Below are 144,179 nucleotides of genomic sequence, written 5' to 3'. Positions count from 1 at the left end.
GTCCGCGGCGGTGCGTACCGTCACCGCCGGTGTACATCATCATTGGCTCCTGGGACCCATAGGGTCCAATGTTAACCAATGCAGCATTGCGCCGCGGTCTTCGACCGGCTACTGAGACGGTGTACAGTGACAGCGCAGTTACCTCACATCCCATTGTCCCACTTGAGAGGTCAGGCAGGCGCCATTTCAGGGGCCCACATGGCTTCATTTTCAACAGCGTCACACATACCTAGGCCTAGACTCAACACACTTACAGGCCACTTTTTGAGTATGAATGGTGTTCTGTGTAAGCTGTGGGTACATACCTCTGAGTTGTTTGACTCTGTGCTCGCTGTTGTCCTTCATAGGCACCATCTGCTGGGACATGTGAGGAGATGGCGGCATCCTCCGGTGTACCGACCGTTGGTGGACCCATTGACAATGGAGGAAAGACATGTGATTATCACATACAGGCTTGACCGTGCCACAATCCAAGAACTGTGTGCCTAGCTGGAGCCAGACCTGATGTCAGCTATCCGCCATCCCACAGGAATCCCCCTCAAGTGCAGGTGCTGTCAGTGCTCCATTTCCTTACAAGTGGGTCATTTCAAACAACAGTGGCCATAGCATCAGGGATATCCCAGCCTATGTTTTCAAATGTGTTGTCCAGAGTGTTGTCTGCCCTTCTGAAACACATGCGGAGCTACATCGTTTTCCCTTAGGTGGAGGATTTGCCTCCAGTGAAAGGTGATTTATATGCCCTGGGACATATCCCCAACATCATAGGTGCCATTGATGGGACCCATGTGGCTTTGGTCCCCCCTCCACAGGAGTGAACAGGTGTACAGAAGCAGGAAGAATTATCATTCCATGAATGTACAGATGGTATGTTTGGCAGACACGTACATCTCCCATGTGAATGCCATGTTCCCTGGCTCAGTGCATGACGCCTACATCCTGCGGAATAGCAGTATCCCTTCTGTGATGGTCAACTCCAGAGGCACCGTGTGTGGCTATTAGGTGAGCACCTCTAAGCTAGTCAGTGGGAATGGTTATCTGGGTCTGGGGATATCCCTGCAGGTTAGTGTGTGTCTAACGGTTGTCCCTCGCCATTTTCAGGTGACTCTGGTTACCCCAACCTGTCATGGCTACTGACCCCAGTGAGTAATCCCAGGACAAGGGCAGAGGAACGCTACAGTGAGGCCCATGGGCGAACTAGGAGGGTGATGGAGCGGACCTTCGGCCTCCTGAAGGCCAGGTTCCGGTACCTCCACTGACAGGTGGATCCCTATTCTACTCACCAAAGAAGGTGTGCCAGATCATCGCGGCCTGCTGTATGCTTCACAACTTGGCTTTGCGACGACAGGTGCCTTTTCTGCAGGAGGATGGTCCAGATGGAGGTATTGTGGCAGCTGTGGAGCCTGTGGACAGTGAAGACGAGGAAGCAGAGGAAGAAGACATGAACAACAGGGACTCAGTGATCCAGCAATATTTCCAGTGAGACACAGGTAAGAGTACAGACCTGCCTACTACATGTACTTAAACACTACTGCCTCTCTGCTGTCTGTCGTTTTCATCCAGTGTATGGTCACTGAGTTGTCACTTTCCATTACGATTTCACAGATGTGGGTCCCACTGTGTGACATCTGCTTTGATTCCTCATTGACTAGAGCTCTGTGAGATAGGTATGTTGACATTACATTTGAATGAACATTTCGCCACTGTAATTGCTAATACACTATTTCGAAATCACAGACAGACTCCAAATTGTTTTGTGCTTTAAGGGTGTTTATTTAAGTGCTCAATATTGGAGGGGGTAGTAAAATGGTGAGGGGTGATGGTGGAGGAATGTCCATGGTAGAGTCCAGTGTATTAGTCGCACAGGTACATTGCCCATATGGGCATAGGAAGTGGAGCTGGGGCAGTTTAAGTATGGACAGGGTGACAAAGTGGGACAGTAGGATGACAATCAGGGTGGTCTCATTTCTTGGCGGGGGTCTTGGCATCGTTCTCAGTCTTTTTCCTGGACCTCAGGGAGCGTTTGCGGGGTGGTTCGCCCTCTGCAGGGGGTGAGGTGCTGGTGTGGTGGTCCTGTGGCGGGGCGTCCTGTCCACTAGCGCCGGCGGAGGTGGTGGGCAGTTCATCGTCCAGGCCAGTGTCAGGGGCCCCTTGTAGTGCCACAGAGTCCCTCCTGGTGTTCATGAGTTCCTTCAGCACCCCTACGATGGTGCCCAGGGTGGAGCTGATGGTTCTGAGTTCCTCCCTGAAACCCATATACTGTTCCTCCTGCAGGCGCTGGGTCTCCTGAAACTTGGCCAGTACTGTTGCCATCATCTCCTGGGAGTGATGGTAGGCTCCCATGATGGAGGAGAGGGCCTCGTGAAGAGTGGGTTCCCTGGGCCTGTCTGCCCCCTGTTACACAGCAGCCCTTCCAGTTCCCCTGTGTTTCTGGGCCTCCATCCTCTGGACCGTGTGCCCACTACCACTGCCCCCAGGTCCCTCTTCTTGTTGGGGTGGTGGGTTAGCCTGGGTTCCCTGTAGTGGTGGACACACAGCTGATTGATGTGTTCTGGGGACGGAGGTACGGGCCTGCTGGGTGGGAGCTGTGCTGGTGTTTCCAGAGGGGGGAAGCTCTGTAGTGGCCTGTGACTGTGTGAGGGGAACCGACTGTCCCGAGGTCCCCGATGGGCCGGGCTGGTCATCTAGATCCAGTTGGACAGAGGTGCTGTCATCACTGTGGGCCTCTTCTGTTGGTGGTGTGGACATGTGTGGACCCTCCTGTCCGGTGACGTTGGGTAGGGGTCCTGCAGGGGTATAAAAGGATGGTTATTACATCTGTGTGTGTCATGGTGTGCAATGGGTGGGTGACCGTGTACCCCAGTGCTTGCATTCCTATGTGGGGGCTTTTCTGATGATGGTTTAGGGGGGTGTTTGGGTATGTGCAGTGGGCATGCTTTAGTGATGGGTGTCCATGCTTTGTTGTTGCATGCAGGGCTTGGTGTTGGGATAGGTGGTTTGTGATGCTGGGACATTTGTGAGGAGTAGGAGTGCTGGGGGTGAGGGTATGTGATGGCATGCAGGTAGGGTGGTTGATGTAATAGTTAAGATTTGTCTTACCAGAGTCCATTCCTCCACCTACTCCTGCGAGGCCCTCAGGATGCAGAATCGCCAAGACCTGCTCCTCCCATGTTGTTAGTTGTGGGGGAGGAGGTGGAGGTCCGCCGCCAGTCCGCTGAACCGCCACGTGGTGTCTTGAGACCACGGAATGCACCTTCCCCCGTAGGTCATTCCACCTCTTCCAGATGTCCTCCCGATTTATTGGGTGCTGTCCCACTGCGTTGACCTTGTCCACTATTCTTCGCCATGGCTCCATCTTCCTTGCATTGGAGTTGTGCTGCACCTGTGATCCCGGACGATTTCCTCCGCCATGACCCTGAGCTCCTCCTCCGAGAACCTGGGGTGTCTTTGCCGTGCCATGGGGTGGTGTAGGTGATGTGTGGGGTGGAGTGTGGGGTGATAAGTGTGCTGATATGTAGTGGTGTGTTGTGTGAGGTGCGTGGAAGTTCTGTGGGTGATGGTGTTGTGTGCCTGTGGATGCTAGTGTTCTTGCTGGTAATGTGTCTCTGTGGCCTTCAGTCGCAATTGTTGTCGTAAGGGTTTGTGGGTGATGTGGGTGTGTGTTTTATATTGTATTGGGTGTGTAGGAGTGGTGTGTGTATGTGTATCAGGTGTGTGTATTTGGAATTGTCCAATGTGGCTGTGTTTTGTAAATGTGTGTGTATTTTGAGCGCAGCGGTGTGTACCGCCAATGGAATACCGCGGTTGAAAGACCGCTGCGTGGATTCGTGGGTCGTGATAGTGTGGGCGTATTTCTGTTGGCGTGATGGTGGAGGTTTTGTTTTCGCCAGTTTATCACTGACCTTTGGTGTGGCGGACTTGTGTGGGTTTCCAGATTTTGGTGGATTCCGAACTGTGGGTCATAATAGCTGTGGCGGAATTCCGCGGCCGCAGCAGTGTGTTGGAGGTCTTCTGCACAGCGGTAAGCGGGATTTACCGCCAATGTTGTAATGAGGGCCTATGTGTTTTCCCCTAGGAAACATCCACACTGACTTGAGATGTACAAATCAGCTAAACAAACAGCTTGCACATCGACTGAATTGAAGTTCTTCTGATTGTGGTAGACCTGTTCCCTGGCATGTGGGCACCAAGGCAATAGGCGCACCACCTACTCCTCCAACCACATGTGGTATGCCATCCAAAGCATACAACTCTCCCTTCACATTGACAAAATTCTGTTGACGTGGGAATTGGATGAACCTGTTGATGTGTCTCATCACTGAAGAAAGGACATCTTGTAGCACACCACTGAAAGTTGGCTATGACATGCCTCCAGATATTGCCACTGTGTATTGAACAGACTCTGTGCCAACAAAATGAAGTACTGCCACAAATTTCACTTTTGCTCTTGTATTCCTATTGTGAGGCTTAAGATCAGGCTCCAGCTGATGACATCAATCCAGAACAGTTTACCTATTCAATCTGAGTTTTTTTTTAAGTATCTTTTCTCCATGTTGGCAAGGTCTGGACAAGATCTGAAGACTTGGAGCTGCCTTCTTCTTCTAACCCTCCCTGGTTCAAATAACCACATGAAAAAAAAATACAAGGTAAAAAATACATGTCCTTTGGTGTCATATGTGTGCACAGCATGCCTATGTCATGTTACCACTCAGAATAACATATTTCCACATGTCTGCTATTTTGTATAAAGAATGTTTAAATAATATCCTTAAAATGTATTATATACACCTCTTTTTTTTTAAAACATCCAATGGAGGTATAAAATACACCATGTCACTATTGATGCGAAACCCAGTACCTCTTTACATTTCAATGTGTTAAAATCCCAAATAAACTGTGTTGTACTTATCTTCTCAGTAAATAAACAAGCCGCCACTTTGAGTGGTGGTGATGCACTTCAAATAACAAAACATAATTGTTTCACTTCCTAAAATCACGGGTGCCTGACCTTGGCATCAGGACATTGGTTATCCGACGGCCAACACCGTAAGTTGACAGCTTAGTAGGTGTAACAATCCATAAAGGCTATGCATGCCAATGCATGGGTCCATCTCCATTGTGGAATGTGTACCCCGTGTACTTGTAAGAGGTGACTCAAAAAACCTCACTTGCCTCCTAACACTGCAGCCAACAACACTTTCTCACTTTTGCTTCTGTTACGAACCTCCGGGCATCAGGATGTCGGGCACAGCAGGTGACAGGACCCCTAACCTCTTCCCTGAAGACTTAGAAGTCTTCACCATGGTTGTCCAGTCCCTTTACAGTCAACTCTATGGGAATCCAGAGGAACAGCTACATGGTTGAATGGGGAATATAACTTTTTTCTTCTTCATATACAGGATAGTTTGTCCTGTCCTAGACTGAAATATTGAAACTGGAGTGTATTGAACAGAATAATTTGGCTGGGGATATACTGATATTTGTCAATGTTTTAAATGTCTGTAAATTGAAATGGTAAGTCATCTGAAGAAATGAGCTGACTTTTCAGTTAATTTTAGTCACAAATCCATATTTAATTTGACAAACAGCATGCCCGTTTCTGCCAGTGGCCAATAGATACTGTAACAGTAGTATGAGTGGAAAATACAGACAAATGTCAAAATTAGATTGATGTATAATACAAGAAGAAAAGTTCAAGTAATCGAGTATTCAGATTTTTAAATTTAAATTTAAACTCCCTGCCATTTTCAGAATTCTGAGTATCTGTTTGTTTTAGACATGTAATGGTGCCACGTGGGGGAAAGGAATAGCCTGTGCTGCAAGTATGAAGGACACAAATTTTCAATCACCCAGACAAGTTTGTCCCATGATTACACACACTTGTTCAAATATCCCTCACACAGATGGTGGCCATTGTATGCTGCATTTAGTCATTGTAATGTTCTAAAACTATTGTATTTTCCCCTAGAAATGGTTTGCATTAGGCCACATTCGCTGTGAATGAGTGCATGTGCTAATAGTGTACACGCCTTTAGTAGCTCATAATGTTTTTTACTGGTCAGGAGTGGCTCTCACTACAGAAAGGCTTTCAGACCCCTTACTTAGATGATGTTTGTTGGCTGGATTGGTAACAAAGGACATTGCAGATATTTAGGGTACTCAACAGGTCAATACAAGTTTGTTTTTCCTAGTAAGACTTAAATATTTCTAAATAATCTGTACTGACTTGTTAAAAATGCTTGTGAGTGATGTGACCAAATTGTATCACAGCAATACAGACAAACAAAATCTCGCAAAACATTTTCTCTTTGTTTTTTCTCAGCCCTACAGGTTGACACCCATCAGAAAAAGGTGATATGGAAGATCATCACCATGAAGGTTTGGTCCCTGGGGGTCTACCGGCGGTGCAGTGTCCATTGTCGCAAGAGGTGGGAGGACCCACAAAGCTGGACCTAAAAGTCATCTGAAGTCCAGCTTGGCCAGTCCTCCCAACATGGGAAGTACGTGTGCCAACTATGACCACCCCTAGTGTCACGCATAATTGTGGTGGCTTATCCGACCTTGATGGGCAGTTGAGAGCCCAACAGCAGCACCAAGGTTGTAAGTTCTAGTATGAGATCATCATGTTTAATAACTCATGTTGTGTTACAATAACTCATTTTGCAAACAGAATTAACATTGACGTCTGACCAACTTGAGGGTAACATTTTTCTAAATTATACCATCTGATTTGTGTTCCCTGCCAAAGGACTAGTGTAAGCAGACACATGCCTGCCTAAACAACAAATATACATCTGTTACTTTGATGTACCAGAGACAATGGTATCAGACAGGACATTAGTCTTGATTGTGTGAGGTGTGATGCTCCTTCACTATTGTGAACGATGTTACCTTAGCCCTATAACAGGTGACATGACATAGCATTACCTGCTTTCATGATTCAGTGGATGTTCTAAACATCACATTGGTAACATGGTTCAATAGACAAACAAGAGTGAGTATGTGAGTCAAAATCACTAGTGACATAAGGATAAAAGGCTACATTTATGAATCTCAGCAAAACCCAGATGTGTTTTTGAACAGAAGTACTATATCATTCACTTAAAAAGTAACAGATTTCCATTATGTCTTACTCCTTCACAAATGTGCATGCAAGCTGGTCTGCTTAGTGAGATATGAGTATGATAGGCATAGAATTATTACTACAATGCAGACATGAATGTGCAAACATTGCTGACAGAGTACCTCAGACCCTAGAACAATTTTCAATGTCCTTGTTAGTGTACAGATGATGTATCAAAGATGGTGACAAATTTGATTCTTAAGGGTAATTGTGTGGATGGTAGGTTCCATCTCATATATTTTGGAGTACCCTAACTGGAAAACTCAATATTAAGACTAAACGTGTCTCATTTTCTAAATGTGGAATTGCATCAAGGTGTCATCTCTAGCCTGGTAAACACTCTGTTCAAATGATGCTTTGTTCTTTATCCTTTTTGGTTATTTAAGTTCACTATTATAAGGAACAAATTCCACCCATTGAGAGGTGTCATTCAGTTCCTGCAGAGAACTCCAAATGGATATGAGAATCAAGGTCATACATGAGATGGGAGAAAACGTGGGGAATGACCAAACTGTGACCAAATGGTTTCTGAAAATGTTCCCACCATGCATGAGATAATGATAATAAGGAACCAAAGTTTGATAGCCTTTGAAGCATTTGAAAGCTGGAAACATGGGAAATGTATTTTGAGCAACATTCATGATCAGTTCTATTTACACAGAGATATTAAACTGTTGTATCTCTCATTTCAGCTTCATCTGGATAAGGCGAAGGTGATGTTGGCCATGTTGGTGGGAAAGAAGCTGGCCACAGTGGTTCCAGTCAGGCACTACTGACACAAAGGGACCCAGTGGCATGGAGGGTAAGGGGACTGGCATGGAGACCACCAGAGATACATCATATTTTCTGGGGCCTTCACAGAAGTCCAGTCCATAGTGGTGACGGACCCTACTACAACGTTACCACCTGCATCATTGTTTGCCACTAACAGAACCAACTGCACCCTGTCTCTTATACCCCCCCCCAGTTAGCCATATCTGCTCCCCTAAGAGGGGTGATGTCACCTTCTCTGTAGACACATCCCCCTGTCCCTGTCTACCCGGTTGCTCTCAATGAGGAAGCTGTTGACCTCCTGAGGAACATCTCTGTAGGCCAGACTGCACTACTGAATGCCATCCAGGGGCTTAGTGGCCAGATTGCACAAATGCTAGCTTGCCTAAATGGCATCCACAGTTCAATGTCTGGCCTACAGTGGTCATTCCAAGGTCTGGCCTCCTTACTGACAGCAGTCTCTCATCCATCCCAAACGTGTGCCCCAACTCCCACCCCTTCCCCATTCCAGAGCCCGATTCCCAGCCCTATCCAAAACACACTCACTTTTTTGCATGCGCCTACTCAAACATACACAAGCAGTGCATCCACACATAAACACAGACACATGAAAAGACACAGACATGTACACAAACATACAGTGACTACACTCAGCCCTAACCCCAAAAGCATATCCACAGACACCACACCCACCACCACATGCACAGTTACCACCACCAAGCAGCAGAGAACACACCCACCACCATACCCACATGCATAGCCAACACCACCACAGCTGCAGACACCACACCCACTACCACACAATCCTGCACAACTACCACCACACACAGACATGCAACAGCACATCTGCAGGCACCACAACCACACACAGCACCTCCAGAGCACATCCATCCGTACACACATGCATTAGACATAACGCACACTGTACACAAACAGCCCACTCACCCAAACACACAGAAAGAAACATACACCAAAACACATACCACATACACCAGACCCACAGGCACCTGCACCATCAAAATAAAAATGCACATCACCCACTGGCACTCCCTCAAGCTCTCAAATTCAACTCTCTCCCTAACAAACGCACCTATTTTTATCAAGAAGAGTTTGTATTTGCCTTGGCCTTGTCTCCTTCCACATCCCAAACAACCCCTCGCAAAACCCAACCCACTCCTCCCAAACCCTTACCCTCCCTTCCCAAATACAAACCCACCACTCCCAAATCCAAAACCCATCCCTCCCAAAACCAAGCCCACCACCTACCAAACCTAAGGAACCCCCGCAAAAGATTATTGAGGTGCCTGCTCTCTGCCCAATAGATGCTCCTTCCTGAGGAAGTTGTATTTGCTAGTGAAAATAGGAGGAAAGGTCTGGCCATGCAAACTAAGATTAGGAAATGTGGCATTTATGTTTGTTTTTTGCAAATTTATTTGCTTATATATTTATCTTCCGATAATTCATTTCAATTTCCTGTCACATTTTTTGCTATGCAGTTTTTATTAATACTAACTGTTTGCTGATAATGTTATTTGAACTAATGTATGTGCCATGCACTTACTCTCATTTCTGACTGTGACAAGCACAGGTTTTATTTTTGAGATATTTTCATTAGACATACATTTGTGTCGTACAATTGCGATGGACACTTTTTTGGGGGCAAGCATGCATCATTTTGCTGGGCACTTAAATCAGTATTATAAATGTTTCTATATTGCCTGGAGAATGCATGTGTGTTTATTTTACCACGATGTGCTAGAAATATACACATATGCATTACAAAGGGAAAATGACATTCTAGAATATAAACACATCAGATGTTTGGCAGAATTTACACATTCCAAGGGGACATGTGTCCTTCATACATCTCTGACACGTTTGAAGTTTAAAGGTAACATTGGTTGTATTTTCTGTGTTCACTCACTTGCAGCATTGTGTAGTGCAATTGATACTTTATATTGGGTTAATGGCATTCAAATTAGATACCCTGTTTATGTGGAGGTTAGGGTAGGATTGGGAACATTATTGCACACACATGTATGGAAATTTCTATTTGTATTTATGTGACTTTTTGTGTGGGTGTCAACTGCCATGTAGCAATTAGTATCAGATTAGTGGGTGTTACTAATATATTGAAGTGTATTTTTCATTTGTTTCAAACTACAACATTACACACATATTCTTTGCACATCATTGTACTATTCCTTGCAAGTATTTTGGAAACATGCACGAGTCCAGTGCTAATGTACACCAGCAATTCCCAAAATGACAGGTAAAACAGTGACTTACATTCTGTTCTGGCGATGAAAGGGATGATTTCCATCTTGTTCCAGGAGCAGCAGCAAGGGTAGGACTTGTACAATCGGGTTCATGGTGACAAGAAATGAGAAAACTCAAAAAGGGTACGTTTTGTGCTTTTATCTTTCAAAGTCTGCCATTTCAGATGTGGCGGTTTGGCGGCCACAGTTAAGTAGGCAGGAAGTCACATCAAGATAGGCCCATGTTAATAATGGCTGAAGTCCTGCTGCCAGTCGCATTTGCCTATTGCACCATTGACACAGGTGTACATTCCTGACGGTGACAGAGGTTCAACGATGGGCTTTCATTGATGGACCCATCACCATCTATATAGAGTGAGCGGACCGCCAAGTTAGCGGGCTGGGAATCCGATGGAAAATCAACAGCAGGACTGTTTCCACAAAGATCTAAATCAGGCCCTATGTCTTTTTTTCGAGGAAGTCCTGTGCAGTCAGGTTGATGCAATGCACCAGAAACAGGACCTTGAAATATCCACCATCTACCATTGCCTTGACTATAATACTGCCATGTCCATGGCACCATATGTAATTCAAACTTCCAAGATGTTTGCAGCTGTATGGGATTTCATCATGGCGAAGATCACTACTGTTGCATGTCACCAAATGAGCTTAAATGTTTCTTCAGTGCTGAGACCTGAAGATAGCTTTTGCTTAACCCCTACAAAAGAGATCCTGTGTGCAATGATAATCATGTAGTCAGTTGTGGACAACTGGTCCTTAGGTCTGTCGTAAGGTGGATAGTGTGAACAGCACTCTGCTGCAAAGCTTGTCCAAACAATTTCATCATATATTAATAGAGTACTGGAATAGCAACTCTGGCAAAATAAGTACATCTGGGAACCTTCTCTTCAGGCAGATGGCCGCCACAAATTCTAAAAATCCCACTCCTTACACAAAAGAAAAAGGGAGGAGGTCCAGCACTAACATTTTAGCCAGCTTCCTGTTAAACAAACATGCTGTTGGGTGGTTGAGTTCGTAGGACGCCTCCTGTTTAAATATTCCCATAATAGTTGTTGGAAAATGGGTTATTGGTAAGGGCAGGTAGGTACCTACACCTAGCAACAAGCCACTAACCTCCACTTAGGTCCAGTTAGGTCTCAGTAAATTAACCCCAGCTCAGCCCTTGGTAGCTTGGCAACGAGCGTCAAGGCTTAACTTAGGAGACAGTGTGTAAAGCATTCAAATATCACAAAATAGTAATTAAATAAAACACAGGAAACAGTTTAAAAATCCAAAACCAATTTATGAAAATAGTTTATATTTTTATCTTTAAAATGACACAAAAACGAATAAAATCGGATAAGGGGAACCGGAGATATTAATTTTTAAAGAATTATTATTTTTCTAGCGCTTAGAAACAAAAAGCGCCAATCGGGTCATCTGGTTGCACCTCGACCGGGGCAAAGCCAAAGTTTCAGGCCAACCGCGATGGAGCCCTGCTCGGCTACAAGTCGCGGGAGGCCTCGGTTAAAAAGTTACCTTCTGACTTAGGGGGTCATTCTGACCCCGGCGGTCTTAGACCGCAGGGGCCAGGGTCGGCGGGAGCACCGCCGACAGGCCGGCGGTGCCCCGCAGGGCATTCTGACCGCGGCGGTAAAGCCCCGGTCAGACCGGCAACACTGGCGGTCTCCCGCCAGTGTACCGCTGCCCTATTGAATCCTCCAAGGCGGCGCAGCTAGCTGCGCCGCCGAGGGGATTCCGACCCCCCCTACCGCCATCCAGTTCCCGGCGGTCGGCCCGCCGGGAACCGGATGACGGTAGGGGGGGTCGCGGGGCCCCTGGTGGCCCCTGCAGTGCCCATACCACTGGCATGGGCACTGCAGGGGCCCCCGTAAGAGGGCCCCTACAAGTATTTCACTGTCTGCTTGGCAGACAGTGAAATACGGTACGTGCAAATGCACCCGTCGCACCTTCCCACTCCGCCGGCTCGATTACGAGCCGGCATCCTCGTGGGAAGGTCGTTTTCCCCTGGGCTGGCGGGCGGCCTTTTGGCGGCCGCCCGCCAGCCCAGGGGAAAACTTGAAATACCCGCCGCGGTCTTTTGACCGCGGCGCGGTATTTTGGAGGGCGGAATTCTGGCGGGCGGCCTCCGCCGCCCGCCAGAATCAGAATCAGGCCCTTAGTCTTTATTTTGAAGATTTTCTTCAGCGGGACGAACCTGCCAGTCGAATCCGACCTCCTGGAGCCCTTGTCCGGATACGCAATGCTGGATTCCTCGGTGGAGATTTTTACCTTCGGACTTAGTCGTTTTTTCGAGGTGAAAATCCTTCGACCGGGGTAAACCTGGATCTTGATCCAACGTCCATGGAGCCCTTCTCGGATACGATGGCTGGGAGGTCCCGGTCAACTTTTTACCTTCGGACTTAGTCTCTTTTTCGGAGATTTTTCTTTACCGGGACGAACCACCAAGTCAGGCCGGGTCGCGGTTGAGGCAAGCCGGCTAGAATTTCCGCGGCGGGTCGGTCCCTCTATGGAGCTTTTTTACAAAAATTCTCAAATTTTCTCCAAACTTCTGGAGCTTCACCCAGATGTTCTTTTAAGGTTCTTTTGGGGTCCACAGCTCACCCCAAGGGTCCAGAAGTTCTGAGATGGTCCTTGGGGGGTGCGGACTACAACTCTCAGAATGCACCTGGCGCAAACTCCTTTTTGGCCACTGGGCAGTGGTCAGCTGGTCGCTTTCTTCAGGAGTTGGTGCAGGGGACTCTGGTTAGCAATTTTTCACCTGTAGCAAACAGGGAGTCCCTCCTTGAACCAGTTGAAGCCAGGCAAAGTCCTTCTTGTGGTGAAGCCCAAGTGTGCAGCTGGTGCAGTCCTTCTGAGTGCAGGTTCCAGGTGCAGGCCAGGGGTCCAGCAGGGCAGTCCTTCTTCTCCTTTAGTTCTTTTCTTCTTGAAATCTGGTGGGGATCTGAGGTGTGGGTGCAGGTCTGCCAGTTTTATCCTTGCTCCTGGGTGAAAAGCAGGGGGGTTCTGGTTCTCCAATCAGGTACAGGCTCGTCCCCCTGTGATGACCACTTCCTGGGAAGTGTGGCAAAAATCCATCCCAGAAGGCAACATTCTCTAAAAATCCAACATGGCTGAATCTGATTTTTGGAGGTTACATCTGGCTGAGCCCACCCACTGGTGTGGCTAAAAATCATAAACACACCCCTCTCCTGCCCTCTACTAATCTAATCAAGGGGGCACCTAGTTGTCTGGGGTTGCAGGATGTGGGGGTGTTGTTGGGTGCTCCAAATGTCCTTCTCTGCCTTTGAAGACCAGTTTGGCAGCCCTCCCCCTTCCTGCCTCACCATCTGCTGAGGGGAGATTCTCTCCCACAGGCACATTCCTTTGTGTGAAGCCAGGCCACTTCACACCTCATCAAGGCAGCTTGGCTAAGCTGCTGCAGGCTGGCCAATCAGAGCACAGCAGTAAAAACAATGCAGGGCTGAAATTGGCAACTTTTTAGGTAAAGTCTATAACTTTTTACCTGAAGAAGTTATGTTAAATCCAACAACTGGAAGTTGTGGGATTTATTACAACAATTAATTTGATACCAAATTCTTGGTATGCAACATTTAAGGAGACTTTAAAATTTAAAATAAAGTCTCCCCATTCTAGCCTATGAAGGCCATTTACTTCTATGAGGGAAAAACGAATTTGGCTGTTTTGACCTCACCAGGGCTTATAAAACTATTTTTATAAAGTCCCTGCTTATAGTTACATGGCACCCAGCCCTAGGGGCACATAGGGCACATAGGGCACACCTTAGGGGTGACCTATATGTAAAAATAAGGTCGTTTAAGACTTTGGAACTACTTTTAATTCGAAATTCGAATTTGCATATAACTTTAATTTAAAAGCAGCCAGCAAGGCAGGCCTGCCTTTAAAATGACAATGGGCACCTCAGCAGTGCACCTATGGGTGCACCACCTATGCTGTGGTCCCTAAACCTACATGCCCTACCATATACTAGGGACATATAGGTAGGTTAACTTAGCCAATTATAATTAGCCTAATTTGCATATCCATTTTACACAGAGCACAGGCCCTGGGACTGGTTAGCAGTACCCAGGGCACCATGAGAGTCAGGAAAACACCAGCATAAAGTGGAAAATGGGGGCAAAAAGTTAGGGGGCCTCTGCAATCAGCCCTGTTTTCTCACAATAGTAGCTTGGATGGTTTTCTTCTGTGGTGTGACTAGCCAGGCGACTTCCAGAGAGAACCTAACAATCACTCTCCCTCAATGTCGATCAACTCAGTGACATTCCCAGACACCTGCTCAAAAATACATCCACTGATCGAGCCACATTTTCCAACTACAAGCTTATATCCCTACTACCATATACAGCAAAGGTATTAGAAAAACAAATCCACTGTTGCTTCACCAACCACCTCAGAAAACACCATCTCCTTGATTCCACGCAGTCTGAATTCATGTCCAACCAGAGCAAAGAAACAGCATTCAGCGCAGCCATAGACAACATCAACATGATCATTGACAGAGGGTACATGGGAGCTCTACTTCTCCTGGACCTCTTTGCAACATTTGACACAGTCTTCCACCCCATCCTCTTCAGACTTGTGCACGAGATTGACATCCAAGGACGGGCATTTCACTAGATCTGCTCCTTCTTAACAGACAGAACACTAGCTGTCAGCCTTGCACCTTACTCCTCAGAAACCCAAACACTCATATTTCGAGTGCCGGAAAGTTCATTGCTCAGTCCCATCATCGTCAGCATATACATAATCAGTCTAGCTAACACCATCTGTGCACACAACATAAACATACTCTCCTACACAAATGCACACAACTTATACTATCCATTTCAGATAAGCCCCAACACCGGAAATAAGTATACTACCTGCATAACTAGAATCGCTAACTGAATGAAAGCCAACTGTCTAAAGCTCAATACTAGCAAAACAGAAGTACTGATCTTTGGGTACAACAACTCACCATGGGACTCCAACTAGTGGCCAGGTAATCTATAACCCAGCACCCACGCCAGGAACCTTTGAATAATCATCAACAGCAAACTGGACTTGACCGCACAAGTCAACACCACCACGGCATCATGCTTCCACACCCTGAAGATAATGAGGAAGATCAATTGACTCCCAAGTAACTTTAGAAAATTGTACTCATACCCTCATTACCAGCAAATTGGTCTACAGGAACTCCTGCTATGCTGGGATCACCAGACAACTCACTAGACGACAACCACTCAGAACTCACATCACACCATACCTCGGGGAGCTTCATTGGTTCCAAATAGACAACCAGTTCTTTTCAAAGTAGTCACTTACATGTTAATGGCACTCCACAACTTTGACCCCACCTACCTGAACAACAGTCACATCTCCTTCCACCAACCACTGAGACACCTACGGGCCGGCAGACTCCTACTCGCACACATCCAATGCATACAAGCAATGAGATCAGAAGGACAGACATTCTTTTACATTGCTCCTAACGGGTGGAACAGCCTTCCATTCCACTTCGGACCCCCATCTTCTCTTCTTGAATTTTTAAAAGATCTGAAGATCTGGCTTTTCAATTAACCAACATACCAGAGGCAGGGCTAGGCACACACACCTGTTCAGTGCCAGAATAAGATCATGGGTGATTTTGCACTTTACAAATACACATAACATAACAGAGCCCATTCACAATAGTTTGCCAGACCAACAGGACCAAGTGTCAGATCAAAGGAAGTACTTAGGCCCTCATTACAACTTTGACAGTAACTGCCGCCTACTGCCACGGCGACGGCTGCCAACATACCGTTGCTGTGGCTACCAGCCGCCCACCTGCATTATGACCGTTGATGGAATTCCACCAAAAGGCTGGCGGAATACCATAGACGGTCATATCGGCGGACGGCAATAAGGTTGCGCTGCTGTCAGCAGCAGTGCCACGGCAGCAAAATACAGCCAACCGTATCATGAGGAATGATAAGGCCTGGCAGTGCTTTGCTGTCGGATGCTGCTGCTGACAGCAGCGCTGCGTCAGTCTCCTGCCAGAGGACCCCCTGCAAGCAGGTAAGTCGGGTTCTCTGACAAGAGAGGGGGGTGGTGTGTCCGTGTGTGATGGTGTTGTGTATGTGTAGGGGGTGTCTGTTTTTGTATGCGTGCATGTGGGTTGTGTGCCGCGTTGATTGCGTGCATGAATGACTGAATGTGAGTGTACGTGTATGTTATGTGTTGTGAATGCGTGTGTGCGATAATGTATGTTAGTATGTATGCTTGCGTGGGTAGAGGCGGGTATGCATGTGTGTATGAGTGTATATGTGTGCACGTGTGGGTGTGTAAGTGTGTAGGGGTGCAGGAGAGGGAGGGGGAGGGCTCTAGGGAGAGGGAAGTGGGCGGGGGAGACCCTAATCAGTGTCGGGGAAGGAATTCCCTGGCACTGATAGTGCCTACCGCCATGGTTTCCGTGGCGGTATGCTTGCCACAGAAACCATGGTGGTAGGCGGGGTCATAATCGCGACCGAAGTCTCCAGCCCAGTGGCGTTACCACCCTGGTGGATGGAGTGGTAAATTGGCGGTTTAGCTTGAGCCAAAATGCCAATGTCATAATTTGGGAAAAGGTACCGCCAGCCTGTTGGCAGTACCTTTCCCCAAATTACTGCCGACCGCCAGGGTCGTAATGAGGGCCTTGATCTGTACCCAGTGCCATATCCACTGGAAACTGAACCAGAAAATGTTGGGCTGTCTTCAAACACACTGATGACAGACTCAAGTTGACATATACTGAAAAACTATAAACACAGCACAAAACTCAAACACTAGAGCATTCCAGCAAAACAACAAAACACTATCATTGAAGCACAACACTAGCCAAATCCATTACACATAATTGAGTAGCACGCACCAGAAGGCAATCACAAATGTGATGCCTCTGCCTCCAGTAAAATGCACCTGGAAAACCGTCCTGTTTGTTTAGGATGACAAGAGGTCCAAGAGTACTCTCAGCAAAATGTGTTGCTATTACCTACTATTTCCCCACATTTCACTCAATGGATACTTACCCATACAGTCTCTTTCGACATGGGACTTCTCCCACATAACATCCATGGGGTACACCCCCATGCAAGCTCTCATACAGGGTACTGCTCTTCCTCATCTTAGTATACCATGGTGTGCTCCCCCACATTATCTCTGCAACAGAGTAGTGGTCTTTCTCTAGTTTGCACCAAAACACATACACACAAGTGTACTACACTTGTATGTCTTGGGACAAGATACCACTTTCTTGTCACTTGGACATGCAAAACCAGCTTGTGTTTATACCACAACACATAGGTAGGTACTACAAGGACTTCCTGAAACTACTAACTACATCAATATGAAGTTAAAAGTAAATCCTCACACAGTACTTCCAAAATAGCCCACATGTGGGTAATTTAAACTCTTCAAACAAGAATCTGTAGCAATTTAGATAGGAGATAAGTTTTTTATTCCATGTTTAAACCTTAGGTTGCAACACCCAACAACAGGAAGGTCCAGCTAGAGCTCCAGCCTCCTTCCAATTGATACTATGTTCTATTGCCTACTGTCCACTCCACACCACACTCCAACATTCTATTACCTAATTCACTCTCAGTATTCCACAGTACAGCTCAGAATTACTGGGAATGGGGACACATAGCATACTACACACATCTCTTTCTTACAAACCCAAGAATAGCAATTATTTTGTATATAAAGTACAGAAACAATAATTCACAGTCATTCATCTCCACCATGTCTATTTTACACATTCAGCCAACAACCTGTTGTTTCCTACAACACACAGACACAGAAACACTACAAATAGCAGTAACACAAACATTGCAATGGGTCATGACATGTGACTTGCAACACCTCATTACAAACAAAGAAATAAAATAACTAGGTTGTGACAAGCATTGCACAACGGTAAAACCTCTTCAGACCTAGTGCCCGACCAACACGTCTGAACACTCACAATGACACCATATACCATTTATGTACACAGATGACGTAGTCATAGACACTGAGTCATATGACAACTAGGGCACGGACCACACCAGCTTCTTTCAAACAAGGGTTTCCATGTCATCTCTACATCTACACATTCAAGGCACAAACAATCAAACTTCCCTTGACTAGACCTCAACACAAACCTTTACTTCACAGCAACACTCATATACAAAACAATGCCACCAGATGTCACCATCACACTTCTAAATTAGGAAGATGACAAAGATACAACAAACTGTCACACTTTTTCCATCTTTGACCAGCAACACACACATTCGCACAAGCACATCACACTGCACCACTCACTGACACAGAAGTGCAGCATACCTCTCCAATATGCGTAGGAGGCTGGCCTGGCTTGTAGTGAGTACCACAGGTACTTACACCTTAGACCAGGTCCAGCTATTCATTATTAGTAAAATGTAATCAGTGTCCAGAAGCCAGGCTGTCTAGAGGTAGCTGTAGGCAGAGCAGCCAAGGCTGAACTAGGATACAAGCAAAGCTCTTGCAATACCACTGTAGTCACACAGTACTCACACACATGAAAGACAATACTCGGCGTGACCAAAAATAAAGGTACTTTATTTTAGTGACACAAGGCCAAAAATGCTTTGGAGACTATACTGCCTTAGGAGGTAAGTAAATTACACAATATATACACTAGAGACCAAAAACAGGTAAGTCAACAGTCAGACAATAGTGCAAATAGTGAAAATCACCATAGGTTGCAATAGGCTTAGGGGGAACACAAACCATATACTAAAATAGTGGCATGCGAAATTCGTTTTCCCACCTAGGCAAGTGTAGTGTGTAGAAGGGTGCTGGGAGTGTAAGAAAACACCAAAGTTAAGTGAAATACCCCACCCCAGAGCCCAGGAAAGCATGAGTAAATCACAGCAAGTTTTCTAAAACACACTAGAAGTTGTGGTACAAGACAGTGCAAGACCAGAAGAGACTGCAAGACACCAATGATGGATTCCTGGACCTGAAGACCTATGGAAGAAGGTGACCAAGTCCAGTAAGCACTGATGAGTCCAGGGAGAACAGGATCCCCTGATAACCCAGATGAAGCTGAAAAAGGAGAACCACTGGTGAGAAGACAAAGGCAGTATTGCACCAAAGAAGATAGATGTGGGTTCCTGGTTGGTGCAGAAGATGTCTCACGCCATATGATGCAGTCTGGTTTGCATCCCTGGATTCCATCAACAAGCCTTGGTAAATGCAAAACTTGCATTTCACAAAAAATGGCGCTACCCGGGACCAGCAAAGACCAGGTCGACTCTACCCAGGAGGGGACTCAGAGGGGGCTCTAAGCACCTCAGGGACAAAGAAGTTGCAAATGGCAGTCATCACAGCACTTCACAAAGGGATCCCACTCTGCCAGAGAACAACTCAGGGAGCTCAGCATTGCAGGATAGAGTGCTGGGGACCTGGGCTAGGCTCTGCACAAAGGAATTCTTGGAAAAGCACACAGAAGCCCTAGAAGCTGCAAAACATGCTGTGCACAGGGGTACTATCCGGCATGGGGAGGCAAGCACTTACCTCCACCAAAATTGGACAGCTGGACCTTTGGATAGCCAGGGTCACTTTAGTCTACCACCTGTGTTCCAGGATCCACGCTCGTCATCAGGAGAGGGGACCCAGAATACTGGTTGCCGCTGCAGAGAGGTGCCTGCTGAAGCAGGAAAGTGACTTTGTCACTTCATGGGAGATTCCTTCAGTTCTTCTGGTGCAGGAGGAAGACAGGCAGTCCTCAGAGCATGCACAACCTGGAAACTGTTGCAGTTGCTGGCAGGAGCTGAAGTTACAGAGTTGCAGTAGTCACCTTGTATACTTTGTTGCAAAGTGAAGAATTCTTGGAACAGTTCTGCAGTAGATCTGACAGTGTAAGGTGAAGCAAAGGATGCAGATGAGTCCTGCTGGAGTCTTGCAATCCGAATCTGAGGACACACCCGGAGGAGAGACCATAAATAGCCCTGAGAGGGGGATTGGTCACCTAACCAGGTAAGCACCAATCAGGAGGGGTCTCTGATGTCATCTGCTGGCACTGGCCCCTCAGATGCTCCCAGAGTTCCCTGACCATCCTGAAAACAAGATGGCAGAACACAGGGACAATCTGGAGGAGCTCTGGAGGTGGTGGTGGACTACTCCCCTGGTGTGGTGATGGACAGGGGAGTAGTCACTACCCTTTCCTTTGTCGAGTTTCGCACCGGACTGGGGGTCCCTTAACTGGTGTAGACTGGATTATGCAAGGAGGGCACCAGCTGTGACCTTCAAAGCATCTCCAGAGGGTCTGGGAGGATACCCCACCCATGCCTGTAACACCTATTTCCAAAGAGAGAGGGTGTAACACCCCTCTCCTAAAGGAAATACATTGCTCTGCCTTCCTGTGATTGAGCAGCTCAAGCCCCAGGAGGGCAGAACCCTATCTGTGAGGTGGCAGCAGCTTTGGCTGCAGTGAAAACCTCAGAAGACTGGTATGGCAGTACTGGGGGACCATGGTGGAGCCCCCAGGGTGCATGGAATTGGACCACATATACCAGAATCACTATTGGGGTACAATTCCCAGTTCTTAGACACCTTACATGGCCATATTCGGAGGTACCATTGTGAAGCTAAATATATGTAATGACCTATATGTAGTGCACACTTATAATGGTGTCCCGCACTCACGAAGTCTGGGAAAATGGGTCTGGACAACATCAGGCCCCTCTGCTAGTGCAGGGGTGCCCTAACACACAGGTACTATGCACCTAACCTTCAGGGTATGAAGGTTAGACATATAGGTGACTTATAAGTGACCTGGTGCAGTGAAAATGGCTGTGAAATAGTGCTTACACTATTTCACTCAGGCTGCAATGGCAGTCCTGAAGAAGTGTTTGTATGAGCTCCTTATGGGTGACAAAAGAAATGCTGCAGCCCATAAGGATCTCTAGGAACCCCAATGCCCTGTGTAGGTAGGTGCCATATACTAGGGACTTATAAGGGGGTCCAGTATGCCAATTTGGAGTGTAATACTGGGTTACCAGTATGTAAGTACAAATGTGGAACCAGGGAGAGCATAAGCACTGGAGTTCTGATTAGCAGGACTCCAGTGACACAGTCAAGCATACTGACAAAACAGTAAAACATACTGACATGTAGGCCACAAACTATGAGCACTGGGGCCCTAAGAAGCAGGATCCCAGTGCCACAGTAAAAACACACTGAAAAAACACTGACAAACAGGCCAAAAATGAGGGTAACCGTGCTAGAAAGAGGCAACTTTCTCCCACATGCCTAAAATCCACTCTCAATAACTGGCCAGACCAACATGATTAAGTGGCAGGCCGAAAGAAGCACTTAATCCTCACTGGAAACTGCGCCGAAAAAAGTTGGGACGTCTTTTAAATATCCTGATGACAGCCTCTAGTAGACACATATACACTGTTGGACCTGGTCCTTTTTGCAGGTTCATCCCCAGCCTTTTTGCCTCTTTCCTTTTAATTGGCATATTTAATTTACCTGTAAGTCCCTTGTACAGTGGTATCCCTATACCCAGGGCCTGTGAAGCACTGCTTGCGGCACCCACGGAAGTAGCCTTTCAAACCTGTCCCAGGCCTGCTACTGCAGAACCTGCATGCACGATTTTCTGCCACAGGGACCTGGCATCTATATTTACTTGCCAAGGCCAGAACTCCCCTTTTACTACATGTAAGTCACCCGTAAGGTAGGACCGAGCTAACCCTATGGGCAGGGTGCTATCTGTATAGAAGAAAGGACACATGCCTGGTTGCGTGGCATTGTCCTGGTAGTGACAATCAGCCTATTTGGTTTCTCACTGCTGGGAGTTGCCTTCTCATAGGATTGCCTTGGAAATTCCCTGCCTTATGTCCAGGAGGTATTGTCTGAAATATGAGGGATAGCGTAGGCATGTTTGGTATGGATGTAATGGTAGTGAGAAATGCTGCTTACTGGTGTAGGTGGGATTTTTCTTATCATTACAGAAATGCCACTTCTAGAAGGTGGGCATTTCTCTGTGCTTATGGCTCTGGTGTTTTGCAGCTTGACTCCAATCCACGTCTGGGCAGAGTGACAGATGGGCTTTGTGCATACTTTTCAGACAGCCTGTACACAGGGAGGGTGGAGGGGTCACAGAGGTGCATCTGTATTTTGAATGCTCATCCTAGACTAAGAGAAGGGGAGGCAGGGCTTACTTTCATCTGTAAGGGCTGTGCCCTGGCCTCACACAAAGGGCTTGTTTACCCCCTTGTTTGAAGCCTGTGCTGGAGGAGCGAGGGGACCCTCCCAGAACCAGTTATAACTGCTTGGAACCTCCTCTCTCTCCCTCTTTCGTTAAACATTTGTAAAACTGAGCATAAGTCCAAGGGATTTTTCCCCACAATTTGGAGACACTGGATAAGAAGCATACTTTTAACTGGACACAGAATGCTAGTGGGACTCACCAGGAACCGCCTTGGACTGCTGCAGCTGTGCTGACCTGCGACCTGCTGGTTCACTTGGAGAAACTCGCACTGTGCTCATCCCCTTTGTGCTAGCCTGTTGCTTGGCCCTGCCACCCTGTGCTTCATCTTTCTTGTCCCCCTAGGGTGTGGGTGCTGTGGCCCCCGACCCCTGCCATCACCTGCTGCAGCCTGGAGAAGCTCTTTCTTTCTTGCAAAAATAGTGCCTGGGGAGCACTTTGGATCCCTTGCCTGTAGCGCCTTGGGAGAGCTTTGAGGCATTTCTGATAGTGAGAGCAATTTATTGTGTTGCCGGGTGGAGGAAATCACAGCAGCGGTCCGGGAGGGCTGCAATATCGAGTGTGTCGTACCGAGCTGTCCTTATTGACAAAGGGGCACAAAAAAAATCAACTTGGAGCGAGCGCACTCATAGTAGTGCCCTCAGGGTGACACACGCTCCGAGGAGAGCCCCTGGGGCACCAGCAGGCCCCAACTCCAGCCTGGTTACCGCTGAGGCCCAGGAGGGCTGACAGAGGCTTGTGCACCACGTCAGGTGCAGGAGCCCGTGTAAGAGTGGGTGGAGGCCTCATGCTCCACCCTGCACCATTTTTGGTGGGTGCACTGCAGGCAGGGAGGAAGTCTCATCGAAGTATCCCTGTCACCCCAGGCCCCCAGTGAACGTCGTAGGACGGACGAGGGGAGGAAGCCTCATCGGAGGCTCCCAATGCCCCACCGGGCCCTTACCTGCATCTTGTTAGGCAGTCGTGGGTGGGGAGGAGACCTCACCTTACTTTGTTAATAGGATCTCCCCCCTCTCCTTGGGAGGTCTGGTCGTGGCCCGGGGGGGTTACAGAGATTGTGGGTGCCCTATTTCGGGCGTGGGCCCCCAGGAGGGGCCACTGTATAAAAATGGAGGGGGTGTGTGCTGCCCCCTTCCCCAATCACCAAGTGGCCCCCGTTCTGGTGCAGAGAAGCACAGAGGGCCCCATTTTCTTCATGGCACTGGAGGTGCCCTCATCATGACAACAAGTACTTTGGAATGGACATATACTTTTCCTGATGTTCCTTTTATGGGCATGCTGGGAATGTTATGCTAACCTGTTCTTGTATGATGTGTCATATTTGTGATAGTGTTCCTTTTATGGGCATTCTATGCTAATATGTTTTCATGACTTGCCATATGTTTTTTTTATTGTTTCTGGTATGGGCATTTATTAGACTTTTTTAAACAAGTGATTTCTATAGTAATGTTTTTCCTGACTACTGCTTACGTTGCAGAATAATGAGTAACCTGTGTGTTATATGTGATTACTGCTAATTTCTGCAGAGTAATGGTACTGTGTAACGTTCTCACAACTGTTTGGGTAGCAGGCTATTACTGACATGTGTTTGGTCTAGTGATGTTGTGTACAATACCAGCTATTTTATATAACTTGGTGTTGTGTTTCCTTTGTGGTGTATTTATTGTGTCATGTGTGTAGTGTTTGTTGTGCAATCGCTTTACACATTGCATATGGGATAGGCCTGACTACTAGTGCCAAGTTACCAAGGGGGTGAGAGTAGGGGTTAACTTGGGTGTGTAATTTCCTCGCCCTGACTACAGTGGATGGGTTCTGCCTGGCTTAGGTGCATACCCTAGCCAACCAGAAACACCATTTCTAACAGACACATGCTGAGAAATGAATAACACAACACAAAACAAAACACAAGAACATGATAGTAACACAACCAAACACTTGTGATTCAAGCACAACACTGAGCAAGTCCATCACACGTAAAAATGATTTACAAGCACCATAAGACAATCACAAATATACTCTGCCTCCAGTAAAATGCACCTGTCAGTTTGTTCCAATTTGCATAGGATGACAACTGGTAGCAGCACTTTCAAAAGAAACATGTGGCTATCGCCCACAGCATCACAGGATACTATACTTCACCCCATTTTTTGACAAAGAGATACTTCCCTCTGGAGCCTCTCTCCTGATATGTGACAGGGTCTCACGTTCATCAAGAGCAGTACCCTCAAAATGTCCACCTTCTGGTAGCACAGACTTTCCAGTCTCAATTCCAGAATTTTGGTGTGGACAATGATGGAAAGGTATTTTGGGGAGAGTACTGCATGGAGAGATATCTGGAACAAGAGATTACTTAATGTCGGATCACTGGTGTTGCTTATTCTAGTCAATTAAGTAATAACATTAGAGTGGTACTGACATACAACTAACAATTACCTTCAAGATAAAAGCTAGCTTCACTGTCCTCTTGATCAAATTTCGGGAAGTTTGTTCATCATAAAACTTAACCGGTTCTGTGCCTTGGACGAGATGATCTCGTCCAAGGCTACAGTTCCCCTGTGCCTTGGACGAGATCATCTCGTCCATGGCACAGGGGAACTTGGGGGCGCGCTAGCGCGCCCCCCGTGCACCCCCCTTCCCCCCCCCAAGTCGGGATGGAAGGGGAAGACCTTCCCCTTCCACCCCCGACCCCCCCCACCCCCCCTGTGACGTCAGCGCGCGAGCGCGCGCTGATTTGTCACAGGGACTCCCTAGTCGCGCTGGAAGCTCTGCTTCCAGCGCGATTGAAAAAGAAATGCAAAAGCATTTCTTTTTCAATCACTTGGGAGGCCCGGAGGGGCTTCAAAGGGAAGGAAAAGTATTTCCTTCCCTTTGAAGTCCCTCCGAGGGTTTCAAAAGCCGGATTGTTTGCAATCCGGCTTTTGAAACCCCACTAGACACCAGGGATTATTTTATTTTTTTATTGAAACTGATAAAAGGGAGCGACCCCTTGGGCAAGGGTCGCTCCCAGGGGGGGCATTTTTTTGAGAAGGCCTTATTAGGCCGATCTGCCCCCAGGGGGGGCAGAAACCACTAGGCACCAGGGACCATTTTTTTTTTTTTGTTTCATTTCTTTTTTTTTTGGTGGGGAGCGACCCCTCAGGCAAGGGTCGCTCCCCTTGGGGGAAAATTATATTTTGGCCATTTCTGCCCCCCTTGGGGGCAGATTGGCCTATTTTGATGAGGCCAATCTGCCCCCAAGGGGGGTAGAAACCACTAGACACCAGGGATTTTTTTTTTTTTTTATTGTTATTGACAAAAGGGAGCGACCCCTTGGGCAAGGGTTGCTCCCAGGGGGGGCATATTTTCGGGAAGGCCTTTTCTGCCCCCCCTGGGGGCAGATCGGCCTACTATTAGGCCGATCTGCCACCAGGGGGGGCAGAAACCTCTAGGCACCAGGGACCATTTTTTATTTTTTATGTTTCATTTTTTTTTTTTTTGGTGGGGAGCGACCCCTTAGGCAAGGGTCGCCTCCCTTGGGGGAAAATTATATTTTGGCCATTTCTGCCCCCCTTGGGGGCAGATTGGCCTATTTTGATGAGGCCAATCTGCCCCCAAGGGGGGTAGAAACCACTAGACACCAGGGAGTTTTTTCTTTGCGTGAATTTCACGCAAAGGGAGTTACCCCTTAGGCAAGGGTCGCTCCCTGGGGGGGAGGGCAATTTATTTTAGGCCATTTCTGCCCCCCCGGGGGCAGTTCGGCCTATTATTAGGACGAACTGCCCCCAGGGGGGGGGCAGAACCCTCTAGGCGCCAGGGCAATTTTTTTTGTTGTGTTTTTTTTTTTTTGTTGTTTCTTTTTTTAGAGATGGGGAGCGACCCATCAGGCAAGGGTCGCTCCCCTGGGAGACAAATTGTATTTAGACCATTTCTGCCCCCCTGGGGGCAGATTGGCCGATTTTAGGTCAATCTGCCCCCAAGGGGGCAGAAACCACTAGGCACCGGGGATTTGTTTTTTGGCACCAATGTCACGCAGGGGGAGCGACCCCGTAGGCAAGGGTCGCTCCCGGGGGCGGGGGTGGGGGCTGGGGGGGGCAAATTTATTTTAGGCCATTTCTGCCCCCCCTGGGGGCAGTTCGGCCTATTATTAGGCCGAACTGCCCCCAGGGGGGGGGGGCAGAACCTTCAGGGCACCAGGGAAAATTATTTTGTTGTGTTTTTTTTTTTGTTTGTTTGTTTTTTTCGAGATGGGGAGCGACCCATCAGGCAAGGGTCGCTCCCCTGGGGGGCAAATTGTATTTAGACCATTTCTGCCCCCCTGGGGGCAGATTGGCCGATTTTAGGTCAATCTGCCCCCAAGGGGGCAGAAACCACTAGGCACCGGGGATTTGTTTTTTGGCGCCAATGTCACGCAGGGGGAGCGACCCCGTAGGCAAGGGTCGCTCCCGGGGGCGGGGTGGGGGCAGGGGGGGCAAATTTATTTTAGGCCATTTCTGCCCCCCCTAGGGGCAGATCGGCCTATTATTAGGCCGATCTGCCCCCAGGGGGGGCAGAAACCTCTAGGCGCCAGGGCAATTTTTTTTTTTGTGTTTTATTTTTTTTTGTTCTTTCTTTTTTTAGAGATGGGGAGCGACCCATCAGGCAAGGGTCGCTCCCCTGGGGGGCAAATTGTATTTAGGCCATTTCTGCCCCCCTGGGGGCAGATTGGCCGATTTTAGGTCAATCTGCCCCCAAGGGGGCAGAAACCACTAGGCACCGGGGATTTGTTTTTTGGTGCCAATGTCACGCAGGGGGAGCGACCCCGTAGGCAAGGGTCGCTCCCGGGGGGCAAATTTATTTTAGGCCATTTCTGCCCCCCCGGGGGCAGATCGGCCTAATATTAGGCCGATCTGCCCCTGGGGGGGAGGGGGCAGAAACCTCTAGGCGCCAGGGCCAATTTTTTTTTTTTGTTTGTTTGTTTTTTTAGAGATGGGGAGCGACCCATCAGGCAAGGGTCGCTCCCCTTGGGGGGCAAATTGTATTTAGGCCATTTCTGCCCCCCCCGGGGGCAGATTGGCCGATTTTAGGTCAATCTGCCCCCAAGGGGGCAGAAACCACTAGGCACCGGGGATTTGTTTTTTGGCGCCAATGTCACGCAGGGGGAGCGACCCCGTAGGCAAGGGTCGCTCCCGGGGGTGGGGGTGGGGGCTGGGGGGGGAAATTTATTTTAGGCCATTTCTGCCCCCCCTGGGGGCAGTTCGGCCTATTATTAGGCCGAACTGCCCCCAGGGGGGGGGCAGAACCCTCAGGGCACCAGGGCAAATTTTTTTGTTGTGTTTTTTTTTTTGTTTGTTTGTTTTTTTCGAGATGGGGAGCGACCCATCAGGCAAGGGTCGCTCCCCTGGGGGGCAAATTGTATTTAGGCCATTTCTGCCCCCCTTGGGGCAGATTGGCCGATTTTAGGTCAATCTGCCCCCAAGGGGGCAGAAACCACTAGGCACCTGGGATTTGTTTTTTGGCGCCAATGTCACGCAGGGGGAGCGACCCCATAGGCAAGGGTCGCTCCCGGGGGCGGGGGTGGGGGCTGGGGGGGCAAATTTATTTTAGGCCATTTCTGCCCCCCCTGGGGGCAGTTCGGCCTATTATTAGGCCGAACTGCCCCAAGGGGGGGGGGGGGGCAGAACCCTCAGGGCACCAGGGCAAATTTTTTTGTTGTGTTTTTTTTTTGTTTGTTTGTTTTTTTCGAGATGGGGAGCGACCCATCAGGCAAGGGTCGCTCCCCTGGGGGGCAAATTGTATTTAGGCCATTTCTGCCCCCCTTGGGGCAGATTGGCCGATTTGAGGTCAATCTGCCCCCAAGGGGGCAGAAACCACTAGGCACCTGGGATTTGTTTTTTGACGCCAATGTCACGCAGGGGGAGCGACCCCGTAGGCAAGGGTCGCTCCCGGGGGCGGGGGTGGGGGCTGGGGGGGCAAATTTATTTTAGGCCATTTCTGCCCCACCTGGGGGCAGTTCGGCCTATTATTAGGCCGAACTGCCCCCAGGGGGGGGCAGAACCCTCAGGGCACCAGGGCAAATTTTTTTGTTGTGTTTTTTTTTTGTTTGTTTGTTTTTTTCGAGATGGGGAGCGACCCTTCAGGCAAGGGTCGCTCCCCTGGGGGGCAAATTGTATTTAGGCCATTTCTGCCCCCCTTGGGGGCAGATTGGCCGATTTTAGGTCAATCTGCCCCCAAGGGGGCAGAAACCACTAGGCACCTGGGATTTGTCATGCAGGGGGAGCGACCCCGTAGGCAGGGGTTGTTCCCGGGCAGGAGGATAGGGGGGGCTTGGGGGGTCAAATTTATTTTAGGGCATTTCTGCCCCCCCCCCCTCCCGGGGCCGGCTGAGCTAGAGGCCAAACTCCACAGGTAGGCACTTTGCAAAAAACACCTCTGTTTTCTGTGAAAAAATATGTTCTGTCCACGTTGTGTTTTGGGCCATTTCCTTTTGTGGGCGCTAGTCCTACCCACAGAAGTGAGGTACCATTTTTATCGAGAGACTTAGGATTCTGGGTAACAGAACCTGGTCCGAGCCTTGCAAGTCACCCCTCCTTGGATTTCCCTAGGTCTCTAGTTTTCAGAAATGCACAGGTTTGGTAGGTTTCCCTAGGTGCCGGCTGAGCTAGAGGCCAAAATCTACAGGTAGCCACTTCGCAAAAAACACCTCTGTTTTGTTCCAAAATTTTTGATGTGTCCACGTTGCGCTTTGGGGTGTTTCCTGTCGCGGACGCTAGGCCTACCCACGCAAGTGAGGTATCATTTTTATCGGGAGACTTGGGGGAACGCTGGGTGGAAGGAAATTTGTGGCTCCTCTCAGATTCCAGAACTTTCTGCCACAGAAATGTGAGGAACATGTGTTTTTTTAGCCAAATTTTGAGGTTTGCAAAGGATTCTGGGTAACAGAACCTGGTCCGAGCCCCGCAAGTCACCCCATCTTGGATTCCCCTAGGTCTCTAGTTTTCAGAAATGCACAGGTTTGGTAGGTTTCCCTAGGTGCCGGCTGAGCTAGAGGCCAAAATCTACAGGTAGGCACTTCGCAAAAAACACCTCTGTTTTCTTCCAAAATTTTGGATGTGTCCACGTTGCGCTTTGGGGTGTTTCCTGTCGCGGGCGCTAGGCCTACCCACGTAAGTGAGGTATCATTTTTATCGGGAGACTTGGGGGAACGCTGAGTGGAAGGAAATTTGTGGCTCCTCTCAGATTCCAGAACTTTCTGCCACAGAAATGTGAGGAACATGTGTTTTTTTAGCCAAATTTTGAGGTTTGCAAAGGATTCTGGGTAACAGAACCTGGTCCGAGCCCCGCAAGTCACCCCATCTTGGATTCCCCTAGGTCTCTAGTTTTCAGAAATGCACAGGTTTGGTAGGTTTCCCTAGGTGCCGGCTGAGCTAGAGGCCAAAATCTACAGGTAGGCACTTCGCAAAAAACACCTCTGTTTTCTTCCAAAATTTTGGATGTGTCCACGTTGCGCTTTGGGGTGTTTCCTGTCGCGGGCGCTAGGCCTACCCACGTAAGTGAGGTATCATTTTTATCGGGAGACTTGGGGGAACGCTGAGTGGAAGGAAATTTGTGGCTCCTCTCAGATTCCAGAACTTTCTGCCACAGAAATGTGAGGAACATGTGTTTTTTTAGCCAAATTTTGAGGTTTGCAAAGGATTCTGGGTAACAGAACCTGGTCCGAGCCCCGCAAGTTACCCCTCCTTGGATTCCCCTAGGTCTCTAGTTTTCAGAAATGCACAGGTTTGGTAGGTTTCCCTAGGTGCCGGCTGAGCTAGAGGCCAAAATCTACAGGTAGGCACTTCGCAAAAAACACCTCTGTTTTCTTCCAAAATTTTGGATGTGTCCACGTTGCGCTTTGGGGTGTTTCCTGTCGCCGGCGCTAGGCCTACCCACACAAGTGAGGTATCATTTTTATCGGGAGACTTGGGGGAACGCTGGGTGGAAGGAAATTTGTGGCTCCTCTCAGATTCCAGAACTTTCTGCCACAGAAATGTGAGGAACATGTGTTTTTTTAGCCAAATTTTGAGGTTTGCAAAGGATTCTGGGTAACAGAACCTGGTCCGAGCCCCGCAAGTCACCCCTCCTTGGATTCCCCTAGGTCTCTAGTTTTCAGAAATGCACAGGTTTGGTAGGTTTCCCTAGGTGCCGGCTGAGCTAGAGGCCAAAATCTACAGGTAGGCACTTCGCAAAAAACACCTCTGTTTTCTTCCAAAATTTTTGATGTGTCCACGTTGCGCTTTGGGGTGTTTCCTGTCGCGGGCGCTAGGCCTACCCACACAAGTGAGGTATCATTTCTATCGGGAGACTTGGGGGAACGCTGGGTGGCAGGAAATTCGTAGCTCCTCTCAGATTCCAGAACTTTCTGCCACAGAAATGTGAGGAACATGTGTTTTTTTTAGCCAAATTTTGAGGTTTGCAAAGGATTCTGGGTAACAGAACCTGGTCCGAGCCCCGCAAGTCACCCCTCCTTGGATTCCCCTAGGTATCTAGTTTTCAGAAATGCACAGGTTTGGTAGGTTTCCCTAGGTGCCGGCTGAGCTAGAGGCCAAAATCTACAGGTAGGCACTTCGCAAAAAACACCTCTGTTTTCTTCCAAACTTTTTGATGTGTCCACGTTGCGCTTTGGGGTGTTTCCTGTCGCGGGCGCTAGGCCTACCCACGCAAGTGAGGTATCATTTTTATCGGGAGACTTGGGGGAACGCTGGGTGGAAGGAAATTTTTGGCTCCTCTCATATTCCAGAACTTTCTGCCACAGAAATGTGAGGAACATGTGTTTTTTTAGCCAAATTTTGAGGTTTGCAAAGGATTCTGGGTAACAGAACCTGGTCCGAGCCCCGCAAGTCACCCCATCTTGGATTCCCCTAGGTCTCTAGTTTTCAGAAATGCACAGGTTTGGTAGGTTTCCCTAGGTGCCGGCTGAGCTAGAGGCCAAAATCTACAGGTAGGCACTTCGCAAAAAACACCTCTGTTTTCTTCCAAAATTTTTGATGTGTCCACATTGCGCTTTGGGGTGTTTCCTGTCGCGGGCGCTAGGCCTACCCACACAAGTGAGGTATCATTTTTATCGGGAGACTTGGGGGAACGCTGGGTGGAAGGAAATTTGTGGCTCCTCTCAGATTCCAGAACTTTCTGCCACAGAAATGTGAGGAACATGTGTTTTTTTAGCCAAATTTTGAGGTTTGCAAAGGATTCTGGGTAACAGAACCTGGTCCGAGCCTTGCAAGTCACCCCTCCTTGGATTTCCCTAGGTCTCTAGTTTTCAGAAATGCACAGGTTTGGTAGGTTTCCCTAGGTGCCGGCTGAGCTAGAGGCCAAAATCTACAGGTAGCCACTTCGCAAAAAACACCTCTGTTTTGTTCCAAAATTTTTGATGTGTCCACGTTGCGCTTTGGGGTGTTTCCTGTCGCGGACGCTAGGCCTACCCACGCAAGTGAGGTATCATTTTTATCGGGAGACTTGGGGGAACGCTGGGTGGAAGGAAATTTGTGGCTCCTCTCAGATTCCAGAACTTTCTGCCACAGAAATGTGAGGAACATGTGTTTTTTTAGCCAAATTTTGAGGTTTGCAAAGGATTCTGGGTAACAGAACCTGGTCCGAGCCCCGCAAGTCACCCCATCTTGGATTCCCCTAGGTCTCTAGTTTTCAGAAATGCACAGGTTTGGTAGGTTTCCCTAGGTGCCGGCTGAGCTAGAGGCCAAAATCTACAGGTAGGCACTTCGCAAAAAACACCTCTGTTTTCTTCCAAAATTTTGGATGTGTCCACGTTGCGCTTTGGGGTGTTTCCTGTCGCGGGCGCTAGGCCTACCCACGTAAGTGAGGTATCATTTTTATCGGGAGACTTGGGGGAACGCTGAGTGGAAGGAAATTTGTGGCTCCTCTCAGATTCCAGAACTTTCTGCCACAGAAATGTGAGGAACATGTGTTTTTTTAGCCAAATTTTGAGGTTTGCAAAGGATTCTGGGTAACAGAACCTGGTCCGAGCCCCGCAAGTCACCCCATCTTGGATTCCCCTAGGTCTCTAGTTTTCAGAAATGCACAGGTTTGGTAGGTTTCCCTAGGTGCCGGCTGAGCTAGAGGCCAAAATCTACAGGTAGGCACTTCGCAAAAAACACCTCTGTTTTCTTCCAAAATTTTGGATGTGTCCACGTTGCGCTTTGGGGTGTTTCCTGTCGCGGGCGCTAGGCCTACCCACGTAAGTGAGGTATCATTTTTATCGGGAGACTTGGGGGAACGCTGAGTGGAAGGAAATTTGTGGCTCCTCTCAGATTCCAGAACTTTCTGCCACAGAAATGTGAGGAACATGTGTTTTTTTAGCCAAATTTTGAGGTTTGCAAAGGATTCTGGGTAACAGAACCTGGTCCGAGCCCCGCAAGTTACCCCTCCTTGGATTCCCCTAGGTCTCTAGTTTTCAGAAATGCACAGGTTTGGTAGGTTTCCCTAGGTGCCGGCTGAGCTAGAGGCCAAAATCTACAGGTAGGCACTTCGCAAAAAACACCTCTGTTTTCTTCCAAAATTTTGGATGTGTCCACGTTGCGCTTTGGGGTGTTTCCTGTCGCCGGCGCTAGGCCTACCCACACAAGTGAGGTATCATTTTTATCGGGAGACTTGGGGGAACGCTGGGTGGAAGGAAATTTGTGGCTCCTCTCAGATTCCAGAACTTTCTGCCACAGAAATGTGAGGAACATGTGTTTTTTTAGCCAAATTTTGAGGTTTGCAAAGGATTCTGGGTAACAGAACCTGGTCCGAGCCCCGCAAGTCACCCCTCCTTGGATTCCCCTAGGTCTCTAGTTTTCAGAAATGCACAGGTTTGGTAGGTTTCCCTAGGTGCCGGCTGAGCTAGAGGCCAAAATCTACAGGTAGGCACTTCGCAAAAAACACCTCTGCTTTCTTTCAAAAAAATGGGATGTGTCCACGTTGCGTTTTGGGGCGTTTCCTGTCGCGGGCGCTAGGCCAACCCACACAAGTGAGGTATCATTTTTATCGGGAGACTTGGGGGAACATAGATTAGCAAAACAAGTGCTATTGCCCCTTGTCTTTCTCTACATTTTTTCCTTCCAAATATAGGAGAGTGTGTATAAAAGACATCTATTTGAGAAATTCCCTATAATTCACATGCTAGTATGGTCACCCCGGAATTCAGAGATGTGCAAATAACCACTGCTCCTCAGCACCTTATCTTGTGCCCTTTTTGGAAATGCAAAGGTTTTCTTGATAGCAATTTTTTACTCTTTATATTTCAGCAAATGAATTGCTGTATACCCGGTATGGAATGAAAACGCACTGCAGGGTGCAGCTCATTTATTGGCTCTGGGTTCCTCGGGTTCTTGATGAACCTACAAGCCCTATATATCCCCGCAACCAGAGGAGTCCAGCAGACGTAACTGTATATTGCTTTCCATAATCTGACATTGCAGGGAAAAGTTACAGAGTAAAACGTAGAGAAAAATTTATGTTTTTTTCACCTCAATTTCAATATTTTTCTTTTTCAGCTGTTATTTTCTGTAGGAAACCCTTGTAGGATCTACACAAATGACCCCTTGCTGAATTCAGAATTTTGTCTACTTTTCAGAAATGGTTAGGTTTCTGGGATCCAGCATTGGTTTCATGCCCATTCCTGTCACTGACTGGAAGGAGGCGGAAAGACCAAAAAATTGCAAAAATGGGGTATGCCCCAGTAAAATGCCAAAATTGTGTTGAAAAATTGGGTTTTCTGATTCAAGTCTGCCTGTTCCTGAACGCTAGGAAGCTGCTGAGTTTAGCACTGCAAACCCTTTGTTGATGCCATTTTCAGGGGGAAATCCACAAGCCTTCTTCTGCAGCCACTTTTTCCAATTTTTTTGAAAAAAACGAAATTTTCACTGTATTTTGGCCAATTTCTTGGCCTCCTTCAAGGGAACCCACAAAGTCTGGGTACCTCTAGAATCCCTAGGATGTTGGAAAAAAAGGACGCAAATTTGGCTTGGTTAGCTTATGTGGACAAAAAGTTATGAGGGCCTAAGCGCGAACTGCCCCAAATAGGCAAAAAAAGGCTTGGCACAGGAGGGGGAAAAGGCCTGGCAGCGAAGGGGTTAATAGACAAACTTAAGTTGACATCATAGACTCCGTGTGATACTTCTCACTTGGGTAACCAGAACCCTTTCTGAACCCTTTAAAGAGTAGTGTCCTGGGTTCTATTGCCTTTACTTCTACGATGCTGTGATAATGCTCACCGAAGGCTTAGGGCCTGATTTAGAACTCTGTGGACAGGTTACTCTGCCACAATGGTGACGGATATCCCACCCAACAAAATCTAAATACCATAGAATATAATGGGATTTAGATTTTGGCAGATGGGATATCCGGCACCGTTGTGTCAGAGTAACCCATCTGCCGAGTTCTAAATCAGGCTCCTTCCTTGGAACAGGGTTTCATACATATGGGCCCTTTAGCATTCCGTCATCATGACTCAGCATTTTTATGACTAGGACTGAAAACCTCCTTACAGTGATTCAGGAGAGAACCCTGAGGTTGTGGGCCAGAGATAGCGATTGTACCCACCCGGTGTCCATGATGATTGGGCAGCCTTCGCAGCCAGGCTAACTGAATACAGGAGCGCTTCATCCAGGAGACTGCCTCCCCCTAAACAGCTTCAATAACAAGAAGGGAGGCTTGGGTGAAGCTGTTTTATATTGCTCACTGGGGACCAAAACAAGATGGTGGATCAGTATTCTGCATTTGATGCAAGATCTCACAAGAGTTTGCTAGTTACTGCTATGACCTACTTAAACAAGGGGAAAAGGCTATTAAACTAAATGTAATTCCACTTGCATTATAATGAAGATTGCAATTGTCCTGCTTTAAAATAGCTCCGGAATCCAAGTGTATACATAACAATGTAGAAGTGCCTATAATTGCCCGGAATCGAAGCGGAGGAGCATACATATTGATGCTAAAGGGCATATAATCTACTTCTCTTCATTTGTATTGTTTTTGTGGACGTTTTAGTCTTTTAGTCAGATTTTACAAGTTTGGTCAGCAGTGGGAACAGTAACACAGAGTCCTGGTCCTTGGAAAGAGCACATGACCACAGAGTCAATGTCTGATATGGTGGTATGGCTGTGGGTGTGCTGGACTGTAACAGAACAGGCAGGGGACCTTACAACATGGGACTTTTCTTCTCTCACATTAACACCCATGGGATACTCCGCCATGCAAGATCTCGTACAGGGTACAACTTTTTCCCCAATTTAACATTCCATGCAATCTCAAGCAATAGAGTGCTGATCTTTCCCTAGTTGACACAGACACATTTGTATATCTTGAGACAAGATACTACTCTTCCCCACAAACACAAAACTTGGACACGCACAACCAGCACGTATCTACACTACAACATGTAGATTGGCATTACAGCCCATTGCCCGAACTGCTAGCTAGATTCCGTATGTAGCTGATAATAACTGCTCACACACCACTCCTAAAACAACCCATAGGTTCCCAATCTGTCCTGCATAACTAAGCATTCAGCACATCACAACCCTTAACATAAATTGCTATTCCCAAACAACAGAACACTTTTTACACAGAACCTTTCTAATATGACACAAACATTCCCAAAAATGTTGTAAATGGCTGGTGGCAAAATACAAAAATTACCCAACCCAACTGTTACCCAACCTAATGAACCTCACCAGTAGTGGGAAACAAGGAACATTTCTGAGAAGCACATTGCATAATTTGAACAAGATACCCCCTCAAATTAAATAACTGGATGTCCATTCTTTCCCCATTAAATGAATAAATGGCAAAAGATGTTTTTAATTATTCCCATGGCTTTAAGACACACGTTTTCCTTGGAGAAATGCCAGCCAATCTGTCGACTTCCTATGACTTCTGGTGACAGTATAGTTTGGAATAGCACAGCCTTGTTTCTAGCTCCAATCTCCTTGGAGATAGTATGTCCTACTTCTATTTCTAAATTAACCAGAAGACTTTGTGTAGGCTATTTTCAACATCTCCATGCCCGTCTCAATAAAACATATGCTTAACTTCATGATGTCAAAATCGACAGTCATCGCCTCTACTCCGAGGCCACAGTTTGGAATCAAACACATTGGTGCAACTCACTCATGAGCAAATTGTGTTGCTATGCCACCAAAAACCACAATCTCTCCTACCAGTACATGAGCAAAAAGTCTCCAATGACCCAGTGCTTTGCATTTTCACAAGACCCTTGTCCATTGCCTTAAACACAGTTCTTGCAGGAGCCATGTCATCTCCTCTTGGCTACTCTTGTCCAACAGCTTGAGCTGACTCCATTTGGATTTGAAGTTGGATGGCCCCAAAATATTTTTCCATGGTGACAGAGCCATCTTCCTTCTTGCAACAGGCTTTCTCCTCCTCTCCTGCCAGAAATGACTCCCAACTGCACCCAGATCCTTAACAACTCATCACCAAAATGTTGAAGTTGGAGGGCAGGGTCTTCATACAAGAGTCTGCAGCTACTGAGGTAAAAAGTAAGTTATTCTTTTCCATGTTAGGTCCTTAGGTTGGTTTCAGCAGAAGCAGGTAGGTCTTGCCTCGGCTCCAACCTCCTTCCAACTGTGCCTGTCTCCGAGATTCTACTCCACAAACCAACATTCAAATACATCATTTACTCTTAACATTCCAGAAATCCTCTCAGATTTACAGGGATTAGGGACACATATAATTCTACATATGCACTAAATGAACTGATAACATATTTATTGAGTACATATTATAAAGTAGAAAAATCCCAAGGCAGCTGTGTAGTTAGTTGTACCATCATGCCATGTTTTCCCTTTGTCCTAAAGTTGTCCTTCGTTTTAAGTTTTGCTTTTGAAACAGCCTTAACTGTCTCATCAGTCTATTGTTTTTCTGAAACAATCATGCATAATTTACATTCAGAGAGGGGCATTTGGTTTGTGAACTTCATCCATTGGGCTGTTAAATTGTCATAAATTTTTTGCTTCCGCCCCTTGCACCATACTGTATTGGGAAATGGGTTAGCCCACTTTACTTATTGGATCTCTTGTGAACATAATAAATAGTTCCTTCCTCTTCTGTGACAAAGCTGGTTCAGAATTTGCTTTATTGTATTCATTTTTTATGTTAATTAAATACCAGCTATTTTGCCTGCACTTTGGGTACCCAGTTAGATGATTATTTATTTTCCGTCTCCTCTTAGAAGTTGCTGTAATAAAGGGCAGAAGTGACATTGTCGGATTGTACCTACATGTAATTTTTATGCTTGGTATGGTGGTGATTTTTCTTCTTCACAAATAACAGCAACATGCATGGCACAACTGAAAGGCCTGATATTTGAACATCACTAGTAAAGTGGGCACCTCACTGAATGTGTTTTAATTTTGAAAATGTTATTGTAATCATATGAAAACCCCATATAAATGACTGCTTTCTGTTGCACCTTGTAGTAATGCATCATAATGGTACATCTTTCCAACCGAGATGTAAAGAGATAAAATATCTCTGTTTCTCCTTGATGTTTCCTTTTCCCATGTGTGCTGCATTCTGCACCATGTGTGCCTGCTTTGGCACTAGGCAGCATTCAGTGCGGCAGTGCGGGGGAGTGCCACATGCATTATATCTTATTAGATATGGCACATTCCTATATCTCCCAGTCACACAGCGCAAGGTGTGTTGCTGTATTGCATGACTTCTTTGGAAATCTGGCCCTCAATATTTTACATGTCAAAGCATGTTTAGGGAGTAGAGACCACAGTGCATTTTGGGAAGTGGGCACTTGCTAACCTATCCTGAAGCCTCTCTGTGGAGAGAAGCTGTTACCAAATCTGGTTGGATGGAGTTTCAAACTGCAAATGATCCATTCTGGTTGGCAGGTGGCTGCTGCCCAACTGGGCAAACTTGAACATACAACAATTTAAACATAACTGATGGTCACTTTGTAGCACTTCCAGAAACTAGAGCTGAGTACTGTTCTTTGGGCTGCTCTGCTTCTGCTGTTGATTTACCTGCATGAAAACCTTCAGGTAGCTTAGGAGTGTAGTTATGCATAGCATCACCAGAGGGCAAATCCTCACTAAGGAGCAGAAGAGATTTTCCCGAAAACACTGACAAATGACCAAGTATAGGCAAGCACTGGGTGGCTCCTCCTCTAAGACGTAAGGAACATCACCCCCTGCGTTATTATCATTTTATTTTTCGGTGCACCAGGTTGGGGCGGGACTGGGGGGGCTAGAGGGAAGAGTGGTTGGTGCACTATAAGTGTGCATGTGTGTTCGGCTGGCTAACAGCTGGGAGGAGAAAGTGCAGCAGAAACATTGAAATAGAGCATTCCCGCCAGTCAGACCGCTGCAATGGTGCTACGAGATAGCACTCAGCTCCCTAAAGGAGCTGAGTGCTATCTCGTAGCACAGAGGGTGCCGACCACCAACCTCGGAATGTGCACTGTCTGCAGTGCAGCTAGTGTGCATTCTAAGGGTACTGGGCAGAGGGGGCTGTGCACTGCCCATGCCATGCCCAGTGGCCCCCTGCGCTTGTTCTCGGCTAATCTTTTCATGGTAGGGAAACCGCTGTGAAATGGCTGGTGTAGAGCAATGTTGTAATCAGCCAGGTGGCGCTGAGTTCAATGCCCCTCTCGATGATTACAACCAAGATCTCCATCAGCCCCGGCAGTCCACTGGTGGGCCCACCAGCAATGGTTGTAATTGGCCTGTATGACCGCCTGGAGTGCAGCGGTCCGACTGTCAACAAAGTGTGGAGGTCCTTGAAACACAACGCTCATAATGAGACCCTTTATGTCTTAAGATGGAATATATTGAGCTTCCATCTCTATCTAAGCTGAAACAGATGGTTGCTCATTGCTCCATACCTTTCCATTCTACTTTTATTTAAGTAAATCAGGGAAGCTGAATTTTTCTTTCTCTTTGGAGTTTTTGAAAAACATTCCATAAAGTCATTCTTTGTACATTAGCCCCATGAGAAATGAACTATGACCTTGTATTCAACGTCTGCTTCTGTTTAAAGAATGCCACATGGAAAGTGTAGAACTATATATAATATTCCGCAAAGAATGTTAATTTTGCTAGTTTATACTTTAATTCAGTGGGTCAGATGCAAGGTAGACCATTTGTTCAGAACTTCCCTTGTTTTTACCAGTCAACCCTTATGTCATGACATTAAGGTGTATTGATAATTCTATTTACATTTGTCATTACAGGCCTGATTACAACTTTGGAGGAAGGTGTTAATCCGTCCCAAATGTGACGGATATACCACCAGTCGTATTACGAGTCCATTATATCCTATGGAACTCGTATTACAGCTGGTGGTATATCCGTCGCATTTGGGACACCTCCTCCAAAGTTGTAATCAGGCCCTCAGTGCCTTATTAACAGTTTCTTTCATTGTATTTGAAGATCTTGAAGTGGTTCTTTAAACGTGCCCTAGAGAATGAAATGGTATTCATATTGGTTTAATATATTTATTACCTGATACTTCCCTGCATTCATTGTCTCAACACCATATTTTATTGAAGGCTGGATGTCTATTAATAATAATTAAAAATTGTTCACCAATGCAAATGTTCTGCAGTCATAAATGATCATGCTTCTTAAGGCTGAAACACACTCAGGATTATATTTAATTTTGGCTGTCAGGCAGTCTGACGTAAATGATGCAGCAGATGTACAACATGGAAAAGACCAGGCCTTTGTTTGTGAAAAACAAAACAATGGATGCTGAGCAAGTCAAAAACATAAGCAAGGTGTCTTCATATGAATATGTCTGTATGTTCTTTATTTGTCTTTTCGCATGTATGAGAAAATCAATAAACACATTTAATTAGGAAAAATGGCACCAACTTAGCATTTAGGCCCAGATGTATCAAGATTTTTTTGCTTTCCCAAATGGTGTGAATTGCACAATTCAGCCGTTTGCGAATGCAAAAATGCCTTTCACAATGTATGAAAGGCATTCGCAGTGCAATTTTAAGGAATCTCTAAAATAGGGATTCCTTAAAATTGTGACCCCATTTAGAGAAAAGCAAATTGCGATTCTTTAAATTGGAAATCGCAAATAGGGAATTCCTATTTGCGATTTCCAAAGCACATGTATCAAGCATTCCTAAATGCGAATTGAGCATTTTTAAAATTGACATGTAGCGCACACATACCCCTAAGGCATGTGTGTGCTTCACATGTCCGTAAAAATATTTTTGGGGTGCAGCAGAGGGGGCCTTAGGACCCTAGCACCCTGGGATTTGCATTTCCTAATTTGCAAATTCCTAACTGGAATTCGCAATTTGGGAAATACAAAAACATTTGCAACAGGCCCATAGGTGCAAATGGGGTCGGATTCTCTATTTGCGATTTGATAATAGCATTTGCGAATTGTAAGAAATCGCTATTACCGAATCGCTAAAAATCATACATACCAATTTGCATTTCTTAAATAGCAATGTCTTAAAATTAGCTAATTAAGTAACGCAAATCATTTCTATGACACATCTGGCCCTTAGTTCTGCTCCTGCCATGTTGATGGGAACACTTTTGTCAGAAAGAAACTGTGACAGCAGCTCTATACTGAAAATAGTGAAAGATTGCTGTGGGTGGGCTGATGTCAGGACTTTTCTACCCCAACATCATCGGGAGACCAGTTATTAGGTCTACTTGACTCACTTTCTCCTCACAGGGCACCAGGGGTGGCTCCCCCTTCACACCCCTTACCAGCAACGGAAGCTGCAGAACCTCTAAAAGAAAACAATAATAAACTTGGTTTATTATCGTTTTCTTCCAGAGGGGTGAAACCACGGGGTTGACAAGCAGTGAGAGGGACTACATATCCCAAGCTGCTTTGAGGCCCCAGGAGGCGGCCATTTTCACCTGCACCTGCACCCACTTGACACCAACAATCGCTATAAAGCGCGTGGGGGCACCTCGCTGCGCGGTACGCGCTAAAAGACTTGAGAGGGACTACATATCCCAAGCTGCTTTGAGGCCCCAGGAGGCGGCCATTTTCACCTGCACCTGCACCTGCACCCACTTGACACCAACGAGCGCTATAAAGCACGTGGGGGCACCTCGCTGCGCGGGACGCGCATGGACGAAGCCCGGGCCAAGGGCGGGGATCGTCCACGTCCGTCGGAGCCCGGAAGAGGCTGGGCTGGGCCACCCCCCTAACATTGACTATTCAAGTAGGCATCATTGATTTTAGCTCTATGCGCTATTGCCAATACTGTGCCATCCCGTAGGTTGCACCATTATACTGATACTCTATAGAATGTTTTATCACCAATAACCGTCCCAGATCGGTAAAAGGAAAGCAATAGAGGCTGGGGCAGAGGCTGCGCTAAAAGCTAAGCGGAAAAGACACAAGCATGCAGCTAGTAACTGCGTCATGGACAGAATTTACTCTCCTTTGGGTGAATGCAAGGACATTTTAACTACTCCTCAGGGAAATAATTCTAACGGCACTGGGGGGGAGCACTCCCCAGCCAATAGGAGGGCTGGCCCAAAGAAAATTGCTGAAATCTTCGTGAAACGCGGGCAACAGGACACAGCCACTACAGGACAGGAAGAGGGCAGGAATGTTATCACCCACACTGCTCCATCTCTAGTGAAGGAGCTACAACTGGACTCTAATGATTTCATTCAGTGTAGCAACCGCTTTAACCCGCTAATTAACACCCCAGAATCACATAACGACATCGACCCAGGTATCAGGGTGGATGGGCTAGCACCCGCAAGCACATACTCAACTCACATTAACCCACAGCACATTCAAAGCATACCAGATTTAAAAAAGGAAGTACTAGAACTGAGGCTCATGGTTAACTCCTTAATTGCAGTAGTAAAACAGTTAACTCTTGCAGATGACACGACCACCATGAACCTTACCCAGAGCCCAACCCTACCAGGCCCCATGACGAATCTGCCCATTCTTTTAGCACCCAGCCGTGATGGCCTCGTCCCAGTTGGTGCCAAGACTAAGAACTTACTCCAGCCTCCTTTGCACAACAGGTTAGGTGCAGGAAAACACACTAGACGACCATCACAAAATCCCCAAACTCATGAGCAATACTGCCCCAAAATACTCTGCACAGCCTGCCAATAATTGGTCTCAATCAGGCAATGTAGTTCTAATGGTTAACGTCCCCAAATTAAACACATCGACACATAAGGAAGGGGCAGACTCTATTAAAAACAAGGCAATCCATTGGATTCGCCATGTAAGAGGCTGTCGCTCTGTAATACGCGAGGACATAATCAATGTAGCAAGATGGCCAGACCCGGGAACACATTTTGATATTTTAAAACTGACACTCAAGGACGGGACCATGGTGGACAATTTGGTGGCCCTAGATGCAAGAACAAGCCCACCAGCACACTCGCGCATCCGGTTCAAATACCCTAGGCCACCTACGCACTACGGGGATTGTCCGAGCTACTGCCAAGCAAAAAATGTATCCACCCTGGGCGAGAACGATTGACTTAAAGCTTCATCCAAAACCTATGCTGAAATACCACGCAGCCAACTAATATCAATCACCCCCAGGTATGCTGCAATCCCTAACACTGCCAGTGCAAGTATTCTCTCTCCCATTCACGATATATTCCTCAAGACCTCTGAGAGTTCACTGTGCAAATATGACAATACTGCATCTTTCATCCTGCAGGAATACTACCCACCAAATCAAGAACCGATACCTAAGCCTGCAAGCACTTCCCCCACCTTGGCCTGGCCAGCTCCACTAGATAACATCACCACTCACCCCAGGTCTCACTGACCAATGTGGGTAATGATCCACTTCTTCCGACTCAACCACACCTGCCAAATCAACCTCTGGCAGCTAATCATGCAAATACCAGGCATCTAGACAGGATAGCTCAACCGCTCACTGGAGTACGACTTGTCTCATGGAATGTGGCAGGTTTGAAATCTATCCTCCCTCTTCCATCCTTCACCTCTTTTATTGATGAACATGACATATGCCTTCTTCAAGAGACATGGTCAACCGATCCACTTTTTCGAACAGGCTATTCAAACTTCCATATCCTTGCCGTGCCTAGTACTAGAGGCAGGCCTTCAGGGGGCTTGACCGTTTGGATCAGAACATCACTTAACTGTCATATATTACAGCTACCCACCGACTCCCCCGACCTGTTAGGTCTTCGTTTATCATTTGGGCCTGACATTGTTGTGAACATTTTCAATATCTACACCCGAGGGGTCGGGGAGGTCAAGTCTCCAAAACCCTTTGTGACCTGGCAGCCCTTTTGCAAAACTGCCCTGCCATCATAAAACCATTGTGGCAGGTGACTTTAATGTCACATTCGAACCTTTAGACTGGGATGATCTCAGGTCCACAGACGAGAAGGATCGAGCTTGGTCTATCCCCGCCCTGTCCATTCCACCCATCAAGAGATGGACGCAGGTTGCTGTCCAGGTTAAGTCACTGACCATGGAATTTGGGCTCAGGGCGTTAAATGGCAGAACCAAATCAGACACCAAAGGCCATCACACATTCAACAAAACCAACCACACCAGCAGAATCGACTACTGTCTATTCGACATAAGATTATGGCCCCTAGTCATCGATATGACGATTGTTGAAAGAACTGAAAGTGATCATAATCCTCTCATTGTTCACACGTTAGCTTTGGGCGGCCTCTCGCCCATGATTAACTCCTCAGTAGCAGCACCAGAGGGTATCAGCCTGGCTAACGACAAACGACACCTAAAGTGGGACAAGATTGTGGCTCGACCCGCACTCATCAACGCTGCCAATAACACCCTAAAGACTACATTAATGAACCTAGAGGTGGGTCCCGCAATCCCATATAAGGAAATAAGTTTAATCCACACCTCATGCTTCAGGGATATCGCAGCCCACTTCTTAGTATCCCCAGCCCATGATGGCAAGAGACCCATAAGTAGGCACCGCTGGTTCAATAAAATGTGTCGGTCCCTAAATAGGCACTTAATCCAAGCTATTAAATCCAAGGATGCCACTGCCATCCGCCTAGCTAGAAAGTCCTACAAGTCAGCCATACTCAAAGCCAAGCGTGACCAAGATGACAAGTGGTGGACAGCACTTAGTGACGCTGTCCGCGAGAGGAACTGTAGTCTGTTCTGGTCCCTGGCCGCGCGAGGCCCAGAAAGCAGTGGATTGGACATTACAACCAACATTGCCCTGAGGGACTGGGTAGATCATTTTAGCAGGCTGTACTCCCATGACCATGATAGCCCCACTCCTGTCTGCATGGACCCCTGCCTAAATACTTCTTTGGCACCCACCACTGAAGTACCCCAGTTGTTCTCTCAAAGTGACATAACTTACTCCCTAGGCACCATAAAACGCGGCAGGGCGCCTGGCTCGGATGGTGTCCCAGTAGACCTGTTCTCAACCGACATAGCACCCTGGTCAAGATACCTCACCATCATAGCGAACGTTATAGCATCTGGGGCGCCTATCCCAGAGTCCTGGAAAGGGGCTATTGTTATTCCAATCTTTAAAAAGGGCGACAGATCACTTCCCTGCAACTATAGCCTATTAGTCTAATTGACTGTGTGCAAAAAGTCTTCTGCCACTGCCTCTTGGGAAAGATCGAAGACTGGATGACCGAACATGATATCCTTAGTCCCCTCCAAGCTGGTTTCCGGAAGAAAATATCTACCACTGATCAAGCCCTCAGGTTCCTATTTCTATACTGGAAAACAGTGCTTATTGGCAAAGGGAGCCTTTATGTAGCTTTTGTGGATCTAAAGTCTGCTTTTGACCTAGTACCTCGCAACAAGCTATGAAACACTCTCTCCCGAATGGGAATTTCGGAGCATATCCTAGCAATATTGATACGGCTCCATGAGGACAACTACGCACGAGTTAGGTGGGACAACAAGGGTCAACTAACTGATAGAATCCATGTATCAAGGGGTGTGCGGCAAGGGTGTGTCCTCCCCCGACCCTCTTCTCTCTGTATATCAATGAAATCGTCACTTCCCTGCTTAGAGTGGAGGCTGACGCACCATCACTTGGCACACAAAAAATCCCTGTCTTGCTCTTTGCAGATGATACTCTCTTGATATCCAAGACCCCTAGTGGACTAAGGAAACTCCTAACGTGTTTTGAGAAATTCTGCTCAACGCGGGGACTTGAAATCAATGCCTCTAAAACAAAACTAATGACCCTTAATCCCCATAGATCTTTTAGAGGGAAGTTTACACTAGAGGGCACCACACTTGAGAAGGTGGGCATTTTTAGCTACCTGGGTATAACATTGACTGACAACATGTCTTGGAAATCACACATAGGAAATCAAGCCTTAAAACTAAAGCAAACAACAGAGGTACTATCAAAAAACTTTCACCTCTCACACACAAAACCAATTCGCACAGCAATACAGATATATGAAGCCCAGGCTGCGACCTCAGCTCTTAATGGCGCCGAACTATGGGGTTATGCTAAAATCCAAGACATAAGCATCGCAGAGAACAACTTCCTGAGAAACCCTGTGTACCTTCCGCCAAGCACTCCACTGTTCCCCCTTTTTAAGGATCTTGGCATAAAACGCATCGGTCATAAAGCCCGCCTACGCCCTCTGCTGTACTGGCGGCGTCTCTGGACTACTCCAGAGCTTGAAACCTTTACTGAAGCCCTGCAGGTCATTTTAAAAGCTGATCATCTTCACAGAATCCCCTGGCTACGATACATCAAGGGGTCATTCTACTCACTCGGGCTCAGTGAACTCTGGAATTCACCAACCACCTCCGTCTTTCCCTTGAAAAGCGAATTAAAGAAACTATATTGGCAAATGGCAGATCACGAAGATATAGGGGCTGCACTTCACAGTACATTATCTTGTGACTTTGTTAACTTAAAAGAGACATCCAAGTATGAGGCTTTTTGGGACATAATCACGGTCCCAAGGGAAAGGAAACTGTACTTTCAGCTCCGCATTGGAACATTACCATTAAGACTTTTCACAGCCGCTGGTCACACAATTAATCAACCGCCTGTCCAGCCTGCAAAGCCCCCGTCGAGGATCTCCCTCACGTCCTTTTTGTCTGCCCCGCATACACCGCCTCACGTAGGAAATGGCTGGCCCCGGCATGTAGACTGCTGGGCGTCCGCAGCTCTGAAATAGCCCTGCGAATCCTCAGATCAGACACTAGGCCAACGCTAGTGATCGCCATTGCCAAGTTCCTCAGAGCTAGCTGGTTTGTCAGAGGGAAATTCTTATCTGTTTAATGCTTCCAACTAGACTGTCCCATCGCACTGTGTGAGTGTATTTTATCTTTATTCCATTTTTATCATTTTATGTATTGTTATATTTATTACCTTGTGTATTTATTTGTATTTATTGCTGCTATGCGCTTTTATGGCTCTTGTAGCCGAAATAAAGTTTCTTTGACTTGACAAGCAGTGAGGGGAACAGAACGCATGTGTGTTGGGGCTGACCGACTTGTGCAATAGGCTCTCTCCAGCCCAGCAAGATAGTTGCCAGGCTAGAGAGAGCCTGCACAGGCTCCCAGTCTGCCTAGCAGTGCCCTGGCTGGGCACTCCCTGTCAATCTGCTCTAAGCAGTGTCAGGATTGGCCACAGGGCAGGCTGGGAGTTTGTGCTGTGCCTCCAGCCAGCTGTAGCAGCGGAGACAGAGGAGTGGAGAGGCGCGGCCTGCGTGCAAGTAAGTTTTTTATTTTTTTTTAATTAATATCCACCCCCTGTAACACCCACGAGCCATGACTGAAGAGCACCATGGGGAAGAGGGCACACAGGGGAGTAAGGACACATATTGGAAGGAGGGTGTATCCTACAAAAGAAAGCACAAGAACGAAGGATTGGAAGAGAGGTGCTGAGTATGAGAAATGTTATTGTCTACATGTACAGACAATGTAGTTCGTAGAACTCATGGCGCTTCAGAGTAGCATCTGTATGAGTAAAAAAGATGGAATAGATTGAAGATGGCTCAGTGAAGGAAATGGAAAGCTATTTCTTTTATTGCTACTAATTTCATACAGTCACTTTTTGTAGTAGATTGATTGTTTTGGCTGGGACAGGAGTCATAGCAAATGCAGCAGGACAACTCAGAGGGCAAGTCTTGCAATGCAACCAAACTACACACAGAAAAGAATGTCCTTATGCTAGCACTGCCATTAGCACACTATGGCAGATTTCTACCAGTTGATTTATTAAAACCTAATACCTAATTACACTGCCATTTTAAGGCCCTGTGTTGTTGCCCCATCCATCGCCTACCACAACATTGACTTCTGCTCCTACCACTATGCCAAAACCAGGATTGGCACCACATAGCACAAAGATGGTAAGGACTAGTAGGCAAAATGCCTGCTCTTCTAGCTTTGGGTTTAACCCTTTCTTTTCATTTGTTGCTGACAGGGTAGCCATGTGTCTCTTGTTACACATCCCTCTTGGCACCCCGGTCAATATGTAATGCAATTTTTGACTAAATTATAAATTGTCTTATAATATTGCCCCTAGATTTGCCAATATAAGGGAAACACTGTAAGATATATGTAAGGATCTGTCTTAACTTGCAGGAAAGGAACCTCTGTGGATCTCAAAATGAATATTTTAACTATCTAAATATAATTATCTTTTATTTCTTAGGGTGGCTTACCCCCCCTCCCCTATGTATGACTTCCTTCCATCAGCTTCTGTCATACACCAGTACTTTTTGTCCACCTTGTGAACAACAACCCTGATGACATCAGATGAATTCGTAGTAGCATCTATGACACGTCTCCCTTCAGTCAGTCAGGTAGCTCTGGAAACTTCTTATGTTGCCTTCTACATCTCAAGAGTAATCCTTTAAGTAACTTATTTGTCTAAATGTGGTTGATACATAAAATATTAAAAACACTTGCATTGGTGTTGATTATTTTCCTTTTTTGTATTTATGTCTAAAAAGTCAGCATTTATGGTCATTATTTATTTTCTAGACTGACAATTCACATTGAACAGAATTCGTATTCCTATAATTGCTGGAGCTGGTGCTACCTTGGCAACATCAACTACAAGACACAAGTTCATCAGCTGACCTCAAGCGGTTATCCAGATATCAAATATCTGTGGCTCCAGCTGACAAGTTGAAATTTTTGATACAGAATAATTCCATGCATGGATCAACCTAAATTTCATGTGTTTCTTTCTTTTCATATAGTACTAAAGTTGTTCTTGTTAGAGAATAATGCCAATTAAAGCACTCTGTTGGACATTAGACACAAAACTGCATTTGATGTACTTCAACTGTTTATATCATCTTCATCTAGGTACTGGGGAAATTTCGCTGGACAATGATGCTGACCCATCTATAAGAAGGTGACTAAGAGCAAACAAATGAGTGAATCCAATTCTCAAACAAGCTGCTATTTTAACAGCTAATATTGCTTGAGAAAAAGAGGAGCTCATGAGCAAAAGCTGGTCAAGGAGGAGATCACTGTTGCCATTTCATAGAACAACTCCAAGCAGGCTACTTTATGACAGGGCAGCATGCTTCCTCCAAAATCATTTCTGAGAAATATCATCTCTCTCCCAGTAGTTCAGCAGCCACAAATGTTTGTCCTGCTAACCCAATAGTCACCTCCACACATCCCTCAATATGTACCTCTGTCCGATCTCCAACACACTCCTTCCATCATTCATCAGGAGGGAGGGAACAACCCTGGTGAGAAAAATACATCCCTCATTCTTCATTCTCTCCCCACATGGTACCCATCTCCATGCTGGACAACCTGCTGACCATGTCCGACATAACTGCATTTAGGGGGTTTGGCATGATCTAACGCTGCTCTCTAAGGGGAACATTTGTTTCAGCATTCTAAATTGTAGGAGGATAGCCATGCTATGGGGCTACGTTTATGAGATAGTTGCCTTCCTAAAAGGACTCCCTCTGATGATTGTGAGGCAGACCTGTGCCTTGGATAATGTTGAAAAGTGTAACCAAGACATAGTAAAGTAGTTCTGAGAACATATCCAAATTCGTAGCCAAGAGAGTCCCAGGCAATATGGCTTGTTGACAAAGATGACAGAAGTAATAAGAACAACATGCTAATTGCACTCTTCATGGCAAATGTGCAGATGAACCTGAACCGAGGAGGGGTACACCACCCATCTACTTCTTACTTCTGCCACACCACCTGCACTGCTTCCACATGATCCACCTTCACCTCTACCACCTCCACCACCTCTGCCTTCAGCACCAGTAATGCAACCACCTCTAACTTAACTGAAAGACAAGCACACTTTCAAGTAATCTCACCACCAGTATTGGGTAGGTGGAGTATTAGCATAAACCCGAAAATAGCTTGTGTTTTGTGAACTTTCTCAACTGTATCCCTCACACACTCACTGAAAGCAATTTGTAAATATAAAATAATGTGTCCATTTTTTTTAAATACCTTTGTTTGTCTTTCATATGTGTTGAATGCTTCATGTTGAAGTTACTACATAGTAATTTATATTTAGGTCCTATCCTTTGTTTTTTATTCTTTGTAATATGTATTGCACTTACAAGTGTTATTATGGGTTTAAAAGTATTTTTTTAAATAGCTAAACTTTCATTTTGCCTGATATGCAATTAATAAACATATACCAGGAAACGCCAAGGGGAAGAATTGTATGTACAAAGAGGACTAAATAAAAACATATTTATTTAAAGAGTAACAAATATTAGTCCATAAGTCCATAAAAAGAATGCTTAATTATGTCCAAAAACATCAAAAATCACAAGTGCCTACTGCCCTAAATCATAATGACGTTGTTCCCCCAAACCAAATCGAGTAACTGAGTGATGTTCCGGGCTTGGGTGTAAAAGTTTCTGACCATCCCTATTCAAACTTTTTACTTCAATGATGGTAACGTTCCCGTCGAACAAAAATGGAAACAGATTGCATAAGATAGCTATCTGCTCCCAATCAATTACAGCTTATTGAATGTGATAAGAAATCTCCAATCTTACCTTATGGTAGGTGTAGGCCTCACAGTAGTGAAAAATACATTTAGGAGTTTTTCACTACCAGGACATGTAAAACCTAAAGGTACATGTCCAGCCTTTTAATTAAAGAGTACCCTGCCCTATGGACTATCAAGAACCTACTTCAGGGGTGACACATAAAATGTGAAGGGGGAGCTTAAGGCTTAGGAAGGAGGTGCTCCTTTTAGTGCAATCCTCATGCTTTGTTTAACAGGGAGGTTATTGATGACTGTTAATGCCATGATTTGGGCCTTCTGATCCTGTGGCTCTGTTACATCAAGCAGTAAGGTAAATTGACCTTCAATTTTTTACAGCCCAGGAGAGTTAAACGATATGGGCAGATCGTGGCTAGGAAAACATTTTTTGGCCTCCAAGCTGCAGGAAAGGGAAGCTGTTGAATTAATCAAACCAACTAATGTTTAATACTTTTTCATTAGAGTCTCACAGAGCCGTATATAGATATGGTATTTAACATTTTGGACAGGAGGATAATCCTGACTAGATTTAGACTGGGGATCATGAGAAGAATTTATATTTTCCCCTGGCCCAGTATGATATCTCTGCTATTCTCATTTACCCATGTGATGAGCATTCTGTACATAGCAAATTACTTTCTGACCTTTTTTGTAAATGCATCATTCTTTTGCTAAAATATTGTTAATTCCTGTCCTGAAGATTGTCACCCTCACTGAATGCAAACCAGCTTTGTTATTTCGCCAACAGCTAATTTTTCCTGTGGTTTGTTTTAGAGTTTGTTCTCTTCTCAAATTTGCTTTTCTTCACAGGAAATCGCTTATGTTTAAAAAAAACTTTTCATTGTGCTTTACAAGGGTAATGTTTTGAGAGCACCATTAGGTAATTTTTAATTTTTGTAACAACTTTGTGTTTTTAATATATTATAGGAGATTTTATGATTATGTTTAATTATTATTATTGCTATTGATTGGATTATGTGATATTGTTACTTTAGTGTAATTTGTAATTTTATATCAGTTTTTTTTAATGCAATGGGAATGAATGAATTATTTTTTTCATGGAAATATGGACAATATAAATATTTAAAATGGATAAATGGAAAAATGGAAATAAAGATAAATACGGTGTTTTGAGTGTAAGGTGATGATGCACAATTTCTGCATCACATAAACTAAACTTTACAAAATGGAAATGATATAGTTCCCAAATGTGGAAGTAGTGTTTTTCTATTGTGTTGGCTCAAAATAAAGAATTTGAAAAGCATTTCTATTATTCCCTGATAAGATGATTAGTATTTCCAACCAAAATGGTAGCAATACATGCACTTTGTTATTCTAAACCTTTAATTCCTTTATACCCTTCATTACACATACACAACACAGGTTAATTACAACATGCAATGCAAGGCCAAAGACATGTCCTCTTAAATGAAAATAAAAATAATACACTTTACTGCCTCTCTGCTGCTAAGCCAATGGATTTTCAGAATCATCCTGTACTATGGTGTCATGTGGAATCAACAAGAATGTGGCCAGGAGGACAACGTCAAAATGCCCACAAAATTGCTGGCCTCCTGTTCCCTTATGTAATTTTGTGTTTGTAGTGGGAGGCACTCCAACTGATGAGTTCTATGTCCCGCATGTAGGGTTGAGATGTCTGCTGCAGACGGAACACTCTGCAAGCAGAGGACAGTCCTCTGCATGCAGGAGTAATCTTCCTCCATGTAGTGAAACCCAGTTCCTTTAGAAGATGCCAAAAACAGTACCTCTTATTGTTTGTGTCATTAATGTGTCAAAAGTAGGTTTTTAACGTGTTTACTGTGATAGTTTGTACGTATGTGTTGTTAATGAAAAGGATATGAATGTTATATAAAATCAAGTAGTAGAATACTTTTAACTAGAGTACTGAATGTTTGTTGATAAGAATATGTAAATTAAGCAGAATTGTTTCAGGATGGTCTATTTGAACAGTGTGGTAGTCCAACACTCATCACTGACAAGACACTGTCCATCCACATACATGCAACAACCAAGCTAGCAGCTCAAGACAAAATGAGTTAACTAGCCAATCTTGACCGCTATTCTCATATCTCACCCTTGGTACCTGGGTATGGTAGAAACTCAAGGTCAAGATGTATATGTAAGCCCTGCCTCAAGGTGATGATGCAACATGTAATTTTGCATACAGGTTCTGGAGAGTACATCAGCACCTTCTGTATGGTCAAGGCATCTGAATCATAACTTATGGATCCTAAAAGTGTATTCAGTAATAGCTTGTGTATGCATGTGTGCTTTAGTGTGCCTCTGTTGAGGTTGTGTGGTTGTTTGTCCCTAATATGCGATTAGAGGAGAGGGTGACAGAGAGAAGTCCCAGCATCAAGTGCAACAATGACAGGTGAAATTTTAAACAAGGGTGCTCTATTCCAAACGTAAAAATCATGCATACACACATGCAGTGGGTGTCATGGTATTATGGCCCTCATTACGACCCTGGCGGTCGATGATAAAGTGGCGGTAACACCGCCAACAGGCTAGCGGTAACTACTGTCAAATTATGACCATGGCGGAAAGATCTCCGATAGACAGTCAATGTACCACACCGACCGCCAGGGCGGAAACAACGGCCACCACAGTGGTAGCCGCCTACAGCCAGGTGGAAGTCAATGATCCGCCCACCATATTAAGACACTGCAAACTGATACCTTTTCCGGGGCGGTACCAACAACGTCAAAAGCCTGATGGAAACTGAGCTCAGAAGGGAAAGGAATCACCATTGGAGACACATGGAAGAACCACGCAGCCATTGAACCTGAACTGCATGTCTTCCCGATGATATTCTATGTTCTGCTCCACCACGAACACCAACGCCGGCGAAGACGACGACTGTGAGTACAGACGCCTAGCACACAAGGGAGGGGAGATGAAAAAGAAAGTGACACGCACAACACACACCCCACACACACACACCATACACACAACCAGATGCATTCAAAAAACTATTTTACCCCGTAACTCGGCTGAATAATGCAAGGACAAAAAGATTTCGCAAAAGTGAATGTAATGAGATCAACACAGTAGGAAAAATAAGTTGTGCAAGATAATAGATATATACATATGTACATATAAAGTGACACAGCCCAGTCCTCAAGTAGGCCACATGGCCACAGGCCAAAGTCAAAGGCCACACGTGTCACCTGCTTCAACACGGAGAGAACACTGCAGGGGCATCAGTTAGTAAATGGGGACAGGGGATGGGGGGCACCTCAGCCGGGAGATGTAACAAGACCACTGGTTCTGGAGGGGGCAACATGCTCTGTGCATTGTCCTGTGGAGTGCAAGGTCACAGTCTCTCATGTGGGTGTCTCACCTACTGGTTCTGGAGGGGGCAAGATGCCCTGTGCTTGATCCTGGGGAGTGATGAGCCACAGTCTCTCAGGTGGGTGTCATACCCACTGGTTCTGGAGGGGGCAACGTGCCCTATGCTTGATCCTGGGGAGTGATGGGTCACAGTCTCTCAGGTGGGTGTCATACCCACTGGTTCTGGAGGGGGAAACATGCCCTGTGCCTGGTCCTGGGGAGTGCAAGGCCACAGTCTCTCAGGTGAGTGTCTTGCCCACTGGTTTTTGAAGGGGCAGGCTGCACAGCAGCCCTTGGAGGCAGGATGACATACCGTCCACCGGCGGTAACAGCTGCACAGTGGTGGTGCTATTGGTTGGGGGAGGCTCCTGTCCATCCTCTACAACCTCGGACGGCTGCACAGTGGTGGTGATGCTGGTAGGGGGAGCCTCCTGCCTATCCCCTGCAACCTCAGATGGCTGCCCAGTAGTGGTGCTGCTGGTGGGGGGAGGCTCCTGCCCATCCCCTGCAACCTCGGATGGATGCACAACTATGGTTGGTGGTGGGGGCTCTGTCACAGTTCCTGGTCCAGGCCCCTTGCTCTTCATGCCTGCTGGTGCAGGCTCCTTGCTCTTCCTGCCTGCTGGTACAGGCTCCTTGGCTTTTCAGGTGGCAGGTGCAGGCTCCTTTCCCTTCTTTCCTGCTGGAGCAGTTTCATTCCCCTTTAGGCTGGCTGGTGCAGGCTCCTTCCCATTCAGGACATGTGGCCTGGATCCCTTTCCACCACGAGTTGGTGCGGTGAGGACTGGACCCATGCACTGTGTGGCTGAGGTGCTTGGCTGGGTTCTTCCTACCCTGGCCAAATGTGCTGGATGGGGGAGGGTTCGGGGTAGGGAAGAGGTCAATGGTGGATAGGAACAATTTTTTAGGGACATTGGGGCGGGAAGAGGGAGAAGGAATGTGAGTGAAGGATGAGGGAGTGGTTGTTATAAGTGTTTGTCTGCTACTTTTGGGTGCAGGTGCATGGGCTGTATGCATTGCATGGGCTGTATGTGTTGTGAGGTAGATGGCTGTTGGGTGTCTGAGTGCTTGTGTTTGTGTATTTTAGGGGCGGGGACAGATACATTGGGAGAGGACACAGGGGACATGTGCATGGCTGTTGTGGAGGTGTCTGCCAGTGAGGTGTGTGTTCTGCTTGGTGTGGTGACGCTAGTAGTGGATGATAATGTAGTGCATGCAGGTGTGAGTGTGGACGTAACTGGGTGGGAGGTGGAGGAGGAGGATGAGGGGGAGACAGTGGAAATAGTGGATGTTGTGTCTGCAACTGGATGGTGTTTGTGTGAGTGCCTGTGGGAAGAAGTGTGGTGCTTGTATTTGCCTGTGACACTTTTGGGTGTTGTCTTGTGTGCATGCTCGTCTATATGTGTGCCTGGGATAGGTTGAGGGGACTGGGACTGGGCAGTGGAAGTTGGAGGGGGGACGGTAGGAACAGGGACAATGGCTGCCATCAGAAAGGAGGCCAGAGCCTGAATCGATCTCTGTTGGGCCGCCAATACAGTGTGAATGCCCTCTAGGAATGCATTAGATATCTGCATCTGGGCCGCCAGCCCCTGGATGGCATTCACAATGGTTGACTGCCCTACAGAGATGGATCTCAAGAGGTCAATAGTCTCCTCACTTAGGGCAGCAGAGCTAACTGGGGCAGGGCCTGAGGTGCCTGGGGCAAAGGAGGTGCCCACCCTCCTGGGTGAGCGGGCACGGGCAACTTGATGAGAGGCTGCTTGGAGGGCAGTGCTGGTATGGAGGGTGGCGGCTGTGCCTGTAGCTGGGGTGGTCACAGAAGGGTCCGCCACCATCAGGGAGCTTTCATCAAAGGAGGCATCTGTGTCTGAACTTTCCACTCCAGTCTCCGCCGTGGTGCTCCCCTTGCCCTCCGTCCCACTGGTGCCCTCACCGTCGGTGGACTCTGCCACCTGGGTCCTGTGGGATGCAGTTTCCTCTGTCGTTGGTGCCTCTGCTCCTCCGCCAGATGATGCTAATGCACATTAGGACAGGATGACAAAAAAAAACTGGGGGGGAAATAGACAACGGATACACTGGGTCAATGGCTGCACGAATACCACCGTTGGTGTACACAGCACCCTCACACACAGGGAACAGCCCTACGCAATATGCATTGCAGTATGAGAGAACTAGTTAGCAGCCAAGGCATGGGTAGTGGCACACACCGCCAAATGCAGCACACCTGGGACCCACGCAGCCCTGACCAGTAGCGGATGCCTACGAGCTAGGTTGTAAGATTTTCCCTTCTAAACCCTAGCCACCAGGGGACCTGTGCTGCAATGTCAGGCTTGACACCCACTTACACACATCCCCCACCTGGATACCACCCCATCAACTGTAATGATAGCCACTGTATTCACCCCCTTGTGGCTGCTGTGATGCGCTCAAGCGCCCATCCAGCTCTTGATAGGCCACCACCAGTATGCGGGCCATCAGTGGGGTCCGGGTTCGACGGGCACTCCTTCCTCGTTGGGAGGCCATCCCCAGCTTGGCCTCCGCCGTCTTCTATGCCCAGCGTCTCAGCTCCTCCCACCGTTTGCGACAGTGGGTGCTCTGCCTGCCATAGACCCCCAGGGTCAGCACCTCCTTGGCGATGGCATGCCATATACCCTTCTTTTGATGGGCGCTGACCTGCTGAGGCAATATACACATGAAAATAGATTTAGACAAACAGTCCTTCCTGATACACATATGGCCCACAATACCCGTTTCCATCACCATTTACACACACATGGCCCAGCACACAGCCTGTACACCGACCAGAGGACATCCACCCACCCCCCTTACACGAGGCCTTCACACACACACCTCCATGCATTCATGCAACATGCATGGTGCTCACAGTGTACTCACCTGTTGGTCTGGAGGCCCATACAGCAGTCCGTACTGGGATAGGACCCCATCCACCAGTCTCTCCAACTCCTCCGAAGTGAAGGCTGGGGCCCTTTCCCTGGTCACATGGGCCATGGTAGGTTCCAGACACAGGTCACAGCAGCACATGCAGTCTAGGTCCTCTCCTATGGAATGTCCGGTAGCAAGTGAGGAATATGATAGAAAATGGCAGTCACGTCCACGGCGGTGCATACCGTCACCGCCGGCGTAGATCACCATTGGCCACTGTACCCCATAGCGCCCAATGTTAACCAATGAGGAGTTGCAAGGCGGTTCCCGACCGCCTCCCGCAAGGGTGCACAATGTCAGCGGAATTACCTCACTTCCACCTGTCTCTCCACACAGGACAGGCGGATGCCATTTCAGGGGGAGTAGGCCCTGGAATGATTCTGCGTCACATGATATATTAGGACATACGCGACAAATAACACTGACCCATTACATATTTACAGGATGCATAGTTCTGTTGTAGCTTCATTGTTCAGTTTGTGACTGGATGGATCCTCACTCCTGTGTCCCTTAGATTGCTATTGCTGCAGATTAATAGGAGATGGAGACATACCCCCGTGTACAGACCCTTGGTGGACTTGGCAGCACTGGAGGACAGGCACATTATCCTCACCTATAGACTGGACAGGGCCACAATCACAGAGTCTGACCTCATATCTGCTATCCGTCAACCCACTGGGATCCTCCCTCTTGTGCAAGTGCTGTCTGTACTCCATTTCCTGGCAACTGGTTATTTCCAAGTGACAGTGGGCTTGGCAGCAGGAATGTCACAGCCAATGTTCTCAATAGTGCTGACAGGAGTGTTGTCTACCAGGATAAAACACATGTGCAGCTACATTGTTTTCCCCCAGGTTGAAGATTTGGCCATAGTGAAGGCCGAGTTCTATGCAATGTGACATATCCCCAACATAATTGGTGCGATGTAAGGAACACATATAGCATTTGTCCCCCCTGCCAGAATGAACAGATGTTCAGGAATCTGAAGAGTTTCCACTCTATGAATGCACAGATGGTGTGCCTTGCGGACCACTAAATCTCCCACATCAATGCTACGTATCCAGTGTCGGTGCATGATGCCTTTGTCCTGAGGAATAGCAGCATCCCAAATGTGATGGCCCAACTACAGAGGCACAGGGTGTGGCTAATAGGTGAACCCTGGTTCCCCCGCAGTATATGTTGGTGTATGGGTATGGTGTGGGCCATATAGAATTGTGTGTGGCTAAATGTTGTCCCTCAGTATTTGCAGGTGACTCTGGTTACCCCAACCTCTCATGGCTGCTGACCCCTGTGAGGACTGCCAGGACAAGTGCAGAAGAACATTATAATGAGGCCGGTGGGTGAACAAGAAGGAAAATTGAAAGGACCGTTGGCTTCGTGAAGGCCAAGTTCCGGTGCCTCCATCCAACTGGTGGATCCCAGTGCTACTCTCCAAGGTAGTAGTCTGCCAGATAGTGGTTGCATGCTGCATGTTGCATAACCTGCCTCCCATACACCATGTCCCATTCCTGCAGGAGGAGGCGGATGGAGATGCCCGTGTGGCAGCAGTAGACACTGTGGACAGTGAGGATGAGGAGGCAGAGGATGAGGATGAGGACAACAGAACATCTGTGATCCAACAATACTTCCTATGACACACAGGTAGGACATCATTACTTCACATTGACTACGGAAACACCCTATACGCAGGGACCACCGCAAAGCTACAGAAACGTCTCCAACGCATACAGAACGCCTCTGCACGCCTCATCCTCGACATCCCTCGCCACAGCCACATATCCGCCCACCTGAAACACCTGCACTGGCTCCCCGTCAACAAGAGGATCACCTTCAGGCTCCTCACCCAAGCACACAAAGCTCTCCACAACATGGGCCCCGAATACCTCAACAGCCGCCTCTCGTTCTACACGCCCACCCGTCAGCTTCTCTCAGCCAGCCTCGCCCTCGCCACCGTCCCACGTATCCGCAGAACCACCGCAGGAGGAAAATCCTTCACCTACCTGGCAGCCAAAGCATGGAACTCCCTCCCCACCAACCTCAGGACCACCCAGGACCACCTCGCATTCCAGAGGCAACTCAAGACCTTGCTCTTCGAGCAGCAGTAACCCCTTCCCCTAGCGCCTTGAGACCCTCACGGGTGAGTAGCGCTCTTTATAAATGTTTTTGATTTGATTTGATTTAGGTAATGTCCCTCTGTACACTGGCGCATAGATGACAAACCCATGTCAGATGGAAGAGTTACTCATCACATCTTCTGTCCCTTCCAGGAGACAGTGCCTATGCAGTGCGCACCTACATGATGACGCCCTACCTCAATCCCGCAACACCAGCAGAACGGAGATACAATGCAGCACACAGGGCAACCCGCAACGTTGTGGAGCGCACATTTGGCCTGCTGAAGAGTCGCTTCCGTTGCCTCCACAAAAGTGGAGGGGCACTACAGTACAGTCCAGAAACCACATGTAGAATAGTGGCTATTTGTGCAATCTTGCACAATATAGCTACAACCAGGGGCATACCTATAGAAATCAGTGACACTGAATCAGATGAGGATGACGATCCCATACCACCTCTACAGCCAGCAGACAGGACCAGTGTAGCAGAGGGAAGGCAAAGGCGTTACGACATCACACACAACCATTTCAGACGTGTGTATGTATGACAAAAATCCACTGACAACTGTACCTGTAGTGATAGAAATTTATTACCTTACGTCAGGTAATGAATGAGTGATAAATGAAGTAAACAGGTGATGGAAAAAACTAAAATTAACAAAAGAACTGAGTCACGCACTATTACGTCATAGTGGCAACACCAGTGTAATTGTGGCAAGAGTCACTTTCTCCTCCCACGCACACCACTCGGGAGCCCAGTTAACTCACTGGCACCTTGAATGTCACCTTCAGTCGCAATGCTGCGCCTGGCACTGCGCCGTCTGGTGTCTGCTGCAGGTACGGCCACACTACTGAGGCTAGAACTGTCCTCAGTGTCCCCCCAGGCTACCTCACTGGGAGTGGCAGATCTCTGTCCCATGACAAGTTCAATCACATTAGTGATGTGCACAAGGCCCTGGACCACGTCCCGGCTGGTGTGTGCAGCCTCCACTTGTGCCGCCACAGCGCGACGGGCGATGAGTGCTGTGGAGTTCGCCATCCTGTTGGAGGACCTGCACTAGCTGCCAAACATTGTCCTGAATCGGTGTTCCTGTCTGCGCCGGCTAACCCTTTCATGGTGCAGCTCCTGGCAGAGGTCACGCACTGCACTAGTAAGTTCCCTAGTGTCCTCAGAAGCCTGCACCTGTCCCTCACACAGCTGTGTGATGTTGCTGTTCAGTGCGTCCAGTTGCCGATGCAGGCCCATCATGTGTCTATTGTGGACTCTGAGGTTCCGGTCCAAACTAAGTATGCACTTGTTTTGCAGGCACTGTTGCTGGAACATAGCAGCCTCAAGGCCCCCGAACAAGGACGGACCCTCACCTGCCTCATGAGGTTGCTGCTGGGACACTGTGGCACTCAAGCGTTGTGCTGGCTGACCCCTGCCCCCCAGTATCTGGCTGCGCCTGTCTGGTGCAGACCGTGTGCTTGGCCCTTCCTGCTGCACATCCGAGTCGCCGCTGAAGTCTGGCAGTGGTAGTGCCCTGGGCCTGCGGCGCACAGTGGAGATGTGGAGGGACCCACTGGTGTTGGTGTCAGAGGGCTGCTGGGTGTTCGTCTCCCCTACACATGGACTGTGTGTGGCTGCTGGGCCTGGACCACCTGCAACAACAATATGCAGCATGTCAGTTCTGTATGTTACATTATCTGTCTGAAAATGGCAATAAAGGTACAGGTACTGCTCTACATGGTGTTGTGTGTGTTGTGTTACCTTGGGTGTCACTATGCTTCATTACATTGTTATGCTACTGTCTGTACTAGTTAGTGGACCGCAACTCCCATAATGCATTGTTGTGCTGCTTCTAAGATGTGGACTGGACTACTTCACACACTACTTCACATTACATGCTAATTCCTAAGGGGCTTTTGTGCATACACATATTGGGTTCACAAACAACATTGCACTTACCTTGGCTGGTACTCGGTTGACCGGAGGTGTCGATATCTGTGACCCCTGTCACAGCTTCAGGGAGGAGTGTGGATTCCACCAGGTCCTCCAGTGGTGTGGATGGTGGTTCGGTTGGTGGTCCGCCACCTGTGCCCCTGGCCTCCGCAAGTCTCCTTGCCACCCTCTCCTTTGCCCGGGAGCGCAGGTCGTACCACCTTTTCTTAATCTCCTCTATGGAGCGCTGTGCCACTCCAATGGCGCAGATTTTTCCCTGGATGTCCAGCCATAACCTTCTTTTTTCGCTCTCAGGAACCTGGAGTGAAGATTTCCCAAATAGGCGGTCATGGCTCCTCACAACCTCTTCAGTCAGTACCTCCAGCTCCTGTTCACTAAACTTGAGCTTGCGCTTCCTCTCCTGCTTCTCCTGTGATGTTCCTGGGGTCTCCATCCTGGCTCAGTTGTTTCTGCTCCTGCTGAGTGCTGCTCTATGTGGCTGGGCTGCTCTCTCTCAGGATGCTGGTTTGGGTAAGGCACCTGAAATTGCCTGGGACGACTCATTTCCTGCTGGTGATGTCATCAGGCTCCTCCAGGTGTGCATTCTCGAACTTTCTCGCAATTTGCAATTTTTTACCGAATCGCAAAAAAATCGCAAATTGCGAGAATGCTAATTGCGATTCGGTAAATGGGCTTCGCAAACCACAAATAGCGATTTTTAAGAAATCGCTAATTCCGAATCGCAATTTTGTTACATGGCCAATTGCGACTTCTTAAAAATCGCTATTTGCGATTCGCAGACCACAGTTTTCATACATATGGACCATAGTTTGCAAAATTTGGTGTAATTCTGTTAAGCCATTTTTTTTTTGTCCATGTCTAAAATGCCTATGGAAATCTTCATTTTAGGCCCCCCCCCCTCTTTTTCTCAGGCCCCCACTGGACGGCCCATCCCAAAACTTTCCGGGAAAAAGATGAAGTGGATAACACTTTTTTGGAGAGGCTAAATTTACTATTCCCACTCCAAACAGCACAACAGTAGAAAATGTTGTAGTTTGGAGTTATAAAATATACTATTCTCACTCCAGTCTGTGCAACAGAATGGAAAGCTTTGACTTTCGGAGGAGTGAGATTCACTATTCCCAATCCAAACAGCACGAAAGTAGGGAAAGTCTTGAACTGCAAAGAAGTTCATTTTACTATTCCTACTGCACTCTAGGCAAGAGTGCAGAACGTTCTTCACTTCAAACACAATACATATATAAGTAACCCCATGAATGTGGAAACAATATTATACTCTTAATATAAAAAAAACTAAAAACAATGAATCAATCTATATAATTAATAATTGATTAAATAATGACCTTGGGTATTCTCTCAGAGTCCCTAATGGGTAGGAGACCTGTGGGTGCTGCTGCCGGGACTTAGGCACAAACAAAATAATAAAAAGAAAAAAAAATGGGATGCTCCCATTAGTAGAGGAAACAGCAGAGCTGCAAGGGCCTTGGGGCTATCTCTTGTGGCCCCCAACAATATGACAAGCCCTGGGTGTCCTGGATGGGATAGGGACACCGAAAAATGATTACAGAATTTAAAAGATATAATAGAGGAGTGACCAGAGCTGCTCATTTATTATTCACTGCTACTGACAAGGAGTGTTCCATAATGCACTTCTTTGGCTAATTTGCATATGTACTCCGGCTTGTTATACCCCAGGCTGGGTAGGGGCACCACCAACATATAACAGAATTGTTTTGGGGCCTGCACAGAGTGCAGCATCCCCCCATAAATAATTTATTAATTCATCCAGTGCTTTCTGGTGTTTATATAGCGTGACCCAAGGAAAGGATTATGGTGTGTGTAAGCATTCCCAAAGCTGCAGATTTTGCTCTTCAGATGTGGATTGCAAGGATCCCTTTTGGTTGGTATTATAGTTGCATTATGTGGCCTGATGAGGGTAAAAGAAAGCCTCTTATTTGAAATAAAGTACACTGCGTCTTGAAAGCCAACAAAAATGGGTCGAGAAAACAGGAGGGGTGATGGTAAACGGTTTGGAGATGACCAATAGCATCTCCGATGAAGCACCCTGCTCTGGTCTCCAGATCTCGGAATCCCATTATAAGGCAGCATCTCACACATGCAGTCCTACGCTACGCTCCACCCAAGTGTCTCGCAGTAGGATTCTCTGACTTCAAGAGCAAATGACTCAACAAGAACACACAGCAAAGTTGCTCCCAGCTCTCCTACTTCAGATGCAACAGAGCTCACTCGATAGATTCCTATTCCCCCTCCTAGATGGCCGCTGTCATCCATAGCTGCCTGGTGCTGGGAAAAACACGCACATTATTCCATAGTCCTGTGCACCTGCGGCTCATATTAGCCACCTTGAGCTCAGCGTGGCCCTGTCTTAAGAATCTTATGTATTTAGTATTACTTCAGTGAATTTGCACCCCTGCATGCACACACAGCAGTATACAGACAGTACCACCACAACGTTAGTTCATCAATGGTCCCATCTTCATCACCAGAGAGAAGTCTGTGGCTGGAAATGCAATGGAGTCTTTATATAAGAAACCTTAGCAAACACTTCCTTTAAAGCAGTGTATATTGTGCAATGCAAATGGACCTTTCCCCTCCCCATACTGTCTGTCATCAAGCATTTACTCATTTTTAGCAAGCAGGCTGGTTGTTTTGTGTTTGTTTAGTGTGGACTGTTACTGCTGTAGCCTGCCACTAGTTCTCCCTCTAGCAATTTTGTCGTTATTCCTTTGCCACTGAGAAGTAAGAGGTATTACAATATGTTATATTCGTTTTCAAAGCAACCGCAAGTTCTGGAGTTACTCGTTTTCTTTTTGTCTCAATATAGGAGTGAAGAAATTTGTTTGCTATGTTAGAGTGAGAACAGGGAACACCTGCAACATACAGCCTTAGCCCATGAGCACGAAGTCCTAGAGCCTCGATTGGTTTTGTGCAAGGTATTACAGTATCTAGGAAAAATTATATGGTGTATGTGGGAAATTCGGTTACCCTAGAATCTTCATTTCTGCACTAACACATGCTACATGTAGTACACTGTTACCCAAATCTAATTTCTTTCTTAAGTCTGTATGTACGAAAAGGTACATTTCACCAATTCAGGGATTAGTATCATGTACAGTATAGTTAGAGAACTGAGTGTTCCCCCAAAGGTTAATTCCCTCACCACATAGCAGTGTGGTTTCAAACAGGAAAACCCAGCAGCCCTTGCATCAGAAACCCTGGGATCGCACATATCCACCAAAATGGCATTGGAAGCCCACACCTGTAGGAAGAAGCCATAATTGTCCCCATCCATTGGGTGAAAAGCCCAGCGCATAAGGGACATCATTTGTGTGTATTGTTCAGGAAAAATCCACATTTTAGGGGGTTGTTTTCCTAAATAAAAAACATGCAGACAGGAGCCCCAGTACATGGTAGGTCAGACATCAATGAGCAGTTTCAAGTAAAGTTCTCGATCTGTTTTGTGGAACCTCTTTCAGTGAAAATGCCACACTGAGCAGGATGAAAGTATAAATGAGGGTAAAGCAGGTTATTTACATGATCAAACCAATCATTTCATTTAAAGAAAGGTTTTAAATAAATATCTGGTTTAGGTCTGGTGTCACAGAGTGACTGTCTCCTGCCTTTATGTGATCAGAAGAAAAAGAGCTTCAAGAAGCACAACAGATAAAGTGGGTTCGACCCTGCCCACGTGTCAATCTTCTTTGCTTCTACTGAAAAAAAGTATTTGTGTTGTGCAATTTATTGTCAGCACATCAGGCCTGTGTTTGCAAATATGGAGAGCTAAAGATCAAGGCTATAGGTCTGATTGGCTTATGGAGAAAGTTTTGTCAGATGCTATGGATCAGACCACTTTATTATGAAAAGTTATGACAAAGTCAGCATTTTGTGAAAACTTATGCTAATATCAATAGGTCTTCACTGTTTATTGCAGTGTTAAAGTCTGTAGTTAGCAATTTGTTTTACATGGAATCTCACAGATTAGCATACCTATTGCTCCGCTTTTATTGTGTCACCCACGCTGACAAACCTTTGTGGTAGAAGGTTTCCAATGTCAGAATCCTTGCTAGGCCCTCTTAGGAGAGTCTCTATGTTACTTTGCAAAATGTAATAGTGTATATATTTGTAATTTCATCCATAGTATTTAGCTGCATATGTATTAAAGTCCTTTTTGGATTTAGCTCTTGTAATTAAAGTAATTATAGAATACATATTCAGACATGTGCATAAATACATGAAATGTGTCACCTCCCTCTTCAGCCATTTATGTGTTTGAGTATCAGTTGCATTCTGCTGAGGACCATGAAAGGTATTTAGCATTAGGCAATGGTTGAGCCCACCAGCAATTCACTTTAATATCCTGCGAGTGATGGCATTTCACGTCATCACGTGTGTAAATGTAACTGAAAGTGTGTGTGCTTCAGATGGAAGGAGAAAGTTCAGACCTTTCGGGAACACCCAAGAATATTTCCCTCATTATAGCTCAATTACAAGGTAGCCATAAATCATTCAAGTGAATTGTGCACCCACTAATGACCTTTTCCACATGCTGCAGTATTGGACTTGGCCCCCACTGCATGGTTACCCACAAATATTTTGCATTTTACCCTCCACTTTTTCCTGAATTTGTTTTGTTGGCCCTAACATTCTGTGCATTTTACTACAGCCAACCAGTGCTAAAGTGCTTGTGATCCCTCTCCAGAAACATGGTCAAAATGGCTTGTACCAAATTGGCATATTTAATATACTTTTAAATCCCTTGTAGAGTGATATACCATTTACCCAGAGCCTATAAATGTAGTACTACTAGTGGGACTGCAACACATATTGTAACACCCCTTATGTAGTATCTTAAAATATATCCCAGGCTTGCTATTGTAGCCTGAATGCAATATCACGCCACCAACTGGCATTTAAACCCCCTTGTCAAGCCTTATACTCCCCTGGATTTTTTCAAATTCCATTTTGGGGTCTATGGGCCTGATTTAGAACTCAGCAGACAGGTTACTCCGTCAAAACGGTGACGGATATCACATCCAATGAAATCTAAATCCCACAGGCAAGAATGGGATTAAGGCTTCGGCGGACAAGAAATCCATCACCCTTGTGATGGAGTAACCCATCCACTTAGTTCTAAATCAGACCCTAAGTCGGACTGTAGAAAACTTCACCACATCTTGGAGCCAATCCATCAGATGAAGACACTCCACTTGGACACTCCTGTCACCTCAAGTCCTAAGGTAAGTGCTGACAAGGCCCAATCCACTTATTGTACCCGAACTGTGCTCCATCACAGTTGGCCTTAACTTTCGACTTTAACTGGTCTTGTGTGACTGGATGTTGGTGGTAAGTACTTTGATCTTTTAGGTGCTAGACTTCACATAAACCTTTAGCAATTCATAACTCTGGTTCTACTGATTGGATTTTTGTCATTTTGGGTCAAATAGTTTATTAAACTGTACTCTGATTTTTAGAAATTTGTTTAGGATTTCTCTAACCCAGGTTAATTAAAAAAAAATTGTGGTTCACCCTGCAAGGTACTGTGGCTGTTGCTTGACCAGGGCTCACTCCCCAGTCAACCAACATCTCAATTTCTCAAATGCAGAAATTATCTTGTAAATAATTTACACCCAGTTCAGTGTTTAACATCTCGAAATGGGGAACTATGTGCAAACGGTGAAGGCATTCGCCTGTCTCAGGACGCACAAACCAGAATTGCCTACAGTTTGCTGCACAAGTTTTAGCTGTGGCAAATTGTGCTGATAAACTCGACATTTTAAGCAATTAGAACCTGAGTTGTGATTTCCACATAATGCACAAATGATAGTTTGTAGACAAAACAGTTCCATAGTTGAACACAGAGGCTTGGGAAAGGAATTACTACGTGTGTGTTTGGGAGGATAGCAAATCACTTATGTGAAGTGTGTGAAGACAAACATTGCCCTTTTGCAAAATAGATGTCTTTGATACACATTAACCAAACCGGTTTGCAGAGTAAGTGTATTTTCACCACTTTCCATTGAAAATGTTAAACACTTTTCGAGAGGGATCTTTTCAACTGTACATTAGAACCTTTAAGATTACCTTTGCGATGTCCCAAATGTGTTTTCCTTCAAGTCACACCCATGGGATCTTGTTAAAATCACAAAATCACAGTGTGTGCGAAAGACCAGGATTGGCAGCATCAAATCTTGTCACCCTCGTGAATTTTTAATTGCCCGTCCTGGGATACTGCAGTCATGAGCACCTTATGGCGTTTTCTATATAAACTTGCTAGTTACCTATGGATGATATATTGTCTCTGTTTGTCAGATCTGTCTCTGGTGACTTGGAAGCAGTGGGGAGAAGCCTTGCTAAAAAGAAATGGAGGCTTGATGCGCCACTAGGGATCCTTTGCTCCTCTGTAAGTTGCACACACCTAGTACAATGCTCGTTGTCTTTAGTAATTTTGATTTCAGAGGGTAAGAGTTCTTTTATTACTAAACTATAGTACGGTCGTGATGCACAGCTTCATTGGACAGTGAAGGAATCAGGATGTTGTGTCAAAAGCCTTTCCTTTCTGAGTCACCGTCTGACTCTCGTTTACTTAGTGACGTGAAGTTAGTTTGAGGATGTTAATCCAGTTTACTGTCACAACCCCTGGGCACCCAGAAACTGCCACGTTGGTTAAGGGCCAATGGCCACATTGTCTATGGTAGGAGTGGGAATATAATCAGCCTCTGTCTTTCAGGCCTTGTCCCTGAAATTAGGATATGATGCTTTGCAGGGAGGTGTGGAGCTGCTGCTCCCTAGTTCAAAACCCAATATTGTAATCGGAACATGTATGTCTAATGTACATGTATATTTAACAACGATAAACATTGCACACTGCAAAGCTCATTTCATCACAACTAAAAACGCCCTACCTGGGTCATTTTTCACAAACTAAATAGATCATATGATTCATCTTTGTAGTAGTATGCATTTTCAATTGTTCTCAAATTGCTTTATATTGTCATCACCAAAGTTTGATGCAACAGTTAGGGAAAGGCCCTCCTTATCTTTCAAGGCACTCTTAAAGGATCACCCCTCTCATTTATTCTGCCAGTCTGTCCTCTACCACCTCCTGTGTATGGAAACCAGGTGTAACAGCAGGAAACTCTGCAGCATGTGGTGATGCCACCAGTCTTAAGACACAAATCACTCTTGTCTACATCAAAATCTATTAGATGTACATAAGGCAGCAAAACATTAAACTATTCAAGTGATATTTTAAAAAACATTCATATACTAACTATCAGCTAAAGACCCCATCTTCTTCTTTTTACGTACCTCATGGACACAGCCAGGTCTTTAAAAGGCTGTAGACATGCGGGTATCATCCAGGGAAAGTCTGCCAGGACCACGTTTTTGTATTAACTCTTCATAAGTCCATCCTCTCAGATGATTATAGTCAACCACGAGACTTTACTCTCATACAGTTTGCTCCACTTTGTTGCAGCTTCTTGTGAAAGGTAGTGATAAATCAAAGGAAGCTACCCGTGGCTTTTAGCACCTCGGGTGATCCTGTGAGTGTATTGACCCAGAAACAACAGGATGACCAGGATGGTGAGGAGCATGTAGAGTAACACAGAAGGTTACCTGTCAGGAACTCGCTAGATGGATCATCTGTTAATGTCAGGACTTATGGTAGTAATCACTTCTCCTGCACAAGCACTTTGGAGGAGCTGATGAAGCCCTTCCTGACACTTGTACTGAGGTGTGTATACTCTTTGCAGCGGATTTTCTGGCTATCTTCTACAGTGGTGTGAGGTTGGGTGAGGTGCCTGCATAGTAATTGTTGGTACTTAAGATTGTTTTTTGGTCAGAGAGAGCCCATGCTGCAAATTTCAGAAACCCTGTATTGTGAAATCTACCATTGTGAGTTACTGGGCTCAAGAAGAACTTTCTTGTTTTCAATTTATTCCAAGGGACAAACTGTTACTCCCTTAGAAATCACAGACATTATGTTTAGGGTCATTTTTGTTTAACAAGTTTGATTAAGATGGTACCTTTGCATAGGGCTCTGTACTATGTTAAAATGTGTAATATTTTCAATTAGGTTTTAGTGAGTTGTTCAAGAGATATGTTTTACATTTTGAGGTCCCATATCAAATGATTAATGTCTTCAGAGGCAGGTGAGAGTTGTCTTGCAGTTGACGGAGCAGCTTTGGTTTGGCCTCACTTGTATGTTCATGGAGGGTGTACAGTAATTAAGGTGGATGATTCTGTCCTAAGTAAGGCTAAATGAAAGCAAAGTCCAAAAGGATTCTTCAAAGGCTTCCTCTGCCCTGAACATACCACTGAGTTGATGGTAACCTCAGTCTTTAACACTTCATGTAGAGTGTTGGTGACAAAGGTGTTTGCCACTATTAATCATGACATGTGTCTCACAAGACTCCAAGAAGTTGGTATTGGAGATATCACACTAAAATGGACCGAGTCCTTCCTGATGAAAAGGGGGCACATTATCACACTACCAACTTCAGATTTGAGGCAAATGTGGTCATCGGTGTACCCCAAAGCTTGGTGCTTTCTCCACCCCATTGTAGTTTGGATAAGAGGAATCTTTCTAGCCAGACTCTATGTTTTCTCTCCAAATTCATCCAGTACCAAACCTAGGCATTTATTCTGACACTGACCTGTCTGTTGTGGCTTAGACAGCAAACCTTACTAATAGAGGATTGTGGCACATCAAATTGTGACTTGTGCATGCAAGAACATAAACTGTCTGACATCTACCTTTATAGTCATTCGCAGCTGCCATAAAGTATGACAATTTGTGTGCCTTTGTTATTTTTTGCCAACAAAGACATTGTGTATCAATTTCTCAGTGACACCCTCTGTGTGAGGCGTCCATAATTTCTCGCATTAGGATGGAACTCCGAAAATACTGTATTACAAGTGTTGTGAGATTTATCTACTTGAAATGCATCGGAACATCCAGTAAAAACAGCAAATTCGAAATGGTGTCTACCTGTGCAGCGAGGTCATACACCTCCCTCTATTTTTCACATCAGAGAAATTCTGACGACTTTCTCGAATTTGAAATGTATCGGGTTTTTGTAAATTGGTGCTATTTTAGGTTTTGGGAAAAAAAATTGAATTTGGAATTTAACAAATTCTGAAATGTAATAAAGGGTGCTGATATTATGAAGCCTTGTATTTTTTGGGCGCTCAGCTTGGAGGTGTCCAATCCCTGCAAAAATAGGAATTTGCACAGGGGTTGACCCACTCATAATCAGGGCCTATGTGTATAAAGTGCCATGACGTATGGGGAAGAAGTTTCTGTATCATATGTAAAGGATCTACAAAGAGAGATGTCTGATGTGAGCCCCAAAAGTTCTGTATACCACTCCCTCTCTTTATTAATAAATGATACTCCTCCTGCACATAAGTGTCCATGCAGACCTCTGCAAACTGAGCTCCGCCGCAGATTTTATCGAAGGTCCGCCATCAAAATGATTTTTAACCAATCCAAAACGTCTGCCTATGCGTGCAACTGTGCACATATGCACACTTGCCATCCTTGAAATTTTTTTTGCATTTGAATTAAGACAACTCGTTCAAATATGGCCACCGCACAAGCATGTGGCAGCCATCTTTCAATTCATTTTTTGCTTGAAGAAAAATCATTTGATGATGGCAGCCACGTCCACTTTTGCCTGCAGGGTGGACCTCGAGGGGAGAAAAACATTGGTATGGTCAGTGGGTTCCCCCTGGAAAAACTGTTTGGGGAAAGCTTTGAAAATAAAAAGCAGACCAAACGCACTTTACTCGTTTATATTCAACTCTCATCATAATTATTTTGAAACAATCTTCTAATTGTTGTGTCTTTGGCTGACTTCAACCACTGATGAACCGGCTTAAACTGTTTTTGTAACCTTTAGATGAGTATCCATCAGGCTGGCAAACTCTCAGTTAGCAGTCAGTATTTTCCTGCAAATTCTTGAAGTCACTGGCCCACGAATCCCTGCAGGTGGCACTCCAGGACCTTTGCCAAGTCACCAGGCACACATCTATTTATCTGTTGCTGTTGGATCTGTTTAAAACAAAATCATGGTCTGAGAAGCGCTTGTGGCAACCCTGGCTGCGAAGAACTCCGGAAAAGTAAAATAATTTGAACCATTTTTAAACAAATGTCTGTCCACTCTGTTTGAAATGTTTCATTTGTTGTTTGCCTACCCTATTTAAGGGCTTCTCAGGGGCGGAAAGGGGAGTGAGTGTATGAGCATGACTGAGTGTGCGTAAATATATGGAGAGTGGAAATTTGTAAATGTCAGTACACAGCATTTCTACTCATAATCATCCTTTCTTACATATTGCTACAAACTGCAAAAGATCACTACAATGCTGCATAAGGGTGAGAAACGTGCCTCGGGGAGTTTCAATAAAATAGTAGAGAATTCAAAATCCTACTAAACGGCATTTTACTCTAATTGTCACAATTGAGTGCATGCAATGCATTTAATGCAATTAGAATGTGCTTGTTTTGGGTTGCCATGAGATTTCATCAGTCAGTGGTGGACCCATTTGTGGGCCTGATCGCGCTGAGCCAAGGATTGGATGCCCCAGATTGAGGAACAGGGATTTTGGAGTTCATATGAAACTCATCCATTTTGGAGCTCACTTGGCAGCCTATTACTGTGTCAGGTTCCAGACTTAAAGTTGTACATTCTCCTGAAATGCTGAATTTCTGGTCCCTTCCAAGATCATGGACCTGTGGATACACTTTATTGACTTTCTTCAAGATTGGAATCCCAAATGCATATTGTGTATGTTGCCTATAGTGCCTTTATGCAGCTTCCATATTATGATTTCTGTTACTTTTAACATGCACCAAACATAAAAAACTTAAAAGTGGTATCTAAAACAGTTGCATGATAGTTGAGTGAAACTGCAACCTTGATCTGTTCTTAGGTCAATGCTACAAAGAGGTTTCGTTGTCATTTGGTAGGCCTATTGTTGACAATACATCACATATAAATAAAGTGGGCTGTGGGTGAGCCCCTAGTTCATGACGGGTCGGAGTTTTATCCCTCATCTTCATGCTTGAGGGATTTTATAACTTGGTTTGCGGTATTCTGTGAGAGTGCATGTGTTTCCTCGCACTCTTCCCTTTCCTCTTTGTAACACAGCCTTGCCTGCATGCCATATTTTCACAACTGTTTAACCTCCGATGCTTCTCCCTCCACTTTTGGTCTTTCAACCATGGTTTGCGTTTTTAATTTGTTATTTATTTATTTATTTACAAATGCCTCCTACTTCTCTGTATGTAGTCCTGGTCATGCCTGTCTTTAGTCAGCCATTTCTTTCTCACTGCGGCTAGTCTGCCACCATCCATTTTCTCAGCTCTTTTCAGGGTTCCATTATTGGCATTCAGCCTAGTAGTTCACGAGGGGGCATCTCCCCTACATGTCAAAGTAAGGATGAATTCATTATATGGGATCCCACTGAGTCCAGGAAAGTCTGCAGCCCCTCGAGATGAAATACGTCTCTATTCATGCCATCTATGGCAAGAAGCATTCATGCATTCCAAGTAGACAATATCTGATGACCCATTTGCAGAAGATAGGCTATAGGACTATCAACGTCTTTTATTTAATCATTGTGACATGCAAGTTGTCCGCACCCATAAAGATGCAATGTGGGTCACAGATGATATAACCAGTTTGCTTCTTTGCTACATCTATAATATGTCATGCCTGCTGATGATGGAAAAAAGCAGGGTTTCATTTGCCTTTGTGGTTCTTAACATTGTGCTGCTTTTTACAGCCAACCCTGTTACTCTTTCAAATTCCAGAGGTGGGTCAAATGTTATATACGTAAGTTGTAGTATGAAGGTGGTCAGAAAGATTGTTATATCACCATATAATTCTTTTCCAGGCATTCTGGCACATGTGAAAAACAATAATTATTTGTACTGCTTCTGTGTTCTAGAACAAAAGCCTTTTGTCTCAGGGGACCACTCGTCCCTTCCAACATCAGGTGTGGTCTATGTGGCTTTCCAGCACCATTTTCCTTCTTGCAGTAGAATATATTCAGGTCTAGAAGTAAGCTAGGTCTTCTCTTTTTGATTTAACTACAGCAGCTGTGGTAATGGCACTCTCACAATTCTCAGTCTCTCTGATTCTGTGAAGACCTTTATGGCTGTAAGCTCCATTAGGAATATTTCCATGTAGGGTTCAGTCATTTTTGCTTGTATTGCCTTTGTTTTGCTTCCTAGTGTTTCTGAAAACTAATTCTAACATGACGATTTGGTGTTTGACATGAGGTGTAGGCCCAGTACCCTTCTTCTGGACCACCCTCCTGGAGCCGCAGTTCATCACTATGCAGGTATGCCTGTATACTGAAAATCGTGAGGGCAAAACAGACAGGTGAGTCAATTTGGAGTATTATCCGTTTTGGCTGCTTTAGGCCTCTAGGTCAGGTCAAAATGTTTCTTCGCAAATCAGGTGCAGGGCTATTGCATGTTGGAGGGGGTGGTTGCCTCAAGGCTTGAGTTAGTGACCAATCTGGCTGTGTCCACAACATTGTTCAGGATTTGCCACCCGAAATGCCACGCATGCAAGAAAATGGTGCCTGCGACCAATATCTACCTCTTCCTACTGCAGCCCGACCCATGTGGGAGTTTAAATATTGCTCTTGTCTGCACTCTGCTCCTGCTGAATGCAAATGGACCTTTCACTGGCCATACCGTCTGCCATTATTCATTTTTAGCAAGGAGGCTGTTTGTTCTTTGTTTGTTCTCAAGGTAGGGATCAAGATGGTTACACTATATATATATATATATATATATGTATATATATATATATATATACATATATATATATATTTATATATATATATAGTGTCCAGATGCAGTCTTGCCGAGTTAATGCTGTAATCTCCCGATAGTTCTCAATTTGGCAATCTTGTCACCACACTTCGCTTCTAAAAATCAAAAGTTATAACAGTATCTAAGAAAATTATAGTATTTATCTGGGAAACCAGCATTTCTGAATTTACCAGTCCTGCTTGTTTTCAACCGTGTTCCCAAATCCTAATTTTTCGCTTAAGATTGTGTGTAGGAGAAGGTGAATATCACTAGTATAATGATCCCTCGCATTCGGAGTTAGGTGACTGTGAGTCTGGTAAAATCTGAACATGGCCCATACCCCAGCATTTGGTGTCTTCACCTCATTTGGATGTTGGAGAAAAATTGGTAATTGAAGCCAGCATTGAACCCCATGCAATGAGTGTAAAACCCCGAGCTTCAGGGACTTTGTTTTTTTCTTGTTTTCCAAAAAACGAACCCATCTTTATGGATTTGATTTTGGAAAACAAGAAAAAAATGTCGACTGGCACTCCATGACATCACGGCAGGCTAGCCATCATTGAGCAATCTCACCTAGAGTGTTCTGCGTGTTTTAATGGCGAGCTTTTTCAATAAAAGTCCACCATCAAACAGGATAAAAGTATAAATGAAGGCATGTCAGGGTATTTATATTATCAGACTTGATATTAGTTACAGTTTGGCTCGCGTGACACTGAAGGGGCGGGGCAGTGCAGGGGGAGGGGCATTGATGGGGGAGGGTGGGAAGGTTAAATTCAAAATAAAACAATCCACTTACCTGTGCCGCCGCGGCCTTCACCACCGCGCTGATCTTCTCCTCTTATCTCCCTGCAGGCACAGGCTCCCAGCTGGGAGTGCCTGTGCCCAGCAACTGTGTTGCTGGGTTGGAGAGAGAGTCCTGTGCTCATGTGTGTTTGGCTGGCCTGAGATGGCCAGCCAAACATACATATGCTCTGAGGGGGAGTGCTGAGCGCTCCCCCTCACACTCGTCGCCCCGAGGCCTGACATTTTCCACAAAACTGATAATAAACAACGTTTATTATCGTTTTTGTGGAAAAGGATTGCAGCTGACACTGCTGGTGGGGGCAACACTCCTCCGCCCTTATGGAGGAGCTGCCCCTGATTAGTTAGGTTGAAGAACAGTTGTACATAGTTAAGGCGTTTAAGGTCTGGTTTCTCAATGTGGCTGTCACCTGTCCTTGAGTGACAATAGTAAGTAAGCTTTAAGAAGCACATCTCAGAGGGGCTTCGACTCTGCCCTTACTATTCCTTCCTGCAGAATCTGATTGGTCAGAGGTTGTGTGTGTCTACAAAATAATACTATGTGCACTGTACATATTTGAATTGGATTTCATGCATAGTATTTAGCAACATGTGTTTTACAGTACTTACCTCATGTATTTAATATTAGGCTTCATCCATGTGTGAAATTGGATTGTTGGTTGACTGGGGTGTGAATCCTGGTCAAGCAATAGACACAATCCCTTGCAAGGTGAACAACAAAAAGTCACTAAATTAGCCTGTGCTTAACTTGGCACAAAAAGCAGCCGGGCTTAACTTACAGGCAATGTGTAAAGTATTTATGCAGCACACAAACAGTAACAAAGTGAAAACACAACACAAGAAAAATCCCAAAGCAATTTAGAAACATAGACGTAAAATGTACGTATTATTTGACACCAAAATGACAAGAATCTGGTCAATAGAACCACAGTTATGTTTTTTAAATTTTGAGGTTCAAAATATATCCTAGATGATAAAAGCAACAATTGTGTAAATCTGGCCTTGCAATACTGGGTCAAAGACAAACATTAGGGCTGACTGCAATGGAGCTAGTCTCAAATGCAATCTCTGACTGGATTAGGTCCAGTCAGGGCTTACCTTTGGACTTGGAAAAAACTTGGAAGAAAAATGTCTGAGAAGGAAGAAACTCAGTGGGGCAAGGCTGCAGGAGAGTCAAAGGATGGAGAGTTGTCATTGGATGGCCATGGAGTGAAGCTGCAGTGAAGATAAAGGTATTAGGGCCTGATTTAGATTTTGGCGGAGGTGCTACTCCATAACAAACATGAAAGTTTCATTATAGCCTATGCAACTTGTAATATGGCGGACAGGATATCTGTCAAGTTTGTGACCGAGTAACCCCTCCTCCAAACTCTTAATCAGGGCCTAAGTCACTGAAATGGAAGTCAAAAATCTCCAGCTGGATGAAGCAGAGGGCTGTAGTAAAGACAATTCAACAAGGTCAGATTTCCCTTTGGTGAAGGACCACTGAAACAGATTTGCTACTTGGGAGAAGAACATAGCAGAAGAAGCAGCAAGGTCAATCCAACCGGTGATGCACCTTGGGCGGATAAGAAAGCAGGATGTCTCAGATTACTTTTTGGGCAAATTTTGTCTCAATTTAGGAAAATGGCCATCGAAGCATCTTTAGCCCCACAACCAAGGGTCCAGGAGTGGATGGAGAAATCTCAGTGTGGTTGGGTCCGGGTGCGGGTTCAAGATGGTGGGAGCCTGATACATTCCTGTGAGCAGGAGGCCAGCAAATTAGCCGTTGGAGTCATTTCTGGTAGTCCTGGGTGGAGGTATAGATGCAGGGCTTGAAAGCAGCTTTGGCCTCTGAGGGTTCAAATCAGGCTCTAATTGGCAAAGTAGTCTTTCCAGGTACAGTACAGTCTGGCAGAGTGCACATCACATCACAGCAGCAAGTAGTCCTCTGAGAGGCCTTCTGCAGTTCCAGTAAGAAACTGAAGAGTGAGTCTGAAGGTCCTATTATTATTCCCTCCTGCCCTCCTCGTGGAAGGGTTGAGACACTTCTGGAAAAGTTATTTGAAGTGCATGGAGCTTCCTGACTCCCCTGACCTGGTTCCAAGCTGGCTGCAGTAACAATACAGGGTCATTAGGCTTTTTGTGTGGAGATGGGACATAGCCTGTTCAGGTGCAAGTGGTGCTGTGCTCAGTTCTGCCCCCCATCCTGCCAGTTGATGGCCCATTAAGGCACACCTAATCCCTCTATTGTGTGACTGAGAGAAATTCACAAAGTCTAACTGTCAGCTACACCCAGTTATATGACCCAAGACAGGCTGCAGGCACAAAGGGTTAAGGGGAGGGAAGTGCCAACTTTCAATAAGTGGCATTTTAAAAATTGTTATGAAAAATCCACCTTTACCATTAAAGGGCTATTATATAGGTGCTAAACATGACATATCTACTTCCTCTCAATTAGGAATGACAGCGTATTAAATGTAATAAGGAATTCTCAATGTTATCCTATGGTAGACGTAGGCCTCACAGTAGTGAAAAACAAATTTGGGAGATTTCACTACCAGGAAATGTAAGCGTTAAATGTACATGTCCAACCTTTTATTTACACAGCACCCTGCCCTATGGGATACCTAGGCCCTACCTTAGGGGTGACCCGTATGTAACGTTATGTAAGTTTAAGGCTGGGCAAGGGTGTTTAAGTGCAAAGTCGACATGCCAGTGGTGCACTGCATTCAGGCTACAGTGACAGTGCTGGGACATGTTTTGGACGGCTACTAAACTTGTTGGCACAATAAGTGCTGCTTCCCCAGTGGTGGCATTTAATTTGCAGGCCCTGGGTATATGGTATACCACTTTACAAGGGACTTATAAGTAAACTAAACATGCCAATTAGATAGGTGCCTAATTAAAACGTGTTTAGGGGAGTGAAAATCCAGCAAAAACTAGAGGCAAAAAGGCAAAAGGTTTGAGGGGAGACCACCCTAAGTCTAACACATCTCACAATAGATGTATGTGTTTGAGTGTCAGTCACGTTCTTCTTCGGTTCATCATAGCAAAGGGCATTGTGCAATGGTTGATCCCACCAGGAATTGTCTCTATTGCCCTTTGAGTGAGGGCATTTGGCTTCAGCAAATGTGAAAATGTGTAAATATGACAGAAATTGAGTGTGCTTTAAGAGGATGGGGAGAGTAAGGAACTTTGTGAAACATCCAAGGTTACTTCCCCACTTAGGGCTCAATTACAAGGGAGCTGCAAATTGTGGGTGTAAAGGGAACACTCCCTAATTACAGTTTGCACATTCCATAGAAATTAGCCTTTACACAATTTACACCCAGTTTCAGACCTTGAAATGGGAACACTTGGCATACATTCACCTGATTCAGGTGAATGTGTCCCAGTTTGCACACAGTTCCCAATTTGAGCATGTCCGAAGTAAAGCATAAGCAAACCAGAACTGCATAAAATTTGTCTCCACAATTTGTGGCAGGTTTTGGCTGTGGATAAACTCAAAAGTTGTAGGCAATGAACACCTGAATTATAATCAAAGTTCATGCACTGATGGGTGTTTGCGGACAAAGCCGCCTTGCAGTCGTACTCTGGAGTTTGGAATAAAATTCATTCTGTTTGAACATGGAGGGGGGGTGTAATAAGGAAAAATACTTTTGTGCATTGTGTGGAGACATATTTTGGCCTCTTTCAAAGTAGATGTCTTCGGTACACATTAATCGAAACTCACCAGCTCACAGAGAAAGTCCATTTTCAATACGTTCCATTGAAAATGTTTTATCTTTTTTGACTGTGTATTATAGTCTTTAGGAATTACCTTTAGTCCATGTCTCATATGTGTTTTACTTCTGGGAGAGTACCCCCAAAACCCATGGGATCTTGTTAAAAGGCAACCAAATTAGGGTGCAAGCTCAAAAGCCCAGAAGTGGCAGCAGCAATTCTTCTAAACCCAAATGAACCCTGTCTGAGGCCCCCTTGGAATTTCTCGGCCTCAAGAAGGGTCTGATGTTTTCTATATAAGCATCTTGGTTATAACTGTGGATGAGATATAGTCTCTGTTCTTTAAATCAGCCTTTGTAAGTGCCTTGGCAGCAGTGGTGAGAGACCTGGGAGAGTGTTCTTGCTCTAACGTTATAGAGCCTTGTGGTGCCACCAGGGAACCTTTCTTTTCTCGGTAAGTTGCAGACACCTAGTTCCACAGACTTGCTGATTTCACAAGTGCAAGCTCTCTTTAGTCTTAAACTATAAAAAAAAGTTGCAATGCACAGCTTCATTGGATAGAGGAGCAGTCAGGCTTTTGTGTTGTGTTGACCCACAAAATAGATCATTTTTCAGATGTTCTTATATGTCTTTCTACTGGCTCAACAAGATCTGCTTTCATTAAACTAAAAAAATGTGATGTAAGTGTTAGGCAAGACAGACTGGAATGTGGACTGAGCAATTGTCAATGGCTAAAATTAACCCAAGCATTCTATGCCTCACCTTGTTGTTGTTGCAATATACCACCTAAATGACACAGGTATACCCAAGGATGGGTTCCGTGCTCACTGTGCCATAGGACTCAAGCTATACCTTATTAATGAGACCTAAGGAGGTTGATACAAGTCTGCAGTTGTTTCTGTCCCTTTTGGAGGGTGACTCTTCTGGCAGTTTGGGATGGACTGTTCCTATGAGGCATAATGTCGGTACTGATTTGTATAACACATACCTTTGTCTAGAGTGGCATAGATGGTGAAAAACAATGGACTGGAATGTGGTCCAGAGTGATTCAAGCATCACCTTGTTGTTGTTCTCATTTTGTTTCAAGGCACTGCTAGAGGATTACCCCTCCTTCTCATCCTGCCACAGTTTCCACTACTATCTTGTTTGTGGAAAGCAGCTGGAACAACAGCAGGAAAGGCGGAAACATGTGGTGATACCACCAAATTCAGACACACTCAACTCTCATCCAATGCTTAATTTGTAAAGAGAAATGTGCCGGTGCCCAACGCTCTCCTCTGAAACACAAGGCTGCTGTAATTGAATGTGTGAGCATGGAATATTAAGGTAGCGTAATTCTGAAGCCATCGCAGGTCTCTTTAATCCATTTACTGCCACCCCATGTCCCGTCAGCTCACTCTTGCACCTTTCTGCTTTCTCCCTTTGTAACGCTTTTTCATTTTTCTCTTCCTCCATCTTTCCCATTTGTGTCTTTTGCTCACAGTAAATGCTTGAGACAGAAAATAAGTGGCGGCCCTAAAAAATTAGTGCTGGTGCCCAGAACCGGAAACAATCAACACAAATTAAGCACTGCTCTCATCTACATCATATTCTACTGGGTTTACATAATGAAACATTTCAAAAACACTTAAAAAAAAAATCCAGATAGGTACATTTAGGTCCAATGGGCTTCTGAATCGGTCTTCTTTTAATATTGCTCATGGATAGAGGCCTGCTTTGAAAGGCTCTAACTTGTGGGTATCATGAGAGGCAATACTCCCATGACAGTGACGTAATAAAACTTGAGGAGGGCCCCCTGCAAAGTACCTGGATGGAGGCCCCTCCCCCCTGGACCTAGTCAGGGACCTGCTGCCCATGCACAGTGTGCTGTGCTGAAGGAGCCCTCTGGAGCTCTGCCCCCGCACCATAGGGGCTGCAGGGGCGTTTGTTACGCCACTGTGCCATTACCATGTTTATATTAGTGCTTCAGGATTCCAGTTGCTGTTTCTTGTGGAAGGTAGTTATATTTCAGAACAAATCACTTGTGTTTTGTGGCACCTGGGTTTACTGGCCAAGAAACAATAGAACTACCAGGATAACTGGGGAGCATGTAGAGCACTCGATGCACCATCAGGTGTCATCATTTATGGTAATTGTTGGACCTGGCCCTTTTACAGGGTCATTCCCCAAACTTTTTGCCTTTTTCCTCCTTATTTTTCTGACCCTTGTTGGCTAACGTTATGACTCTGAGCACTTTTTCACTGCTAATCAGTGCTAAAGTGCATGTGCTCTTCCATTTAAAATTGGTATGATTGGCTTATACCTAATTGGCATATTTAATTTACCTATAAGTCCCTTGTAAAGTGGTATCCCTATACTCAGGGCCTGTAAATTAAATGCTACTAGTGGGCCTGCGGCGCTGCTTGCGCCACCCACTGACATGGCCTTTCAAACCTGTCTCAGGTCTGCTAGCGCAGGGCCCGTGTGCGCAGTTTTCTGCCACAGGGACCTGGCATCTAAATTTACTTGCCAGGCCCAGAACTCCCCTTTTACTACTTGTAAATCACCACTAAGGTATACCCTAGCTAACCCTATGGGCAGGGTGCCATGTGTGTAGAAGGCAGGACATGTGCCTAGTAATGTGGACTGACCTAGTAGTGACAAACAGCCTATTTGGTTTCTCGCTGCCGTGAGTGCTGTCTTCTCATAGGATTGCATTGCAAATGCCCTGCGCTCTGTGTAAGGGGTATTGTCTAATTTATGAGGGGTAGCATAGGCATGCTTGGTATGACTGTAATGGTGGTAAGAAATACTGCTTACTGGTGTAGGTGTACTTTTTTATTACTATTACAGAAGTGCCACTTCTAGAAAGTGAGCATTTCTCTGTGCTTATGACTCTGGTGTTTTGCAGCTTGACTCCAATCCACGTCTGGGCAGAGTGACAGTTGGGCTTTGTGCATAATTTTCAGTCAGCCTGGACACAGGGTGGGTGGAGATGTCACAGAGGTGCACCTACATACTGGGGCACGAGTGAGCGAAGACAGAAGCCGCCGGGTTACATCAAGTCCCCCCCGGGTGAAGAGCGCTGAGGTAGGCGCCCCCGGCGGACAAGTAGGCACCAACTTTGGTGCTATCTCATGCCGCTGCCCGGAGAAGGGCTGACAGACTGAACACGTGCCTCATCAGGCGTGGCTGACCCTCAAGTGAGGCGGAAGCCTCACAGGAGGCCCCCCTTCTAGCCACAAGCTGGGGCGGAGCAGGAGGCATCAACGGAGGCTCCCCGGCCCCTCAGTGCCACACGGAGATCACGGGTGGGTAGAAGCCTCATTGGAGGCCCCCGCATTGGCCGGTCCCTCTGCTTCCCCCATGGTGGGGGTTGCTGTTTTGCCCCTCCCCACTTTTTGTTTGAGGGCCCGTAGCGGCCTGGGGACAATCTAAAAGATTGGGGGTCCCAGGAGTGGCCCGACCTACAAACATCAGAGAGGGTGTAGACTGCCCCTCTCCCCCAGGAGCAAAGCGTGGCCCCCATTTAACGCACAGGAGCGCCAATGGCCCCACCTTCATCCTCCAGGCACTAGGAGTGCCCTTTTCATCATACAACAGGTACTTTTGGGGACATATTCATTTTGAAGTGAACATTGGGGGGTTATAAGTTCCCACCCTATTTTTAGGATGTTGCATACCTGTGTGTTGATGATCCTTTCACAGGCATGACATACAGATATATGTTTTTATGACTTGCTATATGTTCTCTAATATTCCTTTTATGTATATTTATGATGTGTTTATGAGAAGTACATATATTTCTTTATTGTGATTCCTGACTACTGCTTATGTTGCAGAATCCTGAGTACTTACGTGTTCTAATGTGACAACTGCTTATTCTTGCAGAGTATTAGTAACTTGTGTAGAGTTCTGACAATTGCTAAGGTAGCAGGGTATTACTGACAGGTAATGTTTGGTCTGATTATGTTTTGTGCAATACAGTTTATTTTTACATAGCTCAGTGTTGTGTTTACTTTGCGGTGTACATATTGTGTCACGTGTGTTGTGCAAACGCTTTACACATTGCCTCCGGGTTAGGCCTGACTGCTCGTGCCAAGCTACCAAGGGGGTGAGCAGGGGTTTTCTTTGACATGTAACTCCCTTGCCCTGACTACAGTGGGTGGGTTCTGCCTAGCTTAGGTTCATACCCTAGCCAACCAGAAACCAAATTTCGAACAATAATGATCACTTGCTGTAAGAGAACACTTTGTAGCCACTAATAGATTTATCTTTCCAACCTTCCAGCCACATTTACTGGGGTGTGTATGTTCTTTTTAGCTGAGTTTCTGGCCATCTTCTACAGTAGTCTGAGGTTGGGTGTGGTGTTTGCATGTTTTTCGTAGCTGGGATTCCCATGGTCAAACAGAGTCCATTTTGCAAATTTCTGAAACAATTTCTGTTAAATCCATCAATATGTGTTACTAGCTCCAAGAAATTCGACTTTGGTGTGCAGTTACGTTATGTGAACTCCAAGTTCTCCAGCGAACTGGATATATTTAGGCCCAGATTGAAGATGGCCTAACGTCATTCCAACACCACACTAGCATCATTTTTGTTATGCTAGTGTGGCGTTGGAAGGCTAAAAACGCTGAGCATAGTTTCAAAGTGGCGCAATGCTTGCATTTCGTCACTTTGTAACCACTTGCACCACATTATGCCTGTGGCAGGCATAATGTATGCATGGGGGCATTACGGCACCAGGGGGTCATAAAAATGTCTGCGATTTCTTTGCATAATTTTGAATGGCATTTTTAAAGCCTCCTAAGAGCAGGCATTAAAGGGATGCTCCCATTGTTTTCAATGGGCCTCTGGGTGCTTTGCAGGATTAGCGTCAAGATTTTTGACGCTAAGTGCCACACTAGTGTTGAAAATTACAACGCTAGTACCCCTGACTATCGCCATGGTGCGCCATATTTTAAATACGGCGCACACATGTTGGCGTTAGGGGGGCGCTAGGAACACAAGAAAAGTGGTGCTGCAATAGGTGCAGCACCACTTTTCATAAATCTGCCCCTTAATATGTTCATTTCTTTCCAAGAGAGAGAATGGTAACTCCTTAGAAATCACCAACTGTATGAATAGAGTTGCTTTTGGTCATCAAGTTTTGTTAAGGTAGTACCTTGAATAGAGCTGCATACTTTGTTAAACTTGGTCATATTTTCTTTACCCATCAGTGAGTTATTTAAGAGAAATGTTTTAAAAGACTGAAGTGCTCAGTGCCGGATGATAGTTCTTTTGCATTACACGGAGCAGCTCTGGTTTCACCTCACTTGTATGGGTGTGTGTGTCATCTATAAGAATGAATAAAAAGCAGAGCCAAAATGGATTATTTCAAGGCAGCATTCTGCCTTAAAAAATACTAGAAATAAAGAGGGGGGGTCTACACAATTCACCCTACTAAACCTGGGTAAAGTCAAACCATTATCTGAAACAATTGGTCAAATAGTAGGAAAAAATATATACATGTCTAATTCACATTCAATGAGACAATGAATCTATCATCGGTAATGCAATTTAATTGCTATTAATCCAATCTTATTTGTCACTCCCGACAGCTAAGACAATCATATAGTTAACAACAATGTAATACACACACTTATATCAACATTAAACAACACACACATAAAGTGTTCAACATCATACATAAATTGATGGTCCAACATTTCCCTCCTTTGCTCAAAGAACCATGTGGTAATCACTAATAACTAAACCGAGAATCCACATATCAGAGATGGTTGTCTAGTTTGTCCCAGTCGTAAATCGTACTTCTTTACATCCCTTATTTTAAGGGAAAGAAAGAGAACTGTGATATAGAATCCTTAAAAGGTAAATTCAATTTTCCTTGCAACCTCTCAATCTGTAGACAGTCGACGCGTTTCGGCCCCATTGTGTCAGATAATGGTTTGACTTTACTCAGGTCTAGTAGGGTGAATTGGGTAGACCCCCCTCTTTATTTCTAGTATTTGTGTTACACCTAGTTAGGTGTGGGGTCGGTAGTAGATCATATATAATTCGTTTTTTTTTTAAAACAAGAAAGTTTCAACCCACAGTAAAAGACAAGAGTAAAATAGTAGGTTTTAATGCTCTATGATATCATGACAGAACCCACACATAGTGAGTTACTCAGAAGCCCAAATTTCCAAATTGTTGGAAAATCCGTCACTGTTAAGTGGTGACCATACCACATGTGAACCTGTAAGATTAGATAAGGTAGAAAGACTAAAACAGTTGAAAAAGAAGAATATAAGAACACAACTACATGCTCAGGTGTTATTGGAACACCTATTGAGCAACACAATACCACAAGGCCTACCGGTCAGAGATATCCCGGTTATATTTATTTTTGAAAAAACATATTTAACACAATTCAGTGGAGTTAGTACTAAATGCTCTAGAGACTGGCTAGCACTATCGGTGGAAACAGCATTGAGGATACGTGAAGCGGAGTTAAAAGAAATAGAGGAGTTGGAGCACGAGATTTCGAATGACAATACGATTCAGGATATTAAACAACTTTTGAAAGGTGTGAATAAAATCATTACTGAATTAAAAAAACATACAGTTAATCAAAAAACTACTAAACTAGCAAGAGATATCAAAACTTTTGATTTAACAAATACATATCTGAAGGTAGACTTTTATAAAAATAATAATACAAGTTATTTGAATCTCCAATATCAAACCAGATCTAGGAAAAGATTCATTACATTCTCAGACACGTCGTCAGATTCTGAACAGGGCAATCAGGCAGCACTACCACCCTCTAATTAACAGTACTCAGGGGCACAACCTTTTTACGTCAGAGGTGGCCGCAGAGGGAGGGGAGGTGGTACACAGAGAGGACAATATCAGGAACAAAGGATTTTTCGGACACAGCGAAGGACATACAAACAGTAAATACGAGTAAAGATCCCATACCGATTTACAATCTGTCCTCGTATGTTCCTTTGACCGCAGACATCCAAGTAATGAATAAAGGTCTGTCGTTTGCACCCCTTCAAAATCCAGATTCAGTTGAGATTAAGACAGAGGTCCTAAGGTTTCTATGAAAAATTAGACAAAAATCTTTTTTTCACGACCCTTGTGTCCCACTCTGTCACCCTGTTCACCTTGAACTGCCATTACTCCCCTTCCTATGCCCCATTGGACAATGCACCTATGATACCAAGATACTAGACTCTACCCTGGACTTTCCTCCACCATCACCCCAGCCCCTTGCACCACCCCGTCTACTTATGAGCACTTAAATAAACACCCTTGGAACAAATACCAATCTGGAGTCTGTCAAATGATTCAAATATGTATTAGTACAACATAAGCAAAGCATTTCAATTCAAAAGTACAGTGAATAATACTTTAGGATGACCTGTGGTGGGCAGCAGTACACATAGCAGGAGCCAGAGTGGGGCACAGAGATCTGAAAATAGAGATCGCAAAGGGTACAGTCAGTGGCCAAAGACATAGGGAAACAGGCTGCCTTGCACAATGTCCAACAGAGAACTGAAATGTTAAGTGAAGTTACAGTGTCTTACCTATGTGTCACTGGAAGTACTGCCGAATAACATTGGTTCTGTTGTCAACATCTTCTTCCTCTGCCTCCTCTTCCTCACTGTCCACAGGCTCCACTGCTGCCACAAGACCATCTCCAGGCACATCCTCCTGCAAAAAAGGCACCTGGCATCTCAAGGCGAGGTTGTGCAACATGCAACATGCTATGATGATCTGGCACACCTTCTTGGGTGAGTAGTACAGGGAGCCACCTGTCAGATGGAGGCACCGGAACCTGGCCTTCAGGAGGCTGAAGATTCTTTCTATAATCCTCCTTGTATGCCTATGTGCCTCATTATAATGTTCCTCTGCCCTTGTCCTGGAATTCCTCACTGCGGTCAGTAGCCATGAGAGGTTGCGGTGACCAGAGTCACCTGCAAATATCGAGGCACAACTGTTAGACATACACTAACCCTTGGGGACAACCCCATAACCAGACACCTACTTATACTGTGTGGGGACCTTGGGCCCACCTATTAGCCACACCCGGTGCCTCTGGATTTGGCCCATCACATATGCGATGCTGCTATTCCTCAAGATAAAGGCATCATGCACATAGCCAGGATATTTGGCATTCACATAGGAGATGTACTGGTCCGCCAAACACACCATCTGCACATTCACTGAGTGATAACTTTTTCTATTCCTGTAAACTTGTTCAGTCCTCCGGGGGGCGGACAATGCCACATGTGTCCCATCAATGGCACCAATGATGTTGGGGATATGTCCCAGGGCATAAAAGTCAGCTTTCACTGTGGCCAAGTCCTCCACCTTGGGGAACACGATGTAGCTGTGCATGTGTTTCAGCAGGGCATACAACACTCTGGACAATACGTTAGAGAACATTGGCTGAGACATCCCTGATGCAATGGCCACTGTTGTTTGGAAGGATCCACTTGCCAGGAAATGGAGCACTGACAGGACCTGCACTAGAGGGGGGATACCTGTGGGTTGGCGGACAGCAGACATCAGGTCTGGCTCCAATTGGACACACAGTTCTTGGATTGTGGCACAATCAAGTCTGTAGGTAATTATAATGTATCTGTCCTCCATTTTCGCTAGGTCCTCCAGGGGTCTGTACACCGGAGGATGCCGCCATCTCATATTCTGCCTCAGCGGATGAAGCCTATGGAAGAGAATGGTGAGCAGAGGGTCATCCTCACACTTATGTTGCAGTAATGATGATTTGTTTACTTTACAGAAACAGTATGTGAATTTGAGAGTCCGTGGATGTGCCAATGTCTGCTGTGACGCAGTTAGGTGCCATGCCCTGTGCCCCCCCTGAAATGGCGGATGCCTGACCAGTGATGAGGGACAAGTGGAAATGAGGTATTTGCGCTGGCGTTGTGCACCATCGCAGTAGGCGGTCGATGACCGCCACGCTAACTCTCATTGGTTATCATTGGGCCCTATGGGTTCCTGGAGCCAATGGCGAAGTACGCCGGCTGTGATGGTACGCACCGCCGTGGAGGTCACCGCCATTTTCTATCTGTTCACTCACTTGCTACCTGACCTTCAACAGGAGAGGACCTACACTGCAAGTGCTGCTGTGACCTGTGTCTGGTAGCGACAATGGCTCATGTGTCTGGGGAAATGTGTCCTGCCTTCACTGCGGAGGAGTTGGAGAAACTGGTGAATGGGGTCCTACCCCAGTACACATTACTCTACGGTCCTCCAGACAAACAGGTGAGTACACTGTGAGCATGATGCGTGGGCCATGAATGTATGGAGTGCTGTGTGTGTAAGCCTCCTGTAGGGGGGGCTGAGGTGTCCTGGCCAGAGTGCTGCGTGTATGGTGGTCAATGTATGTGCGTTAGGGGGATGGGAGGGATATGGTGGGCCATGAATATGACAGTCTGGACGGTATGAATAATCCCTTTTCTGCTGTATTTTTCCTACAGGTCAGTGCCCATCAGAAAAAGGGTATTTGGCGTGCCATCGCTAAGGAGGTGCGGACCCTGGGGGTCTTTGACAGGCGGAGCATCCACTGCCGCAAGAGGTGGGAGGAGCTGCGCTGCTGGGCAAAGAAGACGTTGGAGCTGGGGTTGGCCTCCCAATGAGGAAGGGGTGCCCGTGGCACCATGAGCCCCCGGATGTTCTGCATCCTAGCAGTGGCCTATCCGGAGTTGGATGGGCGCTTGAAGGCCTCACAGCAGCCACGAGGGGGTGAGTACAGATTCAGAACCCTGACCTTGCGCACGTTAGGAGGGACCTGGGTGGTGGATGTGGGCTGTGGGTGCCCCTAGGCCAGGGCGAACATGACAGGGTAGGTCCCTTGTTGGGAAGGCTCTGATTCACTCCTACCCCAATAGTGTTGGCAGCCATCTACTCCTGGGCAGGGTCCTGTGGATTTCAGATGTGCAGCTGATGGCGTTAGGCATTGTACCCCATGGGCTGGTGACTGGCATTGTAATTGTTAGTTCATGACCTACTGCATAGGGCTCTTCCCTGTGTGTTGTGTACGCCAACGGTAGTGTTGTTGCTGGCATTGACCAAGTGTATCCTCTGTCTCCCCCCCATTTTGTTTTGTCACCCTGTCCTTGTGTGCATTAGCATCATCTGGTGGAGGAGCAGAGGCACCGGCGACGGAAGGAGCTGCATCCCACATGGGCCTGGAGGCCGAATCCACCAAGGGTGAGGGTACTAGTGGGATGGAGGGTGAGGGGAGCTCCACGACGGGGACAGGAGGGTACACCACAGACAGTGACTCCTCTTCCGATGGAAGCTCCCTGGCGGTGGCGGAGACCTCTGTGCCCACCCCAACAACAGGTACAGCTGCCACCCCCCCTACTAGCACCGCCCTCCCAGCAGCCCCTCAGCTTGTTTCCCGTGCCTGCTCACCCAGAAGGGTGGGCATTTCCTTCGCCACAGGCACCTCAGGCCCTGCCCCAGTCAACCCTGCTGCCCTCAGTGAGGAGGCTATTGACCTCCTGAGATCCCTCATTGTTGGGCAGTCAACCATTCTGAATGCCATCCAGGGTGTAGCAGGGCCTTTGCAACAAACAAATGCATACCTGGAGGGCATTCACTCTGGCGTGGCGGCCCAACAGAGAGCATTTCAGGTCTGGCCTCAGCACTGATGGCAGCTCTTGTCCCTGTGTCTAGCCTCCCCACTCCAACTTCCTCTACCCAGACCCAATCCCCTCAGCCCCAGCCTATCCCAGGCACACCTTCCGACCAGCATTCACCCAAATCATCACACAAAGGTGGCTCAGGCAAACATAAGCACCACACTTCATGTCACAGGCACTCACACAAACACCATCCCGATGCCGACACACCAACATCCACTGCCTCCACTGTGTCCCCCTCCTCCTGTTCGTCCATCTCCCTCCCAGTTTCGTCTCCACTCACACCTGCATGCATTACAGCCTCATTCACTACCTCCATCACCAGCGCGCCCATCACAACACACCCCTCACTGGCAGTCACCACCCCCACAACCATGCACATGTCCCCTGTGTCCTCTCCCACTGTGTCTGTGTCCCCTGCTCCCAAAGTACACAAACGCAAGCACCCACTCACCCAAAAGCCATCTACCTCACAAGAGCTTCCAGCACATGCACCCTCACCCAAACTCAGCAGAAAGACACCTCCTACAACCACTCCCTCTTCATCCACTCCCAAACCTTCTCCATCTTCCCACCCCAGTGTGTCTAAAAAACTTTCCTGGCAAACATTGACCTGTTCCCCACCCCTCCCCCTGTCCTTCTCCTTGGGCCAGGGTGTCCAGTACCCAGCCCAGCACATCGGCCACCAAGTCGCCGTCCAACGTGGAACCTGCAACTCCCAGAGGCTCAAAGGGGATACCCGTCAGGAAAGCCAGTGTACCACCAACCCCTGCAAGGAATCATACCATTCCGCCACCTGCCAAGGTGAAGAAGGGGCCTGCATGCAGCAAGAGCAAGGAGCACAACCCACCCAGCAAAGGCCTCCTCCAGACCTCCAGCTGACAGAGCCAAGGGTACAACAGCATCTGCCAAAGTGAGGAAGTGGAAGAAAACCGATGGCAAGTAACTTCAGCCGACGCAGGATGCATGTGAAGCCCTGGTGCCCACCAGCAGAAGTGCCAGCCCGCTACCTGCACCGCGTGCAGCACCGCCAGCAGCCCCGCTGCAGGCACCGCTACCTGCACCGCCGCTGCCACCACTTCTGTCAGCAGCAGCATCCCCAGTGGGCAGCCGTCTAAGGCTGCATGAGAAGGGCTTGAGCCTCCCTCCACCACTGGCAGCACCGGCACCTGCACCACGGCCAGCTCCGCCAGCATCCCCGGCGCAGGCTCCGCCGCAACCACCACCACCTGCACCGCTGACAGTAGGACCACTACCAGCAGCAGCAGCCCCAGTGGGCGGCCGTCCGAGGCTGCAGAAGACAAGCTGGAGCCTACCACCACCACTGGCAGCACCCCCACCAGCTCCGGCACTACCACCACTGTGCAGCCGTAGCCGCCAGTGGATGGACTATAGTCCTGACTCCATGGAGTGTCATGCATCCTGCCCACTGCACATCTCATGACTCTGACACCAAGGTGAGAGACTGTGACCTGGCACTCCCCAAGTGCTGCATCACTGGGCACCAAGCCCCCTCCAGAACCAGTCGAGAAAGACATCCACTCCCCCATCCTTGGCAGGATGAAGCACTCTGGGCACAAAGCCCCCTCCAGAACCAGTGGAGATATGCATCCACTTGACAGATTGTGGCCTTGCACTCCCCAGGACCAAGCAGTGGGCAAACCACCCACTAGAGAGACTTGAGAGACTGTGGCTTTGCACTCCCCAGGACCAAGCAGTGGGCAAACCACCCACTTGAGAGACTTGAGAGACTGTGGCTTTGCATTCCCCAGGAGCAAGCAGTGGGCAAACCACCCACTAGAGAGACTGTGGCTTTGCACTCTCCAGGACCAAGCAGTGGGCAACCACCCACTTGAGAGACTGTGGCTTGCACTTCCCAGGACCAAGCAGTGGGCATGGAGCCCCCTCGAGGGGCAGTGGCATTATTCCATCTTCCGGTTGAGGTGCCCCCTCCTTCCCCGTCCTCCTGAGGTGCCTGTGTGTTTTTGACCTGATGCCCCTGCAGTGTTCTCTCCATATTGAGGCAGGAGTCACGTGTGGGCTTGGCCCATGATTTTGGGCCCAGTGACACACGAACATTTGTGAAGAACAGTGTATTGACTTTTGTACATTTTGTATATTTCTGTAAATCCTGTTTTTCTAATTCTATTGTATATCTGCCTATTTCTGAAATATCACTGGTTTGACTCACTTCCTTTAGTCCTTGCGTTCTTCCAGGGGGTTACGTGGTGTATCTGTAATGTGGTTGTATCTGTTCGTGTGTATGGTGTTGTGGGTGAGGGTGGTGTGTTGCGTGTTGCGTGTGTGTGTCACTCTCTTTTTCCTCCCCCCTCCCTTGTGTACTAGGTGCAGTACTCACCATGGTCGTCGCCGCCGCCGTCTTTGATGTTCCTGGTATATGAGCAGGTACACCAGCATGGGGTGGACCTGCAGCTCCGGCTCCATGGCATCTTGGCTCTTTTTTGAGTGTCGAGCAGTGAGTGGTTTCACTTCCAAAGTCTGTTTCCGCCATGCTTTTGATGGCGCTGGTACTGCCCCTGAGAAGCTGGCGGATGGGCGGGTTGTAATGGGGTGGACGGTACATTGTCTTCCGCCTGTCTGTTGGCGGTGACCGCCGCAGTGTTTGTTGCTACCGCTGTGGCGGTTGGAGTGTTAAAGTGGCTGTCTGTGATGGCGGTTTCCGCCGTGGTCATGATCCCATGTTTTTTACCGCCGGCCTGTTGGCGGTAGTAATGCCGCTTTAACACCGTCCACCAGGGATGTAATGAGGGCCTATATGTATGTGTTGTTTAATGTTGATATGTGTGTGTATTACATTGTTGTTAACTATAATATTGTCTGAACTGTTGAGTGTGACAAATAAGATTGGATTAATAGAAATTAAATTGCATTACCGGTGATAGATTAATTGTCTCATTGAATGTGAATTAGACATGTATATATTGTTTCCTACTATTTGACCAATCGTTTCAGATAATGGTTCTAGCTTAAACAAAGCACTGAGATAATGGTATCTTCAATCTTTAACAACCTATGAGGAGTGTTGCTTGACATAGATGTCAGGGTCTTTGTCCAATTGGGTCTTCAGCTGCCTTTATCACCGCTGACCATGCCATCCTTCATACCAGACTCAAAGAAGTGGCTAAAGGAGATATGACACTTAAATGAATTGAGTCTTTCTGTATGAAGAGGTGCAAATTAGCACAGTACTGGCTTCATATGAGACAAATAATAGTCTGTGGTGTTCCTCATATGTAAATTATATAAAAATAGCATTTGATGCACTATGTGTATCCTTGTTTTCCTGGATATCCAATTACCTTTTTTGTTTAGCATTTCAAGAAACATAGGTAACTTGTGAAACGTGTGGCATACATTTGCACTTTTTATATTGTATACTGCGGCTAACACCATCACCTTTATTTGGTTATATTTGTTGGTTGTAGCACCATAAAAGCCTATAGGTAAGATGGCACATAAACAATTCATTACAAACTACCTATGTAATTTGTGCTCCCACACTGAACATTAAAACCAATAAATAAGTGTATCTTTGTTCATTTGACCCTTCAACATCCTTGGCAGAGCATCCAGTTGAGACGTCTGAGTGTGCATCAGAGATTATACATTAGGGAATGGACATTATTTCCTAATACCAATGGCAAGAGATAAACATTGTCTCACTAAGAACATTAAGTGCATTTAAACATCTTTAAATATAGTAATGCTGAGCTACATTGCAGAAAGTTGGCTCTTAATAAAATAGGAATGAGATGCTTTCTTTACCGCGTCATATGAAATGCACAGAAGAACATAAAGCTTGTAGTACATTGTATTGATACGTTGTCACAGGACTTGAAATATTCTTAGAACATCGGCCCAGAGGGAAGGACAAAAAATAGTGTTCTATGCAGAACATGAATGGTATTAACAAATACCCATTGCCAAACCCTTTGAACAGATACAATGCTATGGTAAAAGTACCATTAGATGTGATTTGACCATGGGTTTGGTCAGCTCATGATTTCCCTGTCCTGTCTCCTTAATTGTATGATAGCGTCATTTCAACAGCTCAGACCTGCCTAAATAGATACCTACAGATTTAGGCCCACACTAATGAAAAGTGGAGCTGCATTATATACAGCGCCACTTTTCTTGCGCCCCTTAGCGCCCCCTAATGCCAACACTTGTGCACCATAATAAATATATGGTGCATCATGGCCCAAGTTAGGGACAATCGTGTCAACATTTTTAATGTTAATGTTGTACTTTGCAGGATTAGTGCCAAAAATGTTGGCGCTAATCCTGCAACGTACATGGATTGCCATTATAAATAATGGTGTACCTCCTTTTAACGCCTGCTCTGTGCAGGCATTAAAAATGCCACAAAAAATGGCACAGTGGAATCTCATAGATTCAGCTGCACCATTTTTGCAGTCCTCCTAATGGGGGAACGCCCTCCCTTGCATACATTATGGCTGACGCAGGCATAATGTGGCCCGTGGAGTTACACCACTTTCTAAATATGTCATGACCAATTTGACCTTGTTAAGCCACATTAGTGTCATGAACATTTACACTAATGTGGCACAAGGAGGCGCTAGGCCCTCTTAAATTTGAGCCTTAATTCTCCTCCCTAGTTACAAATCTTTAACAATCAGTCTAAAAATAATCTTGTATTACACCAGATAGCAATACACAATATGAAGGGTGCAATTTCGATTCTAGCTTTCAGATAGGGCATCCCTAGCTCCTCATCGCAAGAAAGATGTGAACAAGACAGGGGAACAGAACAAAGACATCTGCAAAAATTGTTTTCTTTCACTTGTAGGAGACAGGAATCTGCATAACTCAAGAACCCTCTTCCATCGCAAACAAAAAAAACACATTTCAACTGATGGAAAGAATGCTGAGGTAGAACATGCTTTTTCTCGGTTTTTCTCCAAAATTAAAGCCAACTGGAAACGGCAGGTCTCTTTTCGCTTCTTAACAGCTTCTTCTATGATGAATGACTGTTGAATGTAAGGCATAACTAAGTGAAGGCCTTAATGTGTTCAAGTTGGTAACTGTCATATAATCTTTAAACTTTGCCAGTTTTTTCCACACACCATGATGAATGTATTATTATGGTTTGAGCTAAGATCCATTTGTCTCTGCAAGAGACAAATCCATCAAGAAGCTTGTTCAGAGTTTTGGCCATCCTTCCTAATAAAATGGCTTAATCTGCAGATAATATATTTGGCAAGAGAAGGCCTCTGATTTGGGTGCATCTTAAATAAAGCCTTTTGCTAGATAACATTCTAAGTCACTTATAGATAGAATAAATAATTGGAGCTAAAATAACACGTTGTCTGACTCCCCAAGATAATTTAAATGAATCAGTACAGTTTTCTTAGGTGTTGTATCTAACTTTTGCTTCCAGGTCACAGAGTAAGTATTGCAAAAAGGATATAATGTCCAAGTCATCCTCTATATTGGCAAGTATGGACCACAACTTTGGCCTGTTGACACAATCAAAGATCCAAATTGAGTTCCATAAATGCCAAATGCAAGGAGGTGTTGTGAGCCATAGCATACTTCTGGAGTAAAAGATGAAGGTTAAGTCACTATTCAACAGTGCCCACAATGGATTTAAAGTCAGCTTTACATAGTACTCCCTCCTCCTCTGCCTGACTGATGACACATTCCATTATAACCCTGCCAGATATCTTTGAAATAGCATCAATGAGCGGGATTGGATGATAGCTATGAGGATCTCTTCTGTTTCCCTTTTTAAATTCTGGAATGAGGATTGATTGCATCCAGGAAATCCAAAAATCCAGAATCCCAGAAGCACAGGTAGCATTTAGCACCATAGTTACCGGTGGTGCCCAAATCTCAACCTTATGTTTAAATAAATCCATGGGATGTCACCTTGGTCCCCAGGAAACCTTCATGGAGAAACTGTTATTAATGGCATCTCTAACTTCTGAATAGTTTTGGCCTGATTTAGGTCTTGGGAGACGGAATATTCTGTCACAAATATGAAAGATATCCTGCCCGCCTTATTACAGTCTCCATTGAGGATAATGGGATCATAATAGGGCAGACAGTATATCCATCACTTTTGTGACGGAGTATTCCCCTCCGCCAAGACTTAAATCAGGCCCCTAATCTCATTTCAGTACATGAGTGAAGAGAGCAATGCATGCTTAGATTATCCAGTGGCACTAGATCCTCATCCTAATAAACCTTCTAAAAATGCTTTATCCAGTCCCCCTGCATTATAGTCAGATCTTTTTACTCACTCTTATTTGGGTTAAAAAAAGATGAATTAATACGTTTTTAGAAAGTGCTTGTGTTCTTTAATATACCAGCCTAGTGTATCTTTTCCCATGTTTTTACATCTTATCTAATTTTTCCTGGCCTAAATGGTTTCTTTGTATAGCTTCCTACAGGCTGCCACATTAACTCTAGCTCTTGGAATATTAAGAAGAGCTTCTCTTAGATTTCTGTTTACCTATAAGCATGCACCATCAAACCCCCTATAAATCTTTAACTCAGTGGATTACCAATGATCACTGATTAATATAGAGTTAATTTACTTATAATCCTGTCATAATATACAAGGACTAAATTATCTGAGAATTAAAATCCAAATAGTTATGAAAATGATTATTATCAGATACAATTACACTATTTATTATTTCATTAGGATTGAGCTTGTCCCATTTTAATCACTGGTCAAATATTGGTCCTAGAACTGTAACAATCTTTAATACTAAGAGGTCAAAAATCCCCACATTAGGGGGTGGAAGATAAGCGAGGTTCCTAGAAGTATTTGCATTTAGATTATGTTTGATAGTGATCCCAGTATGTACCCCACTTATCAAGCTGCCCCAGTGTATCATACTTCTAACTGGCGCCTCATAGTCTATCATAAATTGATCATTAGAAACATAGGGATTGGCAGCCATTATACTCTTCCTACTGTTCAAACAGGACAGCTCAGATATCTTCCCACGACTGCCAGTTGGAGATACCCCTACTCTTATGATCATTTAAACTTTTTTCAGTATCTTCAATTTGAGCCTCAAGTACTCCAACTGCTTGAGTGAGATAATTATCGATGACGTTCAAAGAAGCATGTTTTACCATTACTGTTCTCAGTGGGGTTAGATACTGCTTTCCTTTTGCCTGTGGCAAGTAATTGTAACCACCAGAAGACAGGTGAAAGTGCAAGAGAGGTGGCCAAGTTCAGCCTCTTCCAGGAGCTGATGGGTGCTGACAGGACTGCTCTTGGCACAGCTTTGTAGGGCAGAGAAAGAAGCCTACTGCCCATCCTGGAGCAAGGGATCATGGACTATGTATTCCCAAGGACCAGCTGCTTCAAAGTATCCCGAGCTGTGGGGTTGCTTTGGCATCTTTGTAGCACAGAGAGAGCAGCCACCTGTCCCTCTAGGGCAAGGGATTGTGGGCTATGTACTCCCAAGGACAGAGGCTTGAAAGAATGTTTCTAATTATGCATATTGTGTGAGCTAATGGAACCAGGCACACAGGCACATGAAGATAAGTGACGAGATTTACAGTTAAGAGAAACTAATACAGAATCAAGAGGAGGTGTAGGTCTGCAGGACCATCCACCAGTGGAATTTCATCCAGCTATTCCTCTGGTAGAGATATTTCTGCCACCAGAGTCTCTTCCGATAACTCTGTTCTTATTTTGTGAGTTTAGATCCAAAGGTCAGCTGTTATTTCAATATTTTAATCCTTGCATTGTGAAGTTAAGAGGCAGAGGCCACGGTTCAGTTTTAATTCTTCTGTAGAAGCGAGCAAGCAAAAACTGCTTGATGAATCTACACCATCACATCATTTCCCACTCTGTGGAATGCCATGAATGGGAGGAGGGAAGGCCAGAAATTATGGGAGAAGAAGAACAGAGACAGAGAAGAGCCTATGCAAGAAGAGAGGGATGAAAAGGAGCCAGTAATAAATTGGTTTTTAATACAATGGTGTAACATCTGGTTAAACATAAAGCAGTGTTAGATTGAGTGTGAAAGTATGGGCTTTAGAGTGGCTATGTGCATTCAATAACTTAAACTATTGTTTGACATCTACCTTGGTAGTCCATACAGTATGGCAATTTGTGTTTTCTTTGTACCAACAAATATATTTTGTTTCAATCTCTCAAATTTGATACCCACATTATGAGTTACCCATAATTTGCAGTAATACCCATGAAAGTACACACTGATATTGGATATTGCAATGTTTGCCTTTTAAGGTATTATAACAGCATTGTGAGTTTTTCTGGTTGAAATGCAGTAGAACATGCTGTTTAGAAGTGTGTGCAACCAGTTAAAGACAGATGTCTCCATCTACATATCTGTAGCTTGCAATGTGGTTCAATGAGCCAATTACTCATTCTTATTTTTTTGTCCTCCTCCTAATCAAGAGTTTGAGTCATGGTAGAAACAAATGGACACCATTTAGTGGTCACCAGGGGTCGCAGCTACGACCCCTGGCTTGCCCATTGCGCCCTCTGGCACTGCCTCTGCGACTCCTGGCCTCGGAGGTGGCAAACTCAGGCCCATATTTATACTTTTTGACGCTAAACTGCGCTAACGCAGTTTAGCGTAAAAAAATTTAGCGCCGTCTAACGCCATTCTGAAGCGCCATGCGGGCGCCGTATTTATGGAATGGCGTTAGCCGGCGCTAGCAGACCGGCGCTGCCTGGTGTGCGTGGAAAAAAACCACATAGACCAGGCAGCGCCGGCGTAGGGGGAAAATGGCGTTAGGGCGTCTTAAAATGGGGCAAGTCAGGTTGAGGCAAAAAAATCGCCTCAACCCGATTTGCGCCATTTTTTTCGACGCCCAGACGCCATTTAAATGACTCCTGTCTTAGTAAAGACAGGAGTCATGCCCCCTTGCCCAATGGCCATGCCCAGGGGACTTATGTCCCCTGGGCATGGTCATTGGGCATAGTGGCATGTAGGGGGGCACAAATAAGGCCCCCCTATGCCACCAAAAAAAATAAAAAATATAAAAAATTATACTTACCTGACCTTACCTGAATGTCCCTGGGGTGGGTCCCTCCATCCTTGGGTGTCCTCCTGGGGTGGGCAGGGGTGGCAGGGGGGGTCCCTGGGGGCAGGGGAGGGCACCTGTGGGCTCATTTTGAGCCCACAGGCCCCTTAACGCCTACCCTGACCCAGGCGTTAAATAGTGGCGCAAATGCGGGGTTTTTTGACCCGCCAACTCCCGGGCGTGATTTTTGCCCGGGAGTATAAATACGACGCATTTGCGTCGCCGTCATTTTTTTAGACGGGGACGCCTTCCTTGCATCTCATTAACGCAAGGAAGGCGTTCACGCAAAAAAATGACGCTATTTGCCCATACTTTGGCGCTAGACGCGTCTAACGCCAAAGTATAAATATGGCGTTAGTTTTGCGCCGAATTTGCGTCGAAAAAAACGACGCTAATTCGGCACAAACGGAGTATAAATACGGGCCTATGTGGCAGCTAAGGTAAGTAAGAATGTTTTTAAATGTATGTTGATGTGTGTTTGCGGGTCAGAGTATGTATTATGTGACAGAGAGTGCGTGTATGTGTGTGTATGTGTAAGCATGTGTGTGAGTCAAAGTAAAGGACAAATGGCGTGTGATTTCCGACACTCCTGGTATTTTGGTGAATTGACAACTTTTGTGCTGGTCATTTGACTATTGTTATCGGAACACTTTTTACATTTATCTTACAAAAATGGAAAAATATGGTTTTGTTATAAAGTAGCATATTACTATTACAGTGCCAGTAGGTCTGTGAATAGAGTTCTGCAATGTGGAACTAGCATGTAAATTACTTTAGTGCTGAAAGGCTTACGCAAATTATGGAATTTCTAAATAAAGCGTTGTGAGAAAGAGTCCAGAATATTCAGGGTAATGTGGTAATTAGCGGTGATTTAAAATTAAAATTGGTTAATAGTAACAGCTCTTACTCAAATCGAATAGAAACAGCAGAAGTGTGGTATATTAAATAAAGTTATACTTCTTCATAAAGCTTATAAGGTGCAACTATTCTGTAAAGTGCCTTGAAGTCCCACACTCGAACGGGCAGTGTATTGTGCAAGGTGTGAGGATAGAGGGTGGCGTCCCAATAGTAACTTGTCTGTAAAGCATCATGACGGCTGAGAGTAAGCAGATGCGCATGTGTCTCCTTGCACCAAAGAAAGCCTCTGGCCTCTGAATAACAAATTGTGGCCACATTAAATCACTGTGACACTGAATTAGATTATGCAGCCGGGGTAAACTTCACCCTTATGTTACTGAAGAAAATCCACTCAGCCATTTTTTAAGTTCCATCAGTCCTATGAAGGGGCCTAGCTTCAGGGTGCTTGTATTGAAGTATTGCACCCCCCCCCCCCCACTCCCCACCTAAGAAATTTATTTTCTGATGAATAGTTGAGTACAGGTGCTTTCAGTCGAGTATTGTAAGGTATCTGTCGGATTTGGGATTTTATTTGCACACACAGACAAAAAACACACAGACCCCCCCCCCCCCATCTCTGGCTTGAATGCTCTAAACACGTTGAATATTTTCCAAAATATTGTATTTTCTATCTAAGTACATCCTACCAATGCACATTCCTTTTCCTTTCCACTGCCTTTTAAGGCCCTCTTATGTGCCTTGTCTTATAATGCATTTTAACATTACACGCCAGCCTAATTGTTGGAAACTCTGAAGCCCCCCGCCACACACAATCTTACTGACCAAACTACGCCCCTGGTCTGACTGATATCAGGCAGTGAGCTCTGTGCCCTGTCGATGGAAGAATGTTTTAATCTGACAGACGTGCAACCAGAAAGCTGCTTTGATAAGTGTGTGCCTTGTGTTTTTAAGATCTATAGAGAATCTCAGGAACACGCGGGGGGATTGATTGGGGTTTGATCTTTTATTTAGTATTTTATTGTTATGTGGTTTTTATCTCTGTATCTCTTTTTATTTTATGAAAAGTAACCGATTAAAGATATATATATTTTTTAAGTGTTTAAATATTGCTTAAAATAAATAAAAAAAGCTGCTCTTAAAACTCCAATCAATAATTATAGTGATGTTTTATAAACTATTTTTGTGCAGCTTGAGCATATAAACACTTACAAGTCTCTGCTGAAAGCAGACTAAACTGTTTAGTAAAGTTTTCGAAGGTAATGTTTAGAAATTAATTCTATTTTTAATTGCTGCAGTTTTAATCTCCTATTTTAGTGTGTGTTGGAAAATGGGTTATTGGTAAGGGCAGGTAAGTACCTACACTTTGCAATAGGCCACTATGCTCCACTTAGGTCCAGTTAAGTCTCAATAAATTAAACCCAGCTCAACACTTGGTAGTTTGGCAACAAGCGACAAGGTTTAACTTAGGAGACAAAGCGTAAAGCATTTAAAAACCACAAAACAGTAAATAAGTAAAACACAAAACACCATAAAAATATGACACCAATATATCAAAATAGATTATATTTTTATCTTTAAAATGACACCAAAACTATTAAAATCGGATAAGGGGAACTGAAGATACAATTTTTTTAATAATTAATGCTTTCTAGTGCATAGAAACAAAAAGCGACAATCTGGTCGCACCTCAACCGGGGCAAAGTCAAAGTTTAGGGCTGACCACGATGGAGCCCTGCTCGGCTACAGCCCGCGGCAAGCCTCGGTCAAAAGTTTACCTTCGGACTTCTTGAAGATTTTCTTCAGCGTACCAAGTTGCCAGTCCAATCTGACCTCCTGGAACTCTTCCTCAGATATGCATCGCGGGAGACCTCGGTGGAGATTTTTACCTTTGGACTTAGTCGTTTTTTCAAGATGAAAATCCTTCGACTGGGCAAAACCTGAATCTTGATCTGACGTCCCTGGAGCCCTCTTTGGATACACTGCCTGGGAGGTCCTGGTCAACTTTCTACATTCGGACATAGTCACTTTTTCTGAGATTTTCTTCACTGGGACGAACCTGCAAGTCAGGCCAGGTCGCAGTTGAGGCAAGCCAGCTAGAGTTGCCGCTGCTGGTTGGTCCCTTTAAGGAGCTTTTTTCCAAACATTTTCCAAACATCTGGATCTTCTTCCAGATGTTATTTTAAGGTTCTTTTGAGGGCCACAGCTCACCCCAAGGTCCAGAAGCTCTGAGATGCTCCCTGAGGGTGCGGACTTCAACTCCCAGAATGCACCTGTCACAAACTCCTAAACGACTCTGGACAGTGGTCAGCTGGTCAGTTTCTTCACAAGTTGGTGCAGGGGCCTCTGGTTAGCAATTTTCACCTCAAGCAAACAAGGAGGTCCTCCTTGAACCAGTTGAAGCCAGGCAAAGTCCTTCTCGTGGTGAAGTCCAAGTGTGCAGCTGGTGCAGTCCTCCAGAGTGCAGTGTCCAGGTGCAGGTCAAGGGTCCAACAGGGTAGTTCTTCTCCTGTAGTTCTTCCTTGTTAGAATCTGGTAGGGATCTGACATGTGGGTGCAGGTCTGCCACTTTTATCCTAGCTCCTGGATGAAAAACGGGGGCCCTGGTTCTCCAAACAGGTGCAGGGTCCTTCCCCCTGTGATGACCACTTCCTGGGAAGTGGGGCAAAAATCTATTCCAGAGAGCAACATTCCTCAAAAATCCATCATGGCTGAAAGTGATTTTTGGAGGTTACATCTGACTGAGCCCATCCACTGGTGTGGCTAAAAATCTTAAACACACCCTTCTCCTGCCCTCTTCTAATCTAATCAGGGGGGTGCCTAATTGTCTGGGTTTGCAGGATGTGAGGGAGGTGCTGGGTTGCTCCAAATAACCTTCCCTGCCTTTGAAGGCAAGTTTGGCAGCCCTCCCCCCTTCCTGCCTCTCCATCTGCTGAGTGAGGTTCTCCTCCACCAGGCACATTCCTCTGTGCTGAGCCCAGGCTACTCACACCTCATCAAGGCAGCCTGGCCAGGCTGCCAGAGGCTGGCCAACCAGAGCAGAGCACTACAGAGTTGACGTTGGCAACCTTTTAGTTAGAGTTTTAAAACTCCTTCCCTGAACACGTTATATTAAATCCAACAATTGTAAATTGTGGGATTTATTATAACAATTAATTTGAAACCAAACATAAAGTACCTGACATTCAAGGGCACTTTATAAATTAAAATAAAGTCTTCCCATTCTAGCCTATGGAGGCCCTTCACTACAATGACGGAAAAACAAATTTGGCAGTTTTACCTCACCAAGGCTTATAAAACTATTTTTATAAAGTCCCTGCTTATGGTTAAATGGCACCCAGCCCTAGGGACACATAGGGCACAACTTTGGGGTGTTGTATATGTAAAAATAAGGTAGTATAAGACTTTGGAACTACTTTTAATTCCAAAGTCGAATTTGCATGTAACTTCAATTTAAAGGCAGCCACCAAAATGACACTGGGCACCTCAGTGGTGCCACCTATGCTGGGGTCACTAAACCTACATGCTTTACCATATACTAGGGACTTATAGGTAGGTTGACTTAGCCAATTATAATTAGCCTAATTTGCATACCTATTTTATAAAGAACACAGGCCCTGGGACTGGTTAGCAGTACCCAGGGCACCATCAGAGTCAGGGAAACACCAGCAAAAAATGAAAAATGGGGGCAAAGAGTCGGAGTGTCTCTTCAATCCGTTCTGTTTTCTCACAGTGTATTACTCAATTTAATTCAATACCTAATTGTCTTCATGTTGACTTGTTTTTTTTTATTAACTATTTAATTAAGACTATTATCTGGACTTGGGAACAAAATTATTAACACATTATGGGCTCATTTAGAGCAAAGTAGATACCCAGCAGGTAACCAGGTCAGCAAAGGGTATTGCCTACGATCCCTTGGCCAATGGCCACCTACCAGATTTAGAACCCCACTTAAGTGGAGCTGCTGTTGTGGCAGCACCATGCACGGTAGGGAGTAGCCATGTTTGATGCACCCACTTGATAATGTTTTTATTTTTCCGAAAACAAACTCAGAAAACAGGAGCTGTGTTCAGAAAACAAAAAAACCTTCTTCTGGTTTCATGGCTATCACACCTATTCTTGTATTTGTTTTATCAAAGTATAATTTTGTCCTAACCATGATTGTCTAGAATGCAAACGATTTGTATTGTTTCTGTGTGACCTCAGGCCTGGCCCTTGAGTGCATGAGGGACTATTTTCTCTTCTTACCATTTTTGTTCCTTCCCAACTGGTTCTACTCACTCTCTTTATTTTAAAAAAAATGAGGCCCCTCCAGCACCCACTTGTCCAGGCAGACCTCTGCACTCTGAGGGCCACTACTGCTTCATAGCAACCACCATGAAGTGTTTTTTTATGTCTATTCCAAAAAAGTTATGTATGCAACTATGCACACATGCACAAGAGTCATCTTTGGATGTTTTTTCATAGACAATTCATTCAAATATGATAACTTCGTAGGTATATGGCAGCCATCTTTGAATTAATTTTCTTAACCCCTTCGCTGCCAGGCCTTTTCCCCCCTCTGGTGCCAGGCCTTTTTTTGGCTATTTGGAGCAGTTCACGCTTAGGCCCTCATAACGTTTTCTTCACATAAGCTACCCACGCGAATTTTGCGTCCTTTTTTTCCAACATCCTAGGGATTCTAGAGGTACCCAGAGTTGTGGGTTTCCCTGGAGGAGACCAAGAAATTAGCCAATATACAGCAACAATTTCGTTTTTTTTTTTAAATGGGAAAAAAGGGCTGCAGAAGAAGGCTTGTGTCAACAAAGGGTTTGCAGTGCTAAAATCAACATCTTCCCAGCTTTCAGGAACACGCAGACTTGAACCAGGAAACCACAATTTTCAACACAATTTTGGCATTTTATTGGGACATACCCCATTTTTATTATATTTTGAACTTTTAGCCTCCTTCCAGTTAGTGACAGAAATTGGTGTGAAACCAATGCTGGATCTCGGAAAGCTAAACATTTCTGAAAAGTAGACAACATTTTGAATTCAGCAAGAGGTCATTTGTGTAGATCGTACAACGTTTTCCTACAGCAAATAACAGCTGAAATAAAAAAATATTGAACTTGAGGTAAAGAACAGCCATTTGTCTTCACGTTCTACTCTGTAACTTTTTCCTGCCATGTCATATTCCCAAAAGCAATATACTGTTGTCTGCTGGACTTATCTGGTTACGGGGATAGATAGGGCTTGTAGGTTCATCAAGAACCCTAGGTACCCAGAACCAATAAATGAACTGCACCTTGCAATAGGTTTTCATTGTATTCCGGGTATGCAGCAATTCATTTGGTGAAATATAAAGAGAGAAAAATAGGTATCAAGGAAACCTTTGTATTTCCAAAATGGGCACTAGATAAGGTGTTGAGAAACAGTGGGTATTTTCACATCTCTGAATTCCAGGGTCCCCATACTAGAATGTGAATTACAGGGCATTTCTCAAACAGATGTCTTTTTTACACACTGTCTTACATTTGGAAGGAAAAAAGGCAGAGAAAGACAGGGGCAATAACACTTGTTCTTCTATTCTGTGTTCCTCCAGGTCCCCCGATGAAAAATGGTACCTCACTTGTGTGGGTAAGCCTAATGCCCGGGACATAAAATGCAACATGGACACATCACATTTTCCCAAAGAAAATGGACCTGTGTTTTGCACAGTGCCTAGCTGTGGATTTTTGCTTCTAGCTCCGCCGGCACCTAGAAAAACCTGGACATATCTAAAAACTAGACACCTAGGAGACTTTAGAATGGGGTGACTTGTGGGGCTCTCACCAGGATATGGTACCCAGAATCCTTTGCAAACTTCAAAATGTGGCAAAAAAACACTTTTTCCTCACATTTTGGTGAGGGAAAGTTCTGGAATCAAACATTTCCTACCACCCAGCATTCTCCGAAGTCTCCCGATAAAAATGGTACTTCACTTGTGTGGGTAGGCATAGTGCCCACGAAAGGAAATGCCTCAAAACACTATGGGGGTCATTCTGACCCTGGCGGCCGGTGACCGCCAGGGTCACCGACCACGGGAGCACCGCCAACAGGCTGGCGGTGCTCCCAAGGGCATTCTGACCGCGGCGGTTCAGCCGCGGTCAGAAATGGTAAACCGGCGGTCTCCCGCCGGTTTACCGCTGCCCCATTGAATCCTCCATGGCGGCGGAGCACGCTCCGCCGCCATGGGGATTCAGACACCCCCTACTGCCATCCTGTTCATGGCGGGAAACCTGCCATGAACAGGATGGCGGTAGGGGGTGCCGCGGGGCCCCTGGGGGCCCCTGAAGTGCCCATGCCAATGGCATGGGCACTGCAGGGGCCCCCGTAAGAGGGCCCCACAAAGTATTTCAGTGTCTGCTTTGCAGACACTGAAATACGCGACGGGTGCAACTGCACCAGTCGCACCCCTGCAACTACGCCGGCTCAATTCTTTGCCGGCGTCCACGTTGCAGGGGCATTTCCGCTGGGCCGGCGGGCGCTCTTTTGGAGAGCGCCCGCCGGCCCAGCGGAAATGTTTGAATGGCCGCCGCGGTCTTTTGACCGCGGTGCGGTCATTTGTCGCCGTCCGCCAAGGTCTGAATGACCCCCTATGTGGACACACCAAAATTATCAAATACAAAACTACCTGTTTTTGCAGGGGGGGTTGGGCACCTGCGTTTTTGCTCCTAGACCCAGCAGCCGTATAGGGAACCCTACCAAACCCAAACATTTCTGAAAACTAGACACCCAAGGCAGGGAGGTGTGACTTGTGTGGATCCCCCAGTGTTTTCTTACCCAGAATCCTCAGCAAACAATAGGACAAATTTCCTACCACCCAACGTTCCCATCAGTCTACCGGTAAAAATGATACCTCACTTGTGTAGGTGGTCCAAGTGTCTGTGACAGGGAAGAGCCAAAAACATGTCGAAATTGAAGGGGAACCAAAGCGGGTAAAAAAGGGCAGTTTGGAAAAAAAAAATTAGGCTGACAAATGGGGCAGAATTTTTATCGGTATAGTTGTGACAATGCTGGGTGGTAGGAAGTTTGTGGGAAAAATCTGGGAAAAATGTGTGATTTCCAGCAAAGGTGGAGGTTTGCAGGGCATTGTGGGTAAAAAAATGGTGCGGGGTGTATGTGAAGCACACCACCCTGGACTCAGCCAGATGTTTAGTTTTTTGATGTGTGTAGGTCTCAATGTTCCCTGTAAGGCGCGCGTGCGAGCACGCGCACCTTTCTTTCCCCCATCGCGCAGGCCCCTTTGGCAAGCGCGCACGTTGTGCTGTTATCAAATGTTCCACCATTCCTATACTTTGTGGTAGTTTATATGCGTTATCACTTTCTAAGCCTAAATAAGCCTTTTAGAGCGATATACGTGCTCCCCTAAGGCAGATAATGCTCATATTTGAATCTGGATTGAAGTCAATGAAAACAGCGTTTAAATGCCGCGGGGAGTGTTTTAAACATCATTTGGCGTACTTTAGCATACAAGCGAGCAAGTGATATTTGTCTTGGAAATTAATGGTTAATGAGCTAGGAAATGCTTCAGAACAGTAGAAAATGTGCTGTAATCAAATGTTCCACCATTCCTATACTTTGTGGTAGTTTATATGCGTTATCACTTTCTAAGCTTAAATAAGCCTTTTTCGAGCGATATACGTGCTCCCCTAAGGCAGATAATGCTTATATTTGAATCTGGATCAAAGTCAATGAAAACAGCTTTTAAATACCACGGGGAGTGTTTTAAACATCATTTGGCATGCTTTAGCATACAAGCGGGCAAGTGATATTTGTCTTGAAAATCAATGGTTCATGAGCTAGGAAATGCTTCAGAACAGTAGAAAATGTGCTGTTATCAAATGTTCCACCATTCCTATACTTTGTGGTAGTTTATATGCGTTATCACTTTCTAAGCCTTTTAGAGCAATATACGTGCTCCCCTAACAGGTCATGTCCTTGGGGTGTGCAACCAGGTCACAAAACTGCCTTGATGCCCTATTGCATGGAGCAATGATATCCCTTTTTTGCTTTAGTGGTATGGAGAGGCTAATGCCAAAGATCTTGGCTAGTTATGCGCTGCGCGCATGAATGGTCAATTTCTTGGCGCACGTATCCTTGGCTGCAGCGCACAGAGACCGTACACTGCTGCACACAGTGGAAAAAAATTAGACGGAACATTGGTAGGTCTTGTAGATTTTTCTAGATGGCAGCGTCCCAAAGTCCAAAAAGTGCACCCGAACCATCCAAGTTGGATGATTTTGAGAGTTAGACAAAGTGTCATGGCCCAAATGTAAAACCAAACCCAAAATAATCAAATGTCCTCTTGCTTGCTGTGGGATAAGATGTTTTAGTGCGCGGGGGAGAGCTGAAAGACTGTTACCCCCTTCAGTTGGGGTGAGGGCATAACCATGCCCATACTGGTTGGTAGCCACCACCCCACTATTTTTTTTTTTTAATTCCCTGGCAACTAGTAGGCTTTCTGCCCCCCCAGGAAGTGGATCGGGGTAATTGCCCAATCTGCCCACCCGTGGGCAGAACAACTTTGGCCCCATTTATTTGGGGTGGGGGTATGGCCTTCAGAAAATAGGCCGATCTGCCCCCAATATGGCCAACAGTAATGTGCCCCCATGGGGAGTGGCCCTTGCCCAAGGGGCTGCCCCCCAAACAAAACACACACCTATCTCTGGTGCCTAAGTGGTTTCTGCCACCAATGGGGGCAGATCGGCCTAATAGAAATAGGCTGATCTGCCCCCAAGGGGGGCAGACATGGCCTAAAATAAATTCCCCCCCCAGGTAGTGACCCTTGCCTAAGGGGTCGCTTCCCTTGCTTGAAATTGGCACAAAAAATCCCTGGTGCCTAGTGGTTTCTGCCCCCAAGGAGGGCAGATCGGCTTAAAATAAAATTGCCCCCCAGGGGAGCGACCCTTGACTAAGGGGTCACTCCCCATCTGTAAAAAAAAAAAAATCCCTGGTGCCTGGTGGTTTCTGGGGGCAGATCGGACTAATTAAAATAGGTCAATCTGCCCCCAAGGACGGTAGAAGTGGCCTAAAGTAAATTCCACTTCCCCCGGCAAGTAATCCTTGCCTATGAGGTCGCTCCCCTTATGTGAAACTGACCTAAAAAAAAATCCCTGGGGTCTTAGTGGTTTCTGCCCCTCTTGGGAGCAGATTGGCCTAATAAAAATAGTCCGATCTGCCGCCAAGGGGGGCAGAAATGCCCTGAAATAAAATTGCCCCCAGGGGAGTGACCCTTGCCTAAGGAGTCGCTCCCCATCTGTAAAAAAAAATTCAAAAAAAATCCCTGAAGCCTAGTGGTTTCTGCCCCCCCTTGAGGGCAGATCGGCCTAATTAAAATAGGCTGATCTGCCCCCCAGGTGGACAGAAATGGCCTAAAATAAATTTGCCCCCACCCCCAGGGGAGCGACCCTTGTCTAAGGGGTCGCTCCTCTTACGTGAAACTGACCTTAAAAAAAATCCATGGTGTCTAGTGGTTTATAGGCCAATCTGCCCCCTTGAAAGGCCTTTCCTTTCCTTTGATGCTTCTCTCGCCCCGCCACGTGATAGGAAGAGAAATGCGTTTGCATTTCTCTTCCGATCCGTGCTAGAAGCTGAGCTTCCAGGGCGGTGGGGGCGTCATCAACAGATGCCACTTGAGGGGCTTGGGCGGTGGGGGTGGAAGGGGAAGCAATTTCCCTTCTATCCCTTCCCTGGGGGCATGTGGGCGAGGCTCATGGAAGGGGCGCTAGCGCCTCCTCATGAGCCGGTCCAAGGACTTAACGATTACATCCTTGGCGCCTCAGCACCGTAGCCAAGGACGTAACCATTACATCCTTGGCTGCAAACGGGTTAAAGCTTAATGAAAACCTTGCTCAAAACACACGATGTATTCGTGTGTATGCACAGCAGGCATCTTAGAATGATTAATCTTTTACAGCTAAAAAACCCTATGGCATGATCACTGCTAAACTAATCCTGAAAAGCCCAACAATCATGCGTTTGCATACAGGGTGGACATTTGGGAAAATACTAGCTTTGACAAAGCCAATTGGTTTCACGGATGAGGCCACCTGGTTTTGTCAGGGCTTGCTTTCGTCTACATTATGGCAGAGGAAGAAACCAATTATCCCCCTAATTGCAGTATGAAAGATTGGTGAGGCATTAGTTTTCCTACACTCGACTACTAATAGCATCTACCAGTTTGGCCTTGGCAAAAACCTTTTGAAAAGCACAGAAATGAAGGGCTACAAAACTGTAAATGCACTGCTCTCATTATATATTGTCAAACCATGCCAAGTAAGGGCCTTTTATTACATTCCAAAGCTCTTACAACAAATTGTAATTGACCTGTGTCACAATTTTGCACCTATGATGTGGTTCGAAGAAGAAATAAATTGTGTCCAAGAATCTTTTAATGAATGTTGTGTCGGTCGCTGACTGACAGTAACTGATAAACTGGCTTAAACGGTCTTTGTCAGGCTGGCAAACTTTGAGTTAGGAGTCAGGATTTTACTGCCAAGTCTTTAACTCACAGGCCCACGAATCCCTACAGGTAGCACCCCAGGGCTTCTTGGATCAGTGTGTTAAAGAGTATTCAGGACCTTTGCTGGACAGACAGGTACATTTGAACCCCTGTGCCCATGCCCCACCTCCCCAAAGCATCAGGAACAATTGTATTTATTCACTCCAACTGAGTGAGTGTACAAACATGGAAGTTGGAAGGGAGTAAATGTCAGAAGATAGCATTTTCACTTTTCATCATCATCTTTTCATACAAATTGCTACAAATTATAGGAGGGTGCCATAATGCTGTAGAGGCATGAGAAGCGTGCCTTTGAGAGGCTTGCCTGATAAATAGGAGAGTTTTTAGATTCTTCCTGAATGACATATGACTCAATCTATTGTGAGTGTATGCATGGTGTGCTGCATTTAGGATGTGTTTGTCTTGGTTTGCCAGGAGATTTCATTAGTCAGCAGTGGACTTTGGGGGCCTGATGTTGCATTCTTGAGCACATGTTTTAATGACCCTAGATTGAGGGAGAGGAATTTATAATCTCATGTGAAGCTCACCTTTTTTTGGAGTTCCACTGGATATCTGCAACTGTATCTTAAGTACATCTTTCTGAATTCTTGAGAATATGCACTTTTCCCAGGACCTTCATTTTGGCATCTGTTGCAGGCGTCAAGGCTTTGGCCCGAACTGGCCCATTCACAAACAGCCCATAAACTTCTGATGCCACACCAAGGGTCCAGAACCTGAGGGGCACCACTTGGGGTCAGGAATTTACTCTAGCTGGGTCTAGATGCCGGGTCAAGATGGAGGGAGTCTGTTATGTCCTTGTGGCTCTGAAAAGGAGGGGTAGCCCTTGGAGTCACACTGGTAGCCCTGGGCTCAGGTGAAGAAGTAGGGCTCAAACAGTAGTGGAGGCCTCTGAGAGTTCAAGGCAGGATCAAAGCAGCAACGCAGTCTTTCCAGGTGCAGCAAAGCAGTCTTGTGGAGTACACAGCAGGCCACTGCAGCAGGCAGTCCTCTGAGAGTCCTTTCACAGGTCCATAAAGTAAACTGAAGAGTGGGTCTGAGGGCCCTATTTTCATGCATGGTGCCTTCTTTGAAGTTGGGAGAGGTTTCTAGAGGTTTTTTCAGAAGTGCTTGGAATTTCCTGACTTCCCTGCCCTGGTTCCAAGCTGGCTGCACGGTCAATGTAGTGATGATAAGCTGTTTGAGTGAAGGCAGAGCACAGCTTATTCAGTTGCAAGTAGGGCTGCTTCCAACTTTGCCTCCCATCCTTTCAGCAGATGACCCATTCAGACACACCTAATCGCTCTATTGTGTAACTGTCTGGGAGGAATTCCAAAAGTCTAACTGCTAGTTACACCCAGTCACGAGACCTAAGAGAGGTTGCAGGCACAAAAGGCTAGAGGCAAGAAAATGCCAACAATCTAACAGTGGCATTTTGAAAATTGTAATTTAAAATCCAACTTTAGCATCAAAAAGGATTTTTAATTAAAATTTTGGAGATGCCAAACATGAAAGGCGTGTCTGTCCCCAACCAAAAGTTAGCACTTATTAAATATAATAAGGTAACTCAATGTTTTTCTATGGGACAAGTAGGTCTTGCAGTAGTGAAAAAAGAATTTAGGAGTTTTTCACTACCAGGAAATGCAAAACTTAAATGTACATGTCCAACATTTTAATCACAAGGCACTCCGCCCACTGGGCTAAATTGAGGGATGAAGTAGATAATAAATGGGGAGTTAAAGGTCTGGCATGTGGGTTATATTGCCAAGCCGAATTGGTAGTTTAAAACTGCATTCAGGCTGAAATGGAAGGCCTGGGACATGTTTTCAGCAGCTGAAAAAGAAATATGGTAATGCACCATTAACATAATATAGACTAGAAATGTCCAATTTGTCAAGTTCACTTCATATTGATACATCAACCTCACACAAAACTCTTCAAGTGACAAAGAGTAGTCCTTTTATATTTCTTCCAAGATTATAAGGTTAAAAACACAGCCGGCCAACCCATTCTGTTTGCTACTGTAAACTTCTTCACGGCATCAAAATGCTTAATGTCGGCCAATAGCAGTTCCTTTATCATTAATCCATAGCTAGTGATGTGATATTCAGTACAATTCGAACTGCACCCAGTCCCTGCATTCCAAACTGGTGGTCCCCATAATTGGCTCCTCAATGCATTCCCAAAGGCAAAGAACATAGTCCTCACCACACAGCAGGAAACAGGTAAAAGAAAAGTAAAAAAATGTTTTAAGCAGCTATTTAGTGGGTGACCCACTAAGGGCCAGATGTAGCAAAGGATTTGCGCTTCGCAAACGGCGAAAATCGCCGTTTGCGAAGCGCAAATGCCTCTTTGCTATGCAGAAATGTATATTGCGAGTCGGGACCTACTCGCAATATGCATTTCAGAATCGCAAATAGGAAGGGGTGTTCCCTTCCTATTTGCGATTCGGAGTGGAATGCAATACCATTTGCGACCGCATATGCCGTCGCAAAGGGTATCGCAGTTACCATCCACTTCAAGTGGATGGTAACCCACTCGCAAATTGGAAGGGGTCCCCATGGGACCCCTTCCAGTTTGTGAATGGACCCAAAACATTTTTTTCAGGGCAGGTAGTGGTCCAAGGGACCACTGCCTGCCCTGAAAAAATACCGAAACTAAAGGTTTCGTTTTTTTTTTTTAAGTGCAGCTCGTTTTCCTTTAAGGAAAACGGGCTACACTTAAAAAAAAAACTGCTTTATTGAGAAAGCAGTCACGAACATGGAGGTCTGCTGACGACAGCAGGCCTCCATGTTTGCGAGTGCCTAGACTCGCTATGGGGCCGCAATTTGCGACCCACCTCATTAATATTAATGAGGTGGGTCATTGCGACCCCATAGCGAGTCGCAGACGGTGTCTGAGACACCGTTCTGCACACCAATTTGCGACTTGCAAATTGCGAGTCGCAGGGACTCGCAATTTGCAAGTCGCAAATTGGCATTTTCCTGCATCTGGCCCTTAGTGCTGTAGGTTCTCATGTTTAGGGGAGTGAGCACAAGCACATTTGCACTGGTTAGCAGTGGTAAAGTGCTAAGGCCAACAAAATGAATTTCAGCAAAAAAATGGAGAGGGAAACAGGCAAAATGTTTGGGAAAACACCATCCTAAGGCAGAAAGGTCTAACGTAGTGGCTTTGAGGGAGATGAGTATGTCAGCCACATGTGGCACAGGTAGGGTTTTGTCAAGGCCTTTAACATCCATCATTATAGTTAGAACCACTTTTAATGTTGTTTTTCCCATGGTTGTTCACATAACTTCAAAATCAATGTGCCCTGTTCCCATGACATAGATTTGTCTCATGGATTGCTGTTGTGTTAAACCGAGAAGGGGGACTGAAAAGTGCTACCCTGATAGTGGTAAAAGGCTATTTCTTTTACAAGAAGTTAGGTAGCATAAGCGCGGTGGTGGCAGCATATTGTGTAGTGATCAGTGGGAGTGAATTTGCCATTTTACATGAGGTCTACAGGCCCACTCCTGTTCGGCTGCTGTGTGCTTCACTCACCTTTGGCTTAGATCAAGCTAGTATGTAATAATGTGCTTACCTGTGTAAGCTGTGCTTACATGTGTATGCTGGGTTTTGCGCTTGTGAGTGGTATGAAAAATACTCTGGGCTCCAATTCCCAGGCCTGACTGAAGGAGTATGGGAATTTAGAGGATTCCCCCAGTCACAATTATGTATTGCTTCATTTCTGAGAGCTGGGTGAGGCACACCCTGCAGGAAGGAAGATCAGGCTCTTCAGTACACTTTAAAAGGGGCTATTCGATTCTGAGAGAGATCACGGGACAAAGGGGCCTGGACACATATTAGGAAGGAGATGGCGATGAGAAGAGAATCATAAAGAGTTGGACTTGAGCCCTTTGGAAATTTTTTGATGCACGTCACTCCAGGTGTGAACCTCTAGTCACTCCCATAGCTGTGTTTTGAGGCTAGCAGGTTTGGAATCACTGCTTTCTTGAAGAAGGGCAGAGGAGTGAGGAATTTAAAAGTAAGCAGAACTCCAACCTAAATTTCAAAGACTCAGACACTAAGGGGGTCATTCTGACCGTGGCGGTCCAAGACCGCCAGGGCCGGGGACCACGGAAGCACCGCCAACAGGCTGGCGGTGCTTCCAAGCCCATTCTGTACGCGGCGGTAAAGCCGCGGTCAGAAAAGGGGATCCGGCGGTTTCCCACCGGTTTTCCCCTTGCTGGGCTGAATCTCCATGTCGGCGCTGCAAGCAGCGCCGCCATGGAGATTCCGACCCCCTTCCCGCCATCCTGTTCCTGGCGGTTTTTACCGCCAGGAACAGGATGGCGGGAACGGGTGTCGTGGGGCCCCCTAACAGGGCCCCATAAAGATTTTCACTGTCTGCATTGCAGACAGTGAAAATCGCGACGGGTGCAACTGCACCCGTCGCACCCCTGCAACTCCGCCGGCTCCATTCGGAGCCGGCTTCCTTGTTGCAGGGCCTTTCCCGCTGGGCCGGCGGGCGCTCCTTTGGCGGTCGCCCGCCGGCCCAGCAGGAAAGCCAGAATGGCCTCCGCGGTTCTTCTGACCGCGGAGCGGCCATTTGCCGGTTCCCGCCAGGCGGATGGCTCCCGCCGCCCGCCAGGGTCAGAATGACCCTCTAAATCACAATTTGTGTCAGGGAATGGAGTATAAGCAGGGAAGCTTGAGGTTCCCAAATTGCCTCTGCAAAGCAGCCAGCCATAGCTGTATGTTGAGGAGTCTCTGCAAGAATTCTACTTTGTGACCAGAATTGTGGGTTAAAGTCTGCCAGTCTCCCAGCTGGAAGAGAAGACATTACTCAGAGTAATTCAAGCACAATTGCCTACCTGCTTGCCAAGTTCAGTGTGCCCTGTGAGGAAGAGGAGGCAAGTGAATCCCCATAACATAGTGTGAGGAAGCAGCTGCTGCACCAATTGAGCAATCACCCATGTGCAGGTAAAAGTCAGTAACCCTTTATTCCAAAGTAGGCTGCTACAAGTTTAGCTGCTGCTGCACCCATCATGCTGTAACTCATGTGCAGAGTAAACAGGCTGGCGGTGCTTCCAAGCCCATTCTGTACGTGGCGGTAAAGCCGCGGTCAGAAAAGGGGATCCGGCGGTTTCCCACCGGTTTTCCCCTTGCTGGGCTGAATCTCCATGTCGGCGCTGCAAGCAGCGCAGCCATGGAGATTCCGACCCTCTTCCCGCCATCCTGTTCCTGGCGGTTTTTACCGCCAGGAACAGGATGGCGGGAACGGGTGTCGTGGGGCCCCCTAACAGGGCCCCATAAAGATTTTCACTGTCTGCATTGCAGACAGTGAATATCGCGACGGGTGCAACTGCACCCGTCGCACCCCTGTAACTCCGCCGGCTCCATTCGGAGCCGGCTTCCTTGTTGCAGGGCCTTTCCCGCTGGGCCGGCGGGCGCTCCTTTGGCGGTCGCCCGCAGGCCCAGCGGGAAAGCCAGAATGGCCTCCGCGGTCTTCTGACCGCGGAGCGGCCATTTGGCGGTTCCCGCCAGGCGGACGGCTCCCGCCGCCCGCCAGGGTCAGAATGACCCTCTAAATCACAATTTGTGTCAGGGAATGGAGTATAAGCAGGGAAGCTTGAGGTTCCCAAATTGCCTCTGCAAAGCAGCCAGCCATAGCTGTATGTTGAGGAGTCTCTGCAAGAATTCTACTTTGTGACCAGAATTGTGGGTTAAAGTCTGCCAGTCTCCCAGCTGGAAGAGAAGACATTACTCAGAGTAATTCAAGCACAATTGCCTACCTGCTTGCCAAGTTCAGTGTGCCCTGTGAGGAAGAGGAGGCAAGTGAATCCCCATAACATAGTGTGAGGAAGCAGCTGCTGCACCAATTGAGCAATCACCCATGTGCAGGTAAAAGTCAGTAACCCTTTATTCCAAAGTAGGCTGCTACAAGTTTAGCTGCTGCTGCACCCATCATGCTGTCACTCATGTGCAGAGTAAACATTTGCAACTTGACATGCCAGATGGGGCCACTGTGAAGATGGATTACTGCTGTGCGGATCGGGCTTTCACCTATGTGTAGATTAAAAGTCGGTTTCCCCAAATGTCAGAGGGGTCTGGTGTGAAGAGTGATATACTGCTGTGTGAATTGAGCCGTTGCCTGTGTGTGGAGTAGAAGCCAGCATCCCTGTATGCTAGAGGGAGCCCCTGTGAAGAGCAAGGGTCATCACCCGGTTTTACTGATGCAGAGAGGTGGACATTGTGATCTGTGAGTGCGGAGCGATTGTCCCCCTACCTTTAAGGAAGGATCAGAGGAACTTACTGCGTCACCAGAGAGAGGGTCACAGATGGCCAGCTGCTGCTCCTGCATTCATTAGATTAGGTTTTAGGGAAAGTTTGAGCCTGTAATGAATTGTATGAGTGATTATAATGCTCTGGAATTATTGCAGGATAGAGGTAAAAAAAAGATCAGACGATTTACTCACCGTGGTAGGGAATGCTGGGTTGAAAAGGAAATGGGAGAAAATAAATGTTGGGAAGCTGGTTCAGGAGCTGGTACAAGGGGTGGCTATGAATATCTGCCTTGATCCTGAAGTGGATACTTATTTGATTTTGAGGGGTTTTTCCTCTTTTCGTGCCAAAGTCTCACAACTACTCATGGTGAAGGGAGGGAAGACAGATATTGATCATTCTGTTTGGTTCGACAAGGCTTGTACGGTGGCACACCAGCAGCTTAGACAGGCCTTCAAAGAGGTCTCAAAGTATAGGGGGCAAGTTAGGATGGCCAGGACAGTTTACAAGGAAACCATGGCGGTAAGGAGAGCAGAGACACAGAAATCTGCATGGGAAGGTTTGAAGTATGCTATGACAACAAGAGATCAGGTGGGTTTTTGGAAAATTATCAACCATCCATTTTTTAAAGTGCAAAAGCCCTGTTGTGTTCCAGCGGCATCATGGGTCTCATAATATACTTTTTTTTGTTGTTTTTCGGTAAGGACAGTTGGAGGCTACCTATGATGGACCCCATAGAGGGTATAAGTGCAACCAAGGACATGACAGACAAGTTAGCAAACTCCATAGATTGTTGAGAAGCAATCTCTGTGATCCAAAAAGCTTTGGACAAAAAATCAGACTGCCCCGATGGGGTCTCCATGGAATGTTATAAGACCAATTTAGATCTTTGGGGCCGCCTGGCTACCAATGGCCTGGGAGCAGCAGTACGTGGTTCCATGCCCCACTCTTGGCAGGAGGCAGTGTAGTCCCTATCTTTAAGAAGGAGAATAAGGTGGATCCAGCCTGCTATAGACCAATCTCCCTTTAAGATGTCACATCCAAAATCTTAGGAGGAGTTGTTTTAACTCGTTTAGGAGTATGGGCGGAGGAACAGAATATTATCACTCCCAGTTCAATTTGGTTTTCGCCTTGGAGTGCGCACTGTGAAACAAATTCTGAACCTAATCCTTTTGGCAGGGAACTATGTTGATGCCAAGGGGGGGCACCCTGCATTTGGGTGTTTCTAACGCTTCCTGTGTGCTCGATAATGTGAATCAGGTTAAGTTGTGGTCTTTTTTGGTGGCAACAGGGGTGGACTCAGCCCTGATTGATATAATGAGGAGGATGTACACAGATACTAGTGTGAAAATCAGATATGGTAAGAAGGGCGAGTGTACAGAATCAATCTTAACTTCTAGGCTGGTGGACAAGGTTGTATACTGGCTCCTTTTCGCTTTCTAAAATGTATTGAGTTAGATCCATTTGGGTACTAAGGTGGTCATTACAACCCTGGCGGTCGGTGTTAAAGCGGCGGTAAGACCGCCAACAGGCCGGCGGTAAAAAAAATGGAATTGCGACCGTGGCGGGAACCACCAACATAGACAGCCACTTTAACACTCCGACCGCCACGACGGTACAAACAAACACAGCGGTGGTCACCGCCAACAGACAGATGGAGGACAATGTACCACCCACAGAATTACAGCCTACCAATCCGCCACCTTTTCCGGGGCGGGTTCACCGCGAACAAAAACAAGGCGGATACAGGACTTTGAAGGAAAAACGCTCACCTCTGCACACCCCATGAGGAACCAGGACGCCATGGAACCAGAGCTCCACATTTTTCCAGCCTTTATCTTCTTGCTCCTCTACCAGGAGCACAAACGCTGGCGGCGAAGACCACGGTGAGTACTGCACCTACGACACAGGGGAGGGGGGAGGGAAAAAAACAGTGACACACACACGCAACACCCCCACCCTCACCCACTACAACACATACACTAATACAGCATGATACATTACAGTTACACCCCCAACTCCCCCGGAAGAATGCAAAGACAAAAGGAAATGAGGTAAACGATTGTAATATATTAAAATTCAGTATTCCAAAAATATACATACACTATTTACAAATATATGCACCAAGAATATTAGTCCAAGGTATTCCACCATTAAAGTCCGTGGACCACTGAGCCCAAAATGCATGGACGAGGCCCACACAAGATACCCGAACAAGACGGAGAGAATACTGCAGGGGCATCAGATAGAAATAAAACAGGCACCTCAGTGGGAAGGGAAAGGGTGGGAACCTCAGCCGGTTGAGTGCACAACACCAAATCCACGAGGGGGCACCATGCCCACTGTTCAATCCTGGGGAGTGCAAAGCCACAGTCTCTCAAGTCTCTAAAGTGGGTGGGTTGCCCACTGTTCAATCCTGGGGAGTTCAAAGCCACAGTCTCTCAAGTCTCTACAGTGGCTGGTTTACCCACTGCTATATCTTGGGGAGTGCAAAGCCACAGTCTATCAAGTCTCTACAGTGGGTGGTTTGCCCACTGTGCAATCCTGGGGAGTGCAAAGCCACAGTCTCTCAAGTGGATGTCAATCTCCACTGGTTCTGGAGGGGGCCTTGTGCCCAGAGTGCTTCATCCTGCCGAGGACAGAGGCAGTGGATGTATCTCTCCACTGGTTCTGGAGGGGGCCTTGTGCCCAGAGTGCTTCATCCTGCGGAGGACAGAGGTAGCAGATGTATCTCTCCACTGGTTCTGGAGGGGGCCTTGTGCCCAGAGTGCTTCATCCTGCCGAGGACAGAGGTAGCGGATGTATCTCTCCACTGGTTCTGGAGGGGGCATGTTGCCCAGAGTGCTTCATCCTGCTCGTGGCGGCCTCAGTACTGTTGTGGCTTTTGGCGCTCATGGGCCTGCGGTGCTTGTTGTGGCGGTGTCCTTGGCAGCGGTGCATGTGGCATCGGTGTCTTTGGCAGCGGTGCTTGTGGCAGCGGTGTACTTGGCAGCAGTGCTTGTTGCGGCAGCGTCCTTGGCAGCGGTGCTTATGGCGGCTGTGTCCTTGGCAGCGGTACTTGTGGCGGTGGTGTATTTGGCAGCGGTGCTTGTGTATGCGGTGTCTTTGGCAGCGGTTCACCTGCTGGCGGTTCTGTCTTGGGCAGCGGGGCTGCTGCTGGCAGTCCTGTCTTGGGCAGCAGGGCTGATGACGGTCCTGTCTGGGGCAGTGGGGCTGCTGCTGGCGGTCCTGTCTTGGGCAGCGGGGCTGCTGCTGGCAGTCCTGTCTTGGGCAGTGGGGCTGCTGCTGGCCGGCTCCTTGGCAGTGGGGCCGCTGCTGGCGGCCCTGTCTGGGGCAGTGGGGCTCCTGGCGGTCGGCTCCTTGGCAGCAGGGCTGATGGCGGTCCTGTCTGGGGCAGTGGGGCTGCTGCTGGCGGTCCTGTCTGGGGCAGGTGGGCTGTTGGCGGTCGGCTCCTTGGCAGCGGGGCTGATGGCGGTCTTCTCCGCCGTGCTGATCTTCCCGGACTTGCCAGTTTTCTTGTGCCCCTTCCCCATCTTGGAAGGTGTCGCAGCTGACTCCACACTCCCACCTGTACCCCTGGGAGCGGCTTTGGTGGCTGGTGTCTTCCCCCTCTCCCGCCGGGCACTGGCCAACTTTTGATGCTTGACAGGTGGGGAACTGTCCGTGCCGTGGCTCCTTGCCACACTGGCCGCCCTGCTGCCTGGTGCACTCCATAATCCGGTGACTACTGGCACCACTGATCCTGCCGATGTTGTGGCTGAGGTGCTAGGTTGGGACCTGGAGAGTCGGGCCCTAGGAGACTGACGGGGTGGGGGAGGTGAGGGAAGGAGGTCAAGGCTGGCAAGGAAAAGTTTCTTAGGAACACTGGGACGGGTAGATGGAGGGGGTTTGGGAGTGGAGGAAAAGGTAGTGGTCGTGGGAGGTGTCTGTTTGCTGACTTTGGGTGAAGGTGCATGGGCTGGAGGCTGTCGTGAGGTGGATGGCTGTTGGGTGAGTGTGTGGCTGTGTTTGTGTACCTTGGGAGGTGGGCTCACAGACACACTGGGAGAGGACACAGGGGACGTGTGAATGGAATTGGGGGTGGTGACCGCACGTGAGCGGGGTGTGGTGGTGGATGTGCTGGTGATTGACGTAGTGGCTGAAGATGTAGTGCATGCAGGTGTGAGTGGAGACAAGACTGGGAGGGATGAGGGAGACGAGGAGGAGGGGGACACAGTGGAGGCAGTGGATGTTGGTATGTCAGCATGTGTGTGATGCTTGCGTGAGTGCCTGTGGGATGTGTGATGCTTATGTTTGCCAGAGCTACCCTTGTGTGTTGAGGTGTGTGCATGCTGGTCTGGTGGTGTGCTTGGGATAGGCTGATGTACAGGGGTGTGGGTCTAGGTGGAGGAAGTTGGAGGGGGGAGGCTAGAGACATGGACAATGGCTGCCATCAGTGCTGAGGGCAGAGTCTGAAAAGCTCGCTGAAGGGCTGCCTGACCAGAATGAATGCCCTCCAGGAATGCATTGGCTTGTTGCAACTGCCTCTTTACACCCTGGATGGCATTCAAAATGGTAGACTGCCCAACAGTGAGGGACCTGAGGAGGTCAATGGCCTCCTCACTGAGGGCAGCAGGGGTAACAGGGGCAGGGGCTGAGGTGCCTGGGGCGAAGGTGATGCCCAGCCTCCTGGGTGAGCGGGCACGGGGCAAAGGCTGAGGGGCTGCTGGGAGGGCGGTGCTGGAGGGGGTGGTGGCGGCTGTACCTGTAGATGCGGGGGCACAGATGGGCCCACCACCGCAAGGGATCTCCCATCAGAGGACGAGTCCGTATCACTGGTGTCAGCTCCTGTCCCCGCCGTGGAGCTCCCCTCGCCCTCCGTCCCACTGGTGAAATCGGAGTCCGTAGTGTCACCCTCCAGGGCCATGTGGGATGCAGGTCCCTCCTGCTCCGGTGCCACTGCTCCTCTGCCTGATGATGCTAATGCACACAAGTACAGGGAGACCACGAAAAGGGGGGGGGAGACAGAAGAAAGACATGTTGAGTGCATGCATTACCGATACCGTTGGTGGACCCGACAGACACAGAAGCCCCCTGCACTACACCACGCACTTGGGGTCCACTATTCAATCCCTGGGACATGGCCTACAAGGCTATGGCCGATATCTGCACACATGGATGTCACAGGAGCCTGACTAGGTGTAGTTGGCACTGTACCCAGGTGGAGTGGGGTGCCACAGGGTCTGCCTGAAAAAAGGGACTTAACTAGCACACTCGCCCTGGCCTAGGGAAACACACAGCCCACCTCCCCCACCCAGACACCTCCACTGCGCGCTGAATCAGCAGAATGAGAGTGTACTCACCCCCTTGTTGCTGCTGTGATGCCCTCAAGCGCCCTTCCAACTCCGGATACGCCACCACCAGGATCCTGAACATCAGGGGGGTCATGGTGCGACGGGCACCCCTCCCACGTTGGGAGGCCATCCCCAGTTGAGCCTCCCCCGTCTTCTTGCTCCAGCGGCGAATGACCTCCCATCTTTTAGGGCAGTGGGTGCTCCGTCTGTGGCAGACCCCCAGGGTCTGGACGTCCTTGGCGATGGCACGCCAAATGTCCTTCTTCTGGTGGGTGCTGACCTACAGGAATTGTACAGGGGAAAAAGTTAAGTAATTACCAACTGCACCGTCACAGTCATTGGCCCGCATCCCTATCCTTGCCATGTGGCATATGCACTCACCGTCGTTTCCTGCCTCATTCTCTCCCCCCCCTATTTTTCATCCACCCCACTCCACACAGGCATTGCCCATACAGCATGCTCACAGTGTACTTACCTGTTAGTCTGGAGGACCGTAGAGTAGCGTGTACTGGGGGAGGACCCCATCCACGGGTTTCTCCAACTCCTCCGTGCTGAAGGCAGCAAATTTGAATTCTGAGGGCTTGATGGATGGCACTGGCCTCAGCCAGTCCCCGGGTTGTGGTGCTAATAACTTACTGATGAAGTTTAAGGTGGAGGTTAGTTTGGCCCCAGTTTTGGCAAAATTGCAGGTGCTTGAAAAAGCATTTTCTGCTCTCCTGTGTGGGCATGAGAGGCTTAGCCCAGTCACAGATGTGGGTGGCCCCTCAGACTTTAGTCGTGAAAACCAACAGTCCGAGAGGGCGCTCCTATGTGAGGGATATCCCAGGGCACTGGATAGAGTCATGCAGCAATCTGCAAACTTTGCAAATTCAGGGGCTCATGGTATTTGTGTGGAGGCTTCCCCTGCCCCGGCTGCCCCAGCCGATCTATCAACAGGCGTAAGGGGAAATAACAGGCGAAGAGCTGGTAAGCCATCTGGCTGCAGGCCTGTGGAGATTGGGAGGAAGTCTCAACAAAGTGGTAGAGCACAAGATCGGCACTTGAAGAAAAGTCCCCCACTTGTTTGTTTGGAGCTCCCTCCGGCCTGTGCCCCCTATGTGGTGGTGCTGACAGGCATTCCTGTTCTTGCTCCAGGTACTAACGAATCCACGGACCAACTAAAAAATAAGACTGCCCATTGGCTGAGTAAAAACTGTGACCTTTGCTTGCAAGGACCTTAGGGATATCTTGTTTGTCAGAAGAATTGTCTAGGTTCGGCCTCGAGTAAAAGTGGGAAACCGGGATTGTATTATTCTAAATTGCAGATATCCTGATCTGGCCCAGCAGCTCCTTTCAACACATAGCCTGGCTTCCCAGAGAAAGGGAAGGATTGGTATGGCCCTCTTGGGTTTCTTTTATAATCATTCTCGGCAATCTGTTGAGTCTCCACTTGGGAATCTTAGGAATCTCCATCAAGGCCCGGGTGCCCTACAATTAACCAGTTTGAGGAATGATACTATTAGCACTCCAAATCTGGAGGAGGTGGATTGATGCTATGCATGGAGATATATAGAGGGCATGACAGAACCCCCAAATGCTATTATGACCATGGATGACCAGGGTGGAAAGACTATAAAGTGTTGTCTTATTTCATGGAATGTAGCTGGGTATGATACTAAGTTATTATACCATGAATGGACAAGGTGTCTGGCTCAATATGATTTTATTCTACTTCAAGAAACCTGGTCGGATGGGCAGGCAGCCTGGGACGGTTATCATAGGTTTGCAGTCCTGGCCGCTCGGCCTCAAGGAGGTCACCCTAAAGAGGGTTTAGTTACTTTAATCCGATTGTCTAAAACAGCGAGAGCGTATCAAATTAACTTTAACCATCAGGGTATATTGATTGTTTGGGTAGTTTTTCCTAACAAATTTAATGTCCTGTTGGTACATTTTTACAACACTGATTGGGACTCCTGGTTTTAAATTAGGGTCCTTTTCTCAGTTCTCCAGATATTGAAATGCAAAATGGAGGAGGCTGGGATGGAATTTTGTGTGTTGTGTCAGGAGATGTTAATGTCAAGATAGGGCAGCATAGAACAGTGGTGAATCCTTTTGAGTTAGATCGCAAGGTATATTTAGCTGATGGTTCACGGGACCCTAGGGGCGTGGACTTGATTAAGGGCCTATGGAGCTTGGGTCTTCTGAACATTTGCAATATTGAAGTTGTGGGTACACATCAGGTCCCAACTTTTGTAGGTAGAGGGGCTGGTACAACAATTGATTATATTTTTGTGTCCCCATCTTTAAAAAATGTGGTTATGTATGAGAAGGTGGTAGAGAAGCACTTTAGTGACCATAACCCCCTCACGGTCCACTTCAATTTCCCAGAGGCTTTATGCAAACCAGGATGGGGAGACCTAGTTTCAGTGAGGACAAAAGATCAGGGTAGGAGACTTGGTTGGAGACAGGTAAATATCCAGCAAGTAGCAGAAAGGGTGGTGGGTGACAACCTAAACCTGATTACAGCTACACTTCTGGAAGAGACTCCCAGTCCAGGGGAAGTTATAGATGGTATGCTTAGAGTGAATGAAGCTTTTAAAGATTGCGTGATTGCAGCTGCTCCGTCCTCCACTAAGTATAATGGTGGATGGTTTAGTATGCCCTGTTATGAGGCTAAAAAATCGCTGAGGAAGGCCTTAAATGAGCACCCTATAGAGAAGGCCCATGTTAGAGATGTGAGGGCTCAGTATAAAACTGTCCTGAGGGAAAGAAAGCTAAAGCTCAGGGAATCAGAAACATCTGAAGGCCTGGGATGTAGTATTGCCCCTGAGGCTTGGGGGAGTCATTTTTGTAGAATCTTTCAGGGGATTTCCTTAGGAGATAACTGGGGTAAACAATATGATGATCACCCTGATTTAGCTATCAGGTTTACACTCCAAGAGGTAAGGAAGGCGTTTCATGACAGCGCTAGCAATAAAGCTCGAGGCCCGGACACAATCCCAATGGATCTCTATAAATCTTGTCCCCAGCTATGGGTGCCCGTCCTGCTTAATGTCCTCAATGCAGCAGTTAGTGTGGGAATCCCTGTCACCTGGAGATCAGCTTGTATTATTCCTGTGTATAAAACAGGTGACTGAAATGATCCCAAGTCATATCGCTCAATTTCTCTCCTTGATTCTCCAGCCAAAACTTTGGGCTGGATTACCTTAAGGCGCATTGAGGCTTGGATGGCTGAAAATGCAACTTTAAGCCGGGTACAATATGGCTTTAGGGAAGGGCTTGGTACCCAGGAACAGTGTCTAAACCTGCTGATTGTGATTGGGAAATACACACAAGCCAGGAAAAGCCCTCTATATCTTGCATTCATGGTTCTTAGCTGTGCCTTTGATAAGGTCAATTGGACTAAGCTGTGGTAGAGTCTAATCCAGTTCGGTATAGATCCCCAAATTGTGGAACTTCTTCGGTACCTCCACCTAGGAACTAATGTAAATGGGCGGTTTGGGACAAATGGGGAATGCTCTGATGCTTTTGAGCTTAACAGGGGTGTGCTCCAGGGGTGCGTCCTTGCTCCTACCTTTTTTCTTCTGTACACAAATGGGTTGTTTGATTTTCTAGTGAAACGATGCACAGATGCTCCTAAATTTAATGGTAAGAGTGTCCCGGTATCGGTTAGAGCCTATGAAATTTTTATGGCAGCTTTAGACCTAGAGATAAATTGAAATAAATCACACTTTATGGTGTATGGGGAAACCACTCAGCAGGGTGGGGGGTCTGAAGATAAATGAGCGAGTAATTAGTAAGGTTCAGGAATTCCCATATTTTGGCGTTAATTTTGATGACAAGGGCTCCAGGAAATCTTGTATTTCCAGGAGAGGGGTGCTTTTTAATGCAACAGTTAGTGCCACATTCGAGTTTGCCACAAGGGTGGGAAATAAACCTATTAAGCCCTTGCTTGAAGTTTATAGTCACAAATTTCTCCCAGTCTTTCTGTAGGGGCTCCACTTTGGGGTTACACAGAAATAGGGCCCCTGCGATAGAGGAAAATCTCTTTTGCAGAACGCTGTTAGGAGTTGGTCAAAATACCTCTGGCTTCTGTCTGCATGCTGAATTGGATCTTGACTTCATAGAAGATACCATCAAGATTGCTCCCCTCATGTTATGGATCTCTATTTGGACTAATGAGTTTGCCTCTTTTAATAGAGAGATCGTGCAGGATTGCATGGCATGTGATCGTGTGAAGGATATTCCCTTGCTGATGTATATAAGAAAAGTAGCCTATGTACTGGGACGGCCGAATATGTTCGAGGCTCCAGAGGGTCTAACTAGCAATGACAAACATTGGGCAAAGGAGAATTTCTTCAAAATCTTGGGGGTAAAGAGGGAGGAGGAGGAACTAATAAAAAATCAGTAAGGGACTTTATAATGTTAAAGATGGGGGTGGGTCCTGAGGCTTATCTCTTGGAGACAAGAAATGTGAGGGAAAGGACTCTTATATCGCGATTCCATCTAGGGGTTATCAGAAGTAATCTGTGTTTTCCATTAGGTCAGTTTGATGAAAAATCCATAAAACCATGCCCGTGTGATGGAGTGGCTCTGCATACTTTAATTCATTTTACTTTGTTCTGTGACATTTATGTTCCCTTTAAGCAACGTTACTTATTCCCCCTATTGAGGTCTAGGGGTTTTGTGCAATATCGCCCAGCTTTTCTGTGGCTGCGTATGGCTTCTGATGCGCTGGTGTGGTGGGGGACGGGGTCTTTTCTTAAGGAAGCTATAACCTGGAAGAACAATCTAGAGTATTTTTAAATGATTTTACATTTTTTATCTTACTGAAATATTATTCTTTTAATTCAATTTGGAATGTAATTGCTATATGTGCAAAAATGTTTAGTAGGACATGAGGTGATACACAAATTGGCTTAATGAATTTCTTTTTACATTTTGTTTTTAAGTATTTATTGGACATGATAGGTGCACGATTGTATTTTTGGTAGTGATTTTTGATAGTGCTATGTGATTTGTTGGTTATTTATTTGCATGGTTGATAATTTTCATACCAAATAAAGTGTTTTGATATGATTTGATTCCCATTAGTTACTGAAATGCTAAGATATTTGTTCTGGAATTATGACAGGCTCATTTGTCACTTTTTCTCCTTACAGGTTTGCACTGATTATAAGACCTTCCCTTCTTCTTGTACTAGTCATTCGATTGTTGGTGTGTGACACTTGCCAGATGTCCCATCTTCATCTGTGTTGTCACCACCCCACAATCTTCTTTTGTTAATTATTAAGGTATGTGTTTTCAGTCATCAGTTCATGACTTGTATTATACTTTCCTACTTACTGATTCCATTCCTTTTGTTTTTCCCTCCTATTTCCCCTTCCCACATCCTAATCCATCTCTACTCTAATCTTTTTTCTTCTTCCTTTGTTCATTATATTTGCCTGCAATTATCTTGTCATTATTTTACTTTTCTCCTAAACTGCTTCCATCTGTCCTTTACATGTTACATTCAGAGGTATTTCATGGAATTTGAAAGGTTTCAATAACCCCATAAAATGACAGAGTGTATTATCTCACTTAGCTAAGTTCAACCCAGACCTAGCTTTGTTGCAGAAGACTCATCTTACCCATACTGAAGCACTGAAACGTAAACGAGGTTGGGTGGGTTTGGTGTTTGTGTCTCCAACTGATAATAAAAAGAATGGTGTTATTATCCTCCTTAAGAAGAACCTAGATGTTAAAGTTTTGTCACAAAAAAACTGTAATGAGGGTAGATGGCTTATTGTCAAATTTCTCATTAATAAAATTCCTAGAAAAGTAATTTATGTACATGCTCCTACACCAACCAATTATAACTTTTGGCCTGCAATCTCTCCGAAATGTTTACAATATACTGATGCCTACTTTATTTTCGTTGGGCATTGTAACCAAATTATTATTATATATTTTTTTTTTGTGGTCCTCATTTGCATATCATCCTTTTTCACCAAGAGAGGATATAAGGCGGGGAGGTCATTCAATGCAGAGTGTACTATGATTAACCGCTGCCCAACTCTGCCAGACCTTACCTGACCAGGGATATAGCCTCACTCTGCCCACTCCACTTACCAATAACGGCCGGTGGTGGTATATTAGAGGTATGTTTAATCATTGGATCGTGCCAGGCCAAATGTACTCCCCTATCCTCCCCCATCCTCTCCCAGACCCCACCATTGCTTCAATTGATTCCAGAATCTAGTTTTTTTTACTATTCTTACTCGTATCCAGCTTCCAGTTATACATTAAAGCATCTTTCCAATCCCGTAAGAGTCGGAGATGAGACATCAATCCATTTTTTACAGATCTCTCTTCTTGCCACAAGCATCATATAAAATAACAGTTTAGAGCTATCCCTGATAGTCAGCTGAGGTCCTGTCAAACATCCAAAAATCACAAGCGAGGTGCTTACCTTGAGTCTTATAGAGAGTATTTCACTGATAGCATCACCAACCTCTGCCCAGAATTTACTGAGCTTGGGGCATTCCAGGAACATATGAATGTTGTCTGCTACCAGGGTCCCACACTTTATGCGTCTGACCGTATTACCCTGATCCATTCTAGAAAGCTTTGCTGGTGTCCAGAAAACTCTGTGAATTGAAAACAAATGATTCCTCTTTAATACAGCAGGTTTAACAATATTATATAAAAGTGTAGTGGATACTTGCCATAAATCTTTATGCTGGCGCTCCGGCAAGTATTCTTTCCATAACTCCTCTGGCAGGGTGGATTCGCCATCCACGATATCCATAATTAGCCAGTACCATCTGGCCACCTCCTTCTTCAGTGGGATTTCCAAATGCCACTGGTCTTCCAACTCATTTGTGCCTCCCAGCTCCACTTTTAAATCCATCGCCCAGCTGATAATCTGAAGGTACTTCTATTTAGACGGGTTACCCCCTACCTCTGCATTCAGGTTTTCAAACGATCTAACCTCTCCATTATAGCAAAATTGACCCCAATACAGAAAACCTGCTGCCTTCAGAGGTATTGCCAATGCATCCTTAGTCCATTCCGGTGACCCTGGGGAGTCCCAAATAGGGCCTTTTTGCTATAATATGACAACTTCGTGGCCCTCCTGACCGCATACCAAAGTCTCGCTAGATCTTGTAACACCTTAAATCTGACTTTCTTAAAGTATTTAGGGTCGCCAAACTTATACATAAAGCTTGTCTGTGACTCATTATCCTCTGCCATTGCAATCAGAGCCTGCCCCAGCTCTGACCGACGTGGGTGATTAAAGGTCTCCCTCGCATTCTTCAGGAAGAAAGCCCACAGATAATATTGCATATCTGGCACAGCCAACCCTCCTTTTTCTTTCCTCCTTCTCATTTTTTTCCAGGAAATACGTACACCTATAGATGCCCAAATCAAACTGCTGATTTTTCCTTGAAGTTTCCTTAAAGAGTTCTTACTAAAAAAGTAGTGGTATCGAATTAAAGATAAATGTAAACTTGAGGACAATCACCATCTTAATTAAATTAACCCGACCAATAATAGTTAGGGGGATATTTAACCATCTCTTCAGTAGGCTATCTACATCCCTCATTACCTTCCTAAAATTTGTTTCAGCCAATTTATTTATATCCTGTGTTATAGTTATCCCTAAATATTTAACCTCCTCCTTCTTGATTACAGGGCTACAAAGCTCCATATTCCAGGCCATCACCTCCGTCTTTTGATTATTAACTGCATAACCCGAGATAATCCGAAAATCTCTCATTAGCTCTTCCAATACCAAATTAGTCTGGGTTAGATTAGAAGTATAAATCATCAGGTCATCTGCGTACAAAGACACCTTCATAGAAAAATTCACACACACAAAGGGGGGAATTCGCTGATCATTCCTAATTCTAGAAGCAAGTGGCTCAATATACAAATCAAATGGTAACGGGGATAACGGACACCCCTGCCACATTCCCCTTTCTATCTTGAACGAGGAAGTGAGAGCGCTATTAACCAAAATTCTTGCACAGCGATCCTGGTAATTTTTTTGTAATGTCCTAATAAAATGCCCCCCAAGATTATAACCCTCACATACCATATTTAAATATTCAAAAGCTTTGGTTGCATCAACCATCACAACTACTAGAGGGGAATAGCATGTGGAGGCCAAATCAACGGACGCTACCAACTCATTTATCAAATCCTGCATATGTCTTCCTTTCAAAAACACTTTCTGATCAATATGTATAAGCTTCCCCAAAAACACCCCCTAATCTGACTGCCAAAATTTTTGCAAAAATCTTATAGTCGCAGTTTAGGAGAGATATTGGACGATATGATTCACAACTCCTGGTATCCTTTCCTAGTTTTAAAATTATTGTGATAATAGCTTCCCCCCAGGGGGGGGGGTCTCCCATCAGTCTCTCGAATATTGTTAAAGAGTTCTCTAAAACAAAATATAATACTACTACCCAATACTCAATAGACTTCAGCAGGCAGCCCATCTGGTCCTGCCGCCTTGCCTAATTTACCTGATTTTATTGCTTGCTCAAGTTCTACCATATTAATTAACTCATTAATCACCTTGTTCTCTTCCTCAATTAGAGATGGCAGTTCTAATCCCTCTAACCATCCCTTCACCAACTCTGCTGAAACTTCTAAATCCTCAGTGTATAATTCCTTGAAAAAGTTTAAAAAGATGTCTTCAACCTCTTTCTTACTCTTCCTAACCTCCCCTAAAGTTCCGACCCGAATTTCTACCACCCAATTCCTAACTATACCAGTTTTTATCTTCCAGGCCAACAGTTTACCGCTATTCTCACCATATTAAAAATGAGACACCCTATTGGCCTCACATCTCATTCTAATTTGATTATCTATAACTGCTGCTAAATCGAGTCGAGCCTCTTGATCTTGTTTATATAACTGATTAACTTCTTACTCCTCAAGGTCCATAGCTGCCAATCTCTGCTCAACCTGCTGAATCAAATTTTCTAACCTGCTTATTTCTTCACAGTACTTTTTCCTCCTATATGCAGCTGCGCTTATCAGCTTCCCCCTCAAAAAGGCTTTGAAAGCATCCCATACTACCGCAAGCGAGGCTGATCCTTTATTAAGATTGAAAAATTCTTCAGTCCTCCTCCGTAACTCTGCTACAACCTTGTCATCCAATAATAGCATTCTATCCAAAGTCCACCTTCTTTCTCTTTTGTCGCCAAGCCAATTAAGCTTCAAATTCACCCCCAAATGATCCGATAGATGAGCCCCAATATGTGAAACTTCTTCCACAGCCTCTTTTAAATTCTCATCTATTAGAAAATAATCAATTCTAGATTGGTGTCTGTATATTTTGTTGTTATAAGTATAACCTCTTTCACGCCCCTTCTTTTCTCTCCAAACATCATATAAGCCAAACTGTGACATCATTAATCGAACCTGAGCATGCATTTTCTCGTTAATTCTCAACCTACTCCGTGAAGACCTACCCAGCTCATAATTCAATACTACATTGAAGTCCCCCACCCATATAATAGGGTCCCAATATTGCAACAAAAAAAGTGAGAGTTCTCTCAATGGGGCTATATCATCCCGATTAGGACCGTAGTACCCCACTAGAGTAAACGTAAAATCATACACTGTTAATCTCCCCACCAACCATCTCCCTGATTTATCCACCGGACCCTCAACAAAAGATATATTAGCATGATTTTTTATTATAATGGCTACCCCCTTGTTACCCCCGGCATAATTAGAACTAGCTATCTGCTGGACCCATCTACATGGTCGAAAAACCTCCACACATTCTTCCTTGGAAAGGTGGGTTTCCTGCAGGATCAACACGTCAAATTGAGTGTCCTTCAAATATTGCACCATCCTCCTTTGTCAACTCCTCACCCGGAGGCCATTAACATTCCAGGACAGGAGCTTCAAATCAATTTTTGACATACTCCCTCAAGGGGGCCCACAGCCCCTGTTAGATCTCATGTTTCCCCGCCTTCCTCTCTATCCATCGCAACACCCAGTGCTCTCCGTCACCACCCTCCCCCCAACCCATCCCCTTCCTACCAACCCCTGGAGGACCCTCCCTATCTTCATATAGCCAGCGTTACCACCTATGAAGGGTCATCATGCATGACTCGGAGCCTCCTATCACCATAACCAGCCGACCGTTGCTAGAGGAGGAGGCCTACACCGCAGCAGAATCTTGCTCTAATTTCTTAATCAGGTCAACAACATCATTACAATCACTGAAATTATACATCTTATTATTTGCCATTACTCTTAAGGATGCCGGGAACCTTAATTGGGCCGTTGCCCCCAGTCTTCTCAATGTATTGATTATTTCTCTCAGCAAGATCCGACCTAACCTCAAATGGAGCTCCATCAACCGAGAGTGATTTCTTCTTCAATGCCATCTCCAAAATACGTTCCTTAACCACATATGTAAGAAAGTAAACCAAAATTTTCCTTGGCCTGTCCCTATTGGGAGGCATTTTTGCGGGGACCCTATGTACCCTTTGAATATCTTTTGCAATGTCGACCTCAGCATCTTCAAATTTTATTTCTTGTTTTATTAATTTTACCACAAATACCTTCAAGTCATCTCCCTCCAATCCCTCAGGGACTCTGAGAAACCTCAGGTTATTTCTCCTTTGATTGTTTTCCAATGATTCCAACTTAGCCAGCACCCCTGTTTCTCCTGCTTTCAAACCCCTAATCTGGTCTTTATTTTCCTCCACAGTAGCCCTCAGATCACCAACCTCTTCCTCCAGGGCAGCTGTCCGACCTGCCAGATCGTTTATTTTTTTGCCGAGATCTTCACAAAGATTTCTGATCTCCTCCTGATTAGTTTTAGATGTCTTAAAGCCGCCCTTCATTTCCATGGCTAAAGCCTTCAACATATCTGTAATGGAGTCACTGGATAGATTTGCATGCTCTCCCCATTCAGAGGATCTATTCCCCCTCCAGCCTGTATGTCAAATTGACTTACCCCCTGTCCTCCTCCAGCAGATCCGGCTTCCCTAAAACAGATTCCAGGGATACTTTGCTGCATCGTGTCCCCACTGACTGTTGGAATAGTTATATCCCCGCTTCCCGGCAAGGGCGATACTGCCTCTGCCCCTTGCACTATTGACATTTTAGGGGTTCCAGGTAAGACCCTAAAATAAGTCCTTAATGAGCGGGAGACCCTTATTTTCCTATTTGTGGCAGAACCTAAATTACTCAAAGTATCTTTCCTCTTACAAGTATTATTAATTTGCTCTTCCTTACTCCTCCCCGTAATCTGCTTCTGAGGATTCTTGCAAGTTTCTACTTCTATCTGCTTTTTAGCCGCCTTTGCACTCCGCAGGGAATAAGCTACCCCACCTCTACCACTCCTAACTCCTATCTTCCCTTCTCCTCTTCTTGCCCAGCTCATAGCCACCCCCTCTGCCTTATCCACCATCGGACCTTGGGATGCCAGGAAGATAACGTTGTTCCTTAATTGCAGTCTAATGTTTGTAGAGCAAAAGGTACCTCCAATACTCCTTCGGTATTCTTGCTCGACTCTTGCAGCAACAAGTGTGGAAAATGCCTTCACACCTTCTCCTGAGCCTTTTCCTCTACTGGTGCAGCCAGTGCTGGCTCTGCCACACCTCCCCCAGAACAGAATCCTTGCTGCTGCCTCCCTTCCTCGAAGCACCTCCAGCTGGCTCTCAACAGGGGTGCCGCCCGCTTCTGTTCGCGAGTGCTCCGTGCCCCCGCCATCTTCAAAAGGGAAGAAAAACCATCCCTCGGACGCTGTCACCTTCGCGCCACCTCCTCTGACCCCTGTTAAGCGGCTAAAATTGCTTTAGCATGTCCTTACTCCGAGCCCTGCTGAGCCCAGCCCCTCAGCCGGCCGCCATGTTCTCCGCCCATGACCCTGTCCAAAATTATTGATCATTTCTTACATAGACAATCTTCAGTAAGATTTAATTCTCATAAAATGCACAAACAATTTCAGCCCACCATCTCTCAAAATTTTAAATCGAATCGTGGAGACTCTGCAATCCCATCTATAAGAATATTCTTTTTATTCTAACTCACATGGATATCTCACTAAACTAGACCCTATTTTTGTTTCTAAGTCTTTGTCCCAATGTATTATTATTCCACCATTTTGCTCTCAGATCATGCCATTGTCATCACAGATTTGGACTTGGTTCCCCTTCATACCTATATACATATATGTAGGTTTAATAATCCCTTATTAACATGTTCAATTCTCCTCATCCTTTACATTGTTTACCTTGGAATTCTTTTCAATATGGATATGTTTAAGGCGGCTGCTCGTGGTTTATCATTGATTATGTATATTAAAAAAAAAGAATACAAGAGGTGCTGAAGAATATAAAAACGTATTGGTGTCAATCAAAACTTTAGAACTAAAATACTACACTTCTAATTTATATAGTGTTCTTCATGATCTCATCAAAGCTAAATTCCAATTTAATGAACTTTTCGCTAAAGAAGTCTCTTCAGTCTTGCTAAAAAGTAGCACTCACTATTATGTTTGCCAGAATAAAGTTGGTAAGTTACTAGCTAACTATCTCAAAATGAAGAAAACAACATCTGAAGATAGATTTTATATACAATTTGCAGGGTACACCATTGATATAAGAAGAAGAAATATTGGAAGAATTCACTCAATTCTATAAATCTTTGTGCACTCCTGAATCCCCACTAGCATCTACTCACATTTAATCTTACCTGAATTATACACCTAAATCTATTCGTACAGACTTGGATTTCAGCTCTTTAGATGCAGATATCTCAATATTAGAAGCCTCAGAAGCTCTTAATTTATTGAAGAAAGGGAAATCGCCTGATCCAGATGGATTCACTGTTGAATTTTTTTTCTTCACTTTTCTAATATTCTTCTACCCTGATTATTATAATTGTTTAAACATGTTTGTCTCATATGGCCTTACCTACTTTTCAAGAGTCCACAGTATGCCTTATATATAAAGAAGTCATTGATCCTAAGTATTGCAAAAATTCCAGACCCAATTCTTTGGTCAATGTAGACTATAAATTATTTGCAAAACTTCTAGTGATTCACCTGGAATCATTTCACACGTTATTAATAAGAACAATCAGGATTATAAAAGTAAGGTTGGCGTCAGATAACACTAGTTTGTTTTTTAATGTTATGGGTAAAGTACCTCTTCTTAAATACCCAGTGACAGCAATCACTATAGATGCTGAAAAGACTTTTGATAGGCTAAGTTGTGAATTTATGTTTAAGTCCCTATCCAGGCATGGTTTCAGTCCTAAATTTAAAGCATTAGTTACAATACTCTTTCAGTCTCCGAAAGCTTCTGTGTTAGTAAATGGAAGGCTCTTCTTATATTTTCCTCTTTAATGTGGTGCTCGTCAAGGGTGTCCTCTTTCCCCATTAATATTCATATTGGCCACTGAACCTTTCCTCTGTAGCATCACAAAGAAATCATCAATATCGGGATTTCACTATGGTAACCAACATTCAAAGTTAGCAGCGTATGCTGATGATATTTGTCTTTTTATTTCTCAGCCCAGAAAAATCTATACAGATATTACTCAATGAAATAATGTCCTTTTCTGAAGTCTCAGGCTATAAGTTAATATGAAAAAGACAGAAATTCTCCATTCGAATAAGTATACCACTAAACAGCATTTTACTTCTACCAGTTCTCGATGGTCCTCTTCTAAAATAAAATATTTCGGTGTATGGTTTGCTCCCTCAGTTTAGCAATCTGTAACTATTACTTTAAAAAAATTTACTTTATTTTTGTCTGGGTGGGGCCTTTTAGACTCCACTAAAATGCTGATTTCTCCTCTTCTATTTTTCATATCTATGATGCCAGGACATTTCCCTAAGCTAGTGTTTAAGAAAATGTATTCTATTCTCTCATGTTTTTTATAGAAGAATAAGAAGGCCAGGATATCCCTCTCCATACTCAAAAGAGCTAAACTAGAAGATGGTGTTAACTTTCCAGATTGTATTAGGTATCAAAAAGCATTTGGGTTATGTCAAGTGTCTCTTTGACTTCTTGAGTCTTCCTCTATTTTTCATCCTCCTTGATTAGATATTTAGAAATTGTTGAGTCATCCTTTTACTACTAGTGAGATTCCTTCTCCTCTAAATCCTCTATTACTGAATCTCTTAATAAACACTCTAGTTCACTATTAGGTTCATTACAGCCCCTCTCCCCCTGGTTTTATCCCAAACTACCTTTTGTATCCTGCCTTTTTGGTATAAAAAAATATATTCAAATAAATAGACCCATTTTTTTGGAAATCCTGGAGAGCCAAAGGTATTATTTGGGTGTCACTGTTATTCCAAAATGGTGATCCAATTTCCTTTCCTCAACTCAGACAAACTTTTTCATTGCCCACAATCTTTTCACATTCAATTTTAATTACTTATGAACACTATCCTGGACATTTTATTCACTTTACAAGATGTTGCACCTCTATTTCCACATAGTACTAATTTAACCAAGCCCAGGACTGAATGCCTTTGGAAGAGCGATTGGCAGGTTACACTTTGGAATAAAATATGGTTCTATATATCACCCAATTAGAGAAACAAAGGAGGGTACATATCTAATTAAAACAATATAAGGTATCCATTGCATTCCTACAGGAGACTCATACTTGGGCTAATTGTATATCTTCTTTCCGGAAATGCTGGAGGGGCCACCTTTATGCTACATCCTTTTCAGGTTTTGCTTGAGGAATCCTTATATGAGTGGCCCCGGGGTACCCTTTCAATATCTGCACCATTTCCTGGACCCTCATGGCTGTTATGTAATACTATATGGTACACTGAATGGTAAGAACATTTGCTTAATTACTGTTTATGCCCCTAACAACTACTGTCCCAACTTTTTTCCAGAGGTGGCACAAACTGCTTCTCCATACTTAGCGACCAATGTGATTATGGCAGGGGATTACAATTTTATCACAAATGGGGATAAAGACCGATTCCCACCCCTCAACATATTCATCCATATATGACCACAGCATTGAAAGATCTTATGAGAGAACTGCAGCTCTGTGATATATGGTGAATTAGAAACACAGACATGCAAAATTCTCTTGTTATACTCCAGCCACAGGTACTCATAGTAGATTAGATTATGCCCTGATATCAGACTCCTTTGCGCCGCGGGTTTAAACTCTGTCTTATCTCCCCAGATATTTGCCAAATCATTCTCCTGTACTAATGACAACGGGACGCCTGACTACCCAAACCAAGATACCATTATGGTGTCTACGCCCCAAAGTTCTTATTGACCCTCCCTTTGCCATGACAATCCAGGACGCGTTGACACATTATTTTCAGGAGAACTGGGGCTCTTTGGGTACCCGGGCTACCGACTGGGGGGTAATGAAAGTTACATTGCGAGGTGTGTGCCTCAAAACGTCCTATGGGGTCCAGCAACAACTAGACCAGGATATAAAAAATCATGAGCAGACCTTGAGGGACATTGAACTACAGCTCCCTGCCCACCCTGAACGCTTACAAGATTGGTGTGATGCATGTTCAGAGCTCATTAATGATTAGCATCGCCTAGAAAAATGTACCTTTCCAGTATACCGCCAAAGGGTTCATGCCGAAGGTAACAACACAGGTACAATGCAGGCCCGGCTGGTTAGACAGGAGAGCTGTAGACCTCCTATCCTCACTTTACACAATTATACTGGATAACCAGTCCAAATCCAACAGGCTATTAATGGAGTGTTCCACTCCCATTTGAGTTTGGTTTACACTTGTCAGGGTGGCCCCCAGGTATACAGCATCACCCAATTTCTCCTTAACACTGATCTACCTAGCCTTCCCACTGAAAAGGGCGAAGCCTTAGCCCACCCCATTACTCGGGAGGAGATCCGTGCAGTTATTCGATCATTAAAAACCCGAATCAACCCTGGAAATGACGGTCTCCCAACAGAATACTATTGTAAATATGCAGACTTGGTAGTGGACAAATTCCTTGAAGTCTATGAGGAAGCTTTGCAGTCTGGTAGCCTTCCTCTCTCATTGTGAGAAGCTTTGATTGTCGTGATAAAGCAGACAAGGACCCCGCTCTACCCACAGCATACAAGCCTCTTTCTCTCCTTGACATTGATGTTAAAATACTCAGTACTGTTTTTGGCAATCGATTATATCCTCACCTCCCATACCTGGTACAGGTGGACCAATCAGGGGTTATACCTAAACGTAATACACTACACAACTTGAGGAGGCTAGTGCATGTTTATTATACCACACTACACCAGCCTGAGGAACTAACACTTGCCTTCCTTGACATTGAACAGGCTTTCGATTCACTGAATTGGACATACCTCTGGCACATTCTCCAAAAGACTGGATTGGGACACAAATGTATCCATTGCATACAACTGTTATATGTAGACCCTCGTGCTTGTGTATGCACAGGGGGATTAATGTCTGACTTGTTCCATTTAGGGAGGGGCACCAGGCAGGGTTGCTCCCTCTCGCCACTTTTATTTGCACTGGCAATTGAACCCCTTGCAGTCCATATCTGCAAAACATGCCTCCCCAGGGGATCACTGTAGGAAACACCACACATGTGATCTTGCTTTATGCAGATGATGCTGTGCTATATCTCCGCAATCCCACCGTTTCTGTCCCCATTCCTCTATGGGACCTGCAGGAGCTCAGAGAAATCTCTATCTTGAAGGTTAATCCCACTAAATCTAGATTATTCCCAATAGACTCCCTGATGGGCATCCAACTAGAAGGTCTCCCCTTAATGGATAACTAATGGCAGCTCCGCAATATCTGTTATTTAGGTATCTATCTGGTCTCTACTGACGGCGAGTTTCTGAATATGAATATTGGGAGAGTAGTCACAAGCCTTCAAGCATCGGTGCGGTTTTGGAGAAACTTACCTCTCTCTTTAAGGGGGAGGATGGCAATTGTAGGAAATGATAGTGCTTCCTCTGTGTTTGTATGCCCTACAGGGTACCTTTTATAGTATACCCACTTATATTTCCCAACACTGGATTTATTGAATGATCTATTATGGGCAAATAAATGAAAATTAATTAGTCTAACCACGCTTAAGAGACCAGGGGCCTCTGGGGTTACAGAAGTCCCCAACCTTGAATTTTATTATATAGCTACACAACTTCAGCATGTCATCCATTGGTTGGCAGAGGGGGACTGTAGGGAAGGAACAGTATTGGAAGGATCTTATGAAGGCACAGCTCTCCCCAACTTGCTGATGTCCAGCTAAAGGTCCCTCCTGATACACCTTATGTGATCCAACATATGACCCACATTTGGGAGGACACAGTTCAAAGAATGAAACAGAGGGCTCCATTCCACACAGTCCTCGCAATCTGGATATTAAAACCCTTTTTACAAAATAGATGTCACTCCATAGATGAAAGAAGGGGGGTTGTCTCACCTTGGGTAATCGATACCCGGAGGGCCACTTCATTACATATGCAGAGGCGGTTCCGTTATTTACATTTTGACAGTATCAGAAGCTTTTAGCCGTGGAATTTGGCCTACGCTCCCGGACGCTCCACCACAATCTACCGCCCTTGCCTCTCTCATAGATATTGCAGGGGGCCGCCGCCAAATATCACACTAATATAAGGCGCTTCAGGAAGATCTTCCAAGAAGGCCTCTTTCAGTTCAGACTAGATGGGAGGGGCTACTCCAAGACCCATTAACTAACCGTGAATTGGAACTCATCCATGAAGGGATATGTACAGACATTCCAATGCACGATTTAAATTGAAACACTATAATTTGATCCACCAAACTTACCTTTCTCCCACCACCCTAAGCAGGTTTTGTCCAGCACTTTGAGACAGATGCCCTTGATGCCAACAACTGGCAGCTGACTTTATACATATGTCCTGGACCTGTGCGGATATATCCTCATACAGACAATGGGTTCTAATCAATCTAAACAGGGCGTCCAGGTGGGAACTCCCACTAGAACCCAAACAAATATTACTAGACCTCATCCTGTCCCCTCCCAAGTGGAAATGTAGTAGGAAATTTGTTCTATTGGGACCAACATTGGTGAAACAACGAATGGCCACAATGGACACCAATGATGCACCCACATATGATGAGATCCTACTAGATCTTGGTTGGGGGATTACAGATACATGTCATAGTGGATTAAAACCCACATCACGTTTTGTTCCCACCTTACCGACAGATAACACCATAGATCTTTTTAATAAACGGGTAACTAAGGATTTGCACCAGTTAGAATCACGACACAAGAATAGATTTAGAACTATTCCACAGAACATCACTGCTAATGAGCGCACTGCACTTAGAACCTTAACACAAGACAAAGATATTGTAATAAAGGAAGCAGGTAAAGGGGGCAACATTGTCGTCATGAACCGGGTGGATTACGTCACAGAGATCAATAGACAACTGCAGAACAATGTGGCATACTGCAAACTAGCCAATAACCCCATAGCCAGGATCATCATGGACATAGAGACTAAACTTACCATATGGAGGGATATGGGTCTCCTGACAGACCTAGAGTTCAAATATCTGTTCAACCCAACACCTAGTTTCCCATGTATTTACACACTTCCAAAGATACACAAAACAGCTAATTTCCCTCCTTGAAGAGCCATCATTTCGGGGATTAATTCCCCGACCGAGAGACTCTCGGGATACATTGATTTGTACTTACAACCAATTGTACAAAATCTTCCACCATACATCATGGATACGAAACATCTTCTTTGTTTAATATCTGACTACCAATGGACAGAGGGACACATTCTAGCCACCCTCGACATTACATCACTCTACACATTCATACCCAAAAAGACTGGCCTGACGGCCATAAGATATTTTTTAGACAAGAGGTATGCTGCATGTCTCCGACACTCGGATATGTTACTCGATCTCATACATTTAGTCCTGAACAACAATGTCTTCATAGATGAAGGCACATGGTACCAACAGACACAGGGAGTTGCAATGGGGGCTAAGTTTTCACCCTCATTTGCTAACTTATACATGGGTTACTATGAACAACAACACATTTGGCGCAATTGTGCATCAACACTGTGGCTGAAGTTTTCAACGGATAAACTAAAAGGAAGAATAAAGGACATTATTCTGAATATTTGGATGTGCCGTGGTTCCTTCTGTTCTATTTATCCACTGTGAACCAGTTGGCTCACAGGCTACACACCCTGTGGCTGGGTGTGGAACTACCTTGGCACTCCTGAAATTTACATGTTCAAGTTTCAATATGATTGACTGTCTTTTCATATTCATAATATAAGCAAAAATCTTGGAAGTGCGCACCATTGTTTTACACAGCCACAATTCGCTCTTTAAGTATGGCCACACAGTGGTTAAGTCCTCATCCCCTTGGACATTCGGAATTGTTTAAAGACATCATGGAGTGGGCAACGCAGAAGAGGTCTGTATGAATTATGTTCATATGGATAATAAATTGGAAGAGGCCCACGAGCCTGGGCAGCCATGCTTACTGACCTCAAAACACATCCCTCACAAGAGAATGCAGTATAATTCTCAGTTTAATCCAAAGTCATGCCTACATGTAATGCTGTATAACTTGGATGCACATGTTGCTCAAAATGTTTCTACAAGAGCTTGTTGGGTGTGGGGGGTGTTGTTCTTTTTGCTAAATCCATAACCTTGTAGGATCTATGTTCATCATTTGCTCTGTTTTGACTTGTAAAATCCAATAAAGATTGTTTAAAAAACAATATATATATGGTCATGTATCCTTAAAATCTTGAGATCCTCTGCTACAACTCAAACATTATTTTTTATTTACCATGGACTTTACGTTATCCCTTAGTATTGCCAAGTTTTATACAGACAACCAGTCAACCAGTTCTTAATCTTGCACTTTTCCTAATAGTGATATCATGAATATGCTATTTTGGTGCCCCAACACACTATCCTTTTGGCATAAGGTTTGGGCCCAACTTACACAAATATTTCAGTTACGTCAACCCTTTTCTATTATGAATCTTTTTTTAGGTTCCCTCACTAGAGATTTTTCTCTTGAGTTTCCTGCAGCCAGGTTGCTATATGTGTTATTAGCAATAGCCTTTCCACAAATTGCTCTTAATTGGAAATGTTTCTCTAATCTCTCTTACAAACATTGGTGGAATTCTGTATGTTATCAAAACAAACTAGATATAATTTAGTTACGCTTTGGTTCTCCTTTTAATAATAGACATATGATGTGTGTGCCATTAACTACTTTTCTTGAAAATGTTCAGTGTTCTGCTTCTAAGACTATTAGTATGTTATCTGAAAATGTTCACCCACCATGAATATTCATCTCTCTGCTCATTTAGTATTCTACATAATACCATAATTGTGTATTGTTATTGAATTGTATCATATCTGGTGGTGGTGTCGCCCACCAAGAATATTACAATGTTCCAACCGGGCTGCCCGGCAAGAACAGTGCTACGATATTGGTCTCGGCTGCCTTAAGTGAGCCAAGGCCAATACCGTAGCACACAGCACCCTCGGAATGCGCACTGTATGCAAAAAAAGACAATGCGCATTCTGATGGTGCTGGGCAGTGGGGCCCATGGCATGGGCAGTGCAGGGGCCCACCTGTGACCCCCAGTGCTGACTTTCCACCAGCCTTCTCATTATTATCAGTAGGTGGTCTTGAACTCTGCCGGCCCTGGCTGACTACAACTCAGACAGCTGTGGGACCATCGGGGACCACGTTCCTGGCAGAGATGGTGGCCCCCTGTTGGGTTCCCCCACCAGGGTTGTAATGTGGCAGCAGTCTGACCATCACCGCAAGGCTGGCGGTCTTTGGACCACCAGCCTCGTAATGAGGCCCTTTGTGTTTTACTGTACCTGTCAACATCTATCGGCCAATAGAGTTAGGCTGTTATTTCTGTGTTGTCATAGTGGAATATTAATGAATGTCTGTTGTGTATCTTTTACTTCAGCAGCAGCTGTACTTCTGATTCTTCATAAAATATTTGCAGAAAAGAAAATATCAGTAACACTCAATCCTGAGCCAACATTAAACATAACACAATTTTAACACTTTGTGTGATATCTAGGTCACAGCGCAATCACCCCAATGTGATCTCAGGGAAAAGGGATTGTAGGGAGATTCTTAGCTACACTTAAGAGAGCTAACTAAAGAGGAGAAACTACTACATATATGTTGGATCAAGCAACTTGTTAAGTAGTTTATGACTATTATGCAGCACAATATTCTACCACTGGAAGGTTGCCATCACAGTTGATGTTCATAAGAGTAATTAACATTAGACTACCTCAATTTAAGAAAAACACCACACCTAAACTTGAAGGTATTTGTCATTGAAGCAGTCAAGCAAAAACAAGAATGAAAGAGTACACTGATTCCCATTGACAAACAAGAGACTCAGATATACTATCAAAAGACTAGGAGTCAGTGAAAGAACCAAAGCTAAAAAAGATGGATTCTCCTTTTATAACCCATCACAAGTTATCCACGTTAAAGGTACTACAGTGTCTGCATCAGGTTTGTCAAAATCTATAACAAGAAATTGTAAACAATTAAAGAGGTCAAGTTCTGGAATTTCATCAGCAGAAGAAAATAGGTAACGTAATCTGTTGATGATGGGCCTTCGTCAAACTATATGAGGAAACTATGAGTAGATTCACAAAGAGGCCATAACAGCTGATTAAACAAATATGATTGTGTTAATAGGACTGTTAATTACTGCAATTCGGTGTTTCTTTGTTTTGCTCTGTTTTCTTTTCTTTCTTTATCACTCTCTGTACAGCTTACTTTTTGTTTCCTTTTCCCTTTTTGTCTCTGGCTCTTTACTTTTAGTGGAAATGTAAGTCTCTTAAGTAAGGGGCAGATGTAATGTCCTGGCACTTCAATTAGAACTGTAATGGTGTCATTATTTTATAATGTCACATATTGGAATTTTTGGTTTGGTAGCAGTCCATTTATAGAGCTGATTACAAGGAATATGTTGTGTTGTTCTTGTCTAATGCTGTAGCCCTTCAATAAACCATTTGTACAGTAAGACTAGTCACTTCCATGGTCAATATTGGACAGGATGATGTCAGATGCTGCCTGCAAGTGCATGCTCAACTCTATTAAACATTTGTAAATTACAGGGTGCTCCAACAAAATATGTGGACTAGCTACTGATGCTTTAAAGCATATGTAAGGGAAACTTTCCACCTTACTAACAATGTATTGTTTGTATTTTCAATAACAAAGGGGTAACCTTTAGGACTTTTTTGAAAATAAGTTAGACCTTTGCGAAGGTATGAAGTAAGAGTATTTCTTTTGATCCATATATTTACAGTTTGTCATTTCTGAATGTTTTTACTCTATTGCTTAAAATACAATTTCAGTTTTCAACAGATGTTTGGAGGTAAAAGAATTGGGACTGAGAACCAGACCAGCACAATGTACTTTGTCCTCCAGGATCTATCAGACAATCTAGATCATCAAACGTTGCTCTTCTCACTGTTCCTTACAATTTACATTGTGGGAATATTAAGCAACAGTGCCATCTTGGCTGCCATTGCTGCTGACTCAAGGCTTCATACCCCCATGTATTCCTTCATCTGGAACCTGTCACTAATGGACATCTGCGTATTGACAGCCATAGTGCCTCAGCTTCTGGTCAGCACCATCTCACAAAGGAAGACCATCTCCTACTCATGCTGCATTGGCCAGTTGTATGTCTTTGTTTGTATGGAGACCATTGACAATCTCCTATTTGGGGCTATGTCCTATAACCGATATGTTGCAATCTGTAGGCCCTTGCATTATTTTACAGCAATGGACAAAAAGGTTTGCACCTTGCTTGTGGCCGGTTCCTGGATAGGTGGTCTCCTGAATTCTTTATTATACAGTACGATGATTGTGAGACTGTCATTTTGTGCATCTAATCTGATCCAGAGTTTCTTCTGTGATGTGTCTGCACTTCTGAAGCTCTCCTGCACAGATACCTCCATCATTGAACTCATGATTCTCACTGTGGGCACATTCTTAATCCTCGTCTCCTTTGTCCCTGTTGTGATCTCATACATCCTTATCATCTCTACCGTGTTGCGTATCCACTCAAATGAGGGGAGAAGTAAAGCCTTCAGCACTTGCTCCTCACACCTCATTGTCATCAGCTTGTACTATGGGACCGTCTTATTTACTGAATTCCGGCCTAGCTCCAGCAACACACATAACACGGATAAAGCAGTGGCTGTGATGTATACCATTGTCCCTACACTGAACCCTTTCATCTACAGCTTGAGAAATGAACAGATGAAAAAAGGTTTAAAAAAAATGATGGGAAGATGCATCTTAGTTTTGCAAGTTCTAAAAGGTTTGTGAATTTATAAAGCAAACTTATGGAGGATAGTATTTAACTGCAAAC

This window comes from Pleurodeles waltl, chromosome 10 (assembly GCF_031143425.1).
Source record: "Pleurodeles waltl isolate 20211129_DDA chromosome 10, aPleWal1.hap1.20221129, whole genome shotgun sequence".
NCBI classification, from domain to species: Eukaryota; Metazoa; Chordata; class Amphibia; order Caudata; family Salamandridae; genus Pleurodeles; species Pleurodeles waltl.
Note: the sequence above shows the minus strand (reverse complement) of the source record.